Source organism: Prionailurus bengalensis, chromosome F2, assembly GCF_016509475.1.
Source record: "Prionailurus bengalensis isolate Pbe53 chromosome F2, Fcat_Pben_1.1_paternal_pri, whole genome shotgun sequence".
NCBI classification, from domain to species: domain Eukaryota; kingdom Metazoa; phylum Chordata; class Mammalia; order Carnivora; family Felidae; genus Prionailurus; species Prionailurus bengalensis.
The window spans coordinates 53356306-53464059 of record NC_057353.1 but is presented as its reverse complement, the minus strand read 5'-3'; the positions used below and the strand labels follow the sequence as shown (position 1 = coordinate 53464059).

The following is a 107754-nucleotide window of genomic DNA, read 5'->3' as shown; positions in this document are numbered from 1 at the left end:
CATATCCTTCACAGAACCATCTTGAACTAGATTTTTTTTTTATCTCAGCTTCTCAAAACAGAGTAGAACTGAGAGACTTAAGAAAGAAAGAAAGAAAGAAAGAAAGAAAGAAAGAAAGAAAGAAAGAAACAACACAGCTATTCTCTGTCATGACACCTCAGTCGTCTGAGTCTCCAACTGAAGAAAAAAAACAAAGAGGACAAATACTGTCTGATTTCAAGGCTTATTATAAAACTACAGTAATTAAGTGATATATTGGTATAAAGATAGATAATGAAAGAGAATAGAGAGCCCAGATATAGGCCCACACATGTCCAGACAACTGATTTTTGACAAAAGTGCAAAGGCAATTCACCGGAGATAAAGTAATCTTTTCAACAAATAAAAAGTAACAAACTGTTATACGTGCAGCATGGATAAACCTCAGAATAATTATGCTGGGTAAAAGCAGCCAAGTGAAAACCAAATACATGCTGTATGATTCCATTTATATAAAATTGTAGAAAATGCAAACTAATATATAGTGCCAAAAAGCAGACCAGTGGTTACCTAGACTGGGGTAAGGGAGGTAGGAGGGATTAGAAAAAAGGCACAAGAAAACTTTCGGGGGTAACAAATATGTTTATTACAGTGCTTGTGGTGTGGTTTCAAAAGGGTATGCACATGTCAAAACTTACATTGTTTTAATATACTTTGAAAATGTGTAGTTTTTTATATCAATTGTATGTCAATAAATTCATTGAATATGCAAATTTTCAAAAAAGCTCTTCTTGTTTAAAATTTTTTTAATGTTTATTTATTTATTCATTTATTTTTTGAGAGAGACAGAGAGAGAGAGAGAGAGAGAGAGAGAGAGAGAGAGAGAGACAGTGTGAGGGGGGGAAGGGGCAGAGAGAAAGAGGGAGACACAGAACCTGAAACAGGCTCCAGGCTCTGAGCTGTTAGCTCAGAACTCAGAATGACTAGATCATTACCTAGGCCGAAGTTGGACGCTTAACCGACTGAGCCACCCAGGCGCCCCATTTTCTCTTCTTGCTTAGAGAACTCATTAGCTAAATAGCAATGCATAACATATGATGGTGATATTTTTACTTTATATTTGTTTCTTTTGATTACATGCTACAGTGATTTCTGATAGGGTTAGATTTCATTTTTCAATAATAAAAGATTACCTTTTTAAAAGCCTGTTTTCTTGTTTGAAGACAGCACAAATATTTTAATCAATTGTCTAGAAGAAAATGAAAAATTCCTTCTACCTCAAAAAGAAATTAGGAGTACTATGGATTACAGAATGTTGTATAAAATTTTACAATATGATTGCTTCTGAAATTCAAAAGTTGGAAAGCGTATTCAGTAGTTTGCAGATTTATCTCCTGTATCCTGACCCATTTGATAACAGGCAATTATGAGAGCACACCCCCGGTGAGACTATCCATTCTCATGACTAAAAATAAATCCACCACCCTTAAGTACATTTAATTTCTGTGCATCAATTTGCTGAAGCTTTTGTTTGTCTTTTGCTCCTTTCTTCTCTAAAGGTAAATGGCACAGCAGAACCTTTAGAGACAAAGTTGCATTTCAACAAGCTAGTTTGGGGATTTGTCCACATCCTGTGCTTGCAGTTATTTATTGCTTTATAAAGGTTATAGGTAGGTAAATATAACTAAAGGTCGATGAAACAGAACATTTTACATAACACCCCATTGGCTTAACATATTAGAACTTGTAGCATTTAAAATTATTTTAAAGAATGAATAGATTAGAAGTATTAGACCTGAAATATTCATGGTATATCCATATAGATAGGAATAGATGGTTTTTAAATGCCCACAGAGAATGTTCCACAACTTTGCTTTTATAATCTATGTTGTGGTAACTTCACCTTAAAGCCAGGACTTAAAGTAAATTCTTGCTTATTCAGAATTGTGATGGATGACATGTTAGTAACTAACTTCATATTCTTGTTAATAGGATTTGCTGTATGTAGTATACCTGGATTTCTATTTTTTAAAGAAATATGTTATTATGAAATATACTAAAATGAAGCCCTATAATACCTAAAACAATCTTGAAAAAGAAGAATAAAGTATGAGGAATCACGGTTCCTGATATTGGGGTCATTATATAGCAATAGTAATCAAGGCAATAGGGTATTGATGGAGAAAAAGATGGATAGATCAATGGAATAGAACAGAGAGTCCAGGAAGATACTTACACTCTATCAATGTCAAGATCCTGCTTGTCATATTGTACTATAGTTTTGCAAGATGTTACCACTGGCGGAACTGGGGAAGGGTACAAGGGATTTTCTTATATTATTTCTCACAAGGGCATGTGAATCTACAATTACCTCAAAATTAGAAGTTTAGTTTAAAACGACAGTAAGGGGTGCCTGGGTGGTCAGTTGGTTGAGCGTCCAACTCTTGATTTTAGCTCGGGTCATGATCCCAGGGTTGTGGGATTGAGCCCCACATAGAGCTCCGCGCTGAGTGTGGAGACTGCTTAAGATTCTCTCTCACTCCCTCTGTCCCCCTCCCCCACCCATTCAGGCTCTCTCTCTCTCTCTCTCTCTCTCTCTCTAATTTAAAAAGTAAAAAGATAGTAAAATAATAGCAAATGGAATGGAGGAATTTTTTTTTTGTTTTAAAATGAAATACAGGGTTTTAAACTTCTTGGTGGCATTTATTATAAAGATGAGTAATCACATATAAAGACTAGAAAAAACAAATCATTTGAAATTTTTGGTTAATTTGATTTTCAATGAGTGGGCATTGACTGGACACAACAAGTGCAGGAATAAGACCTCAGAGAGTTCTGTAACCTTTTCCAGTTGTCAGGAAGATAAGCCTTAAGCAATTTATCAACCTGGAAACTCACTGATGCCCCTAGGCATGACCGAGGTCTATGCACCTGATTGGTTCTCCGGTAATGCAGTAAGAAAAGGATGTTCTCAGAGCACCTGGGTAGCTCAGTTGGTTTAGCATCCAACTCTTGATTTCGGCTCAGGTCATGATCTCACTGTTGTGACATGAGCCCAGCTTCATGCTCCATGCCCAGCACAGAGATTAAGAGTCTCTGCTTCTCCCGCTGCCCCTCTCCTGCTCATGCTCACTTGCACATGCACATGCTCTCTCAAAATAAATTGTTTTTAAATGTTTGCATGAGGTTATTTTTGAACAGTATATTTGCAAGTAATCCAACCTATGATGTTATCATGGATATTACAACTGTGAAAGTTTTATTGTGTTTTCCCTAAAGCATGGTCTTTCTGTTTTAGAAGAGATTAACATTGGAATAGCTGATAAAAATGTAATACATTTTGAATTAGATAAATTTTCAAACATAATGTCATAAACTTTTAGAGCTTTAGAAATATATGGATTGTTAAAAATGTTTCATAAAATGCTTTATCAAAACAAAATTGTTAATGTAAAAGAAAGATTACCATTTTTTTCAGCTACTCCATTTCTACTGTGACCATCTTGCCTCTTACTTCAAATGACTTGCCTGAACAATTTAAGTAGCCTACTAATTTCTTTTCTCTGACCTATTCTCACTTCCCACCCCTTGTCCATCTCCCTAACTGCCCCTATAGTGATCTTTCTAATAAGGAGTCTGCTTACCCTTTCTGTCTGCTTGAAATCCAATCTTTGCTTCTGATTGCCTAAAATAGAAAATCTAGACTTTGCTGGGCATCAAGGCCAGCTGAAAGGAGGCCCAGCTTACCTGCCACTACTGAATACAAATCCTGTGGGGTGCCTGAGTGGCTCAGTTGGTTCAGTGTCTGACTTTGGTTCAGGTCATGATCTCATGGTTTGTGAGTTCAAGCCTCACATCAGGCTCTCTGCTGTCAGCACGGAGCCCACTTCAGATCCTCTCTCCCCCTCTCTGGCCCTCCCCAACTTGCTCACGTGCTTGCTCTCTCTCTGTCTCTCAAAATAATGAAAAATAAACATTAGAAAAACTGTTAAAAAATAAATAAATACAAATCCCATATCCATATTCTCAGAACACACCATGCTTTTTCTCATGTGGGCCCTTTCATCTAGAATGCCCAACTTTGCCTCTGCCTGGTCAATGATCTCACCTCCTCTCAGAAGCTGTCCTCAATATCCTGAAGCAGTTCATCACTCCTTCTTTTTGCTCTCAAGGGATTTTATGTGGAATAATAGTTAAGTTACTATTTGTTGAGTGCTTACTAGGTACCAGGCACTGTGCCTAACTAAGCATTTTACAGACGTGATCTCATTTAATCTTCCCAGCAGCCCTATGAGGTAATGTGGCACTTCTCACAGTGTCTTCTCATTCATTGTTTTCATGTCCACATCTTCATCAGAAGAGACCAGCCTTACTCATCTTATCTGAGCCACCTTCTCTTATAACCTCTGATCAAATCAGGTACTCAGTAAATGTTTGTTGAGTGAGTGAATGATGGAATGAGTGAAGTGAAATAAATAAATACAGTAGGGTTCCTTAAAAAGTAACTTGTTGGATCTGGCTTTACCATACATGTATGTGGCCACAGCGCTGGAATATGCTTCCTAATCCAAATATCTCTCTCCTTGCCCCTGGCATGCTGCCTGAAATCCCCATGGTCCTCAAGAATGTCCTGTCTTTATTTTTTATTCTTACTGCCACCAACCTAGATTAGACCCCATCTTGCCTCTTATTTGATCCACTCATCTACTTGCATATCTTCTCCTCTTTAGTTATTACAGGCACTTTAGAAAAGATCAACTTTCCTAAAATACTCATCTGATTATTTATTTCCCTTGCTCAAAAATCTTACATTTTCTAGAAGATATCCTTTCTCCTTACCCTGACTTTCAAAAATCTCCACAATCTGGCCTTAACTTCATCACACACTACACTTTAAATCCTACAGTTCAATCCGTCTGAAATGGTTGCCATCCTCACCTCATGCCTTTGTTCAATATACTCTGTCTGCCTGTCTGGGCTGCTTCTTTCCCTACATTGTGTATAAAAATTATATCCCTTCCATAATGCTTTCCCGGAACACACCAGTCAGGAAAGACCTCTGGTTTTTTCCTACGTGCTTATTCCACTGACAGAGGGCTTCTGAGAGACATTTAACATTTTAGACATCTCTCATATTCAGAAGGTAGCTCTTTGAGGGATTAGGTAGACCTTTTCAGTTAACTTGCCACCTCGTAAATGGTTCCTTTTTAAATAAGTTCCCCTTTCCCCCATGTAGGGATGAATCCTCTGTAGCTATGTTTCTGCCATAATAGCCTGTGTCTCAGAGCATAGGTGAGTAGATCAGAATGGGCACTTAACTATGCTGGGCCAGAGCATCTCAGAGACCAGGTACTTGTAAGAAAGGAGCCTCTGTCTTTTAAAGGGAGAAGCTGGGGCCACCCGTAGTGATGTACCTTGAGGCCATGTCCCTCCAGAGGGACTATTTTGTTCATATAAGAAAAGGGCAGCCTTCTAGGTAAATGCAGTTTCAGGTGCAGGGCACAAATCTATGTAGTGACCTTGAGTAGCCATAGTATTTTCCTTCATAGCTGGGAAGGCAGAGAGAGCTGGGTTGCAGAAAGAGCAGAATGGACCAAATGTCTGGGGATGGCCAGAGGGAGATAAGAATAAACCAAAATCTGCAGAGAAGCAGCAGTTTGTGAGAAAAAGAGAGAGAGAGGCAGTAAGAGAGGAAGGGGCGGGGGAACTGCCTGGTTCCTGTCAGCTTTTCTGATACTGAGTGCAGGCCCTAAAGAGATCCCACTCCCTGTGGTTTTGCTGAGAAAATGCAGGATTCTTTCAACAAACTCTTTTTTAACCCCTGGACAAAATGACTTGTGTTTTGGTCATCTAATCCCACAAGGCTGAGAGTAGCTTTTTAGAGAAACTTGCAATGTAAGGCACCTGGTGGATACATGTCTTGGATGTAGGTTAGACTCCTGGTTCTTAAACTCAATCATCCATTAAAAGCAAGTGAAGTGCTTTTAAACCTACCAATTCCTGTATCACTGCAGACTAATTAGATTCAAATTGGCTTGGATGGGAGGGCTCGTGCATTTGGTATTTTAAAAAATTGTTTTAAGTTTATTTATTTTTGAGAGAGAGAGAGAGAATGGGAGAGAGAGAGCATGAGCAGTAGAGGGACAGAGAGAGAAGGAGACACAGAATCTGAAGCAGGTTCCAGGCTCTGAGCTGTCAGCACAAAGCCCAATGCAGAGCTAGAACTCACCAACTGCGAGATCATGACCTGAGCCAAAGTTGACCACTTAACCCACTGAGCCACCTAGGCACCCCTGCATTTGGTCTTTTTAAAAGTTTCCCTGATGACTCTAAAATGTGATCAGGAATTATGCTCTAGATGCTATAAAAGCACTAACACGAGGGAACACTAGTAGCATCTTAAGCCTTTTTTATTGGTTAACTCATCTGTGTTGAATCACTTATCAGGTTACACAGGCTGGGAAAAGATTTGGGACAGTAGGGTAGGGTCAGGGTAGCATCAGAGTAGTAGAGAAATGTGTATAAGAAGAAGGAAGACAGGCATTGGCTTTAGTCCATACTTTTTCAAACAGCAAATTATTAGGACACTGGGAATAGTTGCATAAACCAGTAGCTGATCAAAGAGAAGGAAATGGGTTACCTGATCATAAAATGTTCCATTGAAAGTCAATCCAAACCATATGACACACAATTGTTAGCTTGGCATAAAAAAAGTGATCATAGCTTAATGTGCAGTTATTACTTCTATATTAATAATTTAATTATTAATGTAATTAGGAAGCAGCATAAACTTCTAAGAATACTAAAATATATCTTTTTAAGGCTCTATGCTTGATTTCCCCACATGGTTCCCTAAAATCAAATCTTCATCTTACTGAAAATGTTGGTACTGTATCTCTTCTTAATGCATTATGACTGGTATTGTGGCCAGTTGAGTGTTCGTCTTTTGCCTTCTACTTAGAAGCTCTTTGAGAGAGGCAATCATGGTAGTGATCTCTGTATCCTTCACAAGGAAACTTCAATTCGGGCATTTTCATTTTATTTGTTGCATTAAGCTATATCATTTAGGCATAAATTCTGCAAATAATGGTAAATCGTACCACAGTGGCTTAAACAGTGGGTTTATTCTCCTCATATAGCAAAAAATCCAGATACAGGCAGTCCAAGGCTGGCACAGCTTCTCATTAGGGATACACATTCTTTTCATCTCTCCACTTCTGCCATCCCTGCAGTTTTGCTTGTCACCACATGGTCATTAAGATGGCTGCTACACCCTATGCATTGCATTTTTTTCAGTCAAAAAGGGGACAGGTTCAAAAGGCCCAAATGATCATTCCGGCCCAATATATACTTTTAAAGAGCTTTCCTGAAATCTCAGCCATTAACACTTCATTGGTTAGAACTGGGTACATGCTTACCCCTGGCTCAATACCAGAAAATGATTAGAGAGAAAGGAATTATAGATTAGGGTTGAGTCAACCAGAAACATTAGCATGAATTTTGATTCTAATTAGAATTAAAAGGAATGCTACAGATTATTTGGCACCTCTTACTGAGATCTGACAGATGAGAAAACTGTGGGCCAGAAATGTCTGAGATCCATAGCCAAGTAATGGCAGGACAGAGACTAGATGAGGATCCAGCTATCACCATTCCTAGGCGATGAACATTCCATACATCCACATACAAATCATTACAAGGTCCTATGTTAGAAGCTATGAATCATTTCCAAAGACAGAATTTAGAACATTGGAACTTTGTTTCAGCTGTCTCCAAAAAAACCTTCCCTTTCCAATAAATATTCAGAGCAACAAATGGGGAAACAAATCTTCCAGTCTTCCTTTGACTTAAAAGATGGCAAAACAAACTTTAAAATTTCCAGGAAACAGACCCATCCTCTGTAAGTTGTCCTCTTGCTCTGTGTAACTTGCAAGATTGTTTTTTAAAATTCCTAATCCAGAACAAATTCATTACACAATGAAAATCCAAAAATGGTCAAGTGCAATTCCAGTGTTTGCTTTTTTCCCTTAGTATATAATACCACTGATTATTTTTGTTAGGAAAATTTTTTTATAATTTATTGTTATTATCAAATGATTGTAATTCCCTTGATCCCCCCAAAATAAGTTTTGCTAATTGTATGATATCTAAATAATTATCATTTCATAATTTTTCAGTTTCCCCAAATGACCAATCTCAGCAATTTAGGTATGATAGCCACATTCCAGGGGAAAAAAATCCCCATTTCAACCAACTAATGTTCTTAAGACATCAATTATTAGTTCTCTGTATCTACCATTTTTATCATGAGTAACTGCTGAATAAGTGGTAGCTATTATTAAGTTTAGGTTAATATAAGTTCAACAACAAGACAATAGATAATACATCTTTGAAACAGTAAATCATGTTAAAATAAAAATTATATTTTTATCATGTTTAGACACATTTGGGCCTGGATTTCTGGGACTCATAGTAGTTCATAACTCTATCATTACCCTTATGTATTTAAACCATTCATCTATCTGCTGTCATGTGCAGTTATTTTATACTACTTTAAGGATTTATTCAGCAATAATCTTGCTACCACGACAAACTCAGCTAGGGAGAATGATTTCTCTGAAAATCCTACTTCATAAGCTATCATTTTAAAGAGGGAGGTACAGTAAAGAAATGTTTTATCATACATTTTGTAATAACCCTACATAGTTTTTCTAAGTCAATGTTAATCTGTTTGGGGTGTGTAGTTTATCGGTTATATTTCAGTTTCCATGGCAACAGATGCAATCATCACATACACATTCTGCAGCTGGGTAGACAGGCAGTCTCCTCTGAGACTTCAACTTGCAAATAAAGCCGTGTGTGAGTAAGAGGCAAGCATTCCTCTCCTCCAAGAGGCTGAGCACACTGTACTTCTAGGATACCAGTCTCAGGTGATAGCCAAAGCAAGGCTTCCAAACTCAACTCTTTCTCCAGCTTTCTCATGGAACAATTGAGACATCTTTACCCAAGGCATTAAGACACTTCCACTTCTGCTTTTAGAATCTGGGACTTGGGTTAAATAAAACACAATGGAAAACTGTACACCAAGTACCTGGTTCTCATCCATTTCTTAAGACTTCCTGTATTTCTGAAGTAGAAATTCATAAAAAATACAGTTCAGCTGTTCTGAAAATAAAACTTAGATAATTATGAAGAATAAAGTTGCAGAAATCACTGAAACAGAAGTAGGAGCCAAAGAAATTTTGGTAACAAAAAATCCTTGAGTCTTTCATGACGTCCTAAAGGTGAGATATCGTGTATTCATCTAGCTACTTTTTCCAAACACAGTGCAATAGTTGACTCAGTTTCAAAAAAAAAAGAGAGACTTTATTTTTTTATTGTAGAAAATCTCAAATATATACAAAAATAGAAAATGCATGAGCCTGTACGTACACATCTCCCAGATTCAGTTATTAGCAAGATTCTGCCACTTGTTTTATCTTTAACCCCCACACATTTTTGACAGATTATATTGGAGGAAATCATGTCATTTCACTCATATATGTGTACTATATCTCCAAGTGATGAGGATATTTTAAAAATAACAATTATGCTCTCATCTATAACACCTAAAAAAAACCAATTAATTCCTTAATTTCAGAAATATTTTATTTTGAATTAATAATAATAATACGAAAAGAGATGGATGTTAGCAGTTGTTACACATTATTTAAAGGATTTGTAAATAAATAACTTTCATGAAAAATTATAAATTGTTTTCCCACGAAGAACAAATACTTTTTTAAAATTGTCTTTCATTCTGTCCTAAATTTTTCTCCTCCTCTTTCTAGATGAGGCACCAGTTTCTACTTGGTTACTCTCATTTTACAATAGTGTAGGGAGTGCCCATTGAAGAGGTTCATTTTAATTGAAATAACATTGGGAAATCTCTGATGCAGTCTTCAATTCCTTTTCCGTCAGCCCAGAAATTGGTGCCAAAGAGGTTATCATTCCCCATATGCCTATGATTGCTTAAAACTACTATGTTTATGAAATCTGCTTTGTTAAAAGCCATTGATTAAGCTATTTCTCCATGAAAAGCTTCCTTGTAGATGACTAATGTTCCATTTGTTGAGTGTCTGTCTGTCTTTGCCTGTCCACTTAATGTCTGTAAAAGTCCCCCTGTTGTTGGTCCTTATCTTCTGGCTTGTCTATTTCTCTCTCAGTCTGTGAATCCCTTTCTTTCTTTTTCTCATTTTTTCCCTCCATGTTCATTTTTCATTTCCTTTCTAATCTCTGCCTCTCTTTACTAGTTTTTAAATGTATTGACAATTAGGCAGTATTCCCTATTCTTAATTTTAAAAATAGATGAGAAAAATATTTGGGGCTTGTCTAAAAGAAAATAAAATGGTTTCTCGTGCTTTTTTTCCTTTTTTAAATTGAGGTATAACATAAAACATTATGTTAGTTTTGGGTGTACAACATAATGACTCGATATCTGTATGTATTGCAAAACGAATGCCACAAGTCTACTTAAACATCCATCAAAAAAATTTTTTTAATTCAAGTTAGATAACATACAGTGTCATCTTGGCTTCAGGAATAGAACCCAGTGATTCATCTCTTACATATGACACCCAGTGCTCATCCCAAAAAGTGCCCTCCTGAATGCCCATCACCCATTTAACCCATCCCCTCCAGCAACCCTCAGTTTGTTCTCTGTGTTTAAGAGTCTCTTACGGTTTGCCTCCCTCTCTGATTTTATTTTGTTTTTCCCTCCCCCTATGTTCATCTGTTGAGTTTTTCAAATTCCACATACGAGTGAAATCATATGATATCTGTCTTTCTCGGACTTATTTTGCTTAGTATAATATACTCTAGTTCCATCCATATTGTTGCAAATGGCAAGATTTCATTCTTTTTCATTGCCCTACAATACAGCAATTGCACCACTAAGAATTTATCCAAAGGATACAAAAATGCTTATTCAAAGTGTCACATGCACCCCCATATTTAGCACTATCAACAATAGCCAAATTATGGAAAGAGCCCAAATATTCATCCACTGATGAATAGATAAAGAAGATGTGGTATATATGTACAATGGACAAATGGTTTTTCACTTGACTTACTTTCTTCCTTCAAAGTAGTAGCTCTCTTAGCATGTTTATTTAGGATGTGTATTAATCATTCTAATAGGTAGCTATACTACATATTTACTGAAGATGATTTCCAAAAAATTCTCAGCAGTTTTGTAACTAGGAATTTTACTCATTCTCATGGCTTCTTTGCTAGTAGGATAAAGAAAATTGTACAATGCCCTGATTTTTAGTAAAGGTCACATGGTTTAGAGAGTTTCAAAATGTTGCTCAACAGGTGTATTGCAGACCCCTTGCTAGTGCTCAGTATTTATTTAGTAAATTTAAAGTTATTCCAATTGGATTCTGGCATTAAATACAGATTTTATAGGTCTTGTTAAAGTCTTACATCTGGAGGACATCTTAGAGACAATATATGCTACAGTCCCTTATTTTACTGGTTGGGAACTGAGACCCAGAGAGACCAAGTGACTTCCAAGAGTGGCCTCTTAAGTTAGAAATGGGCTTAGAACTAGAACCTTAGTTTAATGACTACCAGTTCAGTACTTTATGTACAATTTCTGTAAATAAGGGGTGATTATATGTTACATGATGTGAGAAGATGGCAGTCTCTCACATCAGTATAACCTGCATCGTGAATTGTTTTTCCAGGGTGCCCGATCCTCTCACACTCTTTGACCCAGCAAGTCTAGAATGTGAAAACATTATAAGGACAGCTGGTTAGATTACGAGGTATGGAAGAAGATTTAATCTGCTTTCATATAGGAATGCAGCTAAAGTAGTCCCTCTTTTCTGAAGGCGATATGTTCCAAGACCCCCGATGGATGCCTGAAACCACAGGTACTATGGAATCTTATATATATTCTATGTTCTTTCCTATACATACATGCCTATGGTAAAGTTCCATTTATAAATTAAGCACAGTAAGAGATTAACAGCAATAACTAATAATAAAATAGAACAATTATAACAATGTACTGTCATAAAAGTAACATGAATGCAATATGGTCTCTCTCAAAATATCTCATACTGTATTCACCCTTCTTTCTGTGATAATGTCAGATGACAAAAATGCCTACTTTCATAAGATGAACTGAGGTGAATGATATATGGTTGTGACATTGGTCTTCTGATGGTATGTCAGAAGGAAGATCATCTGCTTCCAGGTAACCGTGGGCAACTGAAACAGAGAAAAGCCAAAACCACAGATGGGGAGGTGGGGGGACTAGTGTAATGGTAACTTACTAAGAACAAGTCAGGATACCCATGCAGGGGAATTTCAAAGTAAGAAACTCCCTGTAATGAAGCAGGAAAAATACTGGAATGATTTTCGAAAACAGCATGTGAAAGGGAATGGATGTCCATTCTTTCCTTCATCTTCAACGATCTAATGTATTTGTTGGCTTAATAGAGTCCCTGTCATTTTTGTTCTGTTTCATTCATAAGTTCCCAAAGAGCATGTCACTTGCTTTAATTAATGATGAAGTGTAAATGGATACACATGCCACATTCTTACTGTGGCTAACGTACCTTGATAATAACAGTGATGAGAAAGATAATAACATACATGTCCTAAATACTCATTTCATTAATTTAACCCTAATGCCTTCTGCTTTCCAAAACCAACTTTAGGAAATATGTTTGGTTTTTCAACTCCTAAATGGATGACCTATATTTTAAGACATTAGTAGCCTTATTTCATATTAGCTATTTCTCTCACGTATTTTTAAAATTATTAGCCTTATTTACTTTTATGCTTAAAATACCCTTTTTATGACACACAATTTTATTGAAGGGACACACTATCAACAACTCATTGTAGGTTGGAATTAGAAGTACTGATGACAAACCACTGTCCCTCATTCTGTGTTTCTAATGACAAAAATAAACAAGTAAATATTAGAAATGTCACTTTGGTGAGGTTATTAACAACCTTAAATTACAGGGAGTTTCCTCTAAAGGGGGAAAAGGATGATAAAACACGTCTACTTGAAATGGTTTCATAGTTTAAGCAAACAGCATAGCAAAAAAAAAAAAAAAAAAAAGGAAAAGAAAAAGAAAAAGTCCCACCCAGCAGGAAATGGTAAGAACAGCCTTAAACCATTCCAGAGAAATAGACTGTTTCAATAAAAAGTTAGGGGGAAAAAATCAGCCCACAATATCAATTGAATTTTGACTGAGACTGTCAAAGATTTGGGCTGAGAAAACACAATATTGGGGAAACTAAAATTCTTATAGAGCATTGGAAATGCAGCCTGTAGGAAAAATAATGGCGGGTAATGCACAAAAATAAGTTACAGATACAGATCATATGTTGTAACTCAGTCTTTCTTTCCTCATATTAAGCTTTAAGTATAACATTGAACAATGTCACAATGTAGCTTTATTCCAATATTATTAAAATGTACTCACTGAGAACATACACTTCCAGATCTCTACACTTCACATCTAATTCATGCTGTGAACTAATAAAATGATTTCTACAAAAATATTTCCTGACATCCTGAAGAAAGTTCTTAACTTGTTAGTAGCTTTTCCCTAACTATAGTATCAAATAACAACCAAAAAACATGAGTGGTTTGTAGTCATAGGAGTTAACATAATGGAAAGAACTGGGGATTTCAAAGTCAGTTTAAATATTTATATCCTAGCTGCTAGTCAATGACCTTGGTTAGATTATATATCTTTCCTGGGCCTCCACTTTCCCTATTTGTAAAATGGGGCTAATGATAATTACCTTATTGGGTCACCTTTACCATTTAAGCAAGATTACATATATCTTGGCTTAGTGTGTTATAGGTGTTCAGTTAATGTTTGTTTCTTCCATTTTTATGATTAGGATGGAATCTGAATTAAAACCTGGGTATCTTAGAATGTAGGACAGTGTTCTTTTCCCACAGATTACACCGATTGCTGTGGTAAACTGGAGGGCCTCCCTGAGAAATCTGGGGAATAAAGGTTTATATAAGAAAAAAAGAAATGTTAATCAATTTTAGAATGTTTAGATTGGCAGTATGATAAGAAGACCACGTACAAATCAAATATGGAAATGCTGCTTCAGATTTTTGTGTCTCCAATACTGAACGTATCATAAGATTCCTGGTAGAAACACAAACACTCTAACACACTGTGTCATGTTCCACATTACTTAAAGATGTTTTCTTATAAATTTCACATTTTCTCTATGAAGCCTGGTATTTTTTTTTCCTGATTCTTAATGACTTGATTCTCATAATGTATAATGTTGAGACATCTATTTTACAAAACATATCAGTAATAGTAGAGGACAAGTAAGCATTTGTATAGAATACCGCCACCTTTTGGTTAAACTTTAACAAGAAAGATTCCAGTGAGCAGTCTGGAAACAGGTTTTTACAAAATCCAGAATGGGCTAGGCAAGAGCCATCTCAAATACATTTACTTCTATCTAACAACTCCATTGGTGGTTGGATGTAGTATTAATTGTCAAGTCAAAGGATTTTCCTCTCTTATTTTGTATTTACTTAGTCTCTAGAGGGTGCTCTCAAAATTCCACCATTTTGGCAGCAATGGGTTCATTTAAATTCTTGATCGTTGTCCTGTGATATGAAAGGCAGTCATTGAAGATGGCGACTCTTACTCAAGAGGTCATGTTTTGAGAAGGCCGAAATATCCTAAACAGCCAACTAAAGCTTCACCATACTTACTGCACACTGTCACTCACACATTCCCATGTGAGATTTGTATTTTCATTTTCTTTCTAGGACCATCTTTAAGTGTTTGGATTTACATTTACTATATTCTTTTTATAGAATAGGTAAGTTAAATACATGAAAAAGCACAGCTTGATTGAAACAAGGATGCGCTGGAAATATATATATGTATTTTATGTATGTATTTTTCCCCCTAACGGTTAACTCATCCTCTAGGGTAGAAAACAAGCATTGCCTTACCAAAAAAAAAGGAGGCTGACTCTTACTTCCATTCTTTCATCTACCCACTCTTAGAAATTCCATGTACTCCAGAGGTGCATTTGTGGCTCTTGATTTTGGGTCAGGTCATGATCTCACAGTTCGTGAGTTCGAGCCCCACATCGGACTCTGCGCTGACAGTGCAAAGCCTGCCTAGAATTCTCTCTTTCCCTCTCTCTCTGCCCCTCCCATGCTCTCTTGCTCTCAAAATAAATAAATAAACTTCAAAAAACAGTTTAAAAAATTCCATGTACTCCAAAGATTTCAGTCCTCCTATTTATTCATCCTGCAACTCTATTTTAATCTATCCCTTGAATTCAAATTCCAAGTCCATATTGTTAATTTTGACAAGACAGAGACCCAAAGTATCCAAACTGAATGCTTCTTTTACTGAAATAATTTTCCCGTCCAAACTGTCCTGAAATCACTCTTGATTTTTCCTTCTTCCTTTCCCCCCCCACATCCTGTCAGTTATATAATCCTATTACTTGTTTAATTCAGTCAGTCCTTAAATAGTTCTTGGGTGTACACTTGTGCCCCCTGAGGTAAAATCTGCTCCAGGCACAGGCCTGGGAGCAAAGAATATCAGGAAAAGTCCCTGTCCCCTGGGCTCACAGTGAATAATTTGAAGTTTTTATTTAATGACTTTCATATCCAACAATTTCTTTCCATTGCCACTGCCAATATTTTAATCCAATTGATCATCTTGTCAAGATTAGACCTTGCACGAGTTTCCTAGCTGCTGTCTGTCTGCTTCTATTCTCCCTGCTTACTCCCTGCTTGGGGGTAAGTTCTATCTAACCACTGTATTCACTACCAAGAGAAAAATCTTCCTGAACCCTGCTTTGTAATGTTGCTCCTTTGCTCATATGTCTTTAAAGGCTGCTATTTCTGGCAGAATCATGTTCAAACCTATTAGCCTGTTTTTTTCAAAGATCTCTGTAATCCTCCACTCCTCTTGTTCAGCCTTATTTCCCATCATAGGAAAACTTGATCCTCAGATTCCCTCAGTCAGAATCACATAGATGTCGTATTAGAAATATAGATTTCTTGTCCACCAGTGAATCAGTTTCTTGTGCTGCATCTAAAAAATTGGAAAAGCATGAATTTAGCAAAGTTGCAGGATACAAAATCAATGTACAGAAATTAGTTGCATTCTTATACACTAATAATGAAGCAACAGAAAGACAAATAAAGAAACTGATCCCATTCACAATTGCACCCAGAAGCATAAAATACCTAGGAATAAATCTAACCAAAGATGTAAAAGATCTGTATGCTGAAAACTATAGAAAGCTTATCAAGGAAATTGAAGAAGATATAAAGAAATGGAAAAACATTCCCTGCTCATGGATTGGAAGAATAAATATTGTCAAAATGTCAATACTACCCAAAGCTATCTACACATTCAATGCAATCCCAATCAAAATTGCACCAGCATTCTTCTCGAAACTAGAACAAGCAATCCTAAAATTCATGTGGAAACACAAAAGGCCCTGAATAGCCAAAGTAATTTTGAAGAAGAAGACCAAAGCAGGAGGCATCACAATCCCAGACTTTAGCCTCTATTACAAAGCTGTCATCATCAAGACAGCATGGTATTGGCACCAAAACAGACACATAGACCAATGGAATAGAATAGAAACCCCAGAACTAGACCCGCAAACGTATGACCAACTAATCTTTGACAAAGCAGGAAAGAACATCCAATGGAAAAAAGACAGTCTCTTTAACAAATGGTGCTGGGAGAACTGGACAGCAACATGCAGAAGATTGAAACTAGACCACTTTCTCACACCATTCACAAAAATAAACTCAAAATGGATAAAGGACCTGAATGTGAGACGGGAAACCATCAAAACCCTAGAGGAGAAAGCAGGAAAAGACCTCTCTGACCTCAGCCGTAGCAATCTCTTACTCGACACATCCCCAAAGGCAAGGGAATTAAAAGCAAAAGTGAATTACTGGGACCTTATGAAGATAAAAAGCTTCTGCACAGCAAAGGAAACAACCAACAAAACTAAAAGGCAACCAACGGAATGGGAAAAGACATTTGCAAATGACATATCGGACAAAGGGCTAGGATCCAAAATCTATAAAGAGCTCACCAAACTCCACACCCGAAAAACAAATAACCCAGTGAAGAAATGGGCAGAAAACATGAATAGACACTTCTCTAAAGAAGACATCCAGATGGCCAACAGGCACATGAAAAGATGCTCAACGTCTCTCCTCATCAGGGAAATACAAATCAAAAGCACACTCAAATATCACCTCATGCCAGTCAGAGTGGCCGAAATGAACAAATCAGGAGACTATAGATGCTGGAGAGGATGTGGAGAAATGGGAACCCTCTTGCACTGTTGGTGGGAATGCAAATTGGTGCAGCCACTCTGGAAAACAGTGTGGAAGTTCCTCAAAAAATTAAAAATAGACCTACCCTATGACCCAGCAATAGCACTGCTAGGTATTTACCCAAGGGATACAGGAGTACTGATGCATAGGAGCACTTGTACCCCAATGTTTATAGCAGCACTCTCAACAATAGCCAAATTATGGAAAGAGCCTAAATGTCCAACTGATGAATGGATAAAGAAATTGTGGTTTATATACACAATGGAGTACTACGTGGCAACGAGAAAGAATGAAATATGGCCCTTTGTAGCAATGTGGACGGAACTGGAGAGTGTGATGCTAAGTGAAATAAGCCATACAAAGAAAGACAGATACCATATGTTTTCACTCTTATGTGGATACTGAGAAACTTAACAGAAACCCATGGGGGAGGGGAAGGAAAAAAAAAAAGAGGTTAGAGTGGGAGAGAGCCAAAGCATAAGAGACTCTTAAAAACTGAGAACAAACTGAGGGTTGATGGGGGGTGGGAGGGAGGGGAGGGTGGGTGATGGGTATTGAGAGGGCACCTTTTGGGATGAGCACTGGGTGTTGTATGGAAACCAATTTGACAATAAACTTCATATACTGAAAAAAAAAAATAAATTAAATAAATAAATAAATAAATAAATAAATAAATAAATAAATGGAAAAGCAATCCCAACATCCAGGAGCTGCCCTGACCTTCACAGGTAGGGCCATGGTATTCTGTTGAGCCCCAGCAACTTCACAGAACACCAACATCAGACAAGACCACTTGGTACCCATGATAACCAATCTGTAATCACATGTTAGCACAGACTAATACAGGAGCAGTGCCCAAACCACAAAAGTGCCCAAATACCCCCTATCCTGAATGGTATGATTGATTGCTGCTTCTTTACTAATTGCAGTTATAGCATTACTTTGTTTCTTCCATCTTCTAGGTAAGACTTATTAAAATCCCCAGTCATGGAATTACCCTGCTTCTTGACAGCATCTAACATATAGCAAAGCCCTGTTTCCTTGAACCCACCCCAAATTACTAGCATTAGCCTAAATATTATAGTAAGTCTTTTCTAATGCCCTCTTACTAAGATACTGCATAGTTCTCCCTTTTTGCAATGAAGCAATAAACCTAGCCTTCTTCAACTGCAGGTGTGTTCCTGGTGGTCTTTGGCTGGAGGATATTGACAGATCACATGAATTCGGAGGACACTGACAGATCACATGAATTCTCATTTTATTGAGCTCAAGTGAATCCAAAGTTGAGATCACAAACCACTATCACAATCAAACTGTTCTCAATTTTTTCCTGTAAACAAATCATATGCACTATTACTTATCTAAAGCCTTTCTATCTTCAAAGTTAACTTATGACCCACTTTATCACTGAGGGATCCTTGACCCTGCCATCCCACATTCTCTCTTCTTTCACTGAACTCATACCAGTGACACCCATTTGGTACCAAATACAACATATCATATTGCTCCTTGTCCTTTAACATTGTATGGCCTTCCTCTGCTTAAAAGCTATGTCTCTTCACCATCCACCTTTCCAGAGAAAGACCAATTCTACTGGTCATTAACAGAAGAATCTTCCTGCTTTGCAATGTTGCTTCTTTATTCACACAACTTTAATGACTGCTGTTTCTAGAAGAATGCAGTTCAAATATTTCAGCCTGTTATGAATGAACAAGCTGGGATTGTTCAATATCAGGCCCTTCAAAGCAAAAGATAGAGAGTGAGTTCCAGGAATGTCAGATTTCTGCTAGGGCCAACCTGGAAAGCAGCCCCCAGAGAGGCTTCAGAAGCCAAAAAGGAGAGGTAAAAGGCGTTGCTGAGTATGCAGGAAGAAGGTAATAAATAAATGAAGAAATGAATGAAAAGTAATTAATGGATCTTGTGCTCCTAGGAGAATTATTTATCACCAGACATGTTTAAACAGCCCTACAGTGTGATTTTATTTCTTTTCAATGTTTTTTCTATCTTTTTAGAGAAAGAATGCATATGATAACAGGTCTTTTTTTTTTTTTTTTTTTTTTGGAAAACCCTTTTTACTTCCATATATTTATTCCTTTATTCATTACACTTTCCATGTGTGAGGCACTGTGCTAGGGACTAGTGATACAAAATTAATCAAGAAAGACAGGTCCATGCTCTCATTAAAATCCCATGATTTATTGGATGGAAATGGACAATTAAATATTAAATTACTCTAAATTATGCTGGAGTACAAGGGACTATTGAACTACATGGGATAGACTCTTGGAAGAAACAACTTTGAATGGACACTTAACAGACTAGAAAGAATTAGTCATTTTATAGAATTGTAATGAATCATTTAATATATGTGTGAAGGTCTTTTTAAAATACACTATAAGTCCACTTGCTCAAGTGAAAATTTTTTAGCTATCAGGGTTTAAGAGGTTATTTTCCAAGGTCTTACTACCCGTCAATATGCTCTGACAACTGTTAGTTGCCTACTTTTCAGATACTGCATTTTTGTGTCTCCAGCATTTGTGTTATTTATCTATATCCTTTATATGAGTACATATTTCTGTTCTGAAGAGCATTCTGTGTTGAAAAATCTTATGGAAATTTCTTTGGTACAAGATACCACTCACAGCATATTGTCAGATCAAAAAATGGATTCTTCACTGGGAAATAGCATGACACACCATGGGTACTATCTTTAATCGTTCTTGGGAACTGTCACTGTTTATGTGTATTATTGTTTAATTAATTTTTCCCTAATAATACTGTACAGATGACATGGGTAGCAAATGACAGAAATGACATGTCTATCTTATCAATGACAGCATAGTCTCCCAATACGTAGCACCATTACTTGTACCACATCACAATGCCCATAATATAAAGAAAATGTAAAATGCACCTTTGCAAAAATTGGAGAGAATGTAACCAATAGCATAGAGAGGCAGAAGAGGGTAGGAAAACAAAATAACCCAGAGAGATTTGAATGTCACTAGAGACAAGATGGTGGCATTTCAAATGATACATATATAGTGATCCAAAATTCTTGTGGTTTCAGAGAAGGTACACAGAAATATGTCCACACGTACTCACATTTCAAGTAAGAACTTGTGGTTAGAGGAGGATTATTGTATGAGACATGATCCTTTCCTTAAGCAACTTACAGTCTAGCTGAGGAGACAAGGCTCAAGAACAAGAAACAACCTGGTAGCAATTAAGTGCTAGGCATGAGGTGCTGAAAGTCTGAGCCTGATGGAGGCAGAGAGAATGGTGAGGAGGAAGAACATTCATTTAAAATTTAGAGTGATACCCTTTTATATGCTTGCCCAGGTCAACTTTTCCCTTTAGAAATATAAGCTCCTACAGGGTAGCAATCATGCCTATTTAATTGACTAAACTCTGATAACTAGGACAACTTCCACATCAAATGTCATATAGTCTCCCAGTCTATGGGTAATTCCAGCTTCTCTATAGCTGCCCGCCCCCCTCAATTAAGGTCATTCACCTGCATCCTTTACTAATCTTTGAGGTTAAACCTTTATGTACCGAGTTTTCCAAAGTGTGCCAATTTTGCTGGCCCTCCAATCCTTCAGTCTTGACATGCTGACTATCAAGACCTGTGGCATATATTTTCTTCTTTTAACTGACCTACTTAAATGTGATATATTCCTATCTCGTCCTCTTGCTGAAATGAACTCCTGGCCCTATCCTTTCCAGGATAGAGTGTGTGTTATGACTCCTGCTTCCTTGTGCTAGTTATCTGTTGCTGCACGACAAATTACCTCAAATTTTAGTGACTTAAAACAATGAACATCTATTATCTTGTAAAGTTTCTCAAGATCAGGAATCTAAGAGCTGCTTATCTGAGTAGTTCCAGTTCAGTCTCCCATGAGGCTGCAGTCAGACTGTCAGCTGGGGCTATAGTCATCTAAAGGCTTGAATGGGGCTGGAATATCCACTTCCAAGCTCATTCACATGGCAAGAGGCCTTAGCTCCTCTCCACATGTGCCTCACCATAGGGTTGCTCATGCTACGATGGCTAGCTCCCCAGAGTGAATGATCTTAGAGAGAAAGAGGGAAGGAGGGAGGGGAGAGAGAGAGAGAGAAAAAGAGACACTACACTGTCCTTTATGATGTATATTGTTAGTTATACCTCATTCTGCTCATTAAAAGCAAGTCACTAAGTCTAGCCCACACTTCACAGGAAGAGACTACATGAGGATGAGAATACGAAGAGTTAGGGACCATGTTCTAGAATCTACCTACTAAACCCTTTTATAAGGTGACTTCTCAGTTCTTCATTTGAAGTACTAACCTTAGTTTTCTCATATATTTATTAACTTCCTATGGAGTTAAAGTGAATTTTAATGTGTTTGCTCATGAAGTTATAAAAAATTAACATTTTATACATTAGCTTCAAAATAAGAGTTCCCCTTTCTCCTACTGACAGATTTTACCTTTTTGATAATGAAAACATTCTTCTCTTTTCCCGCCAATATTGTCTTCCACTGAAGGCTGTAGGCTACCATTTCTTGTTTGTTTGTTTTTTTAATGTTTATTTATTTTTGAAGGAAACACAAGAGTGTGAGCAGGGGAGGGGGAGAGATGCAGAATCTGATGCAGGCTCCAAACTCCAAGCTGTCAGCACAGAGCCCAATGCAGGGCTTGAACCCATGAGTCTTGAGATCACGACCTGAGCTGAAGTCAGACGCTTAACAAATTGAGCCACCCAGGCACCCCACATTTCTTGTTTATTTTGATTTGTAAGTCTGTTGGGATAAAAGCACAGAGCATTCCTTAAACTCACAATGTCAAGACACAAATAGAGAGAATTCTTTCTCTTCCTTACTGCCAACTGAAAATATTCATACCAAATCCTTTGCCACTCAGTCAATAAGCCAAACCGAATTCATTGTAAAAGTGAGCATTTGCCAAACATCTTCTTCATCTACTTATATGAAATAAATAAATAACTGTATTCATGTGACCACTGGTTTATTTCATAAATAATTGAAATAATTCAGGGCTTCAGTCTTCAGGGTTTAGAGGAAGCAAGAATTCAACAACGAAAACATAAGCTGCCATGGCTTGACTCTGGGCAAGATTCTTTTAAGCCGTGTATAAACTGGGAATTAGAAGTCTAGGTCATGGTCTCTGTCATGCAGGAGTTTACAGTTGGTGAACATGTTAGAGGTTGGATCCTGAAAACATACCCATTGTTACTAAGAAGGCAAAAACTGGTCTGATAGCCCCCTTCTTGCCTTTAAGGAAGCAGCAGAGATTTTCTTTTCATAAATGCATGCCTACATTGTCAGCACTGAAAAGACTGTCTGAAGAAGGAATGAGGCTAGAATACCCATGGTGGGCTACTTGGGCTGAACTCTCTTACATTCCTTGATTTGTACCTAGATCCTCAGTCATGCGTGTGAACAGAACGAAGACAGGATTGTATTCCAGTCTCAGTTCCACCACAGCTGTGTTAATTTCAGCACGGCTCTGAGCTTAATTTCCTTAAAAATGAAATAGGAATAATGAATACCTCGACTTTCAGATTTGTTTTAATGGCTACACTGTGTTAAAATACTAGTGAAAGGCCCGGTGCACAGGCATTCAGGAAATGTTGATTCTTCTTCCTTTTAAATCCTATCAAAATGTGCTGAAAATAACTGCCAGGGTGTTTTTCATACAGCTATTGCCTCATTTTCTGGCTCTGCTTGTGGCTCTGGGTGTGGAGGGAAGCTTTTTTACCTTCTGCATGCAGGACATTATATTGTTAACTATATTCTGAACACTTAAGAGAGAACTGAGCTGAATATTTAAGTACTCCCTGAAGTCAATGCCTGATTTAGGAAATTATGTATATTAGAATGTTATGCTGCAACATGATACATTAAGTCCCAATGAAGCTGTGGTTCCCAATTCAGACTGTATTAAGTTTCTCTGCTTAAATTTTATTATAGTGTAGATCATCGATATCAAGTGAATCAAGCCAACTACGAAAGCATCACTAAGAAGAGAAAAACATTTTAATGTATCAAGAAACCACTTTGAAATTTTTCGTGAAATACACCATTTATTTCAGAGACATTTGCTGAAAAGTTGCTAATATATAGTTTGTGTTAATTTATGTTTACCAAATGCTTTGCAATCACCTTTATTTCCCATCTCCAAAGACTTGGATAAAGGATCAAACCAAACAACTAACTTGGAGATGCGATTTTGCTAAGGTCAAAGGCTCCGTTACACCACACTCTAATTGAAAATTGAGGATAACTGGGTCTACAATATTTTGTAGAGGTCCTTCTACTATCAAAATAGCCAAGCTATAGTCTTAAATCTTTTTCTTACTCTGTCTCCCATAGTTGAAAACTGTATTATCTCCCAAACCTCCTTCACTTTGTCCACAGAGCCAGTAAGAAGAGTCAGCACACTGCCCTTTTTATTCTTCCAAGCCACTCGACTCTTTCAACCTTTACTCAACTGCTTTTCTTACTGGAAAAGTGATCCTCTTCTTGTTATATCATAATGGTTTCCTTGTCACATCCATGCTTGATGTATTTTTAAACAATATCCCAATCATGCTCAGTATTCTTCATCTACACTACCCAGATTCACAAAGGATTGACATACAAACCATAGTTTAGTTTTTTAGGTTTTTAAAAATGTTTTATTTATTTTTGAGAGAGAGAGCATGAGTGGGAGTGAGAGAGAGGGGGGAGACAGAGGATCTGAAACAGGCCCTGTGCTGACAGCAGGGAGCCCGATGTGGGGCTCAAACTCACAAACCATGAGATCATGGCCTAAGCCAAAGTCAGACGCTCAATCAACTGAGCCACCCAGATGCCTCCAGTTTTTTAGTTTGTAAATTTACAATGATAAACGTGACTTTGAAGAGAAGACAATTACTCATGTTGAAAATGAGTCCGTTTTATCACTGTAGACCAATTTATGAGAAAGCCTCAGGAGAATCAGAGGTTGTTTGGTAAACATAGAAGCAGAGTAAATAAAGTTAGTTAGATGACTCCCAGTTAATGTCTTTAAGTTATGATTGCCTGATGCCTCCTTCACAAAAGACCATGTTGATAGACAGACTAGATATTTGACTAGTTTATAGGAGACAATGCTTTGCAACTATATTGAAGGCACACAAATCTTCCATAGTACTTAAAAAAAATTTTTTTTAATGTTTATTTATTTTTGAGAGAGAGAGAAAGACAGAGTGTGAACAGGGGAGGGGCAGAGAGAGAGGGAGACACAGAATCCAAAGCAGACTCCAGGCTCTGAGCTGTCAGCACAGAGCCCGATGTGGGGCCCAAATTCACAAACCTTAGCTGAAGCCAGATGCTTAACCAACTGAGCCACCCAGGTGCCCCTTGTCTTCCTCTTAATAGGCCCTTTGCAGACTCGAAAACATGGGATATATTCTGTAACTATAGCCTGTCTTTTCTATACTAAAACACAACATGGTTTATTACACTTAGACATTCTTTCTCACAGTCATCTTGATAAATCTTCGGCATTCTTGTATCACCTTAAATATCAATTTGCAAATAACTACATCTATTGATTGTTATACCATGTTATTTTTCCAAAATTAACCATGAAAGAGTGTTTAGACACCTATTGTGTCCCACCTCACTTTCTCTCGAAGTACTTCTAGCTAGCCTAGGTGTTATTATGACAACCAGGCATACACAAATATAACGGGACAGCTCCTTGCCTCTAATGCAATTTCTTGCTTTCTACATCAGGGACTTCTGGCTGTAGTACCTGTGGGAACATGTTGAGCTAAGTTTTGACTCACACACAAACTTGCAAGTGTGAAGGTATTAACACAATGCAGAACAAGAATCAGTAGAGAAATATTCCCCCCTTCCAGTCCCTGAGTGGACCATACTGAGGTGTGTTGCAACAGCTCCTCAGACTGTCCCCATAAGATAAAATCATATTGGTTGATTTGGAATATTTCTTAAAAGGAATGTATTTTTTGTTGTTGTTAATTGGAAAATGTAGAACTAGGGATATTTTGGTTATGTCCATTTTTACATTGACAAGTAGCCATGCCATCATGAACTTCAGAAGTATTTTACCAGCTCCCAAATCAATTTTCCAGAATATTTAAACCAATCAAAACATATTTGGACAATTAAAAAAATAAGCACAGCAAGAGAAAAAAATTTTAATGAGAAATAGAAGTAAATCAAATATTAAACTGTCTTCATGATTCTCTTCTGTTCAATGTTTTAGAATAAAGAAATGAAAAACTAGGGGCGCCTGGGTGGCGCAGTCGGTTAAGCGTCCGACTTCAGCCAGGTCACGATCTCGCGGTCCGTGAGTTCGAGCCCCGCGTCAGGCTCTGGGCTGATGGCTCGGAGCCTGGAGCCTGTTTCCGATTCTGTGTCTCCCTCTCTCTCTGCCCCTCTCCCGTTCATGCTCTGTCTCTCTCTGTCCCAAAAATAAATAAAAACGTTGAAAAAAAAATTAAAAAATAAAAATAAAAAAATTTAAAAAAGAAATGAAAAACTAAAGATTTGCTGTTAGAAATTAAATACTTTTCTCTTTTTAATGATGGAAACATGTTATGGAAAATAGTCACAATAAAATTACTGCATTATAAATATAAAACGCATAAGAGCCCTGGTATATGACTGGTCTTTGAATTTGACTCAAGATGATTTCTCATTTAATATCTTCCCTTAAATATTGATACAAAATCAGAGGTCAGCCAAACATCTTGGCAAAACTAAGAAATTATACATTAAATGAAGTATGCAAACACTTATTTTCGTTTTCTAATCTTAATTCAGAGAAGATGGAAAATACAAGTATTCAGTCCCCAAAGAAATATTAACTCTTCAAATTGGGCTGCATTGGAATAAAAAGTCTTACATGTGTGCCCTGTGAACTTAATATAACTATGAGTACTGTAATTTCTGCATTTCCTGATTCATACTAAAATTGCAAGTATATTAGTTTAATATTTTATAGGGGTTTTGGAAGACTGCTCTTGAAATTTTCAAGGTATAGGGTTGTCATTTCTCTGGAAGGAAAAATCCAGCATCTGACAATAATTCTCCGTAATCTTTCACTTGGACAAAGACTACGATTGGTTATAGTCATGGCTTTTTCTCCACACAAAAATTGAACAGTTTCACAAATAAAGAGGTTTATTCTTTTCTCCTTTGTTCAAAATAACAAGACTACACGTCATATGCTCCCTTTTTTCTCTGTCCTAGATTCACTAAAGTACTAGGTCTAATCCCAGTCACCCTGATTAGTTTCCCAATCGCCATAGTTACTTTTAAAAAGAGAGAGTTTTTATCTGAGTGCGCAGATTGTGCTAAATGCTCTGCAGCCATTCCATTGACCTTATTCTTTCTTCTGTGTACTGTTGTCTGTTTTTATTTCTTTGTTTTTGTGACCCTACACATCCACAAGCCATCTGTTATTGGCTGTTGACCAAAGCTACTCAAACAATAAACCTTACCAAAATTCTAAATTATTTCATGGAAATAACAGGTTTAGATTCAGATGCATGGGCTAGCCTATGTAGACCCCTCCCTTCAAAACTAGCCTATATAAACCCCTCCTTTCAAAACAATGAGTATGCTTTTATTTTCACATGGTCATAAGAAACCATAAACTTCTTATTTATTATTTTTCACAGCAACATTCATGGGCCTTAATGTTTAGGTTTATTGATGACATTACCTGGAAACTTGCTAGAAATAAAAGTTTCAGTCAAAATCTCCAGGAAGTATGAAGATCATTTTATAATTATGAAGGTCTGAGTAGCTAGCATTCACTGAGCACTTCTTGTTAGGCATCTATGGCAAAGACTAATTAGGCCTCTCATTGTCTCACCATTGGGTCATTTCCATCAATATGCTATAATGTCTTCCTCCTTAAAAACAAAAATCATTTGTGCCTTTTTCCTCAAGCTATCTTCTTTTTCTTTACTTCTTTTTTTTTTTATAGAAAAATATATAAAAAGCATCTATATTCACCATCTTCACTTTCTTGTCTCCTATTCTTATTTTTAACCCCCTCTAATCAGGCTTTCATTCTTCCCCTCCATTGAAAACCCATTCTTCAAGGTCATTGATTCTTACTGAATCCAGTGGTCTAACCTGAACCTTCATCATATTTTACCTTTCCCAGTGCAGCATTTGACAATAGTTGATCAAACCTATTTCCTGAAAATGTTCTTCTTTGGGCTTCAGAAGCATCACACACTTGTTTTCCTTCTTATGTGACTGGCCACTTCCTTTTCTCTAGGTGTTCTTATTCTTTTTAGCCTCTAAAAATTTAAGATCCCCTAAGATTGCTCTTCACTAAAAGTTTAAGATTTCTTTATTACTGTCTGTATAGAACTCTGGGCTCTATGGGTCCAGAAATCCTGATTCCCAAAGAGAGAACATTTCTTCCAGGGCACACAGCAAGAGTCCAATTGAACCATGAACTATGGCTGCTGCCTGGACACTTCTGGCTCCTTGTGTCCAGGGACCAGTCAGCAAGGTAAAGAGTCACCAAGAGGATCAAGAGGGGGTAGGACTGGTTGGAATATGTGCAAAACCCAGGTGATCTACTTGGGTGACCCTTTATTCCCTTGCCCAATTCTGATGGCAGATTGACAAATGCAGTAACTCTGGCCAGAGAAGGGTATGGTAATTGGTGCTTTAGATACCTCAGAGAAAAGGGTCTGGATTATGCCACCAGGTAAACCACTAGAGATGATAGCTGAAGGGGAGGAGATCTAGAATTCATAGTAGAGGAGGGAGATGACCAGTATTTGTGGCCTTGTGACCAGCTACATCAGTGAAAACTCTAGCTTGTCTCATTAACCTTCCTTTTCCAAATCTCCCCTAGGAAGAAAGGCTCATGGGGAGTGCTTGTGGAAACCATGCAGAGATTGAGGGGCACAAGGGGTGTATTATGGTAGCTTTCCCCAGCCTCTGGGACTGCTGCTGGAAGATGCTTTTTGGCTGTCAGCCTTCTATAGGGATTTCCTCGGGCCCAAGGTCATGCCTCCTTCCCAGAATAGCTGGTACCCGATAACCAAAGAGCATGGGAGTATAAAGGTCAATCCCAGTACCTCAACTGGAGACAACTTCAAAGGGCTGTACTGGCTGCACAGCTACACATGGGGTCAGCTGGGGCTTTGTTGAAACTGCATTGCAGTTCAACTTCTATCTGTGCCCAATCCCACTTCATTTTCCTCTCTTCCACAAGTGTTGATCTAGAAAGCATTACTCAATAAACTTCCTATACCCTAATCTCCATCTCAGGATCTGCTGCTGAGGAAACCCAATTAGAGGCAATAGGATATATTAATACTGTTGTCTGAAGAATATGAACACTCCTCTCAGAGCAAGGGATGGAATTGATATTCTTGTGTTATTTGTTCCAGGGTCCATTTCTCACTCTTCCCTTATACTGTTCTGTATGGCAGAAAGCTGGCTCCTGAAACTACATTTCCTTGGCTCTCCTGCCAATTGGCTTCTAGTTAGGTTTGCTCAATGGGAGGCGGAGGTAGGCTATAACACAGCAGAAGGAAAAAGTTGGGGTATTTCTACCCCTCTCTCTAAAATGTGGTACTTACATTTTCTTTGTCCTTTGGACCACTCCATCTCTATATTCTCACTCCTATTGGGCAGCCTCTGCCATGTTTCTAGCTCCCACTGGTTATACCTGATTTCTGAACTCATTAGATCATTGCAACCCCAGCATATAACTAACTACAATTCTATAACATACCAAATGGATTTGTGCATGCTTGTTATATGTTTTCCCCGCCCAGAGTCCGAGGCTGTTTTGTCACATTCATCCTCCAAGACTCAATTCAGTTTTCACCACCTCCTTGAAGCCTCACCCCATTCCAACATGTGTTTCTTTAGAAGCCTGCACTTTTCTCTATCATATAACTTGCCATAACAATCTGTAATTATATCTTTACATGCCTGAACAAGACTGAGACTTCCTCAAGGGAAAGTCTGGTCTGGTCTTTTATCTTTAGATTCTAATCCTAATATGGGTATCTGATACGATAGGCAATCGATAAATGTTTTAAAAATGATCCAATAGCATAGAGACAGGCTTCTGTATGTCACGGGTAAATGTGTATGTGATATAGGTTTGAAAATACTGATTTTGGAATCAGACTGTACTGGAATAGAGACGTAGCTCTCTATTTAATATAAGAGCTTTGTGAAACGACCTTGGGAAAATTGCTCAACCACTTCAAGCCTCATTTCCTTTAGTTATGAAATGAAAATGATAATAACACCAATTTCAGAAGATTGTTGTAAGACTTAAGACAATAATCATAATGGGCATGGTATCATTAAATGTCGCTCTCATTTGTTGCAGCCTATGGAGTGCTAAAGCTTTTCGCCTGTAATTCTTCAAATAATTCCGCAGAGGTGATGGCAACTCCTTAAAGATTAGAAAACAATAATGGCAAACAACAGCAAAGATTCACAGAATTTATTTAATTTATCTAATGTGACACAGTAGGCTCATCAGGGTCAGTTACTCCAAGCTGCAGGAACAAACAAACCCAAAAATTTCAATGGTTTAACAGATAAAGGTTTATTTCTTACACAAGCAAAGTTTGCTGTGGGTCCAGTGGTTTTATGGGTACCTGCATTTCAACTTTTCTTCAGGCATACAAGAGTTACTGTGTCTTCCATCTATAACATCTTGAACACACAGCTTCACACCTGGTTCACTGCAGCAAGGACAGTGTGGGGGGTTAGGTGTTTACACATTGCACATTGGCTTTTAACTAAGTCAATCAACTGACACACATCACTTCAAACGATAGCACATTGGCCAGAACTAGTCATGTGGCTCTGCCTAATTTCAAGAAAGCTACAAAATATTGAAGGAACATAAGGCTATTTAGTGAATTGTAAATATTTCTGCCATACATGGCTGGTAGGCTGGGTTTGAAATGGTAATATCTATGCCTCATATGCTCCAAAGCTAGATTTGCACGATAAAATACAAGAAACCCAGTTAAATTTCCAAATAATTCCAAATAAATGAATATTTTTAGTATGAGTATATCCCATGAAATATTTGGAACATACTTATAGTAAAAAATTAAGCATTATTTATCTGAAATTCACATTTTTATTTAAGTCTGACTTTACCTAAAGGTCATATGTTTCATACATAACTAAAAGCTGTTTCTAATCTGAAGTAGAGTTACTGCCCCTCCTAAAGTTACTTAAAAATTCCTAGCCAATGCAAACGCATCTGCAGGTTGAACTTTGTTAGGCATCAGCTACACTGTATATAGTTGTCTTTTTTAAGAATCAAATTAAAATACTTGTATCTCCCTAAATCCATCACCAACGAAGGATGTAGCTAACCTTCTCCTACTTAAGTTGCCCTAATTTCACTGTTCCTTAATTCGTAAAATTCAGAGGTTTGACTAGAAAATCTTGAGAGTTGCCTTTGTCCCATAGAATCTAGAATCCAACAGACTCTATTGTGTTACTTCTGTAGCAATGTGTCAGGATGTTAATGAAAACATACCACAAATAACACTTCTAAGTGTCCTCTCTTAAAGTATACTCCTCAGGAGGCCATTTCCTTATTTTAATGATAATGCTGCTGCTTAAGTCATTTTTGGTAAATGTAGCAACATACTGAATATCTTCTCTGGTAGCAAATTATTTTTTCATGAAAATGGATTTGATTTTTTTGGAACCAGACAAGTTACTCAGAGTCAAGTCCAATGGATGGACAAATTGAAAAATAAATAGAAAATTTGGACAAAATACAAGATGGGTTTATCAAATAAATGAAACTGGTTTATTTTTGAGAATCTTAAGCCACAAGTTAAAACCAGTTAGTTTTAAGAGAGAAGTTCAAAACTCAACTTTGAGCAATTGTCCCTTCCCTGGAAAAAGTATACTGCCTCTGACTTTAAAGATAAATCACACTCAACTGGAGTGTAGAAGTTCTACAAGTTGGTTACAAAAAGTCACCTTCTATCAAGACGCTAATGATTCATTGCTATTCATGATAAAGTATTGAAAATACAATTCCACATGATTTATTACCCAAATCCTCTTGAAAATGACTTTTATCCTGAGACATAGTTCCTTTCTGGTGAACTTTTCAACTATGTTTCAGAAAAGAATCCTGATGGTTTTCTACCTCCCAACAAAATACATACATACATACACACATACATAGCTTTTCTTAGCTTTTTCATCAAATGATTTTAAAAGCCCCCAAATTTATAGTCTACATTGTGAATATTATTTGACAATTGAAGAAAATAGGAAAAGAAATTCAATAGAAAGTGTCAAAATTGAAGATTATTTACATAAAAATGCAAAGATTTGAAAACAAAACATATTTCTAAGCAGAAACAAAAGAGAGATAATCAAATAAATAAGTTATAGCTACACAAGTTTGGCCACATCTCTAGGCCTAGAGCAGTAAGGTATGTTTTACTTATACAACTATGAATAGAATTTAAATCACCAAGGACAGCTCTGATAACCCCCACTATTCTGTTTTCACTTTTTCCCCACCTCTAATTGTCTCTTCTCTTTTCTTTTTTAATTTTTAAATGCGATTCAAAGTCATTCTAGAACACAGTTTGAAAATATTTATCTAAAACCATCATACCCTGAACTAACACTTCTAATTTTAGAAATTTATCTTAGTGAAACTGTAGTGGGTTGAATATTGCCCCCTCCCGCCCCCCAGGGTATATTCATGTCCTAATCCCCAGAAGTTGTTAGTGTTACTTTATAAGGAAAATGAGTCTTTGCAGTTGTCATTTAGTTAAGGATCTTGAGATGATAAGATCATTCTGTATTATCTGGGTGGGCCCTAAATCCAATGACAAGTGTCTTTATAAGATTAAGGTAGAGGGAGATTACATAGGAGGAGGAGGCAATGTGACCACAGAGGCAGATACCAGAATGATGCAAAGAATGCCAACAGTCACCAGAAGCCAGAAATGAGAGGACCATTACCCCAGAGAATTGGAGGGTCAGTGTGGTCCTGACAGGTTTCAGATTTTTAGCCCCTAGAACTATGAGAATAAATTCTTCGACCAAGTTTGTGGTAATTTGTTACAATGGACGCCAGAAAGGAATACAGAAACTATCATAAAATCAATATGATCAGTGCATTTTATCACAACAAAAAATGAAAATAGCATGTTTGCAATAGAAGGATTGTTCAAAATTACACTATACATATGCCAGAGTATAGATTTCATAGCAAAGTAGTTATTCTACATGTATTTAAAAATATATATTGGGTATCAATATCCAGAATATATAAAGATCTTCATCAACAGAAAGCCAAACAACTCCATTTAAAAATGGGCAAAGGTCTAGAATAGATATTTCTCCAAAGATGGTATACAAATGACCAAGAAACATGAAAGATTCTCACATTACTAATTAGAGAAACACAAACCAAAAGCACAATGAGATATCATCTCATACCGATTAGAATGTCTGCTATAGGGAAAAAAAAGAAAACACAGAAAATAACAGGTGTTAACAAGGACATGGGGAAAATGGAATCTTTGTGCACTGTTTGTGGGAATGTAAAATGGTGCAGCTGCCATGGAAAATATTATGATAGTTTCTCAAAAAATTAAAAATAAAATTACCATATGATCCAGGAACCCTGCTTCTGGGTTTATATCCAAAAGAAATGAAAGCAGTATCTCAACAAGATATTTGCATAGCTGCGTTCATAGCAGTATTATTCACAATAGCCAAGAGGGGAAAGCAGGCCAAATGTCATTGACAGATGAGTGGATAAACAAAATGTGGTAGGGTACATACACAGGAATATTATTCAGCCTTAAGTAAAGAAGGAAAGGAGTGCCTGGGTGGCTTAATGTCAATCAAGTGGCCTGATCTTGGGCAAGTCATTTTTAAGCCTATTCTGTAGCTTTCTCTTCTGTAAAATAGAATTTATAATAGTACCCTCTTGTACAACTGTTACTTGAATTAGATGAGCTAATGTTCATAAAGCAAGGTTGGGTACATTGTGCTAAATAAATGCAGTGACCTATCAGTCTCATTCTTGATGTATTCCTACATACAAACGTTAACAGAGATTATTTCTAAGTGGTTGTTCTACCATAGATTTTAATTATTGTCTTCTCAGCTCATCTGAATTTTTAAGCCTTTTTGTTATGTACATATGATTTTTATATTAAAAGCAAAAATATATATGTTTCATAAAGACAAAATGAGACAGTCCATCTAGTTTAGAAGTTTGTGTCTCCTGGTAATACTAAGGAAATAATTTCTAAACAAATGTGGGTTATTCATTACATTTCACTATATTTCATTATATTCAATATTCTGAAATATATTCATTATATTTCAGAAATCCTTTTAAATTTTTTAGCACTCTTTATTATTGAAAAAAGAGAAGGATACTATTATATGTGTGACAAAAACAATTTACAACCTATACTTGTTATGAAAATTATGGTGTAAAATCACCTAAATCTTTATAGTAAACTCATTAACTATTAATTTCCTAATTGTATGTAGGCTGGTTGACAATAATGCAACTTAAATGCACGACTGAAGAAGTATTTTATATAGATGCTATAAGCCATTATTTCTGCAACACTGGGAAGATTTGGTGTTATCCTGCTTTTCCCCTGGACAGAGTTAGTTCTGGCCTGCTCTATCTTTCATTACTCTGATGATGGCCATATCCAGATGCCAAATACTCTAGGGACACTCTTATACAGTGTTAAAGACTCTGAACACTTCATCCCCCAAAGAATGTAGCATTCCAAGAGAAAACAGGCCTCCTTCTAACACTAGTAAAATTGTAAAGGTATGTGATAAATCAGGCATCAGAATGAGAGTCCACAAATTCTTTAAGGTGCTCTGCCCCTTGCCCCTTAGTGAGTCTCTGCTTCTCTCTTTCCAACACAGAAATAGTCATATATTTTAAATAATAATAAATCTTATAAATACATATCAGTAGAAATGACTACAAAATATGTTCAAACATAAAGTGTTATAATAAGCTATTATGCAGTTCAGAAAGCTGTTATAAGTGGGAATTAGAGAACAGTTAGGATAAAACTGAAGATCAAAACATGTGAAATGTCTTCAGTTATTTGAAGGGATTTATTTTGAGTAGAAGGGGCAGAAATGTTGTGTCATTAGGGCACCGTTTTTTTCCATTTTCTTTCTTCTTTGCTTTTTCTTTTTCTTCTTTCTTTCCTCCCTCCCTTCCTGTCTTCTTCTTTTTTTTCTTTTTCTTTTTTTTTTTTTTTTTTTGATTTAGAGAGAGAGCATGAGTTGGGGTGGAGAGAGGCAAGAGAGGGAGAGAGAATCTTCAGCAGATTCCATGCTCAGTGCAGAGTCCAACAGAGGGCTCAATTTGAGGCCAAATCAAGAGTTGGATGCTCAACTGACTGAGCCACCTAGGCGCCCTTCTTTTTTCCTTTTTGTAGAAGTTTTCATTTCTTCATACTCACAAAACAAAAATTCCATGGGTTTAAATGTACCATTTACTTGAAACATCAACTTTCTAAAGAAATACAAAATTTTAGCAATCTATAGTAATGAATGTTATCTATATCAAAGAAAACAAAATAATGGCTTGTCTTGTCACATAAATTTGGCTATAAACCAGAATTATTTTCCACTAAAAAATAAGACTATTTTAACCAAAACTATATAAAATATTGTTTCTAAAATGACCAGTGCCAGTGCCCAGCTAGCTCAGTTGGTAGAGCATGAGACTCTTAAAATGACCAGTGCCTAAGTCTGCTAACAAAATGCAAAACAATCTGCTTCAGAGCAACAGAAATATATAAATTATGACTGCTAGTGTCAATTAAAATTTGCTAAGTTTATTTTGCTAAGGAAATTATGTAATTCCTAATATTTTTTTGTTTCTTTTTACCTTTTTAAGTTTACACCTTGGTGAATTTTTACATGTTACAGCCATGATCTGCCAACCAGATCAATATAGAGAAGCCTTAAAAGATAATGTTTCCTTCAATCGTAGGTGTATAAACCTCCCCTGTGAATGCTGTTAAAAATGTAGATTCCTAGGCCACACTCCCAGAGATTCATATCCATGAGTTTGGGATAGCGCCCTTGAGGCTGAACATTATATAAGCACCTCCATTTGGAGAAACTCTGCCCTTGAAAAAAGCTGAACTGGATTTATAACTTTAGAAGTTTCATCCCTTTCAACTTGAAAGATAATTTTATTAGGAAATCTAGGTGGTTTTCTACTGAGTAAGAATATATAGGGCTTTCAATATCTCTGTGTAGTCTTAAGTTTTCAGCATTTTTTTTCTTTCTTGGAGCCAGTTGCCCAAATAAAGTCTCCCTAGTCCATGGCAAAATGAAAATTTCAAAGTCCTTAGTGAGTTTTTCATAAAGTTAAATGTGCTTAAAAGGTTGTCTTTTATTTTGAGATTGCATTCTTCTTACAGTCAGTGCTTTGAAATGCCATTTCTTTTATGAAATAATTCTAACAGTAAAAGAGTAGAGTTTATTTCGAATTTAGAAAAAGAGTTAGAAACTGTCTCTAAATTTCAAAAACGTGGGGTACCTAGCCTTTATGTCTGCTTCTGAAATTTGAAATAATTGCCACCAGGGGAAGCAGAGTGCCACAGCCTGTACAACTTTAAACCTAAGTAGGGGATTTTTCTCTGCCAGAGTGTGCCAAATTTGACTGAAATGTTCTACTGCTCCAAAAAATGACATTAGTATCTTTTTTCTCATTAGATAAGTAATATATGATCTCCATAGAAAACTTTCAAAGACTTGGGGGGTGGGAGGGGAACCCACCCAAACTATTGTTAATATATTGATTTGCTTTTTCCCATTATTTTTCTATGTACAATTTTTAAGGAAGAATATATGTATAAATATATATTGATCCTGCCATTACCACCACCTCGTATTTTTCTTCAGCATCTTCCAATATCGTCAAAATTCCTTTCAATGTAATTTTGTCTGTAGAGTGCTCTATGCTATAAAAGAATAATAATTTATTTTATTACTCCACATTAAAATTTTAAACACACAGGTTGTTTCCACTTTTTAAAAAAATACAATTATCACTATGATTAACAATTTTGTATATATTTTAAAACATTTCTTTAAGATAGATTATTAAAAGAAAGAAATTGATATGGAAGATATAGGCATTTTTAAAGATTTCTGATATATGTTTTCATTCAATTATCTATTGTTATATAACAAAATAACCACAAGTGGGTGGCTTCAAGTAACAAGCGTTTATTATTTCTGTATATGATATTGGCTAGGACCACTCATGCGGTTGCATTCAGCCGCAAGCTCAGGTGAAGGGGCAATATTTGAGATGACCTCACTTGTGTCTGGCACCTTAACTGGGATAGTGGGACTAGCTGGGGGATGGCGTGTCCTCTCTCTTTGTACATCATCTCTCGTCATTCAGTTGTCTAGTCTGAACTTACATGGCAGCTGGATTCCATGAAAGTGAAAGTGGAAGTTACCAGGCTTCTGAAGACTTAAATCTAGAAGTCAAGATAAGTCATCACACCAGCCCAGATTTGGGGAGAAGAGAAATCAACTCCAAATTTTTAATGGAGAAACTACAAAATGACATTGCAGAAGGGCATGTGAGATTAGAGGTATTATGTGGCCAGCTCTGGAAACAATTGACCACATATTGCCATGTTATTGTTTTGTAAAGCATCAATTTATTATAAAAAAGTGTAAAAAAAAACACTCCTCCATCAGATTGGCATGAATTAAAAAGTGTCGGGGCGCCTGGGTGGCGCAGTCGGTTAAGCGGCCGACTTCAGCCAGGTCACGATCTCGCGGTCCCGGAGTTCGAGCCCCGCTTCGGGCTCTGGGCTGATGGCTCAGAGCCTGGAGCCTGTTTCCGATTCTGTGTCTCCCTCTCTCTCTCTGCCCCTCCCCCGTTCATGCTCTGTCTCTCTCTGTCCCAAAAATAAATAAACGTTGAAAAAAAAAATTAAAAAAAAAAAAAAGTGTCAGCAAGGATGTATATGAGTAGTAACTCCCATATATTCCTGGTATGGGTATAATCTTGAATGCCCACTCTAGAAAACAATCTGGCATTAATTGTCAAAGGTCATAGGAATATACTATGAAGACATGGGTGCACTGGTAGATCAGGATATGTGTATAAGAAGGTTTGTAGCAGCATTATTCATAGTTCATTACAGCCCCAGACTGAAAACAAACCCAAAGTTCACTGACTTTAGAACAGATTTTAAGAAAATGTAGAATATTGTAGAGCAAGAAAAAGGAAAAATTATACAATCAGCAATATGGATGGATCCTTCAAACATAACATTGAGTATAAAATACAAGTCATAAAAAGATTTGTAGAATTTGATTTCACATATGTAAAGTTCAAAAACAAGCAAACGTAAACTATTTTTAGGGCTATATTTATTGAATATAATTATAAAGAGCAGAAAAGTATTTACCATATTACAGCCAAAGTATGAGTTTGGCCTGGTAAGGGGGAAGGAGGATCCAGGCAGAGGAAATAGAATGACTGGGTGATAGGAAGGAGTTGGCTGAATTTGAGAAACTTAAAGGAAATCAGTGAGCAAAAGGAACAGGAATTTAGAGGCCATTTTAAGGATTTTCAGACTTCATGCTAAAAACAATGAAAAGCAACTTTTTTTTTAAGTTTATTTACTTTGAGAGAGGGAGAGATATCATGTGTGAGTGCAAGTGGGGAGGGGCAGAAAGAGAGAAGGAGAGAGGAGAGAGAATCCCAAGCAGGTTCTGTGCTGTCAGTGCAGAGCCAGATGTGGGGCTTGATCTCAAGAGCTGTGAGATCATGACCTGTGCCAAAATCAAGAGTCAGACATTTAAGTGACTGAGCCACCCAGGGGCCCTAGCCAGTGAGTGGTTTTAAAGCAGAGGACAAGCTGATCAGATTTTCATTTTCGAGGAGTAATTTTTTGTCTGTTATATGTAAAACAGATTAGAGAAGGTCAAGTGTAGATACAGGAATATAGTTAGCAATCTATTTTAAATGGCTTCAGGTGAGAGATTATATGGCTTCAAGTGGTGCAGTGACAGTGGATAAGAAAAGAATGGAGCTGAGAGAGGCTTGGAAGGTGGAATCAGTAAGACTTGATGACTGGGGAGCTTTGAAAACATAGTGAGTTAGCATGACTCCTATTTTCGGGCATGATCAACAAGGTGCCATTGATGAAGAAAGGGAACTCCAGTGGAGAGCCAGATCTTGATTTTGGATTCCTGGGAGATACACAAGTGAAGATGTTACTCAAGCAGCAAATAAATGTTCTGAAGCTCAGAAGACATATCTCAGCTGGAGAGAAAATTGATTTTTTTTTTCTTTTAACATACCAAGGCAGTAAATAGGACAAAGCTAGTACCAAGTAGCAGTTGTAAAACGACTCAGAAAGGACAGATAGAAGCAAGTGGCAGTGAAAATGTTAAGATTATGTGCAAAGCATTATATGTGATGCGAGGCACACAAAGGTGAGTAAGATGTCCCTAGTTTACTGCCAACTGGAAGTGACAGACACTTAAACAGATCATATGTATCTCACTTGGTCAATGACAAGAAGTACAAGATGCTGTAAGATCCAAGAGGAGGGCAGTGAAGTCTGGAAAGTCAAATAAGAATTAGCCAGAAGAGAAATGGTGGGAAAGGCCTTCCAAAAGCACTGAGCATGAGACAATGTAATATGTGTGTGATCGCAAGCAGGCCAGTAGTCGTTAAGCCACAGGGTTGGAAGGTTGTGCACCAGATCAGACAAGAGAAAGAGAAAGTCCCCAGTTATGGAGGGTCTTGCATGCACTGCCAAGGAGTTGGAACAGGGAAGTGACATGGTCCTGTGTGATTGTTAGGGAGATTACTTAAACCAAGCATGGAGATTGAGGACAAAGGTGAACCCAGCAGGACTGGCTAGGGAAGAAATAAGCTGCTAAATGTGTAGACAGTGGTGATATGGATAACGAGGAAGCATACATTTAGGACAGCTCTTTAGTTCAAAGAGCCTGTGTGGAAGGTCATATCTGCTTAGTCTCAGCTTTCTCTCAGCTTTAGATGCGGTTGACAGGGATTGGGGGGAGACGGTGGAAGCCCAGGTTTTAAGTCTTTGAATTCCTACAAAACTAACAAGCAAAAGCAAGCAAATAACCACAAAAACAGAGTAACTACGTGGGGAAGCCAAAACGTCTCGGTAAACGTGGCAGCAAAGCTAGGGCACCCAAAATACAAGCGGGTAGAGCCAAATCCCCAATAGTCAGATTCTCAGGGTCAGTGCGGGAAGAAGAAGGAAGCCAACAGGCGGATGCCCTGAAAAAGCAGAAGCCCTGCGATAGCCCAAGGCAGGTGACCTCAGGTGCCGGCAGGTGCCACCGCCGCCTCGAGCGCGCAGCAGCTCCAGGCTCAGCAGCCGGCAGCGCGCAGCCGGGGTGGGAGCCGGCGCCTTGTCCGTTCCCGCCGGATGGGCGCTTCAGCCCGCGAAACTGCAGGGAACAGAGCAGGAGGGCTCCCTGGGACTCCCAAACCTGCGCTTTGCCCCAGTGCGCTGATCTGGGGTAGGGTTCCACACTGAGAAAAAGCTGCTGCGCAGAGAAGAAATCTCAGCAGAGATTTTCAGAAAGAAAAGGTGCAGGGGGAGGAAGTGGAGCCAGAGAATTCCAGACAGCTAGCCACCAAGGTTTTGACCGCTATACGAGAACAGCCAAAGAGGGGGCATGCTGAAGTCAGAAAAGCTTTTCTCCACCAGCCTAACCGTAAATTTTCGGGGGGGGGGGGAGTTTTCAATTTCCCATAGAAGTGAGCATGAGGAGAGTATCGAGGGAAAATCCCTTACAAAAATATTATAAGAAAAAGGAATTAAGGAGCAAACTAACATTCCTACAGACAAGGAAAATGTGCTCACAAAACAGCTCAAAACTGTAACCCACCATTTCAAAACAAGCCTAAAAAAGACATTAAGAAAATGATTCAAGATGTGAAAGAATATCGTCAATCAGAATTAGAAAAGCTCAACACTGAGGTGACAGAAATTAGAAAAGAATTAAACCATTAATACATAAATTAAAAAATATTATGTTAATGCCTTAAAAATAAAGTAAAAGTTTTTTTAATTTTAAAAAACAAATTATTTAAAAATCAAAACGAAATGAAGACATTAAAAAAACAAAAGACGTGAAGCTAGTACACAGATCTTTTCCAGCAGCTCACAGACCAGGAGCTCTTGTTTTTACCTGTTGCTGCTTTACAACCTTCTTCTGAGCCATCTTTGTATCTTGTGGCCCCACTCAGTTCTTGTCACATAACAGGTACAGAATACTTTTGTTAAATAAATGGAGCTTAATGCCTGTAACAACTCCCTCATTCCTGATCTCCAGGACTCAGAGAAGCCTTCAAAATAAGAGTATCACTAGCTTAGTTCCCTCCTTCCGTGACATGGAGTTAATTTCCCATTGTCACATAGGAGAATAAAAAGGAGAGATCTCCCTTTTACAGATCAAATTCCAGGAATCAAGGAATTTTCACATTCTTTCTTTTTTATTTTTTAATGTTTATTTATTTTTGAGATAGAGAGCGCCAGCAAGGGAGGGGCAGAGAGAGATGGGGACAGAGGATCCAAAGCGGGCTGTGTGCTGGCAGCAAGCCTGATGCTGGCTTGAATTCACAAACCCTGAGATCATGACCTGAGCCAAAGCTGGACGCTTAACTGACTGAACCACCCAGACACTCCACATTCTTTCCTTTTTCAATAGTTCTATATGTAGATATGTATACATGTCTATATGTATATTTATGTGTATACACACACACACACACACACACACACACACACACACACACACACCAGGATATATAAGTAAGCCTTTTCTTATCATGTAGTTCTGCCTAAATAACACATATTAATTCATTCAAAGATCCATTCAGCAAATATTAATAAGCAACAAACAGTTATCAGGCAGTAATGAAAAAGACCACAGATTAGGTTCCCGCCTTCATGAAATTACCTTGAGGTGAGAAAGACTTAAATCAGTAAACACAGACTGTGATAAGCATTGGTGGGGAAATAAACAAGGTATTGAAATGTTGGAGGAAGCTATTCTAAATAGCAAAGTCAGGTAAGGCTTCACTAACCACATCCATAGTCTCTTACTGTCTGGTTAGTTTGATAATATTAAAATATTTAAATGCCTTCCCATGAATCCACTTGTTATTCCCCTTTGGGGCTACCTACAGGCCTTTCCCCCTCCCTCTTTTCTTTATTTCTTCCAAAAGGTAAATGGGTATAGACACAATATGCCTCATTCCTGACCTTGTAGAACTCATAGTTTAGTGGAAGGGACAGACATGTAAACAGATCAAGTAAATACGATATGACAAAGGGTATACCACAAGTATGAACAGTGTTACTGTTCTCCTACTTAACTCGTCTGCCTTGGGGCGCTGGAGTGCCTGGAAAACTGTGTTTTCTTGTTTGGGTTCCAGGCTGGAAATTCTGCCTGGCTCCCTATAATATCTCAATATTTATCTTTTATTTTTTGGCTGGATCAGCAGTAACTGGACGTGCATGCAATACTGGCTTAATTTCTTCATAGCCAGTAGATCTAACATTGGCTTGAGATATATAACTTAAAGTAATATGGAAACTTGATTTAAAAATTATTTTCTTAAAGAGTCTGTATTTTTTACAGCAAAATTTTCAAATAAATGCTAAATAGGATTTTTAGCCAGATAATTGAAGATGGTTGTTATCACATAAGAGAATGTGTTCAAATGACAACTGCCATTATCAGAAGCCTGTATTGCATTTCAGCACATATTTCTGTTGGTAAGTATGTTAACCAACCATACTGGTCTGGTAATCAGGCGGTAAGGGCTTATTTAGACTGCAAGAATTTTTAAAGACAGATAATACCGACACAGAATATTCTATAAAAGACACACCGAATTAGAAGTATTTGAACAGATACACAGGTGTTTTAATTACGTTCTGAAGTGGCCAGCAGTTTATATTAGCTTGTCAGCTCTTTTAGATTCATCACAATTCTTTCAGATTCCTCTGAGATACTCCCAACTACCAGTAATTGCTACTTTCCCAAGAATGAGGTAGCCACATTCCAGGTCCTGGTGTTGGAGACAGATGAGAAAGAGCAGTGATGGTTCCCTTTGGCGAATATCCTTCACTGCACTTATTACAAAGTCTCAGAGTAGAATAGAATTAGCTGTCAATCCTAGCTTTATATGAGGTGGTAAGTGAAGAAAGAAGGGGATTTAAGTCCTCCAAAGGCACCTTCTCTCTCTGTGATACTTTAATGAGGATGACAGCAGGACTGAGGCTTCTGGAAATTCTCATGCAGGCATTAGGTAGAATCAGCACATAAGGAGTTACAAGAGGTCCCTCCAGTGCAAGAGAATAAGGTCAGGAAAAAGTCATCTTCTGAAGATACACACTCCAAGAAGTAATAATTATTTGGGAGGAGAAAAAAAAGACTTAAAAAACACCTAGATGAAAGGTACGTCTGCACTTTCAGTCTAATGAAATTACTCCATTAATGCCTCCTGTACATTTCTATCTTTGCACTTACCACACTAAAGTATAATTGTTGGTTTATGTATCTGTCCCTTTTACCTAACTGTGAAACAGTATTTAGTCTCTCTCTTTTTTTTTTTTTTTAACTTCACAATCTAGCACTGTGTCTAGCACAAAATAGAAACTGAACAAATGTGTGCTGAGTAAATGAACTGGAAATATAACTAAAGAAGGCAGACACTAAAATGCAATAGGCATCTGCATGCAGTATATAAAAGGGTAACTGGATTACAAATAATGTTATTTGGTGTTATTTATAAATATGTAAGAAAACTATTAAATCAGGAGACATGAGCATTCTAAAACATGTGTCCCCTATCGTAATGATAGGATTTCATTAAACCATTCCAAAATATGGCTGGATTTCTTTGAAGAACACATAGGTCTGGATATCCAGACACTGTGCACACTTACTCATTTCCATAGTATCTATTGAATAATTGTTATGTGCCAGGCACTAAGACAGGAATTGGGACTATAAAGACAGATATCATAGTCCTTATACTCAAGATCTGTATAGTAAAGTAAGAGGAAAAAAGCATGTAGAAAAAAGAAAAAGTGGGCTAGAATGTTACAGGATGGGATAAATGTTGCTGCCAGTAAAGAGGGTTAGAAAGAGGGATTAATTACTTCAGATATGCTCTGCTAGTGGAAAACACAGTATATGGGAGATGATGCTTCATTTGAGTCTTAAAAAGTGAAAAGGTGGTCAGTGGGGTAGGAGGGGGCAGAAGGGCATTTTCGTCTGAATGACCTGCTGGAAAGCAAGTGCAGAAGCAATAAATGCATGGTTCCACATATATTTTAGAAGTTTTTTTTCCCCTACTTCTGTAAAAAATGCCATTGGAATCTTGGTAGGAATTGCATTGAATCTATAGATGGCTTCAGCAGTATTGCTACTTTAACAATATTAATTCTTTTACTCCATCAACATGAAATACTTTTCCATTTATTTGGGCCTTAATTTTTCATCAGCGTCTTGTAGTTTTGAGAATAGTGACTTCTCAACTCCTTAAATTTATTCTTGAGTATTTTGTTTTTGATGCTATTGTAAATGGGATTGATTTCTTTCTTTTTCAGAAAATTTGTTGTTAGGGTATAGAAACACTACTGACTTTTATATGTTAATTTTTTATTCTGCAACTTTACTGAATTCACTGATTAGACCTAAGAGTTTGTGGTTAAGTGTGCAGGATTTTCTATGTATAAAATCATGTCATCTGCAAATAGAGGCAATATTACTTCTTCCTTTCCAATTCTGATACCTTTTTTAAAAAAGTTTTTATTCAGGAGAGAAAGCATGAGCAGGGGAGAGGAGCAGAGGAAGAGAGAGAGAGAGAGAGAGAGAGAGAGAGAGAGAGAATGAATCTTAAGCAGGTTCCACACTCAGCGCAGAGCCTGACGTGGGGCTTGATCCCACAACCCCGGGATCATGATCTGAGCCAAAATCAAGAGTTGGACACTCAACCAACTGAGCCACCCAGACGCCCCATAATTCTCATACCTTTTATTTCTTTTTCTTGCTTGATTGCTTTAGTTAGGACTTCCAGGACTATGTTGAATAGGAGTGGTGAAGGCAGACACACTGTCTTGTTCCTGATCTTAGAGGAAAAGCTTTCAGCCTTTCATCTCTGAGTATGATGTTAGCTGTGGGCTTCTTATACATGGCTTTCACTATGTTGAAATATGCTCCTTCTATGCCTAATTTATTAAGCGCTTTTATCATAAATGGATGTTGAATTTTGTCAAATAATTATTTTGGAAAAAAAACTTAAAAAACACCTAGATATAGAATAGACACACTTTTTCTGTCTGTTGAGATGATCATACAATTCTTTTCTTTCATTCTATTAGCATGATGTATCACACTGACTGATTTGCATACATCGGATCATCCTTTCAACCAAGGAATAAATCCCACTGATCATAGTGAATTATCCTTTTAATGTGCTGCTGAATTAGGTTTGCTAGAATTTTGAGAGTTTTTGCATCCATATTTACCTGGGAAATTGACCTATAGTTTTCCTTTCTAGTAGTATCCTTTTCTGGTTTTGTTATCAGGATAATGCTATCCTCATAAAATGAATTTGGGAGTGTTCCTTTCTCTTTGACATTTTGGAAGAGTTTAAGAAGGGTTGGTATTAATTCTTATTTATTTTTTTTTTAATTTTTTTTTTCAATGTTTATTATTTTATTTTTGGGACAGAGAGAGACAGAGCATGAACGGGGGAGGGGCAGAGAGAGAGGGAGACACAGAATCGGAAACAGGCTCCAGGCTCTGAGCCATCAGCCCAGAGCCCGACGCGGGGCTCGAACTCACGGACCGCGAGATCGTGACCTGGCTGAAGTCGGACGCTTAACCGACTGCGCCACCCAGGCGCCCCTAATTCTTATTTAAATAGTAAAGAGTAAAACCCACCAGTAAAGACATTTGGTCCTGGGCTTCTCTTTGTTGGGAGAATTTTGATTACTGATTCAATCTTCCTATGAGAGTAATTGGTCTATTCTGATTTTCAGTTTTTTCTTGATTAAGTCTTGGTAAGTTGTATGTTTCTAAGAAATTTTCCATTTCTTGCAGGTTATCTTTTCATTAATGACTTTGATTTGGAATCTCTGTCTTTGTTCCTTTGTTCGGCTATCTAAAGATTTGTCCATTTTGTTTATCTTTTCATAGAACCCACTCTTAGTTTGGTTAATCTTTGTTTTTCTGTTCTTGATTGTATTTATTTCTGCTCTGCTCTTTATTATTATATTTATTTCTGCTCTGCTCTTTATTATTTTCTTTATTCTACTAACTTTGGGCTCCATTTTTTCTTTTTCTAGTTCCTTAAGGTGTAGAGTTAGGTTGTTTATTTGGGATCTTTCTTCTTAATGTAGAGAAACAGTAGATTTGGTGGTTTGTTTGAGCAGAGCTTAGCATGGAAAGGTATAAAATTCTGGAGAGATAAGTTTCCAAAGAACTTTATATATAATATGCTAAGAAGTTTTGACTTTTATTATATGAAATAGGAAGTGCAGAATTTATTGGTTTGCTAGGGCTGCCATAACAAAGTACCACAGACTGGTTGACTTAAATAACAGCCTAGAAGTCTAAGATCAAGGTGTTAGCAGAGTTGTTTCTTCTAAAGGCCTCTCTCTTTGGCTTGTAGATGGCTCTCTTCTCCCTGTGTCTTCGCATGGTCTTTCCTCTGTACGTGCATGTGTCTTAATCTGTCTTCATATTTGGTCACCAGTCATATTTGATTAGGGCTCACCGAATGACCTCATTTTAACTTAATCATCCCCTTTAAAGACCCTATCTCCAAATACAATGACATTCTAAGGTACTATGGGTTAGGACTTCACATATGAATTTTGGGAGTTGGGGGCACAATTCAGTTCATAACAAAATTAGCTGTATATTGAAGTCATCTGGATAGCAGAAAGGAGGACAGGTTAGATGAGTGCAGGACCAGGGACAGTGAGAGCCTTTGAAAGACTATTGCAGTAGTCTGTGTGAGAGATGATCAGAGCCTGAACTAGAAAGACAGAGGAAGAGGATGTGTCAAAGGGAGATGTTAAAAGAGTTAGGAAGACTAGCCTGCATGATAGAATTTAAACTTATCAGCATAGTCCTCAGTACCTTTGACATTTTAGCCCTGATCCCTCAAAGCAGACTAATGTTTTGCCACTTGACATTACACATGGCACCCTCTAGGCATAAAGACTTTCTCAATGTCTTTGATCACAGTATGATTTTTCTCAAGGCCAAGTCTGTGTACCTGCTCATCCCTCATTCTTTCCTCTTTTCTTAGCCAGCTAAACATCTATGTATTCTGGTAGAGGTAGTCAAATGTTACCTTCCCCATGAAGACCCAACTTCCTCTGACAGCAAATCATTTCTTGCCCTGGACTCCCAAGTGCACTCTGAATAGACTCTCTCACACTGTGCAACAATTATTTTATATTTTACATGCTTGCTACCACCAATAAACTATAAGCTTCCTGTGGGCTGAGATTGGTTTCCTTTCTTTGTTTCCATAGAACCTGACATGGTGATCAGCCAATGGAAAGCATTCAATCAATATCTAAATGAATGAGAATCAAATACCACTGAGTACTAGGTGAGGCTTTGCTTGTTCTTCTTCTGTAGTATCTGTTTTTAACTAAAACACTAGAAAGATAATAAAGCAAGAAAGTCAGATTTTCCATCTTTGGAGCTAAATCTCTCTTATAAAAAGAAACAAGATATTTTCACAAACCAGCAAGGAAAATTCCAAGGGAAAAGCCAGGCAAATCAGTAGAGTTTCCAATCTGTCACCACTTTAATCCAACTTGTAAATCACTTCTAGTTTAATTTTAAAGGATAACAAACCACTGTATGTTTGTTTGTTTATTTCTTTATTTATTTAAGAACTTAATGAGTGGCTCCCATTGCCTATCTGATCAAATCCAAATTTCCCAGTCTGGTTTTGAAGACCTTCCACAGCCTGGCTGCATTTCACCTATCCAACCCACTGTGCATACAACTGTCAGAATTATCTTCCTGAAACACAGATAGGATTACTCACTCTCATATTCAAAAATATTCTAAGGTTCCTCGTGACCTCAGATAAATTTCAAATTCCTCATATAAGGTTTCTACTATTTGGCCCTCGTCTTTCTTTTTCGGCGTATCCTCCCTTAGTCTTCGATCTTCAGCTAACTTCCCAAGCTGTCTTTCTCAAATGCTTCTTCCATTTTCCTGTTTTTGTGTCTCTACATTGTTCACATTGTTCCTGAACCACCTGCAAAGCCCTCTTCCTCTTCTTTGCTCAATAAAAAAAGACATCCAACCCACCAAAATTTCCCCATTTTCTCTACTCCCATTGAGAATCAATCTCTGGGGCCAGCCTGACTGGGACCCATGCTCTTCTCATATTCCCTACAGTCTAGGATTAATACTCTATCCTTCCATGACAGTCATATACATAAATATCGTATCATGTCAATCAGTATACGTGTTTTAAAACACCCTCCCTAGACTCCACATCTATAGCTCTATTTCACTGCTTCCCTTTCTAGTAAAATTCCTCAAAAGATGTTTATATATGTTGTTTCACTTCTTCTCCCATCTTTTGAGCCCAATGTGGGGCTTGATACCACAACTGTGAGATCATGACCTGAGATGAAATCAAGAGTCAGACGCTTAACTGAGTGATCCACCCAGGCATCCCAATAACCTGCATATTTTGAAAGCCAAAGGGCAATACTCAGTTGTCTCCTTGAACTAACAACACCATTTGATATACTGCTCTTTCCTGCATGGACCACTCTCCTTCTTTGGCGCCTGGGACACCACTTTCCCTTACTTCTCTTCTTCTTTTTGCCATCTCATGGTTCATCTTTCTCCAGCTTCTTTACTTTATCTAAGTTGTCCCAACTTCTACACATTGAAGTGCCTAAGATTTAGTCTTCCTCATGTCTTTTCCAAATGTACTCACACTCTGATCTCATTCAGTAAATGTTTCTAAATTTCATCAATAGGTTGACAAGATCTAGTTTTCTGTCTCCAGCTTTTACCTGTCTCCTGAATTCCAGATTCATATACACCACTGCCTAATCAGTGTTTCAGTTTAGATGTCTAATAGGCATCTAAAGCATATGTCCAAAGCTAAACTCTTGCCTTCTAAAACATGTATCTATCACACCCTTTATTTTAGTAAATGGCCTCTCAGTTCTTCTAGACCTTGGAGTCATCTTTGACCCTTTTCTTTCTCATACAGTCCATTAGCAAATTTTGATAGCTCTGTGTTTAAAATATATTCAGAATTTTATTACTATGCACAACTTTTTCAATGCTATCACTAAGCTGCCATCATTTTTGCTTGAATCATTTCAGGAGTCTCTTAATTGGCTTCTCTATGCATATGCTTGTTGCCCCCACCTCCCAACCTCTGAAGTGGTCTTTTCAAAGCATAACTCTGATTATGTAATTCTATGCTCAAAATTCTCCAATAGCTTCCCATCTCATTCAGAATACAACCCAAAGTCTTGACTGTGGCTTTCTAGACATTGTCATCTGTCCCATAGCCCCTCTCTGAACACATCTTCTATCATACTTCCTTTTGCTCAATCAGCTCTTGAATTTCTAGTCTCTTTGCTATTTCTCAAGGACATCAACTGCAGTTTTGATTCAGTACCTTTATACTTTTACCTGGAATTTTCCTTTAGAAAACCATACGTTCCCTACTTCCTTCAGGTGTCTTTTCACATTCTACTTTGTCAGAGAGGTCTTTCCTAACAACTTTATATCAATTAGAAGCCTTTCCTCACCATTCTCTAACTTCTACCTTGCATATTGGTCTTCACAGCATTCATCACCACTGGACAAAGTATATATTTATCTGTTTTTATCCATCTCCTTTCCCTTGAATATATGCTTCTTTAGAGAAGATAGTCAGTTTTTATATTCCCAAGACCTAGAACAGTGCTTAGCACATTGTTAAGTATTCAATTTATACAGAATGAATGAATAAGTAATTGCTACCTATTAGGTTGAAAGCTCCTATATAGCCTTTACTGATAATATATTCCCATTAATACCTAGCTGAGTGCCTACCATATGGTAAAAATTCAAAATGATAATCAAACTGAATTGCATCTTATTTCTCTCTGCTTCTCAAAAATGCCCTATGTTCCTTATTGGAAACTTTCCATACTGCTACCTAATTGCTTCCTTTCTCTGCCCCCAGCCCACTTCTGCTAGAAGCTTTGGTTGCTATTTCTTTAACTTCCTCTTTTCCTGTCTATATTCTATTACAACTTTAGTATCTGGGCTTCCAGAAAACTTTGCGCCCAATTTATAAATTAAGTTTTATTGTACATATATATGCACAGGACAAAGCATAATATATATAGGGTTCAGTACTATCCATGGTTTCCCGTATCCACTTGGAGTCCTGGCACGTATCCACTGTACGTGCATGGTAAGCAGTAACAACTATACCAACTGATCCAGAGTAGTATCTCAACTTGCATACTACACATTACCACTTGGATACCTAATAGGGATCTTATTCCGTCTGAAACAGAATTCCTGATTTTAGCACCCATACCTATTCCTTTACCATTCTCCCCCCATATAGTAGTCATCAGTGAGTACCCAGTTTCTTACGCCCAGTGTAGGAATCATGTTTTTATTAATTTTTTTTAATGTTTATTTAATTTTGAGAAAGAGCAGGAATTGGGGAGGGGCAGACAGAAAGAGAGAGAGAGGGAGACACAGAATCTGAAGCAGGCTCCAGGCTCTAAACTGTCAGCACAGAGCCTGATGTGGGGCTCAAACCCACGAACTGCGAGATCATGACCTGAGCTGAAGTCGGAGGCTTAACCAACTGAGCCACCCAGGTGCCCCTAGGAATCATTTTTTTTTTTTTTAATTGAAACCTTACTCTGAGATAGTAGATTCAGAGGCACTGTAAGAAATAATACAGGGAGATCCAGTGTATCCTTTACTCAGTTTCCTCCAGTGTTAATATGCTGCAAAATTATAGTACAGTCTGGCAATTCCTCAAGTGACTACAGATAGTTACCAGATATCCTAGCAATTCCATCTCTGGGTAAATAACAAAAAAACTGAAAACATATGTCCACACAAAAACTTGCACATGAATGTTAATAGCAGCATTATTCATAGTAGCCGAAAGGTAGAAACAACCTAAATGTACATCAATGGATAAGTAGGTAAATCATATGTGGTACAGCAGCATAATAGAATATTATTTGGCCATAGAAAAAAATGAAGTACGAGTAATGCTACAGCTTGGATGAACTCTGAAAATATTATGCAAAGTGACAAAACGCTACCTATTATATGATTCCATTCATATGAAAGTCCTGAATAGAGAAATCTACAGAGATAGAAAACTGTTGCTTCAGGCCAGGGTTAGAACGAACAAGAGGAAGAGATGAAGAAGACAAGGTCAGTGTAAGATAATAAGGCTTGGATAGTTTTAAGCATATTTAAAGTCACTCTGGCTGCTGTATCAGAATAAATCATAGGTAGAAAAGAGGGTGAGCAAGCTAATTAGTGAAGAAGCTACCCCAAAAATCAAAGCAAGATATTGACGGTGTTTGGACTAAGGATGTGACTTTGGAGGTGGTGTGAACTGATCGGATCTGGATATGCTTCAAAGGTTTGAACCAAAGGGTTTGTTAGTAAATTCAATGTAGAATGTAAGAGAAAGAACAAAGTCAAAGGTGATTCCGAGGGGTCTGAGTAACTGAACAGATGGAACTGGCATTCATTGAGATGGGGAAGAGTGCAAACAGAGCAGGTTTTGATGAGCTACATGGGGGAGTTTTGTTCTGGACATGTTAATAGTGAGATGTTGAGTAGCCAGCTAAATGTATGTGAGTCTGCGGCTAACTAATAGTCTGTGTTGGAGCTATACTTTGGGAGTTGTCAAGGTATAGATTGCACTTAAAGCCCTTAGGTTGAATGATATCAACTAGGGCATTAACGTAGATAGAGAAAAGCTCCAAGACCCACAAGGACTCCAAAATGAAGAGGCCTGAAAGATGAAAACGGACTAGCAAAGGAAACTTCAGAATAAAATCCACATTCCTTATCTTAATCATGACCTAGCCCTTTTCAGAGTCCTTTACCTTACTGTCTAGTCACACAGGATATTTAGCTATTGGAACATACCAAGTCCTTTCCTGTCTCATGGCCTTTGTGTTTGCTAAGCTTTCCACCAGCATAGTTTTACCCAGTCTCCAATTTTCGTGGCTTCCTTCTGTCAGTACAAACTCTCAGTTAAATTGTTACCCTGTCCTTAAGTTTTCTCTTACCCCCCCCCCCCAATTAAACAGGCCCAGCCCGACCACCCCCACTAAATTACGGCTTTTACTATAAACTAAAATTATTTCACTTGTTTCCTGTCTAGAAACGCGTCCCACCATAATTTAACAAACGATTACAAAATGATCAATATATGCCAAACGAAACCTCGGGTCTATTCCTTCTTGTACGTAACTTTTCGGAATACAGGAGCCTCATTATCTTGTCCTCTGTCCTCTGTCGCATCCCAATGTAACCGACAATCCCTCAGCAACCAATTCTCAATTTTCAATATTTATTAGCGAAATGCACTGCAGGGCACTGACAAACTTTCAAACGGAAGATCTGGAGCCCGCCGCTCCGCCCAGTCCCAGAGCTGCCTAGAGGAAGGAACTACCTTGCCTTGGCACGCATGCGCCACTGTTCGCGGAGCGCTACGGGCTGAACCCCGCCCCTTTCCCCCTGCCTTGTTGAACTACTGCTCATGCGCAACCTGGGGCCTGTCTGTTCGTTTGTCGGCGCTATGAATAAAGTTTTAGTGAGCTCAGACTCCCTTTTTCCTTGCCAAGATGGCGGAATACGACTTGACTACTCGTATCGCGCACTTTTTGGATCGGCATCTAGTCTTTCCGTTGCTCGAATTTCTCTCCGTAAAAGAGGTGAGGGGGGCTTTGAGCGCGAGGAAGGCGTGGGAGCGCGTGATACACTGGGGAAGGCCGAAAGGCGGTGACTCTAGCCCTAGGCCTGACACGTGTGAGGCGGCCGCCAGTTTGGTCCTGGATCGGGCAGTAAGGATCTGCAGGTAGTTTAGCGTCTTCTCAGTTGATTAGCACCGCAGAATTCGATTGTGAAGAGAGGGGAAGTGACAGTAGGCAACTTAGGGGGAGAAAGAGGTCTTTGCTTCACTTCTTGACGTGACGGTGCCGGAGGGACTTCCGCGTCGGTTCCTCTCGGAAGTTGATCATTCGCCAGCTTCGCTGGGGTAATGCTTGCTTCCAAAAGCAAATTGGTGTGTGAGAGATTTTGATTTTTCTTTCAGAAACCGTGGGAAGGATGTGCTTGGCTTTGTTTTTGTTTGCTGGAACTTTGGAATAATTTTCCTACCCTTAAGTGAGATAGCTAGACTTTAATTTCCATAAAGTTGTGAATTTTTCCCTTAGAGTTTTCCTGGTCTTTCCTGCCACTTCTAGAAGCGTGGCATATTTTGTCGGATGGGGACGCCCTCCTGCCCCCGCCAAAAATTGGACAGTTTTTACTTAACAGTGCTTTTTTCGGTGTATACAGACTTGGAGTAATTTGAGTGTTAACAGTCATTTAGCTACTCAAAATATTGTGAGATTAGTCTGTGGTTTTGGTACCTCATTTCAAAACATCTCAACCCTAAAAGTTTTGATATACTGGTCTTAGTTATACCTTGAATTTGTTGGGAAATTGATAACATTTTATTAATTATAATAAAGTAATATTACTATGATGAAAGGATTCAAATATTGGCCAGAAAAGTAAATGAATTCTTCATGTGAACGCAGATTACAACGTAAGTTTACTTTGGGAATTCTAGATTTGGGGAGTAGATTTGTGTGTCCCAAAAGCAATAAGACCAAAAAGCCCTTCAAAGAAACATAACATTGTTCTGATAACTTTTCAAATCTTCCTGGTAGTTTCAGTTCATTAGATATGTAGACTCCTCATTCACCTGATCCTTTTCGAAATAAATAACACAACTCCAAAGTTGTGATGTTAGGGAACAGCAAAGTTCCCTTACGGGATTGTTAGACAAATTACATGAGATAAGGCATATAAAGTACTTAGTCTTGTAGGACAAAGTAAGTACTCGTGAATATTTTCTATTCGGAGGGTAGGCCATCCTGTATGAGAGAGGAGTGAGGCAACCAGTTGGGGTTTTGAGGAGTGAGGTAAGGACAAGAAGTGGAGACTGAGAAAACTGACCAAATACAAGAATTGGTAAGTGTGGATGACCCAACTGAGATTGAAAATCATATAAGAGCTCATGCCAGTCACTCTCAGATTGAAAGGAACATTGGAAGATGATTGAAGTAGTGTAAACATGTTTGGAGGTAGACAAGTAAATATATGTCATTTAGAGATGGATTGCTGATCAGCAGAGAAAAAGCACAAATGTGATTGAATAGCATTGTTGCCTGCTCTTGAAACATTTTATAGTCATCCTTAGCCAGAACATAGAAAACAGATGATTTTTTTCCCCAGAACTAGGGATTGACACTGAATTGTATTTGGTTTGAGAAAATGGATGGAATCAGTGATACTACTACTAATGAGGAAATCTTTGAAATAGCTAAAAAATGATATCTAAGCTAATGTGGTGACAACGAAAAAGGGTGATATAAAAATGAGAAAGAGCAGAGGGTACAATGGGATGATGAAGCATTTTAATGATATTGGTGACCAAGATGATGAATTTAAGTTGGAAGTCTTAGAGATGAGGTACTAAGTGAAAGTTGTGAGATAAAGAAAATTTTAAGGCTTGAAGGTTTTGTTTTTTTTTTTTTTTAATGTTTATTTTTGAGAGAGTGCAAGCAGGGAAGGGACGGAGAGGCAAGGGACAGAAGATCCGAAACAGGCTCTGTGCTGACAGCAGAAAGCCTGATGTGGGCTGGAATTCAGGATCTGTGAAATCATGACCTGAGGTGAAGCTGTACGCTTAACCGACTGAGCCACCCAGGTGCTCCAAACCTTGAGTTTTTAAAGATCTTCATTGTGGATGTTGGATTTGTGGAGGATGACAGCAGGAAGAGATGTCAAAAGAATATTTTCAATCTGTTAAAAAGTTGGATCTGTTTCCCAGACATTGATAGACCACAGATTGGCAAACTATAGCCCGTGAAGCAAATACAGCCCTTTGCCTGTTTTGTATGGTTGTAAGTTAAAAATAATTTTAACAGATGGACATTTGCAAACATTTTCAGTTATAGAACACTGACTTTATACCCCAATTGAGTGAAACAGTTCCCACCCAAAAAGAATGGCATTCTTCTCATTAGTAGATCTCTTTTACAAAAAATTTTACTCCATTATTTTTTACTTAGAAAAGAAATTGTGGAAACTCTTACAGTACTTATATAGCCTATCCTAGATTTTTGCTTCTTGGTTTAAAAGTCTAAAATATTTCCTATCTACTCTTTACAGAGTAAGTGTGGGTGGGTATAAGGCAGAATTTAGAGAAGGTGATATAAGCAGATGCAGATTTAAGAGGCTAGTAAGGTCTTAATAGCAGAGGAGCAATGCTTTGAATCTACAGTAGAGACGATGCAAATTAAAAGCTATTAATGGGGTGGCAAGAAGAGGTTGACATGCTAGAGAAAGATGTTTTCACTGAAGATTAGGTTCTCCTGTTTTTTTAAGTAAGCTTTTTATCAGGTATAACATTCATACAGAAAAGTGCCAAATAATAATGCGTTTTTTCAGAGTGAACCCACTTGTGTGACCACCATCCAAATCAATAAATAAAACATTACGAACATCCTAAAAACCTTCCTTCTGACCTTTCCTAGTCATTACACCCCCCAAGGTAAGCACTAGTCCTAGAATAGTTTTGCCTGGTTTTGAAATTAAGCATTGTAGTGCTTTGTATGATTTATTTCCTTCACTGTGAGAGTCATCCAGGATGTTAGGGTAACTGTAGTTCTTTCGTTCCCAGTGCTGAGTGTTAATATGTTAGATGAGTAGACTACAGTTTATCCATTCTAATGTTGATAAACTTGGCTATTACAACTAGTACTGCTATGAACATTCTTGGAAATGCCCTTTGAATATATTCCCCCATTTCTCTTGGGTATCAAGGATCAGAATTACTGGGTGAAAATGTATGTTTGATTTTAGGAGATAAAAACAGTTTTTCATAGTGGTTGTACTTCTGCCAGAAAAGTAAGTGTTCAGTTACTCTACTTCTGCACCAACACCAGTATTGCCAGTTTTTTGTTTGTGTGTGTGCATGTTTTTTTTTTTTTAATGTGGCTTTAACTTGCATTTTCTGTGTGATTAATGAAGTTGAGAACCTTTTTCGGTGTTGGCCATTGGTTATACTCCTGTAAAGTGGGTATTAAAATTTTTAGCCATTTTCAATTATTTTTCTTATATTCTGTAGGAGTTCCTTATATATAGTTTGGAAGTTTCAGTTTTGATCTCATAGCTGTACCATTTGATCACCTTCATCTTTTCACAGGCAGTGAAATGTGGAATCTTCTTGTGTTTTTACTTTCCTTGACAAAATTAAATTTAGTATGCAGATCTTTTGCTGAAGCCTTATCTTGATGACTGTTTACTTAAAAATTTTTTTTTAATTTTGATTACTGTCTCCTTGAATACTGTTGTATAGGATCCTTACATGTTGCTCATTGCACTAGACTTCACATTTATGTGAGTTTGCTTGTGTGTCTGTTTGATCCCTGTAGTATGGGTTAAATTGTTTCTTGAATTCCTTGCAAAGCAAAAACCTGATATGACATGGCTGACCTAGAGAATGGGTGCTAGTTCTGTTTTAGTGGTGTGGATGGGTAAGGATTATGAAGGATTCAAATGATTTAGCAAAAAAAAATATGTGGGGGTAGAGGAGAACCCACCTCAAGGAGAGATGGGTAGGCATCATGTGGATGTGAGAGATAACTAAGAAGGTAAAAAATTTGAGTTGATTCCTCGTGTGGCAAGGAAACCACTATATATGCTTATCAGTAGAGTTGGTGTGGATATTTATTAGTTTATTTGTGGGAACTTAAACATAGTCATTAGAAAGTAATTTTCTCTTGCAGATCTATAATGAAAAAGAATTATTACAAGGGAAATTGGATCTTCTTAGTGATACCAACATGGTAGACTTTGCTATGGATGTATACAAAAATCTTTATTCTGATGATATTCCACATGGTAAGTTTTGTCATTTGGAACTACAGCTTGTCTTGTGAACTGAGGATATGTGTGTTAAAGTTTTGTGATTTATAAAAGAGCTTTTAGCCAAGAGCCTTTAATGCTATTTGAGGTTATTATGGTTTAAAAGTTCTTTGGATGAAAGATAATGTGAAGGTTACATGTCATTTAAAGTATATTATTTTCTCACCACAAAAAGTGTGAGACTACTTTAAAACATGGTCTTTAAATATTTTCAGTTTATAGTATGTATCATCAAAATTGTGCTTATGAATGAATTGTCTCCTTGGAATTATCTGAGAATGTGGCTGTTTTTGGTTTGCTAGTAACTTTTTCAGTTAGCATCTGTGTGCCTTAGAGATTTTTTTTTTTTTTTCCATCTTGAGGCATCTGGGTATAGTCACGGTTCTCATAAACAATGTCCCCAGTCCCAGCATCGTCAGTTCACCTGGGAGAGCTTGTTAGAAATGCAAATTTTGAGGTCATACCCCAGATCTACTTAATCACAAAGTGTTGGCTGAGGCCCAGCACTCAAATTGGAGAACTGCTGTGGTATGGTGTTTTCCACATGTTTCCTATGGTAATAGATGTTCCTTTAAAAAAAAAAAAGTTTCCCCGTAAGTTTGAAAAATGCTGTATTATTTCTTTTGTGAGCACGGTATTTTAAAAGATTCTAAGAATGCTTTCAGTACATAAATACAATTTATTTAGTTTAAATTGACATTTTCCATAATTTAAGCACATATCCCCTTCTATGTTTGAGAAACATTGTTCTAGTAATACTTTTTAATGTGTAACACAAATTATTATACTAAACATAATCACCTTTTCTACTTATATTACAGTAAATGACAGTAGCTCTTTAAATTTTAGTTTGTGATGAAAAAGTTAACTTTTTTAAAAAATTTTTTTAATGTTTATTTTTGAGAGAGAGAAAGTGCGCGCGTGGGGGAGGGGCAGAGAGAGAGGGAGACACAATCCCCGAAGCAGGCTCCAGGCTCCGAGCTTCCAGCACAGAGCTCGAAGCGGGACTCTAACCCACAAACTGCAAGATCATAATCTGAGCTGAGCCGAAGCCACCTAGGCGCCCCAAAAGTTAACTATTTCAGAGTAAAAGTTTAAAGCATGCCTGCAGGGTAGGTTATGTTCAAGTTTTCTGTGGCTCTTCATAATGCAGTAAAAAGAAACTAGAATTGGGTTTGATAGATTACATAAGTAGGTTTATAGTGAAAAGAGAGATTATTGGTTGGCTTTAAAATCCATTCAACCTAATTGAAAATCTATAGTACTGTGTAAACCACTCTGAGTCTCTGTTCAGGAACTCCGGGATAATATTCATCTGAGAAAATTCATTGAGAACAAATGAAACACTAGGAGTAAAGTATTTGAAATGTGGAATTAGATAATTTCTCAGCAGCCACCCCCCTCCCCCAGCTGTATTTGTATATTCCTCAGTTTTCCTTAAGAATAAGAAGAGGACTTCTTTACGTGCTTCTGCATTGCTAGAAAGAAAAAAAATGGATTTGCGAGACTTACCGGGTTGGTGGTTCCTGGCATGTGAATATACTAGGGGCAAATAAATCTATGTACAACTGAAATAAATTGAAATTTTTCCAGAGATATTCTCATGGTGAGCAGTATAGTTGAACATTATAGTACTCCTTTGCATTTTTAATTAGCTTTGAGAGAAAAAAGAACCACAGTTGTTGCACAACTTAAACAGCTTCAGGCAGAAACGGAACCAATTGTGAAGATGTTTGAAGATCCAGAAACTACAAGGCAGATGCAGTCAACCAGGTAACCTCCCTTAATTTGAATTCTAAAAATTCTTTTCTGGATTAATACAAATGTTAATTCAAATTTTAATATCCCATCATAAAAGTTCAGGGTTTAATTGATAACTTTATCTGTTTATTTTCATTTATCCTTATTGTGTATGGACCAGGAATTCCTTAATTAATATTAATACTAATTTTTTTTTAACTTCTTTACCAGTTCCCCAAATCTGATCATGCTACAGCAGTTCTGCCTTCCTCCCCTCTTCCTAGGGGACATTTGGCAATGTCTGGTGACATCTTTCATTGTCACAATTGGAGGGGTGCTACTGGCACCTAGCAAGGAGAGGCCAGGAATGCTGCTAAATATCCTACAACGCATTAGACAGTACCCTACCCTCCAATAAAGAATTATCCACCCCAAAAATGTCAGTAGCACTCAGGTTGACATACCTGTGCCTGGGCAATACCTAGAGGGAAACCTGAGCTCACTTTATCATTTGGCTACATTCTCTCATATCCTTCCAGCCTCATTGCCCAGCCCACGGAGGGAGGGTGGTGTGGAGCTAATAAAGTTATTTTATTCTTAACTTCTCCTTAATTAGAAATAAACATAGTGCTTGGTTTCCAAAGAATGCATATTGCCTTACTCTGTCTTAATATATATCATTAATTGAAGCCCTTTGAGTTATTAGAAACTTTTTAAAATAAAATCTCCTACTAAAATTGAATATTGCCATTGTAGTAAATCTTAGCTACCAACATATTTACTAGAAGAATTACTGAAGATTTTGCCATGTTGTATCTTCAGTTTATACAATATATGGCCAAACCAAATATTAAGAGAGATTAATTCTAAGTTGTCATTTGTGATCTGGGGAAGTGTTACTAGATAATTTTTAACAAGACAGCAAAAACTACACGATTATTATACTATCTTTTAAGTTTATTTTTTAATTTTATTTTTATTAAAAAAATTTTTTTTAATATTTATTTATTTTTGAGAGAGAGAGACAGAGTGTGAGCGTAGGAGGGGCAGAGAGAGAGAGGGAGATCCAGAATCCAAAGCAGGCTCTGGGCTCAGAGCTGTCAGCACAGAGCCCAATGTGGGGCTGGAACTCATGAACCTTGAGATCATGACCTGAGCCGAAGTCAGACGCCCACTGACTGAGCCACCCAGGCACCCCATCTTACAAGTTTATTTATTTTGAGAGAGAGAGCACACGTCTACATGTGTGCATTCAAGCTGGGGAGGGGCAGAGAGTGAGGGAGAGAGAATCCCAAGTGGGCTCTGAGCTGTCAGCGCAGGGCCTGACACGGAAGCTCAAACTCACGCATGGTGAGATCATGACCTGAGCCAAAATCAAGAATTGGCACATCACCCAGGAGCCCATATACCATATTACAGTGTAGCCTGCTATATTACTAACATACACTGTGTTATACTACATATATATACACAGATTATATACACACACACACAGATAGCTATACATAAGATATATATGATTGCTTAGTAAGATAAAGCCATCTGTGTGTGTGTATATATGTATATATATACACGTGTATATATATATGTATATGTGTGTATATACATATATATATATATGTATGTATATATATACACACACACACTACATGTATACACTTATAATGATTTAGACCTTCAGGCCACATGTAAATGCCCACAAAGGAAGAACTGAAATAATCCAGCTGTTAGGGGACAATCAAAAATTTAGAATTTAAATTCTGAATTTATTCTAGTCACTTAAATACGAGGAAGTAGTGAGATTTGGGTTGAATAAGATGAATATAGATTTATTCACCAAATATTAGCACTCCTTGTAGTTTAATAGGCATGGCATTGAGATAAATGAAAGAATGGAATTGTTTTAAAAACTTGTAATTAAACTAGTTATTTTCAGAGTAATAACCTCTACCTGCCAATTTGTTTTTAAATTTTGTTCAACATACTGCATTTCTCATACTTTCCCAGAAATACCCAATCAACCAAAGGACAGTGATTACATACTAAAAGGTACAAGGCGTATAACACAAGTTATTCACTATGATCCACAAGAAATGTTAAGCTTTTTTTGAAATCTTATGTTAAAAAGTTATACATGTTTCATATTCAGTATTATAATATACCCATGTTGATTTTGGTGATGATATTATATTCCTTCCCCATTAAATTTCAAGTAAAATTATGTTCCAGAAAAGCATTCCACAGCATTCCCTCTTGTGGTAAGCATAAGAAAATGTTTCCTTTTTTGAAAATGCGCAGAAAGTGGGTCACTGTGCCATCTATCACTTGTTCCTTGGTGTCTTTGTCATCATTTTGTCTTTTACCCGCCTGGCAACATCTTAGTTATGCAAAGCTAATTTAAGAAAAGTTAAATTGGTTTGACACTAGTTGGATAATAGTTATACAGGGTGTGTAGCATAGATATGTAAGTTAAGATAATTGATTAATCTTGTAATGTTCTGTTTATTTGATTCTGGAAGACTTTGTTTCTAGTGTTTAAGTATTAAGATATTTAGATGGCTTTATGTGGGTAATAGGAATGTTTGGATATGCTCATTTTGTTTTGTGTGGCCTATCAAATCAGTAATTTTTGTTTCTAATTTAGAGATGGTCGGATGCTGTTTGACTACCTAGCGGACAAGCATGGTGTAAGTGGTATTTAAAAAATTCTCTAATTTTCCCATTTATAATTCATTCTACTTTAAATCATTGTTAAGAATGCATTTGATGGCAGTTGTATTCATGTTGGCAATGATTCCACAAATCTGACAAAACATATTTAAGTGATATATTGGTCAATAAAGGGGCTCTTTCTTATCTTTAAAAAAAAAATTTCTTTAGGGCACCTGGGTGGTTTAGTCGGTTAAGTGTCCAACTCTTGGTTTCAGCTCAGGTCATGATCTCAGTGGTTTGGGGGTTTGAGTCCTGTGTCGGACTCCCTGCTGACAAGGGGGAGCCTACTTGGGATTCTTTCTCTCTCTCTCTATCTCTCTCAAAATAAATAAATAAATAACACTTAAAAATTTTTTTCTTTAGTTGTCCTGTTTCAATAAGGTTAATTAAAGAATAGTGCTGTGAAGACAGGTTTGTGGCTTAACAAGAATACAATTTCCGAATTGACATTAAATATATGATATGTTTTCAAAACATCAGTTTTTAAAATTGGTGCTGATAAGAAAATGATTATTTTGAGTGAGAGTGTGAGTGCAAGTGTGCGTGTGAGTGAGGTGGGGCAGAGAGGTAAGGAGAGAGAATCCTAAGCAGATACCACACTCAGGTCATCATGGAGCCCAACATGGGGCTGGAACTCATGACCCTGAGATCATGACCTGAGCCGATATCAGGAATTAAGGGTGAGATGCTTAACTGACTGAGCTACCCAGGCGCCCCACTTAAACTTACCTTAAATCATAGAAATTCTCAAAAGTTTTTATTTTTCCTAGAATACTCAAGTAATAGGTACCATTTATTTTTGATGGATTAACAAATAAAGATAGAACTAAATTTGAATTAGAAATGCTTTGAGCAGTAGAATTAAGTAATACTTTGGCTGCCTTGTGGAATATAGTAGCTCTTGACATTATCAAGGTCTTCATAAATACCCAATAAGGGAATTTTATTGTAGGCTTTTCTAGTCATCTCCCAGTCTCCCTTCCCTTGTGTTAACTCAAACCATAAAGATTTACATATAATTAATTCTTTAACTTGCGTTCAAGTTTTATCTCTCATTTAACAATTACTTTAGCAGGAGGTATGCTGACCACTGTGCAAATTATTCTTTCTGGTTTCCATATAGAATGTTTGGTGTATTTGATAATGTTCTAGTTCGTAGTCCTTCTCTTAGATTTCTTCACTTTCACTTTGCTTGCATTGCTAATGTTAATATTTCGTGTCATTTGGAGGCCAGTTTTCACAGAGAATTGAAGTTTACTGTACATATTATTTGTACAGAATCACAAGACTGTATAGGGATGCATATATTTGGTAGTTATCTAAGCTCATTAACCAGCTGGGAGACCTTCCCACTGCAATTCAGATTTGGATTGCAACAAATTAGGTATTGTAGAATTTGTAACTCTTTGAGACCAGAATTATGAATGCTAAATCCACCAATTCCTAACATATGTTTTAAGAGTCATGTATTTCTGATCATGGATTTTGTTTTTGTTTTTTGTGACACTTGGCATACAGAGAATTGACTTCTAGGGACATTTAAAGGAGTGAATGGTTTGAATTTTAAAACTCAAAGTTAGAAATAGAACTGATGCTTTTTCTTTTCTTTTCTTTTTTTAGTTTAGGCAGGAATATTTAGATACACTCTACAGGTATGCAAAATTCCAGTATGAATGTGGGAATTACTCTGGAGCAGCAGAATATCTTTACTTCTTTAGAGTGTTGGTAAGTAATTTTTTTTTTCTTTCAGATTTTGTAGGTTTTACTTGCTTTGTCAAAACATGTCTATAGATTTGAGTCTGTACATTAACTTTTCAAGAATTCTTGGGGAAAGGAAAAAATAAAAGTTTTCCTAACAAAGAACAAATAGAAATAGGAAAGCTTATATCAGGACCTCAAAATTTGAAGAAAGATTTAACTTGTCCTTGAAATCCAAAAGTAGGAGCCACTAATTTGTTATTTTATGTATAATTGTATGATTTTAACATTAGCAAAATTCTATCTTATAATCAATTTGTTATGTTACTGTGCAGCACAGTGAGCAGCACATTGTGGGTACTTAATAAATATTTATTGCATAAATCCATTATTCCTAACTTTAATTCATTATTTTATGCTGTATATCTCCCTTGAATTTGTTTTAAACACTATGGAATTCTGAGGATATGTGAAAAAAAATTACACCTTAATAGTAACTTTTTTCCATTTACTTCTGTACTCAGCTGAGTTTAGAATATGAATCTGTGTGTGTGTGTGTGTGTGTGTGTGTGTGTGTGTGTGTGAGAGAGAGAGAGAGAGAGAGAGAGAGAGTGAGTGTGTTTAATGTAGGAGGTAGGTGAGTTTAAATGGTATTATTAGAGCAAATTTCTAACCATAAAGAATCCTGTTTGTTATTTTCATTTGGCTATTTGACATGTTCCTAGATTACTGCCTTTTTAAAAATTTTTCAATGTTTATTTTGAGAGAGACAGGGATCGGGGAGGGGCAAAGCGAGAGAGAATCTCACGCATGTTCCCACGCATGCTCCATGCTCTCAGCACAGAACCCATAGCCTGATGTGCGACTTGAGGAACCATGAGACCATTACCTGAGCTGAAATCAAGAGTTGGACTCTTAACCAACTGAGCCACCCAGGTGCCCCTAGATTTAGGGCTTTTATTTGGGAGGAAGGAGAGTTCCATGAAGCCACAGAAAAAAATCAGCATTTGAAATGAAAAGATCTCTTTCTCATTTTGCCTTCTGTGTAGGTAATTGTATTAATAAATGCCTTGTGGAGTTATCAAAATGCCCTTGTTTTAACTAACTTCTCATTTGAAGAATTACAATTTGTTACTCACCCTGGGTTAATAAGCAAGTACCTAAGTCTCTGATTTCTCTAGTTAATCCTAGATGTTGGGAAATGATCTCTTAAGACAGGGACTTGACTGTTTTCTAACCTTGGAAGAGTCTGTTTCTTCTGTCTCTGTTTTCTGGTGCCTTTCTTTTTTTTTAGCCGCATATGTCACAAAGAAAAGATGTAGGGCTGCTATCTTTGGTTGTTTTCCAGGAAATTAAATTTTCTTTTGGGGGGGAGCAGGGAAAGGGAAGAGATTGATATGTTATTAATTCAAATAATTCCTACACTTAAAAAAAGTACTTAGAGAACTTCATTTTTTAAAACTACCATTTATCCTTCAAAGAAATAAAGATTTTCAGTTTATTTCCAAGTTTGATTTGAAAAAAAATTATTTTTCTCTTGCTCCCGTTTGTGAATGTTCTTAATTTGCAGATTAGCTGTGGTTAGCTTGCAAGTGCATTGAAGGTAATCAGTGATGCTAAACTTGTAGTGGCTTATCAGAAAATTCCATCAGTTTTACTTTGAATATTATGAAGGATTTAGGAGAGCAAAAGTTGATTACTTTGGAAATGTAAACAGCTTAGACCAGGATTGTAAAATCAGAAGCCTGATATGATTACAGGTACATGAAAAGAGTTGGTTATTCATATCATTTGTTAATGCTGGGAGTGAATTTTGAGAATGAAGATTTAGTGTCATGTTAGAGTTCTAGCACAGTAAATTTATTGTTGCTGGTCAGTGAGTGAATGTGCCATTTTGCTAAGACATGGAAACTTAAGGTAACTGCTGGAAATCCAGATATTGAAACTCTTCTAGCATATCCATCCTTGAAAGCAGGTCGGTATGAAGAGCCAACTGTAATGACATGGACTTGAGCCAGAGTAGTACGCATGAATCTTTGGGGGATTAAAAAACTTTCTATGCTGTTACAAAAAGCTTTTATCCTAACAAATATAACATTCTAGTCTTAATAGTATATTATATGTAGTAATATTTTGTAATTAGTCTGACAATTTCTACAAATGCTCGTGAAGTTTTTATACTTACTTTTTTTTTTTTTAATGTGAAGATCTAAGTTAGTTTCCTAACTTAAAAAAATCCTCAATTTTAAACCTTTGCATTACCTAACAGGTCTTGTGTTGGAACTCAAATGACATTTGTTAGGTGATTGATTACCATGATTTGAGCACAAAATCAATGTTTTACGTTAAGAGCAGTTAAACTAGAGTGATTAGATAGTGCTTAGAAATTAGGTGAAATTTATTTTTAAATTCATGTCCCATCTGTGTGACAAGACATTTGAGTAGCTGGGAGTTGGTTACTTTCTGTTGGCATATTGATAGAGGCTAACAAAGCTAAGTTTTAAAAAATGGATAATTTTACTTCTTTTCTTTTGTTTGGATAGACATTACTATAAAATCTATGTATATGTGAAATCTTGTTAATAGCAAAGATTAAAAATCCTGGTTTTGATTTGGGATGAATAATGTTAGTGTTTTACATGTTAGTTATTTACTTTTATTTTTTTGTAATAGCCTTCTTTTTTTCATTTCTAAATTCTTGTCTGGTGGTTGGGTATTCTTTTAAATCTATAGTTAGGGAAACATAAGATATGAAAGAACCATTGTAACTATGATCTGAGATTAGAATTTGACTCTCCAGGTGACCTATTGTAGGTCAGTGTTGTGTAAATTAAAGCAGTGTGACCTCGGAATCTACCTTTATTTTTAAAAAGTTTGGTGGTTTTTAGAATACATCAAGCAGTGTTTACATGCACCCTATATGGTTGTACTCTGAGAAATGCATTAATTTGGAATGAAATGGTAGAGCAGATTTAGTAGGAATTTTTGAACGTTTTTGTTTTAAAAGTTATTTTAAAAAATTAATAAAAGGTATTAACACTGTATTTTAATTATTTTGTGAAAATCTGCCTTCTCTGTGGCCTCTGACTCTAAAATATAACCCTCCCTTCATCCAGCAGCTATTTGAAATAAAAGTGATTTTAAGATGCTAGAACTATTTGTGATCATGTTTTACTAGCGTGGTTTTTTGTTGTTTCACTCAGAATTTTAAATTTATCTCCTGTAAGTACATGCCATTTGGTTTAAAGGTACTTCTCCTTGACTTAAGAAAGCTTAAGTAATGATGACTTTTGGAAGCTTTAGGATCTTAGGTGATGTTTGGGTCTGATGTGCTCTGTTTGATAATGTTGGTGTAAAAGATGTTTGGGGCACCTGGGTGGCTCAGTTGGTTAAGTGTCTGACTCTTGATTTCGGCTCAGGTCATAATCTCAGTTTTTAGTTCATGAGTTTCAGCCCAGTGTCAGGCTCTTCACTGACAGCATGGAATCTGCTTAGGATTCTCAGTCTCCCTCTCTTTCTGCCCCTCCCCTGCTCCCTTGCATGCTGTCTCTCAAAAATAAACATTTTTTAAAAAGTTATCTGTTTCATATTGATTTTCAGATACATAGATTATCACATTTTAATACCAAACTGGGTTGTGTCTTAAATTGGTTGTGTTTTGGAAACATAAATAATAGTGTATCTTAAGATTGATGGTGTCTTAAATTTGATAAAATATTCCTCAGATTTTAAAGTAAGGATCAAACATTTTATCCTTTATACTTTGAACAGTGATTTTATGGATTTCTGTAAATCAATTTTTAAATTTCACTGAGTTTTGACAAATGCATATACTTGTACAACTATCACCGTATCAAGATAAAGAATATTTCTGTTAATGCAGAAAGACCCATTATGCCCCCTTGTAGTCACACCTCACCCTGATTTTATCCACTGATCTGTTGTCCATCCCTATAGATTAGTTTTGTTTGTTCTAGAATTGTATGTAAGTGGGATGAAATATGTAAGCTTGTGCCTGGCTCGCTTTGACCAGCAAGTTTTTAAGTTTCATTTCTGTTACTGTGTGCATCAGAGTTGATTCTTGATGCACCTGGGAGGCTCAGTCAGTTGAGCATCTGACTCTTGATTTCAGCTCAGGTTATTGTCCCAGGATCTAGCCACACATTGGGTTCTGTGGTGGATGTGGTGCCTACTTAAGATTTTTTTCCATCTGCTTCTCTCCCCAACTCACACGCACGTGCTCTCTCTCTCTGTGTGTCTCTTTGTCTCTCTGTCTAAAAATAAGTAAATAAATAATAAAAGTTTGATTCTTTTTATTGGTGCATAGTATTCCATTCTATGACTATACTAGAATTTATTTGTTGATGATCATTTGGATTACTTCCAGTTGTTATCTTAAAAATAAAATTGCCATGAATATTCAAGTACAAGTGGTATGTTTTTTTGTGGACCTATATTCTAATGATAATAAGAAGAATCAGTGGTTTCATGGTTATGTTTCAAAATTTAATTTATGAATTTAGTGTCTGTTATTAGAGTTTGCTAAATGTTATTCAGTATATTTGAGTTAATTACTGCTGTCAAAGTCCTTAATAGGTGTTTTGGCCTTGTGACTCTTTTCCATTGGTGACAAGAAGAGGTAGGGTGCTCTACCCTTTTTGTAGGTTTAGATTGTGGTATAAATTTATATCTTTCATGATTAGAAGAATAACTTTGGGGATGCCTAGGTGGTTTAGTCGGTTAAGCTTCAGGCTCTTGGTTTCGGCTCAAGTCATGATCTTGCAGTTTGTGAGATAGAGCCTGCGCCTGCCTCTGCACTGACCAGCATAGAGCCTGCTTGGGATTCTGTCTCCCTCTCTGCTCCTCCCTGCTTGCGTGCACGCTCTCTCTCTCAAATAAACTTAAAAAAAAAGTTTAATTTTGGGGGAATTACGGTCTCCCATGTGTCAGGTTCCCTCTTTAATTAAAATGGAAAATATTTACCTTTATAGTGGTTTTATTAGGATTATATATGAAAATTAACATTTATTGCTCAGTATGTATACCTTTGATTATTATTATTATTATCCAGTAGACCTGCTTTTCCCTCTGTCTCTTTCTGACCCTTTTCATTTGTGTCATAATTTGGATATTTTTTTCTAAAAATAATTTTTCTAAATTGTGAATAAAATTCACAAGTCTGGATTTGCCACACATTTATTCCAGTGATTTTAACAACAGATATCCTTTGAATCTAACTGGTTTCCAAAGTTTTAGGTGCCTAAAATTTGATTAGTGTATAAATTACCAAAAATGGGTTAAACTAAAACACTGGTGCTGTGTCCTAGTTTTAAATCACTCTTTCTGATTTAGACTGAATATCAAATGGCTGAGGTTTTTTTGTAAATTAAGTTAAAGGGAAGCTGTTTGAATCAGTTTAGCCAATGTGAACCAATAAGAACTTAGATAATTACAGTTTGGGGTAGAAAGCTACAGGTCTTTTAGTAGGCAAGATAGATATGTAAAGTATAAAATGTACAGCATCTTTTTTTTCCAGAGTATTCAGAATATAATTAATTATGATTGCCTAAACAGGTTCCAGCAACCGATAGAAACGCTTTGAGTTCACTCTGGGGGAAACTGGCCTCTGAGATCTTAATGCAGAACTGGGATGCAGCTATGGAAGACCTTACACGGTTAAAAGAAACCATAGATAATAATGTGAGTTACATTTTTCCATGGTGATTCTCTGAAATTTCTGTGTGACCTTCATACTTTCTGATGAGGAAAACACTGTGTACTTTAAAAAACAGAAGGGTGGTGAGAGGAAGGAAACTGTTCAGATTAGCTTTTGTTGACTTGACATACAAATCACAGTGGGTTAGTGGATTGACTAGTTTCACTGAATCTCCTTGAGAGAAACTATCAAACTTATTTTGGCTCTTAGAGAAAAGAACTGTTTTCATTTCTCTTACAGCTACTGTGCCTTTTTTATTTGTACAGTGAAAATGGCGTAATGCTATTAGTGCCACCTCAGTAATAAGTCCTCAATAAGACAGTTTTCATCTATAATTATTTCTGATAAAAGCACTTATTATGGAGTATTTAGTTCAGTCTGCTTTTAAAATGTTTTCTGAAATGGGTATAATTTACAGCTTCTGGCTTAGCAGAATTATTGAATTTATCTCTCAGAACAGGGAGATAATTTCTAATGTCGAGATTTGTGCAGATAGTAGAGGGTCCAGGGGTTAGGACTTTGATCATAAGGGCTCTAGGGTATGCCTCAGAAGGTTCTCATTTTTAACTAAAATTCTGAGATCAGTGTTTATTCTTTTATTCTCTTGCCTCTTTCTCATATTAATATTTCCTATGTACTTATTTTTTAACTCTATAGTCTGTGAGTTCCCCACTTCAGTCTCTTCAGCAGCGAACATGGCTCATCCACTGGTCCCTTTTTGTTTTCTTCAACCACCCCAAAGGGCGTGATAATATTATTGATCTCTTCCTTTACCAGCCACAGTAAGTTATTTTACTATATAATTTGGTTTTAGTCATATGAAATAATATGGATTTTTTTTTTAAACTTAAAAATGTACTTCTAACATTTGAATTTGTTGTTAACCTTTTTTCCCTTCATGTGGTAGCTTTGCTGCTTATTGTTAAAGTTTACACGTAACTAAATTTTTTGAAAAAAGTATACTTTAAGTTCATTGAAGTGCTATTTAGTGTGCTTCGTGGGCCAGCAGCATAGGCATCATGTAGAATCTTAGGCCTCGCCCTAGAAAAACCAAATCAGAATCTGCATCTTAACAAGATCCCAGTAATTAATATATTAATTAAAGCTTTAGAATTAGGGCTCCATGCCAAATTACTAGAAGAAATATATACATCCTAGAATCCTTTATATCATCATTGCTCCATTATCCAGCTTTTGGTGATGAGAAATTTACTGCTTTATGAACATTGTTAGCTATATCATTTTTTTTAAATTTAGTTTTCCATTTGAGCTTAGGTGCCTTTGAATCTCTTATTTGCTTAGAACACCGGAAAACAAGACTGCTTTGTGAAAACACTTCAGATATTTGAAGATAATTTTTCCTTATCTCTTCTTTCAGGCTAAATATCTCTGGTTTTATCAATATTTAATTTTTCAGACTCTTTAGTATTTTGGTTGCCTTTCTTAGATAACAATGCCAGTTTATCCATAGCCTTCTTAAAATATGAATCTTCAGAATTCTAGGTTTGTTACTTAAATTTTATAGGTTACTGGGGCAATATTAGCTTCTTGACCTGTATATGTGCTTATATAAATATAGCCCAAGATTGCAATAACACTTTAGCATTTGTTTCATGGTATGCCATATATTGACTATCTTGTTAGCTAAACTTGATATAAACACTTGAGCCATAGGTTTTGTTATATCTTACCCTAAATGAAGATGTAGTTCTATTTCACTTGATTTTTGTTTATTATTGTCTGTCAAATTATCAGATTTTAACATTTTTCTCTAAAATGCATATTTATTTTAATTTATAAAAGTGTACCTAAGAAATAGTTGGTGTAATACCCTTCTGATACAAAACATCAGTGAAGATTGAGCAACCTGTTTTTAATTTTTGTAATTTTCAGTCTTGAAAATAATATCTGTGGCAATATATTTGGATAAATTGATGAGATAATCTAAACTGAGTCCCATTAATAAATGTGACTTTAATTAATAAGTATACTTCAAATACTCATTTTAGTAAGATTTTTCAGACTAATATATTTGACCTCCTCAGTGAAATTGTTACCGTAATCAGTAGCACTTTGAATTTAAGAGAAATTAAGTTGTTAATGGTAATACAGATAAATAATATTCAGCGAACTGAGAAATGCCAGTAATTATTTTTATGGAAAATTAGGGAGCCAATTTTAAATGGTGTATATTCTATTCTCTGCATTAGATGCTAAATGTTCCCCTGGATTTGGTAAAAAGTACTTTTAACAGAAATAGACCTGTTTTATTTTACATTGCAATGTAAATTGAATATTAATGTATTTAGTCAGTATAAATGACATGGTGACCCAGTATGTTAAAACTAAACATGGGCAGAGGAGTTTTTGAAACAGGAAATTATGTTTTTCTTTCCTTGAAAAAAAGAAAAAAAAACCTACATGGCATTAGGTAAAAAACAATTTTTGATCTTTGCCTGCATCCCATTTTAAATATAAATGACAAGAGGTGAAAATTTATTTTTTATAACATTGTATTTATTTTTCTATTTGAGATATTTTATAGTATTTTATAGTATTTAAGCATACCTTCTAGATTCACGTTATTCACTAATGTGTTCATAATAGCCTCATTCTTAGCTGTTATACCTTAAAGAAATCATATTTGTGGGAAATTCATTATTAAAACTATATATATAGTTTTAAAATTATAATTGTATTTGAATATTATTTGCTGTTTGTTAGATGCCTTGATAAATTGTTTATAATCTGGAAAGTTATATAAATCATAGTCTGTATGTTGAATTAAGTAAAAGACTAATGCAAAAGATTAAAAAGACAAAGCCCAAAATAACTGTAAACTAAAATAATATTCTACAAGGGTGTAATACTTGTTCTGGCTTTTAGCATAGAAAGCTCAGCAGCTTTACTTGGTAGTGTCTTAAAGGTAGATTTATGAAGATAGAAGCTGAACCATCCTCAGAAAGACTGATGTGTAAAACCAGAATACCATCAGTAATTTATAATGAGAAGTGTAAGTGGTACGAGTTCTCACCCTATAGGTTTAACACATAGGAAGCTGTGTAATAAACATAAGATTGCTTAATGAGTACTTAGAATCAGAATGCAAAGTTTAATTATGTGGGTGGACTGTTAATGGCACCATCAGGTTAAGCTGGCCTAGTATATCTATCTTCACAATAGGACTATTGCACTGGGACCAGATCATGAACATTTTTGACATATGTTACTCTCAACATTTGGATGGGCATTTCCTAGATTTGCTTTTTTATTTCTCTTTTCTTGATTCCATTTCAGATCAGTACTTCCCACTGTGCTCCTACCCCCACCCCCCATTCTGATTTAAGTATGTTAATGTCTTTTATCAAGTTCTTCTCAAGTTTTATTTGGTAGCTTTCTCTTACCAGAGATTAAACTGATTAATCTCCCTCTGCTGTGGTGAATTGTTTATTTAATCCTCTCAGGGCAGTGATTCTTGAGAGGTACCTTTTGGGAAGTACTTTTATGCAATCATTACATTTTAGAAAAGGCTTATATATTTGTGATACTGACAATTACAATCTATCTCATGCAGTGATTGAGACACAACAATAGTGGACAAATCTGGAGTATCCAGAAAAATGACTAGTAAATCATTGCAAGAAATTTGGGAATGTTGATTGGTAAAATAGCTACATATCTGTTTTTAATGTTAAACTATGCATCTTATAGAAAAGATGTTTTCTGAGAATTTCACACAAGAATTAAGGATATATTTCTTGTTATTTATGGAGATTTAAGCAAACATGCATTCAAATGAGAAGAGATTAAAAATAACACAAACATTAATATTTTGTCTCTTTCCTGATTAATAAAACCTGTAAGATTGTCTTAAGAGTTGATTGGTATCCCCAAAATCAGGTGTGCGAGGATGAACCTGCCATGAAGAGCAAATTTAACCCACACTTTGGCCTGTAATATGTGGCTATAATCCTGACACCTAGGGGTTGGGTTAAGGATAAGGGCAGCTCTTCCTGAATTAAGCCATTGGAATCATTAGGAATTGGCTTTCCAGGGTACTGCTTATTAGTAGACCCACTCTTCTTTGTTTTTTGCAGTTACATCTGTATTTAGAAAGGAACATTATATTAAATAGGTAGGCTTTTTGAATATTTCCAAGTAATGAAAAGCATGCAAACAAGAAAAATAAAAGTATTCAGGGGTGCCTGGGTGGCTCAGTTGGTTAAGTGTCTGACTTTGTCTCAGGTCATGATCTCACAGTTCGTGAGTTCAAGCCCTGCATCAGGCTCTTTGCTAATAGCTCAGAGCCTGGAGCCTGCTCCAGATTCTGTGTGTCCCTCTGTCTCTTCCCCTCTCCCGCTTGTTCTCTTTCTGTCTCTCTCTCTCTGTCTCTCAAAAATAAACATTAAAAAAAGTATTCTTAAAAAAAAAAAGAAAAATAAAAGTATTCAAACCCACTGTGAAAATTATGTAATACAAACGAGGGAAACAATACAGATTAATTCCTGACAATTTTATGGCTCATATGAAATTTTAAAAGCATATGTTTAATTCATTAGTAGAACCGTTTGTTATGGATACTAGAAATACAAAGGTAGTTCAGTTGAGATTACAGAAAGTGTTGGGGCGCCTGGGTGGCGCAGTCGGTTAAGCGTCTGACTTCAGCCAGGTCACGATCTCGCGGTCCGTGAGTTCGAGCCCCGCGTCAGGCTCTGGGCTGATGGCTCGGAGCCTGGAGCCTGTTTCCGATTCTGTGTCTCCTTCTCTCTCTGCCCCTCCCCCGTTCATGCTCTGTCTCTCTCTGTCTCCAAAATAAATAAAAACGCTGGGGAAAAGAAAAATTAAAAAAAAAAAAAAAAAAAAAAAGATTACAGAAAGTGTTAAGATAAAAATCAAACTTTTCAAAAGGCAAATAATGCAAAAATGTAGATTATTTAAAAAAACTCCAGTGTAGTTAACATACAAGGTTATATTAATTTCAGGTGTACAATATATTGACTCAACAATTCTATACATTTCTAAGTGCCCATCACAATAAGTGTACTCTTAATCCCATTCACCCATTTCACCCATCTCCCCACCCACCTCTCTGGTAGCCACCACTTCTGTATAGTTAAGAGTCTATTTTTTGGTTTATCTCTTTTTTTCTTTGTTTTTCTCAAATTCCACATGAGTGAAATCATGGTATTTCCTTTCTCTGAATGATTTACTTCACTTACTGTTATGTTGCAAATAGCAAGATGTCCTTTTTTATGGCTGAGTAATATTCCAGTGTGTGTGTACTACATTTTTTCTTTATCTACTTAACTTAGGCTGTTTCCATAACTTGGGTATTGTTAATAATGCTGCAGTAAACAAGGAGTGCATATATTTTTTCAAATTAGCTTTTTAATATTTGGGTAGATTATTGGATCAAATGGTGATTATATTTTTAATTTTTTGAGGAATCATACTGTTTTCCAGAGTGGCTACAGCAGTTTGTATTGCCATCAGTAGTGCATAGTTCTTATATCCTCGCAAATGCCTGTTGTTTATTGTGTTTTTTATTTTAGCCATTCTGACAGGTGTGAGGTGATACCTACTTTTGTTTATTTGCATTTTTCTTGATGAGAGATGTTAAGCATCATTTCATGTTCTGTTGGCCATCTGTATTTTATTTTTACTTATTTTTTAATGTTTACTTATTTATTTTGAGAGTGTGTGTGCACACGTACGTGCTGCGCTGGTGGGGGAGGGGCTGAGAGGGAGAGACAATCCCAAGCAGGCTCCACACTCAGCACTTGATCCCAAAGCAGATTATGACCTGAGCTGAAACCAAGAGTCAGGTGCTTAACCAACTGAGCCACCCAGGTGCCCCTCTTTTACCCGTTTAAAAATTATTACTATTATTATTACTACTACTGCTACTGCTATTTGGTCTTGAGTTTGAGAAATTTTTGGTAGATTTTGTATACTAAGACCTTTATCAGATATATCATTGTTCAGATGTCTTCTCCTAGTCACTAGGTTGTCTTTCAGCTTCTCTGATTGCTTTCTTTGCTTTCAGAAGCTTTTTATTTCAATGTAGTGCCAATAGTTTACTTTTGCTTTTGTTTCCCTTGCTTCAGGGACCTATCTAGAAAAATTTTACTATGGATGATGTCAGAGAAATTACTGCCTGTGCTCTCTTCCAGGATTTTTATGGTTTCAGGTCTCATATTTAGGTCCTTAATCCATTTTGAGTTTATTTTTGTGTATGGTATAAGAGAGTGGCTCAGTTTCCTTTTTTTGCATGTGCTTGCCAGTTTTTCCCAATACTGCTTGTTGAAAGAGACCATCTTTTTCCCATTGCATATCCTTGTCTCCTTAGTTGAAGTTAATTTGACCATATAGTCGTGGGTTTCTTTCTGGGCCCTCTGTTCTGTTCCATTGATCTTTGTGTGTGTTTTTGTGCCAGTACCATACTGTTTTGATCACTAAAGCTTTGTAGTATATCTTGATATCTGGGATTGTGATATCTCTAGCTATGTTCTTTTTCAAAATTGATTTGGCTATTTGGGATCTTTTGTGGTTCCATATAGATCTTAGTATTATTTGTTCGCATTCTGTGAAAAATGCTAGTGGTATTTGGACAGGGATTACATTAAATCTGCAGATTGCTTTGGTAGTGAGCACATTTTAACAATATTTGTTCTCCTAGTCCATGAGTATGGAATATCTTTTATTAGTTTCTTTAATTTCATCAGTGTTTTACAGTTTTCAGAGTACAGATCTTTCACCTCTTTGGTTAAGTTTATTCCTAGGTATTTTATTATTTTCAGTGCACATGTAACTGAGATTGTTTTAATTTCTCTTTCTACTAGTTTGTTATTAATACATATACAAATGCAGTGGACTTCTGTATATTGCTTTTGTATCCTATGGCCTTATAGAAGTCATTTATCAGTTCTAGTAGTTTTGGTGAGTCTTTCAAGCTTTATATATAGTATCATGTCATCTGCAAATAGTGAAAGTTTTATTTCTTTCTTACCAATTTGGATGTCTTATTTCTTTTTCTTGTCTGATTGCTGTGGCTAGAACTTCTAGTACAGTGTTGAATACAAGCAGTGAGAATGGAAATCCTTGTCTTATTCCTTGACTTTAGGAGGAAAGCTTTCAGTTTTTCACCGATGAGTGTAATGTTCATGTTATCCTTGAGTTTTTCATATATAGTCTTTGTTATGTTGAGATACGTTTGCTCTAAACTATTTTCTTGAGGGTTTTCAACATGAATGGATGTTGTACTTTGTCAGATGCTTTCCCTGCATGTATTTAAATGATCATTATGGTTTTTATCCTTTCTCATTGATGTAATGTATCATGTTGCTTTATTTGCAAATATTGAATCACCTTGCCTCCAGGAATACCCACTTGATTGTGGTGAGTAATTTTTTTGTACTGTTGGATTTGGTTTGATAATATTTTGTTGAGGATTTTTGCATCTCTTTTCATCACAGAACTTGGCCTGTAGTTCTCTTTTTTAGTAGTGCCTTTATCTGATTTTGGTATCAGGATAATGCTGGCCTCGAAGGATGTATTTGGAAGCTGTCCTTCCTGTTGTATTTTTTTGGAATAATTTGAGAAAAATAGGTATTAGCTTGTTTAAATGTGGTAAAATTTTCACCTATGCAGCCTTCTAGGATTTTTGATTGTTGGAAAGTTTTTGGTTACTGATTCATTTTCAGTGCTGGTAGTTGATAAGGTTTGCATGGGTCTCTTGTGGGAGCCTACAGCCACTTGAGAAAACTCCTGCTGGAGGGAGTAGGCACTCCTTGCTTGCAAGGTCCTAGCTGGTCTGCTTTGGGAGGTGGTCTACAGCCTCCTGGGAGGGAGACTGGCAGAGCTGGAGGAGGTGGGTTTTCAGAAGAGGGTGGAATGGGTGAGGATGCAAGTGTCAGGAAGCGTTGTGCATTATCTGCTGTGGGAGGAGACTGGACCTGGCTGGAGAGGGTGTGTCCACAGGAGAATGTCTGGGCTTGGCACCATGTTAGCCAGCTAGGTGGAGAGTGTTAGCGGCACTGGTTCCTTGCAGGTGTCCAGGTACCTAGGCTGGGAGGCAAGGGAGGGAAATGGCCCCTGCCAGCTCCTTTGTTCCTAGAGAATTCTCCCATGATCCCTGCCCTCCAGCATAGGCCCTGAGATTAGTAAACAAATCTTCCTCCTGCATACCCCAGGTTTTTTTCAAACTGCTGCTTTTATGCTGTATCTTCTAGGAGCTGTTGTGGTGTCTTTTAAGGGTGGGGACTCTGATTCCCCTCTCCTCTGGCTCTTCTAAAGCCACACCACTGCATTTTAAAATTTCAGGTGTTGAGCCAATGTAACAGCTCATGAAATTCCACCCTTCTGTTTTTCAAAACCAAATGTTATGGGAGTTTGTCCTGCCTGTTCACGCTTCTGTGCCTGGAGTGCTTGGTGTGAGGGTCCTTTTCTCTCCATTCTTCATGCCCAAGGCATCCCTCCATTTTATGGACAGTCCCTTAGGTCCCTTTAGCTCCCACCCACGTCTCTGCTTTTTTTTTACCCATTTCGATGAGGCTTCTTTTCTACATTGAGCTGTGGAGAGTCTGTTCTGCCAGTCCTTAGGTCATTTTCTGGGTTATATACACTGTTTTGGGTATTACTTAGTTGTATCTGTAGGATGAGGTGAGCTTGGGATGTTCCTACTCCCAAAGGAGTAGGAATTCCCCAGAACCCCTCCTAAAAAGTAGATCCGTATATGTCCTGCCAAAGCGAGCACTAAAAAAAAGTAGATTTGTAAAAAATTTTAAGATATGGTAGAGAGGTTCATGGTTATAGAAACCCTTAAGCTATTCTAGATAAATAGGTTTAATTCTTCGTTTATATTTCCATATTTCATATATAAAAAAGAATACATTTTGCCATTTAGGATGTAATAAGGTTAAAAAAGTATACATTTTATAGATTGTAGTTTCTGGGCAGAATACAGTGAAACTAGAAATTATTCCAAGTTGTAAAAATAATAATCAAAGAAGAGAATAAATGTTAATCATGAAACTGTCAAAGAAACACTTAGATTAATTCATAGCTTTGATTACTTACTCAGCTTTTAAAACCTTGATTGAAAGTACAGAAAAACACAATAAAGGTGATGAAAATAAAATTACCAAATATATAATGTTGAAATTATTATTATATTAATATTAAAACTGATAATTTCATTTCAAGAATAAAGAGTTAGCAATGAAAATGGGTTTGTATGTCAAATGATATAATAAAAATTATAAGGAATACTATGTATACTTGCACAATACTTTCCAAAACCTGAAATGCTCCAGGTGACACACCTTATCACATCCGTTAAATGAGGATGGAATTTTGAGGTGGTTTTGCTTTGTTTTGTCTTTCAGTGATTCTACTAAAGGACTGTGGGTTGTGATGGATTATTGGCCATTTGGGTACATTTTAAAGTGTATGTGTATATAGGGAGATAGTCGTCTATCTTTATAAGGCAAATAGGACTCTGTTGGAATATCTAGTAAGAGCTTCAACGCCCCCTCAAAGAGTCAAATTAATGTAAATACAGAGGAGCTATTCAATGTTAATTAAAAAAGAAAGTTGACAGGGCACCTGGGTGGCTCAGTCGGTTAAGTGTTCTACTTTAGCTCAGGTTATGATATCACAACTCGTGAGTTTGAGCCCTGCATCAGGCTCTGTGCTGACAGCTTAGAGCCTGGAGCCTGCTTCGGATTCTGTGTCTCCCTCTCTCTCTGTCCCTCCCCCACTCGCACTCTGTCTCTCTCTGTCCCTCTCTCTTAAAAATAAATTAATAGTAAAAAAAATTTTTTTTTAAAAGTTGACATTAGAATTGTCTTTGGAATGTTATTGCTACAAGTGAATCACACTTACACTTTTTGGTCTTGAACCTTTTCATGAAGAATTGTTGAATGTAATTTTGTCTTTATTGGCTAAATGTATTGATATATATCTATACCATATGAGATAGTAAAACTGAGAAATTAAAAAATATATTTTATAAATGACAAGTAGTAAATTATGGTTGACTGATTTTTTTTTTTGAAAAATAACTTAAAAACAATTTAATGAGAACTGTGAATGTCACGGTTTTACATTTCTGCAGGCTTTTCACTTGCTGGCATGTTAGATTTTCCTATCTACTTTAGTCCTTGATGTTATTTTGATGAGAAAATCTAGTCTCACATATATGTAGTTGGACAAGAGCTGTTTTAATAACCTTTTCAGATAATTGTGAATATTCTTTTTTGCTAATCTAACAAAACTCAACAAGTAGTAATATTTTAAAGTTTATTATAATGTGGAATCAGAAACCTTATTCAGTTTTTTGGATTCTAAACTATACTGGTATTCTAAACTATAGTGGCCCATCTTGCTCTTTAATGGATCTTGTACTCATGCTTGACTTTATAACATCATGCATTGGTTGTTTGGGAAATGTTGGATCATTGAGTTATGCAGGTATTCCAGATATGTTGACATACAATGCCAAAAAAAAAAAATCACTCATTAATATCGCCACTAAACCTATTAGAAAAGGTTTAAAACTATTGGAAAGTAGTCAAGCTCTTTGTGACAGGTATTTTCCAAAATTCCACCTTTTTGGGAAAGCTCTAATTTTATCTTTTATTTTTCTGAAAGTTTAGGCTCACTTTATTTTCTAGAAAATGTCTACCAAATACCCAATTCTGAATAGCTTTGGTTTATCTATCATTCTTTGTTTCAAGTAAAAATAGTATTCTGTGAGGAACACAGTTAAGCATACAGCTCAATCATATAGTTGTCCTTAAGATAACCGTGACAACTACAGTATGCAGCAGACGAGCATTACACATACTTCCTTTTGTCATACAGAATATTATGAAGATAGTACACAGGGATTGAATTTTTTTAAATTAACAATCTGTACTACCTGATTAAGGACATAGTTGAAACTGGCTTTTTTTGTTTTTGTTTTTTAACTGTAAGAGTCTGGTAGTGAAAAAAAAGTGATTACTGGTATAGAATAATGCCAGTATCTTGATTTGTCCTAAGATACTCAAAAAAGATTTCATTTATTTGTTTGTTTCCAATTCAGTGAATTTTAGTGACTTTACCAAGTGTTGCAGCTGTCACTGTTAATCAGTTTTTGAACAGTTTCAACTCCCCAGTAAGACCTTCCTGACTGTGAAACTTTTTTTTTTAAACAGAAACAGCCTGTTAGCAAAATGTGGAAAATAAACTACTTCAGTAATATTACAACTTTCTTTTTTTTACTAAAATACTGTGCTTATTCTTTTCACTTGCCATTAGATCAGGTTATCATCATATTTTCTCCCTCATTAGTAATGTCTTCCTGGCTTGTTTTGAGTTTTACTTGATTCTCACTTTTTTCAAATGAGAATATACTCAGTTGGCTTGACAGATCATTCATTGTTCAGTTATTTTTCTGGATTTTATATTCTTTAAGTAGAACAGCTGCTAGTAAGTAGTGTGTTACTGTCATTTGTATGTCTATATTCAATGTGCTTTTCAGTAGTCTTTGATAAATAGAAATTAGTGGAGAAGGTATATTCCTGTTTTCCATTTCTAGTAGCACAATAGTAACAATTCATTGTGTTTTGCTGGATATATTAATTGATAAAATTGTGTTAGATTGATAGTTTTTATAGATTGTGGACTTTAGGCTTTTTTTAAAATATAAAAGTACTTTGTTGATAATTAATACATTTGTTCTTGAAGTGAAAGTTTAGATGCCAGTGCAGGTTAAATAAAGTATCTTGCATCATATATATTTCCATTTCTGGCATAATTTATTCTGAATCTAAAATGGAGATGATTTACACATTTGAAAAATGTTGAACTTTTAAATGTAACATTATATATAAGATAAGGTATCTGGTTTAAGATAGAGAAGTGTTCATAGGCTATTAGAGATGAGGCTTTGCCACCAAATGTAGATGCTATTAAAGAATGTTTTTGTAATACAATGCTCTAGTTATTACTCTCCAGTTGTAAAAAGAAAGATTCAAAGTTCAGTTTGAATTAAACACTCCTCTGAATGTTTAACACTCAATAAAATAAATATAAAATAGTAACATGAAATAACATAATAAATATAACATAAAAATAACATAAATACCCTAAGAAATTGCAAGTTTACTTTTATAGTCAAGTGGGTGGTATTCAGAAGTTGTCAACTTCTAGTCATTCCTGCTAAGAAAGCACTTTTTCATGTAGGTATTTTACCTTCTCTAGCTCAGGATAATGACCTTTTAAGGTGTCCATCTAAAAAATAAAAAAGCAAAAGTAAAATTTCATCCTTTGAGGTTCTAGTAAGTACCCTGCCTTGTTTTTTTCATGTTTTGTTTTGTTTTGTTTTGTTTTGTTTTGTTTTGTCTGTCTTTCCAGAAATGCCCTTCTTCTCTTGTTTGTAAGTATTCAAGCCTGCCTTTTTTCAAAATGCAGCTCAGCTTTATTTCCTTAATTAAGTCCTGTATATAGTGTCTATGTTTGGTATTTAATTATTTAATACCTGTAAAATAAACAATTTATAATTGCTTTAATTTTCCTACTATAGTATAAGCATATTTGAGGGCAGAATTTTTATTTTTTATTTCTTGTAGCATGGGCACATGATAGATATTTAATTTTTTTTATTTTGGGAAATTTTTCTTTTGATTACTAAATGATCTAATTTGCAGTTAGAAAACACTGTAAAAAACTTTCATAAAATTGTACAATTGGAACAGGGTTGTACTAGAGAAAAAATATACAAAAATATCTTTAATTACCTATTATGAAATTATACTTCAGAACACAATAAATATTGATGCTCTTATTTTTAAAAAATAATAAAGTTAAATTTCAGAAATAATGGAGTTACAGCCTCTGTTCTTAAATAGTTTATAATCCAAACAAATAATAATAAGAAGTAGCTTAACATTTAACTAAGTACAGATGTATTGTGCATTATAAATACACTGTAGGTATCACAGCTATCAGTGAGATCTGGAAAAGTTACAAGAGTGCGGTGAAGATGAAAATTGACCCTTAAATTTCAGTTGACAGAAAAGGAGATAGTAAAAAGAAACAGAACAAAAGAGCACAGTGGTCATGTGTAGACTGTTAACCACATCTGTGGTTTTACTTGTATTTAAACTAAAATATATCATCATTGATTCAACAGGATTGCAAATTTTTTTTTTTTTTAAATTTTTTTTTTTCCAACGTTTATTTATTTTTGGGACAGAGAGAGACAGAGCATGAACGGGGGAGGGGCAGAGAGAGAGGGAGACACAGAATCGGAAACAGGCTCCAGGCTCTGAGCCATCAGCCCAGAGCCTGTCGCGGGGCTCGAACTCACGGACCGCGAGATCGTGACCTGGCTGAAGTCGGACGATTAACCAACTGCGCCACCCAGGCGCCCCAACAGGATTGCAAATTTTTAAGATGGTAAACTAACTTCATAAGAGTTACTCTCTTAATCTGCACTCCCCCTTTTTATGTATTGATGTGTGTAGATTCATATACATACATACATAGGAAGGATCGCTTCAGTTCTAGAAGATAGGGAGTCCCTGCTATGTTGGGAAGTCCAGAGCCACGGTAGTGCTATATACTGGAAGTCTGGACTATGGACCAAATCTGGCCCATTGCTTTTTTCCTTATGGCCTGTGATCTAAGAATGGCTTTTACATTTTAAATGATTGAAAAAAGAATATTTTATGACCTGCAAGTTATATGACACTACAGTTTTAGTGTCCATCATAAATTTTTATTGGAACATAGCTGGGTTCATTGATATACATAGCATCTTTGGCTGCTTTTGAACTATAAGGGGGAGTTGAGAGTTGTGACAGAGATCATGCATTGTTGCATTCTTGTTGCCTCACACAGCTACTCAGTACACAATGAATCCCCATGATGCTGCAGTTACACTTGGCCAGTGTTTCAAGGGCCCTGAATATTGTCATACTGCAACATTTTATTCCCAATGCATACTCATGTCAAAACAAGAAAAGTCGACTTCAGAGGTACTCTTAAGGCATAGTGGAGTGGGATTACTTTGTATTGAATTAGAAAGCAAAGCATTAAACTGATGCTATAGGTATGCTGAAAGAATATATTTTAATTCACATTGCAAGACATTCCAACTGACAGCAAAGCAACTATCAGAAAAATTAGGAAATTTAAAGCAGAATATCTTCTCATAGCAGAATTTCCTTACAATTAATGAAAATGAGGCTTCAAGCAAAGTAAGTTTCTGAATGGCCATGCAGGGAAAGCCATTTTACCAGTGGTGATTCTAAATCATGTTCAGTTGCAGCAGCCAAAGAAATAATGTCCAGAAAAAATAGACGTGTTTAAAAATATTAGCTTTTTAGTGAGAACAGTTACTCAAGAGTTGAAGATATTTGGAGCAACATCAATAATCAATTAAAAAAACAAGGCATATGATTTTTAGTGATTTTCCTTGGCTCTTGATGGGTTAATAGATGTTATCAGTATGGTTTGAAGAATCATTGCTGGATTTGAAGTGACTGAAGAACACGCCTTTATGAATCGTCTGTGGAATAACTACAGGTGAAAATACTTTCAAAGTTGGTAAAACACTAATTTAGTACAACCTGAAGTGGAATCTGCAAATATATGTGGAGGGAAAAATGAGAAGTGTTCAAAATACGGTTATTCAGTACATTGTTCGTCTCTAGATACTTTGTGGAAAATAGTTGAATCTGTGGTGTAATTTTGAGCCATTTTAGTCAACTGTGAACTTCATTTGTTCATGTGGACTTAACTGTGATCAGTCCATGAACTTTTGTCAGAAACAGAATATCCTGACTTTCTCTACTTAACCTTTAGATAGCTTAGTAATGGCAAAGTTTTAATGTGATTTTTTTTTTTTTCCCCCTGCTCAGGGCAAGATTGAAATTTTTCTGAATAAGAAAAATTGCCCTCAATCTTTATTATCAAGCCTTGGGTGGCTCTGGAAAGTAACTTTTACTGTAATTTGTTATTGTTTCTTAATTCACCCTAAAATATTATAAATATAGTATTATATTATTTATAATATATTATAAAAATATAAAATATTATAAATATTATATAGTATTTATTTGAAAAACTATATTGCAGTATATTGTCACAATGATGACAACTAACATAGCATGAATAACAAGTAATGTCCAAAATTTTAAAAAAGGTAATGTCCAGTGGCTTTATCTGTTTGCCTTTCTTTCACATGTTAAAACAAGAAGGGAAACCTTCATTCCCACACAAATTTGCAGCAGATATATTTTTCAAGCTCAAATTGCAATTCCATGAACTTTTAGGCCTCACTGTAAGTACAAAGGAAATTTCCATTTCAAAATTCATTTGGCTGTGCTGTTGAATTGGAGATGATTTATCTACAGTGTAATAATATGCTAAAGGGCAATATCGTAAGGAGAATTTAACAGAATTCCATAATGCCTTTCAGGTGATAAATATGCTAAATTAAAATCATTTCTGTCAGTTGATACCAGCATTTGGTAGTACTAGATTCATGAAAAACATTTATAAAGACTGAGTATGTAAAATTTCATTACAGAACAACAGTTACAGATAAACATTTGCAACTAATTTTAATGTTAGGGATTTGTAACTTTGAATGCAATTAAACAAAATTATCCCCAATAGATAATTTCTGTTCTCATTAGTAGATGAATTACAAAAATTATACTCAACAATTAATATTTTGACTAACATATTTTGGAAGTTTGTTTTCTTTTCATATAAGAACCAGTACAATATTCTCAATTGTGCCTCCTGGCCTGCAAAACCTAAAATATTTTACAGAACTTTTACAAAAGTTTTGCTAGCCCCTACCATCTCAAAAAAAGTGAGATACAATTTCCTAAGAAGTTACCCTTCATTAAAAACAATGAAGATATACATGGTGCAGTGATATAAAGTTAGGATAGGTAAAAATAAATATGTTTAACATCTTAGACAATAAACTTATAGTTTTTTAAGCTGTATGGATAAGTTTATGAGTGAGTTCCAGAAATGTCTACTACAATTATTTACTTCAAAACTGATACTGAGATAAACAGTCATCCTTGTGCTTGTGCATGAGATCTCTGGCAGGAGAGTATTGAGACAAACAATTGTTCTGAACCAGATGGCAGTGTAAAAAGTTTCTGCCTAAAATTCAGGCTTAATTTTTCAGGTGATGAAACTTTTAACTGATGTTAATTATCTTTTCCTAGAAATTGTTTTATTCTTGAGTGTTGATTGTTTTTATACCCTGAGGGAATATAAGAAGGGACTAAATATTGTTAGGTTATTATTATCAGATTCTAGAGTCCTCTAAGGAGTTCAAACAACATTTTGTGGAGAATCTACAATGTGGTGAAATACAAAGATTTATTAATATAGTCTGGAAGAATTTGGAAGATAAGGTATCTGAGCTGGATCTTGAAGGACACCAGAGTTGAGGATTTCAGAGGGATGTGTTTGGGGGAGCAATCCATGTGGAGTGAATTTTAAGAAGTGAGAAAACCAGGAAGTGGTCAATGATGCTCTGGTGGGAGGTGGAGCTGGATGGGTACTTTGGGGTTTATATATAGCCAAGAGGAATGGACTTTATTGACAAATATTTCCAAATCTGGCATAGTGCCTGACACTTAGAGGTACTTCTTGAGTAAAAACTAGGGAGCTATTTAAGGAAATTGAGCAGGAGGAATACAGGATAAATGCCAAATGACAGAGGGTGGCCAGCTGCTGATCATCAGAATAGCAGGATTTGTTAAATATTAGCCAAGGCCCTGCTGACATTTGTCTGACATCTAATCCTTCCTTTCTAATTCCCAGTGCTACCAATTTAACCAAAGCCTTATAATACTATAACAGTTTCCTTCTCCCTGTAGTTTATAGACTTTCATCCTTTGAATCTTTAATTTGTTTAAGTGCCTCATTTTCTGATTATGAGGACTTATTTGAACATAGAAGGTTTTCATACATTTTTTTTAAAAGGTGAATGACTGAGAGTCATAGCTTAGCAATCTTTTGAAACAGACTGACAGTGTATATAGGGGGCTTCCAAAATCCTTTTACTCAACAACAGTAATAGGATTATTTACCTCTGAATTGAGTCTTCTGTTTCCCTTCAAACTAGGGAATACAAGCTGGTGTCCTCAGGCTTCTGTTTTTTTTATTTCTTGGAGGAGATGGTCTTTATAATAATCATTGTTAATTGGTCACATTCTTAGGTTATTGAAACAGCACAATCCAATGGGCTGCTCAAGTGTGTGGTTTTTTGGGTTTTTTTTGTTTGTTTTTTTTTTAATTTTTTTTTTTTCAACGTTTATTTTTTGGGGGACAGAGAGAGACAGAGCATGAACGGGGGAGGGGCAGAGAGAGAGGGAGACACAGAATCGGAAACAGGCTCCAGGCTCTGAGCCATCAGCCCAGAGCCCGACGCGGGGCTCGAACTCACAGACCGCGAGACCGCGAGACCTGGCTGAAGTCGGACGCTTAACCGACTGCGCCACCCAGGCGCCCCGTGGTTTTTTTTTTTAATCACATGGTAAATTAGGTCTAGAGAAACTGGGTAAGTTATTAATAATTAACTCTTAAAAATATTAAAGTTATTTATTTATATTTTTACCTTAGGTATCTTAATGCAATACAGACAATGTGTCCACATATTCTGCGCTATTTGACTACTGCCGTCATAACAAACAAAGATGTTCGAAAACGCCGACAGGTACTAAAAGATCTGGTTAAAGTTATTCAACAGGTAAAAACTAAAATCTTTTTTAAAAAATGTTTATTTATCTTAAGAGAAAAAAAGAGACCGGGCATGTGTGTGCGCACACGAGCAGGGGAAGGGCAGGGAGAGGGGGAGAGAAAATCCCCAGCAGGCTCTATGCCCATTGCTGAGCCTAATGTGGAGCTGGATCTCACAGCCTGAGCTCATGACCTTAGCCAAAATCAAGAGTCAGACACTTAACTGACTGAGCCACCCAGGTGTCCCCCAAAACTAAAATCTTTATTAACTTTTAAAACTCTAAACTAGATCTAACATCTGTTTCTAAAGTAGGACCCTTAGTTCTTAAGGTAAAATGTTTTAAAAATAGGAGAAAGGTTACATGAAGTATACATAGAGAGGAGCCCAGGATACTCAAATGGGCATTTACTATCTTTAATTCCAGTATATACTTATGCCAGATGTAGTATGGAATGAATACTGCTCTCTGCTAGATGGATACTTAATATATATCGTTTATTAGCATTGCCTTTATTGCAGAGTGAAGGAGATTTGAAGCCTGGCATTTCTGGGAGATCTCTTACCTACCTAATTGCAGAGTAGTGATCTCTACATAGAATATGGTATTAATAGTCCCCAAGTTGTACAAAAGCTGCAGCCCTACTGGTTGATTTTTAGTGAGTTTCTCAGTAATCACTATGGGTTAGAAAAAGAACTTAAGTGCTGTTTTGACCTAAGGATAAATTAAATACCAAGAGACAAATTCAGCAGGTTATGAATGAATGCCCTTATACTTGGGGATGTTATTGAGTAAGGAAGACTTTTGGCAATAGAGGAACTTGAAACCATTTGGAATGAGAATGGTTCTAGGATGAGAATATATAGAGAACTCAGTCTGGAAGACATTATATGCTTATGGTTGGGCCTAAAATCAGGATATGAGCAATTGCTTTGAGACGATGACACTAGGTAATTTGCTAGAAATTAATAACAAAGGAGGAGAAACCAGGAATATTGGGATATTCTAGGGTCAGTCTACCACCAAACAGTGTTGAATCAAATCCAACTTGACCTTTGACATAATTTTACAGGAGTCTTACACATATAAAGACCCAATCACGGAATTTGTTGAGTGCTTATATGTTAACTTTGACTTTGATGGGGCTCAGAAAAAGCTGAGGGAATGTGAATCAGTAAGTATGAATTTTTACTTATAAATTAATATTTAATGTTTGGTTATTGTAAAAGTTAACTTTGCAGTGTTTTATTAAAGTAATTATATCACAAATATATATTAATCTTAAAATGACTGATGTTTTAGAAATGTGCGAGATGTAGACATTTTTAATATTGCCATATGTGTATGCTTTTGTTAGTACAGTTTGTTAAAACATTGGTGGCATTAGAAATTCACACGTATGCCCATGATTCCATATCTTATTCTGTATTAGTGAATATGTGAAGTATTTCCTGTGTGTGTACAAGATTGTATAGAACTGCACATTCTGAGATTCTAAATTTGTTTCATAAGTGGGCCTGTCTTTAGAATTTTTCACATGATTGTACTGAACATTTACTATAAACCAGTCAAGCTATAAGGGCGTGAATTTTATCACAATGTCTTCTGTTGATTGGTAGAAACTAAAGTACCTTCAAGCAGCTGAGTTAGATTTATCAGCTTTTTTAAATGTTAGTTTGTAGAGTTTTAAGAAATTAAGAACTTACCTGTTAAATGCATTTACCAAATCCATAAGTTATCAGTTGTCAGTTTTACTTTTGAACCCAAATGTTAACACAAAATATAAAGAGTTTGTTGAAGGATTAAGATCTTATTTCCCTAAGGACAAGAAAATTATCATGTAAATACAACTTCAGGGGTGATTTTCACACATTGGACAAAATAAAATAGACTCGAGTGTGATAATTTGTATTCATGTAGTCATATGTAGTGTTACTATGTATTATGTGTTGGTATATGCCAGTACACTAAGTAGCTGGTTAGGCCTGGCTGAGGCCAAGGGGCACTTGGTTATTACTGTGGAGTTAAAATACCCTCTTTTAATTATGATACCTTCTGTGGAATAGGAGCCACCCCTTGAATTTTTCTCCTTTGTAGATTTCCAAGTCTGTTTACTTCACAAATATGCATATGTTTAGTCTGTTCATAATGATTTTGAGTACCTAGAAGAGATATGTTATCTACACAGCATTTATTTCGGATAACGGGCAGGGCAAAACTACTTTGTGAAAAGGTTGCTAAAGTCATCAATAGAACAAGGAAACACTGCAGTGCTTAAATTAGGTTGTTGTTGTTGTTTTTTTTTTTTATATAGCATTCATTTACTTCTAGTTAAATTGTTAGAGGCCTGAGCATAGTATTCTAGAAAGTGCTGTGGTATATAACTTATGATATAAGGTGAGAGAATTGCAGTAAAGCACACGGGAAGTATTTTGTGTCACATTTTTGAAAATTGCTTGTCAGTGCTGTTAATTTTTTTGTTACACTTTACACACATAGGTACTTGTGAATGACTTCTTCTTGGTGGCTTGTCTTGAGGATTTTATTGAAAATGCTCGTCTCTTCATATTTGAGACTTTCTGTCGCATCCACCAGTGTATCAGCATTAAGTAAGAACACCCTGATTTGATTTGTATTTTCTACTTTTAAATTCCTGGAAATTTCCATTTACTGTAAAATTATACTTAATAGGATTCCAGTTAATTGGATTTTTGTTTTATTTCCCTTTGCTTTAGAAGAGAAAGAAAACAGTCTGATAGTGATTTATTAAAAATTCTAACTTTTGTTTTTATTATGGGATGGTACAGATTCAGAAATACCTTCTTTGGCTTCTATGTGTGTGGCATAGTATGATTTTTGAAAATGGTATCTTCATGGCAGTATTCTGATTGTTGGGTACCTTTTTAAAAAGTACTGTTATACTCTTATATAGGGAGAAAAGAGAAAATAACGTTTTAGAATGGTTTCAACAGGAGTTCAAATAAGGAAGAGATTAGCCCTTAGTGATTCAAAAATACTGTTGAAAGACTACATTTGGTAATCATTTCAGTTGATTGAGTTTGTTTTATTTAATTATATATTTGAATTCTCATATAGTAAGCTATGACCTCCTAAAATGTTGAAACATGGAAAGTATGGTGAATTTCAGTTCACATTTCCTTTGTTGTGTGAGAAAATTATTGGGGGAAAAATTGTGAAACTTATATAACCTATTAGAAACTAATTGTACATATTAGAATTTGAAAAATAACTAGTGCTGTTTGGCCACAGATGAAGTCAAACAGTAAATATGTTCCATAAATGTTTAAAAAATTACTTTAATGTTTGCCTCTTTGGAATTGTGTGTAGACCAAAGTTTTTCTTTACTGCCATTTGTTTTTGCTGAGGCATCCGTACTTGTTTGCCTAATTTTACTGGGTGGTTATTGAAGTGGTTTTTCAGAGTTTGAAGTATGGTATAATCATGGTGCTTCTCCTACGGGAATTAAAGCCTTGACCAGTTTTATTAGTACTTTACTATAGCTAGCAGACATAATTTAAAATATCTGATTCTCTTGAAGAATACTTGCATATTCCTAATATGTTATTGGTTATTGGTTGTGAAATAAAGAGATGAATCATATGTGGGATGCAGTTACAATAGGTAACAGTTCTTGCAATGCCCTTTTTTTTCTTTTTTTAGAGATTTATAATTCAGTCTTATGAAAGAGGGATGCTAATATTTTGTTTTTTCTTGCAGACTTTCCCCCATTTCTTATTAGAATATGGTCACTTGGGTGTTTTGCTTTGTCTAGGACTATATTTATCCTTGTTATCAGCCTTTTGAAAGCAAATTCTCCTTTTTATATCTTTAGTACCTAGTATGGTGACTCTGTACATTAGAGATGCTCAGTAAATACTTGTTAAATGAATAGATTTCTTTGCATTGGTGAATTTGTGTTTTTGTCCACAATAATGCTTTTTCACTGAGGTACCACGAGTAAAGTTTGTTCCAGCTCTAGCTTCTTCCCTTTATTAACTTGAGGACTTTGTATTCATTATTTTCCTTTTTTGAGATTTGGTTTACCATGCTTAACAGTGAAATAAAGTATTTGTCCTGTGTACTCAAGAGAAAAGTGCAGCTCAGAGGATATAATATAGTGGAAATACATCATCTATAAGCTTTTATGTGACTTTATCATTACCTAATAATTTTTTAAAGTTGGTATCAGTGTAGTTTTGATGTTTTTCTTTGAATGCTGTAGTTCTTTGATCCCAGTAGTTTTTTTGTAGCTTTAGACAAAGTCTAAAGCATTTTCAGACTAAAGTTCTAGTGGCTTTCTAAAGTCCAGAAATCTTTTCTCTTTTATAATGATAGTATTTCCTTTGTATTTCAGTTGTTTAAATGCTTTTGGCTGTGTGTGGAATGTTCTATAACTCAGGTGATTTTGGATACTTACATTATAATGCATTTTCTTCAATTATTAAGGAATTTTAGAGTTGGAAGAAATCTTGGGGAGCTTCTGATCCAACAGTGCAGTTACTGAATCATCAACAGTAGGGCTTTTTTCTGCACTAATGGAAATGTTATGTATCTATATTGTTTAGTATAGTAGCCAATAGTCCATTTGTGGCTTTTTTTTTTTTTTAAGAGAGCAGAGAAGGGGCAGAGGGTAGAGAGAATCTCAAGCAGGCTCCACACCCAGCACGGAGCTGATGGTGGGGCTTGTTTTCACAACTCTGAGATCATGACCTGAGCCAAAATCACTTAGCCACCCAGGCATCCCCATTTGTGGCTTTTGAACACTTTACATGTGGCTCAGATTTCAAATTATAGAACCATGGTTTAAATCCTGTGTGTGTGTGTGTGTTAGAACTTGTTTTCAAATGTGACATTATATATATATTTCTGTGTATATATAAGTCAAATTATAGTCCCTTTATGCTTGCTTAGCTTGTACCTCTGTTCAGCTTTCCTCCTGACTACTGAAGCACTTTGGTGGACGCTAAGACTTCTGGAAACACAGTTTTACCAAAAAAACCCACAAAAAACAAAAAACCAGATCCAGTACAACTCCTTTGTTTTCTAGTGGTTTTGTAGCCCCTTATTTATAGCTAGGAAACTTAATGCTCAGAGACATTGAGCTGTGTAGTTCTTACTTAATGACGGAGCCTGAACTAATAGATCTCTGACATTCATTGTATTATACCTCACTATAAATTCTTTTTTTTTCATTGTGCACAGTTGATATTTTTAGAAATATCAGATTGAGACTAATTTATCATTAGTCTTTTCACTAAAAGCCAGAGGATAAAGATGGAAACCGTTAAGTCACTGTTTAACTTTGTGTCTCAGAATCATTATAGAGTTTTATTTTATTTTACAAATACAGATTTCCTGAAGCCATTTCAAAGTTTTTGAATCAGATTTTCTGGATATGTTCTGCTGTGATGTCTAACAGAGCTACTATCCTATACCTTCAAAGTGGTTATTCACCAAAGCACATCCAGGATTGAGAACCACTGCATCAAGTTGCCAGTTTTTTAGGCACACATTTACATCCTGTTAAAGTAATGGAGTGAAAAATCAGTGATTTAGTATTTTTAGTATATAAGGAATTAAGAAGATAGGGGCAGAGCAGAAAGTATAGCTATGGGTGAAAAAGAAATAGTTGTCTTATAGCAACAACGAGATCTCTGTAAGGTTCATTGGCAGGGTGGAGGGTGTGTACAGTAGGACTTAGTCTAGGGGTTAGGTTTTTCATTTTTTAAAGCTGCTTTAATGGGTTTGGAATATGGTTTAAAATAATGTTAAACATTTAAGTTGGGCTTTTATAAATACAGAAAACATCAAAATGCAGACTCTACGGATTTGAAATCCATGGTAATGACCAACGGCTTATTGTTTACCTTTTAATAGTACATAGAAAAAACTCATTGTTCTGTAATCCAGATGTTTCTGTTTCTATTTGTTTAAGATAGAAAGAGACACACACAGTATGTGAGTGAGCAAGGGACAGAGAGAGAGAGGGAGGGAGAGAGAATCCCATGAGAGAGGGGGAGAAAGTGCAGAGCCTGAAGCTGGACTCAAGCTCACCTGATGTGGGGCTCAAACTCAGGAACCAGGAGGTCATGCCCTGAGCCAAAGTCACATCCTTAACCGACTGAGCAACTCAGGTGCCCCTGTAATACAGGTTTTTAACCCAGGTGTACATCAAAATCATCTGGAGAACTTAAAACAACATTAACTTAAATTTTAAAAAGTATAGATTTCCAAATCTCTGGGATCAAGGCTTGGGAATCTGGGTTTAAAGCTTCCCAGGTACACTCAGCCTTTGGTGGAAACATTGCTCTGAATTAGTGATGTGTAGTCCTGACAGCATATTAGCATCAAGTGGGAAGCTTTTAAAAAGAAATAAACAAAAATAAAGAAGGACTATGTTTTTTTAAAGCTCCTCTAAGTAATTCTGATGTAAAACCCGTTTTTAATTACACTTTTTATTTTGTGATGATTATAGATTCACATGAGGTTATAGGAAATAATAAATCCCCTTTGTTCTTCACAGTTTCCCATTTACACAGTTCACATTTCCAATGATAACATCTCGCAATAATATCTCACAAACTGTAGTAAAATATTACAACCAGTGTATTGATATTGATACATTTTGATCTGTTAACCATTTCTATAATTTTGTTACTTGAAGAATATGCAAAAACTTTTTTAAAAGGTAATGTTCAACTTTCCAGAGAGGATAGACACACTAGGTGTCATGATTATGATGTAATTAGCAGCAGTATAACTAGTATAGGTCTTCAAAGAAGAAAATACTGCAGATGTGAATGAGTGCCTCTTGTGGCCAAGCACTGGTTAGAAGGTAGTGAGCACACCCTCAGAACTTTAAATCCAGAGGAAGAAGCAAATTAAATAAAGACAAAATTATAAGTTATGATAGGTGTTTTGAAGAAAAATAGAGTAATGAGAATGACATGGACATAATTTATAAATTGTGTGTTGGAAAATCCCAAAGTAATTTAGATTAAAGCTTTAGTGAACCCTGTTAACTCTGCAAATGGAATATGTTTAAGCTGAAAAGTAGACTTTTTTCCCCACTGTATACTAATCATGACACAGTATTCCATTCACAAGTTTGTGCTGACCTATTTCTCTGCTTCTAATTAATTTAAAATTATTTAATATTCTGTCCTTTTTGGGGGGACCAGGGGAAAGATTGGTCTCCAGCCTCCTTTCTGTCCAAAAGTGGACACATTTTAAATGCTCAAGAGAATAGTACATATTCTAGAACCAATGGTTGTTTATTAAACAACTTTTTCCATTAGTGATTTGGAACATTCTCAGTTGATAGGTTTCTTGACTAAACACATGTGATAGTCATATCTTTATAAAAATGCATATCTTTTTCTTTTTTTTTTAAATTGAGAAAGCTCTTTATTTTTTTTAATTTATTATTTTTTTAACGTTTTTTTATTCTTATTTTTGAGACAGAGAGAGACAGAGCATGAATGGGGGAGGGTCAGAGAGAGAGGGAGACACAGAATCTGAAACAGGCTCCAGGATCTGAGCTGTCAGCACAGAGCCCGACGCGGGGCTCGAACTCACGGACCGTGAGAACATGACCTGAGCCAAAGTCGGCCGCTTAACCGACTGAGCCACCCAGGCGCCCCAAAAATGCATATCTTTATAAAGAATGTTTTTAGGGGTGCCTGGGTGGCTCGGTTGAGTGTCTGACTTCAGCTCAGGTCATGATCTCATGGTTCACGAGTTCAAGCCCTGCATCGGACTCTGTGCTGACAGCTCAGAGCTTCTAGCCTGCTTTGGATTCTGTCTCCCTCTCTCTCTCTCTGCCTCTCCCCCACTCATTCTCTCTCTCTCTCTCTCTCAAAAATAAATAAAAACATTTTAAAAAAGAATGTTTTTATCAGTTTATATACAACCTTATAGATTTGTAGGATAAGTTACCAATCTGTTTACTATAAAGTATGCAACATCTGTCATAAAAGATTACTGTGGTGGGATTTAATTTAGTATAGTTGAACAGTTTATGAGATATGGTGTGTGTCTGAAGTTTAAAAGCTGTTCTAGAGTAATTCTTGGACCAGTTTTCAATTGTAGATAAAAATAAAGTATGGAAGTAATACTTTGAATGTGTGTGATAAACATGTTGGAGCATACATTAATGTAATTTTCCTTTAGAGAGTTAGTTTGACTTTTCACAAAAGAAGATATTTGCCAACTACTCTTAAAGCCATTCTACTTTGTTAAATAACATTTTAGATGTTAATATTTTTCTTAAAGTTCTTATTAACTTTCTTACAGTTACTATTCATAATTTTATTTCCTGATATTAAAGAAAAATATAGAAAGGTGTATTTCCGATGGAGATAAACTCGTTTCAAAAATATTTTTGTATTTCTGTGTTAACTGTTAAGTAATATATGACATACCTTGGAGATACTGCGGGTTTGGTTCCAGGCCACTGTAATAAAGTGAATATCACAATAAAGCTGTTCAAATGGGGGCACCTGGGTGGCTCAGTTGGTTAAGCATCTGACTCTTGATATCGACTTAGGTCATGATCTCAGAGTCATGAGATCAAGCCCTATGTCAGGCTCATCACTGAGTGTGGAGCTTACTTGGGATAAAAGCTAGTTGAATGAATTTTTTTGTTTCCCAGTGTATATAGTCTGTAGTCTGTTAAGTGTGCAATGTAGCATTATGTCTAAAGAATGTACATACCTTAATTTAGAAATATTACTAATGGAGCACCTGGGTGGCTCAGTCAGTTGAGTGTCTGACTCTTGATTTCTCTGTCTCTCTCCCTCTCTGCCCCTTTCTTGGCTCACATGTGTGCTCGCTCTCTCTCAGAATGAATAATAAACATTTTTTAAAAATATTACTAAAAAATGCTAACCATCATCTGAGCTTTTAGTGAATCATAATCTTTTTGCTACTGAAGGGTCTTGCCTCGATTTTAATTGCCCCTGACTGAACAGGGTGGTGGTTGCTGAAGATTGGGGTAGCTGCTGCAGTTTCTTAACATAAGACAATGAAGTTTCCCACATAATATTGACTCTTCCTTTCACAAACAATTTCTCTGTAGCATGTGATGCTGTTTGATAGTATTTTACCCACAGTAGAACTTCTTTCCAAATGGGGAGTCTTTTCTCTCATACCCTGTCCTTGCTCTATCAACTAAGTTTATGTAATATTCTAAATCCTCTGTTGTCATTTTCAATAATCTTCACCAAGAGTAGATTCCATCTCAAGAAACCACTTTCTCTACTCATGCATCAGAAGCAACTCCTTATCTGTTAAAGTTTTACCATGAAAGTATAGCAATTCAGTCACATCCTCAAGTTCCACGTCTCATTCTCGTTCTCTTCCTATTTCTACCACATCTGCAGTTATTTCCTCACTGAAGTCTGGAATTTTTAAAAATCATCTGAGGCTTGGAATTAACTTCTTCCAAACCCCTGTTAATGTTGATATTTCGACCTCTTCCCATGAATCACAAATAATCTTAATGGCATCTTTTTTTTTTTTTAATTGTTTTAATGTTTGTTTATTTTTGAGAGAGAGAGAGCAGAAGCTGGGGAGGGTCAGAGAGAGGGAGACACAGAATCCGAAGCAGGCTCCAGGCTCTAAGCTGTCAGCACAGAGCCTAACGCGGGGCTTGAACTCAAACTGCGAGGTCATAACCTGAGCTGAAGTCAGACGCTCAACTGACTAGGCCATCCAGGTGCCTCTGTTAATGGCATCTTAATGGTGAATCTTTAGGAGGTTTTCAATTTACTTTGTCCAGATTCAACAGAAGAATCACTGTGTATGGCAGTTACAGCCCTAGGAATTTCTTAAATAATAACACTTGAAATTACTCCTTGATCCGTGGACTTCAGAACGGATGATGTATTAGTAGGCACGACTACAACATTAATCTCATTGTACGTCTCCATCAGAGCTCTTGGGGTGATGAGGTGCATTGTCAGTGGGCAGTAATATTTTGAAAGGAATTTTTTTTCCTGAGCAGTAGATCTCAACAGTGTGTTTAAAATATTCAGTAAACTATTTTGTAAACAGATGTGCTATCATCCAGGCTTTGTTGTTCATTTACAGAGCATAGGCAGAGTAGATTTAGCATAATTCTTAAGAGCCCTAGGATTTTGGGGATGGTAAATGAACCATTGGTTTCAGCTTAAAGTCACCAGCTGCATTAGCCCCTAACAAGAGGGTCAGTCTGTCTGTCCTTTGAGGCTTTGAATCCAAGCATTGACTCCTCCTCTCTAGCTGTGTAAGTCCAAGGTGGCATCTTCTTCCAATATAAGGCTGTTTGGTCTACATTGAAAATCTATTGTTTGGTGTAGCCACGTTCATTAATTATCTTAGCTAGACCTTCTGGATAACTTGCTGCTTCACCTTGGGTACTTTTATGTTCTGGAGATAGCTTCCTTTCTTAAATTTCATGGCCAGCCTCCAGGAACTTCAATTTTTTTTTTCCTTGGCCTTTCTTACTTCTCTCAGCCTTCATAGAACTGACAGGGAATGTTGTGCCTGTTTTGGTCTTTTTTCCAGACCACTAAAACTTCCTATCAGCAGTAAGGCTGTTGACTTCTTATCATTCGTGTATTCACTGGAGTAGCACTTTTAATGTCCTGCAAGAACTTTTCCCTTTGCATTCACAACTTGGCTAACTGGCATAAGAGGCCTACCTTTCAGGCTGTGTCAGCTTTTGACATGCCGTCCCCACTAAACTTAATCATTTCTAGCTTTTGATTTGAACTAAGAGACATGCGACTCCTCCTTTCACTTGAACACTTAGAGGCGATTGTAGGGTTATTAATTGGCCTAATTTCTGTATTGTTGTGTCTCAGGTAATAGGGAGGCCTAAGGAGTGAGAAATGGGGAACAGCCATCACTAGAGCAGTCAGAACACACACATTTATGGGTTAAGTTTGCTGTCTTACGTGAGTTTCATGGTACTTCAAAACTGTTAACAGTAGTAACATCAATTATCACTGATTACAGATGACCGTAGCAAATATAACAATAGTGAAAAAGTTTGAAATCCTGTGAGAAGCACCAAAATGTGACACAAAGACATGAAGAAAGCAAATGCTGTTGGAACAATGTAACTAGTAGACTTGCTCTTTGCAGGGTTGCCACAGACCTTCAATATTTAAAAAAATGTAGTATCTGTGAAGCTCAGTAAAATGAAATTCAATTAGAGGTATGCCTATATTCTTATTTTTGACTAAGGAGATATTGGAAAATTCAGTGAGAATCTTTAGTGTCAGTTTTCTCCTTTTTTCTTTCTCCTATTTCCTTCCAGTTTTACAGTTCAGCAGTTTATTCTTAATACTCATTCTTAAATTAGCTGTCCTACCTTTGTAAAAGACTGGAGTACTTTGGATATGCTAAATAGTTGGCCTCAGTCTTCAGTGAAAAGCAGGCAAGAGGACCCCATAGGTAAATGCTTAAGTTCATAGTTTTTGAAATACATAAAATTAGTAATTAAAAACCTGAAAGAAAATTGACCTAGAGTTGGTGGAACCCTAATTGGTTCTCTAGATTTAGACTGATGTTCCTAGGTAGGACCACTGGTCTTAATTACTGCCCAGAAACAAGGAAAGTATCTGGTTTTGTGCTAGAGGCATGAACGTGTTTAATGAAACAGAACTGAGGGTGAAATACTTACACTTTGTCTTTTTGAAATAGCACTTAGGATCCTATATATTTCCTTTTTTTTTTTTTTTTTTTTTGGTCACTGAAAAATTATTAACATTTTGCTGTAGTCAGAGTTACTACTAATAATTTGTCATACTGGATTTTGTATTTTATTTTAAATTCTTTCTCACAATAGGTTTATATGCTATTTATGTTTTTTCCTAGGACTTTTATGGCTGTATTTTTTCTGTTTAAATTCACGTAGGATTTATACTTGGGAATAGAGAATTAGGAAGACACTACCTTTTTTTTCCCTAAATGGCCAGTCAACATGATTTATTGAAAAATTATCTTTTCTCCCACTAATTTGAAATGACACCGATATCACATTTAAAATTGTCATTTGTATATGGGACTCTTTCTGAATGCTTTAATCTGTTGTAATTATCTCTGGGTTCCTGAACAAGCACCGAATTGTTTCAAACAAGATTTGTAATGTGTTTTAGTATTCACTATACTCTGTGGAGTTGATAATTGCCATTTTCCTCCCATTTGCTTAGTTGTTTTTCTTAGTGTCTTTATCACTAATTACACTTCAGACTGCTTGCCACTTTATAAATCTCTTCTCAAGACTAATTACTCTATCAGTTATATCTGTGGGAAAAAGATCTGGACTTGTTGCTTTCTATGCCTGTTGCACATTTGTCTCCCTTTGTCCTTTGTTCTAAGGATTCCTTTAGTCTGTCTCCTGTAGTAGAGCTCCAGTTTTATTGTATTCCTTTTTTTCTTGATTTACTATCATATTTTGGTAAAGCATGTCCTTCAATAGCTTTATAAGGTTGTTTAGAGGTAAAATAGTCATATCTGAAAATGTCCATTTTACTCTCATATTTGAATAATGGTATTAGGCATGGTATTCTAGGTAGAAAATTACTTTATTCCAGAATTTTGAAGACTTTGTTCTGTCGCTTTCTAGAAGCTTTCTGCTCTAGAAGTCAGAAGCTATTTTTATCTCTGATCTTTTACATATAGGTGTTTTGTTTCCCTCTCTAACAATTTGAAGGATTATTTTTCTTTCCTCCCATTGCTCTGAAATTTCACGGTGATATATCTTAGTGTAGGTTTATTTTAATTCTTCATACTGGACCCTTTTAATTTGGGAACTCATGCCCCAGTTCTGGGAAACTTTTTTTTTTTTTTTTTGCATTATTTCTTCAATGATTTATTTTCTTTTATTTTCACTGTTTATTCTTTCTGAAACTACTGTTGTTTGGATAGTGGATCTCCTGGACTAGACTTTTAATTTTTTTACCTTTTCTCTCCAATTTCCATACCTTTGTCTTTATGTTCTACACTCTGGGGAGATTTTCTCAACATCTTCTTCCAAACCTTCTGTAGGTAAAAAAACACAAATCCATGATGTCACATCTTTCAGTTCTTATTTTATGGATGCAGTATCACAACAGTTTGTAATTTTTCAAAGGATATTGCTAGCCTTTTATTTTAGTGTTTTTATTGAGCTATAATTGATACATATAACATATTAGTTTCAACATCATGGACAACATAATATATAACATAAGGATTTGATGTGAAATGGTCATCACAGTAAGTCTAGTTACCATCCATCACCACGCATAGTTGCAAAGATCTTTTTTGGTGATGGGAACTTTTAAGGTTTGCTCTCTTGGAAATTTTCAAATATACAGTGCAATATTATTAACAGTAGTCACTTTGCTATACATTACATCTCATGAATTATTTTATTATTAGAAGTTCGTGCCATTTGACCCCTTTAACCAATTCACCTGTCCCTCCACCCATCACCACCTCTGGCAACCACCAATCTGTTCTCTGTATCAAGGCCTGTTTTTTTAGTTTTTGTTTTGCTTTGTTTTGTTTTGTTTAAGATTCCAGGGGTGCCTGGGTAGCTCGGTCGGTTGAGCATCTGACTCCTGATTTTGGCACAGGTCATCTTCCCAGGGTTGTGGGATTGAGCCCCACATTGGGGTCCATGCTGAGTGTGGAGCCTGCTTAAGATCCTCTCTCCTTCTGCCTCTCTCCCCAGTTTGCAATCTCTCTCTCTCTCTCTCTTTATATTAAAAAAATTATAAATGAAAAGAAAGAATTTCCACATATGGAATCCACATATAAAGTGAGATCATATAGTATTTGTCTTTCTCTGTCTTATTTCACTTAGCATAATGCCCTCAAGGTCATACATGCTGTTGCAAGTGGCAGGATTTTATTCTTTTTTATGGCTAATATTCATATAATATCTCCCACTTTCTTTATCCACTCACCCATCAATGGATACTTAATTTGCTTCCATATCTTGGCTATTGTAAATTAGCTGTAGTGAACATGGGTGTACATAAATCTTTTTGAGTTAGTGTTTTGTTTCCTTTTGTTAAAACCCAGAAGTGGAATTACTGGCTCATATGGTAGTTGTATTTTTAATTGTTTGAGAAGTCTATGCTGTTTTCCATCCAGCATGTATCAGTTTACATTTCCACCAACAATGTACAAGTCTTCTCTTTTTTCCACATCCTTGCCAACACTTGTTATTTCTTGTCTTTGATAATAGCCATTCTAAGTGTGAGATGATATCTCATTGTAGGTTTGATTTGCATGTCATGTACCTGTTGGCCATCTGTATGTCTTCTTTGGGAAAATGTCTATTTAGGTCCTCTGCCCATTTTTTAGTTAAATTATTTGGTTTTTTGTTTGTTTTTGTTTTTTGCTATTCAGTGGTAGTAATTCCGTATATATTTTGGATATTAACCCCATAGATATGTCATTTGCAATATCTTCTACCATTTGGTAGCTTACTCTTGCATTTTGTAGATGGGTTCTTTTGCTATGCAGACTTTTTAGTTTGATAAAGTCCCACTTGTTTATTTTTGCTTCTGTTGTCTTTACTTTTGGTGTCAGATCAAAAAATCATTGCCGGGGTGCCTGGGTGGCTCAGTCGGTTAAGCGTCCAACTTCAGCTCAGGTCACGATCTCACGGTGCGTGAGTCCAAGCCCCGTGTCGGGCTCTGGGCTGATGGCTCAGAGCCTGGAGCCTGCTTCTGATTCTGTGTCTCCCTCTCTCTCTGCCCCTCCCCCATTCATGCTCTGTCTCTCTCTGTCTCAAAAATAAACGTTAAAAAAAAAAAAATCATTGCCAAGGCTGATGTCAAGGAGCTTACCACCTGTGTGTTCTTAGAGGAGTTTATAGTTTCAGGTCTTAGGTTCAGGTCTTTATTCAGTCTTTAATATATTTAGAGTTAATTTTGTTTATGGTGTAAGATAGTGGTCCATTTTCAATCTATTACATGTGGTTGTCCATTTTCCCCAGCATCATTTATTGAAGAATATATAGCCAAACAATATATAATTCTCCATTGTATATCCTTAGCTCCTTTGTCATAAATTAGTTGAACATCTATGCAAAGCTTTGTAACAATAGTTTGAAATTAGGAAGTGTTATGCTTCCAGCTTTGTAATTCTTGCTCAAGATCACTTTGGCTACTTAGGGTCTTTTGTGGTTCCATATGTATTTCTCATTTAACATATTCAATATGTTGTTGCATTACTTGAGAAAGGTGTGCTAGTCAACTTAAAGATATATATAAGGGACATTTACACAAATATTTAGATGTCAGCTTTAAGCTGCCAGATGAGGTTGAGAGTTTATAAAATCTGAATAATCTGGAAATTATTTTTGTGTTTAAAATCTAGATCAAATAGATACTTTTCTCAGAAATTCTGCATTTCGATACATTTTGTCTTTTAGTGTATTGATAAACTGAGTTAATTTAAATAACACAAGGTAAGCATGGTGTAGGATAGCTTAAGCCAACGTTTTGTTTTTTAAGCTTTAATAGGATTTATAGTTTTATTTTTAAAACTTAACTATTTTTGTATAAAATCACTGGACTATAAGAGTATTGTCAAGTTTTGAGGATTTCTTTCTATCAGTCATTTAATTTCTTTTACCCTGTATATTTTCCTGTTACTTAAAAGACACTGGACTGTTGCCACATTCTTTAATTCACTCTCAGAGTGATTGGTAGCATAGATAACCTGAGATGCCATCAATAATTTATTAATACTTCTTGGACATTATTCAGGTTTTTCTTTGACTTGATTTAATACATAAAGGATCAACAAGCACAATGCAAAGCAGTAAATCCCCAGCGTAGGATTATGGGTCAGAGTTTGCAGATATTTGTGGGTCTTGATGCATGTTGCCATATTGCCCCAGCCATGTTGGAATATGAGATAGAATATGGATGTAAAGAAAGAAAGGATGAAGAATTCTCTATGGAGTTATACAGAGTAGACTTTTCTGTCTTTTATGTTAAAATCTGACCTTAAATATTTCCTTAAATAAGAAGTCCCCAAACCTCCAGACTAGAATAGTAAACTCTTGTGCATCTCACATAGCTCTTTCTACTTTATTCATCTTTACACTTAAAATAGTTTATATATTTTGGGGATGAAGTTATTGTCCTCTACTCCCCAACCCCTGGCTTAAACTTTATAAAAGTGAGGAACAGACTGTATTTTCTTGTTAGCATCTAACAGTTCATATTTTGTTGAGTGAATACCAAGGAAGGAAGATAATTGGTTTGGTTTGGCTGGCATGTAGTGTTCATGGGAGAGAATAATGGGAATTTGAAAGTGAGGTTGTAGCCGAATTGTATAGAACCATGAATGAGATATTTAGAAGTTTGGATTTTATTGTTTCGGTAAAAGGACTATGTTAAAGTTTTGAAAGGAATTTGGGAATAAACTGGTTAGTTAGCAATTATATAAAATAGATTAAGGAGAGACTGGAGAGGTAGATGAGTTAAAAAAAAAAAAAAACCAGGAAACACTAATAGAGCCTGAACTAGAGAAGTGACTAGTATAGGAGTCAGTAAATTTTTATTAATTGTCTCCTGTAAACTGGGCATTGTGCTAATTGCTAGGTAGATAACAGTGAACAAAGAAACTTTGGTACATTCTCTTTGGCTGCATATACAGTGTATCATGAAAGCAGATACTCAACAACAGAAAGTTACACCTATTATATCTGCTCCAAAGAATATAGAAGGGCTATGAAATCAAAGATATATTACAGTTTACAGAGGTGTCGTGGAAGGCTTATGAGGGTACTGTTTTAGCTGAGACCTGTGTAACAGTTAAGTGAAGATGATGGATGACCCTTTTAAGCAGAAGGCACAGTATATGCAAAGGTCCTGAAGTGATTAAAAACCTGGCAAGTGTAATGAATAGAGAGGTTTAGTATGGTGGGTGGAGAGGAAAGTCTTTCAAGATGACAGTAGAGTGGTTAGATAAAAGGCAGTGGTTAAAGAGAATTCTAGGTCTTCTCAGTTAGATGTGACAGCATCTAGAGGAATCTAATAGATAACCTAGGCTTCAAGACCATGTTTCATTATAATTTTAGTTATTTAAACAGCCTCATAAATAGGTTATATATTATCATTTTAAAGCATCTTTACCAACTCTACATAATTCATAGCTTACTGAGAATAATTTTTCTGCTCTTTAAAATAGAATATAGTGGTTTGGCCAAACCATAAGAGACTCTTAAAAACTGAGAATAACCTGAGGGTTGATGGGGGGTGGGAGCTCGGGGAGGGTGGGTGATGGTCATTGAGGAGGGCACCTGCTGGGATGAGCACTGGCTGTTGTATGGACCAATTTGACAATAAATTTCATATTAAAAAAAATAAAATAGAATATAGTGATCTTAAACATTGGAATTTTAATATATTTAGTACAGTTTCTTTTGTGCTTTTCAGAGTAAAATGCTTTGGCCTCACTTTAATGAGTTATATTTGGGGGGATGCAGGAGGCATACGAAAGATAAATTGCTATAGGAGGTGATAAAATAATCAGTATGTTTTGGAAAATCTGTTCTTTACATTTAGAGTTGAGTTTTAGGTAAGAGTAGCAGACATTTGCTTACTATAGAAGTGTAGAGACAATGAAATTTACACATTTCTAAAATAAGTCAAGCACCAGCAGGAAACACAGGAGTTTATGGGAAACCACAGGAAACACCAGTTGCAGGAATTTTTACTAGTCAAAAACACACCTGCTTGTTTAAGTAAGTTGATGTAGTTCCCTATTTTTAGTAGCTTAAATAAAATTAAGGTTATTAGAGAACAGTGATAAAGAGAATAAAATGAAGTCCATGAAATTGAATTAATAGTCATGGATTAATTGTTCTTTCTGCTTGCTGAGAATGTTGTATTTAGAGCAAAATCGATCACAGAAAGACAGAGAACAAAATTTTGACACATAAATCCAGGGAGTTTTATGGTGGTGTTTTTGCTTGTATTCATCAAGATGTTATTAGCTCCAAGCATATTTTAAGGATAAGTTTTTTTTTTTAAGTTTATTTATTTTGAGAGAGACAGAACGAGCTGAAGAGGGACATGGAGAGAGAGGGAGGGAGAGAGAGAGTCCCAAGTAGACTCTGCACTGTTAGCACAGAGCCCCCTACACGAGGCTCAGACTCCCAAACTGTGAGATCATGGCCTGAGCCGAAACCAAGAGATGCTTAACCGACGGAGGTATCCAGGCTCACCTTTATGGATACATTTTAATTGTATATCTGCATAGATTTAGTTTGTACTTATTTTATTGATAACCTAACTTAAATTTTTCATTAAAGATTTTTTTTATGTTAATTTTTAGAGAGAGAGAGAGAGAGAGAGAGAGAGCGCGCGCGCAGGCAGGGATGGGGCAGATAGAGGGGGAGACACAGTCTGAAACAAGCTCCAAGCTCTGAACTGTCAGCACAGACATGGGGCTTGAACTCAGAACAGTGAGATTGTGACCTAAGCTGAAGTTGGACGCTTAACCCATTGAGCCACCCAGGCGCCACATTAATTTTTACATTTTGAACGAACTTCTGTTAACTCTTTTTCAATAAATGTGTAACATGGGGATAGCATAGATAATATTATTCTCATAAGGGTATTTTTATAAATTAGGTTATTTGTGTTGGAAAGTCTGGAATTACATAATGATATGATTGCCAGTGTCTTGACATAGGATCAGGAATTTTAGTTTATAATATTCTAAGGAAAGATTGTATTATTGGTACTCTAGTTCTTTTCATCAAACCAGTGATAACATTAGAGGGCCTGGCAAGTGTGTAATGTCTTCAAAGAAGACTGATGAAAAGAGAACAGTTAATGTTTAAACATGCATATGTGAATACATTTATACTCTGTACTCTTTAATACTATATATGCACACTATTCCATCAGCTGAGTGGTTTACTTATGTACTGCCAAGGGGTGCTTTTATTAGTCCTGATAAATTGAGCTCTATAATGGTATCTTTTTACCCCAGTCATCTCCCTGGCTCCCTTCTCTCTTTCTCTCTCTCTCTCTCTCTCTCTCTCTCTCCCTCCCTCCCTCCCTCCCTCCCTCCCTCCCTCCCTCTTTCTCCTCTTTGTCTTCCTCCATCCTCCACCCTCCTCGTATTTTATGTATGTGTATCTTTCTCCTTCCTTTGAAATTCATTGGCTAACATTTAGGTTGTATAGTGTACAATTCCCAGAGTGCCCTCGGAGTTTAATGCAAACATATATACCAGACCTGAGTTTTAGTTACTTCATTATATTATACTTATCACTGATGTTCCTTGTAGTAGGTTTAATTTGTATAATCATTATACATTATAAAACCTTTTCCTCTCTTAGAGCATTATTAATTGAGCACTTGCTAAGTGTAAGGTACTATTCTAGAAGCCAGAAAGATTTCTATAAATGTGAAATGTGGTCCTCTCCCCTCAAGGATCTTAACAGTCTGGTTGGTGGAATGGGGATAGGTCATGCACAGTATTAGATAATTGCACAAACATGGAATAGTGCAGTTATTAAGTCACAGTATTTAAGAGAGGTGATCCATAAATACCTGAAAGTCTCTATGCAGAGTGTGGTTCTCTATGGACATGAAACCAAGGTTTTAGACTCCATTAACATTGTTTTTACTTTTTCATTAGCATGTTGGCAGACAAACTGAACATGACTCCAGAAGAAGCTGAAAGGTGGATTGTAAATTTGATTAGAAATGCAAGACTGGATGCCAAGATTGATTCTAAATTAGTGAGTATTATGTTAGTTATGCTACATCTTGATATAAGTTGCTGATTATTTTATGCTTTTTTGGGAATTTTTCATTAAGGACATTTTGTTCTATTCTGTTAGAATTTTTGCTTTGTTTTAAGGCAACAGCAACCACCTGTTTTTTTTGTTGCTGGAGTTATATTGTCATCTCTGTACAGTGCATAAAAATGTGTGCAACAGTCAGGTAGTGTTGTGATGTCATGCTCATGACTTAGGGAAACTTGGTTGTAATATTACAGGATCAATTTCCCCTGTCTTATTTTAGGGTCATGTGGTTATGGGTAACAATGCAGTCTCACCCTATCAGCAAGTGATTGAAAAGACCAAAAGCCTTTCATTTAGAAGCCAGATGTTGGCCATGAATATTGAGAAGAAACTTAATCAGAATAGTAGGTCTGAGGTAAGAACCACATATTTTCTATTCAGTCTCGAATTTAGCAAGAATATAACATCATTATTACATCTTACATGTGTGGTTTAGTATTGATCTTTAAAAAATTGATTTTATCTGTCATATTTAACTATGTCAAAAAATATATATATCCCTTCTTTTGGTAAAGATCCTACATATTAGATATTAAACTTGAACAGCCATGTAATTTTGGAATCCCAAACCAGCTTTAATGCTTCTTAGCTATTACGATTATGTGTAACTGAAGGGTAGGAAGTTATTATTTTTAGGAAGTACAACTGCTTCCTAAACTAGATGGAACATTCAGAGACCTCATGTGATTGAAATTTTAACAGAGGTTTGTGTCCTTTGAGTAGTTTTTCAAAGAAGAGAAGGAAGAATTGGGAAATTATTGTTCATGACTGTTCCAGCCACGTCTAGAATAACTCAACCTAAAAAGATAACTTTTATATGATGTTATTTTCTGTATGCTTAAAGATCAATTTGTATTGACTTTTGTTATAATGTTGGTGATGCTGTCATTGTTATACTTTATAATTGGTCAAAAACTGTTTCAGATGATATTTTGACTTGTTTTTTATTGTTGTAAGTGGCATAATTTAGAAATTGCAGAGGTCATTAAAATCTTAGAGAGGGGTTTGGGCAGGAGTACTGAAAGGAAATGCTAGTATCACTTTGTAAGTTAGCTTTTTCAGAAAGTACTTTCTTCTAACTCTGTCAATTTCCCTTTGCATGTTTTAGGCTCCTAACTGGGCAACTCAGGACTCTGGCTTCTACTGAAGAAGTGTATAAAGACAAGATGAAAAAAACTATAAAAATGAAATAATAAAATCATTATATAAAGGATGACATGCATTTTAGAAACAACATTGTGTATAAATTTGGGGGGATTTGAATAAAATTGGCTGTGTTTCATTTTATCTTGTGAATTTCCTTGTGTATAGATGTGTGTATTTTTTTAACTTTTCATTTTGGAATAATTATAGATTCACAGAAAATTGTGAAAATAGTACAGAGAGGTCTCTTGTAGCCTAAACCTAGTTCACCCCAATTTTTTCATTTATGTTGCTATGATGCATTACCACAACCAGGATATAGACATAGGTACAATGTGTGTAAATAGCTCTATGCCATTTCATCACTTCTGTAGATTTGTATAGCCTTCAGTGCAGTCAAGATAAAGTAC

The 107754-nt window shown here is 36.2% G+C and overlaps 1 protein-coding gene across 1 annotated transcript; it reads left to right on the top strand.

Moving 5' to 3' along the window:
• The first annotated feature begins 52275 nt into the window (after positions 1-52275).
• Positions 52276-107488, top strand: EIF3E (eukaryotic translation initiation factor 3 subunit E). Its single transcript, XM_043601603.1, has 13 exons — positions 52276-52457; positions 56586-56700; positions 58380-58497; positions 61109-61151; positions 62797-62901; positions 68449-68574; positions 69248-69372; positions 86240-86366; positions 87428-87529; positions 88855-88964; positions 106033-106135; positions 106422-106556; positions 107310-107488. The coding sequence occupies exons 1-13, from the start codon at positions 52368-52370 to the stop codon at positions 107346-107348; spliced, it is 1338 nt and encodes a 445-aa protein (XP_043457538.1). The 5' UTR covers positions 52276-52367; the 3' UTR covers positions 107349-107488.
• The last annotated feature ends 266 nt before the right edge of the window (positions 107489-107754 follow it).

What these genes read in the sequence shown, in the direction of transcription:
- EIF3E (XM_043601603.1), top strand. Translation starts at nt 52,368, where the DNA reads ATGGCGGAATACGACTTGACTACTCGTATCGCGCACTTTTTGGATCGG. An exon ending in ACCTAGCGGACAAGCATGGT is followed by an intron (nt 61,152 to 62,796) that starts GTAAGTGGTATT and finishes TTCTTTTTTTAG; the next exon opens with TTTAGGCAGGAATATTTAGA. An exon ending in TTTACTTCTTTAGAGTGTTG is followed by an intron (nt 62,902 to 68,448) that starts GTAAGTAATTTT and finishes TTGCCTAAACAG; the next exon opens with GTTCCAGCAACCGATAGAAA.